The 110,401-nt window shown below is 39.8% G+C and overlaps 1 protein-coding gene and 1 long non-coding RNA gene across 7 annotated transcripts; one reads left to right on the top strand and one right to left on the bottom strand.

Annotated features, from left to right (window-relative positions):
• Window positions 1–12,219: 12,219 nt before the first annotated feature.
• Window positions 12,220–90,539, bottom strand: RAP1A (RAP1A, member of RAS oncogene family). 5 transcript variants are annotated; one of them, XM_042998184.1, is made up of 8 exons: window positions 90,390–90,539; window positions 32,684–32,714; window positions 28,302–28,370; window positions 25,378–25,434; window positions 22,917–23,057; window positions 21,163–21,306; window positions 16,288–16,403; window positions 12,220–12,917 (listed from the first exon to the last, which is right to left on the bottom strand). In XM_042998184.1, exons 4-7 carry the CDS (start codon window positions 25,405–25,407, stop codon window positions 16,317–16,319), a joined length of 402 nt encoding a protein of 133 aa, XP_042854118.1. In that variant the 5' UTR covers window positions 25,408–25,434; window positions 28,302–28,370; window positions 32,684–32,714; window positions 90,390–90,539; the 3' UTR covers window positions 12,220–12,917; window positions 16,288–16,316. The 5 variants fall into 5 exon arrangements, with proteins under 5 accessions (XP_042854118.1, XP_042854115.1, XP_042854116.1 ...); XM_042998181.1 differs by lacking the exon at window positions 90,390–90,539 and adding an exon at window positions 82,895–83,001; XM_042998182.1 differs by lacking the exon at window positions 90,390–90,539 and adding an exon at window positions 76,472–76,494.
• On the top strand, window positions 90,532–103,263 carry LOC102963521. Of its 2 annotated transcripts, none has more exons than XR_001509622.2 (4): window positions 90,532–90,673; window positions 100,507–100,584; window positions 100,728–100,883; window positions 103,116–103,263. It is a non-coding gene; the product is annotated as an uncharacterized LOC102963521 (long non-coding RNA). The 2 variants fall into 2 exon arrangements; XR_444147.3 differs by having other exon boundaries at window positions 100,502–100,584.
• Window positions 103,264–110,401: the final 7,138 nt, after the last annotated feature.

Below are 110,401 nucleotides of genomic sequence, written 5' to 3'. Positions count from 1 at the left end.
TCAGTTTAGCCCCCTTTTCCCGATGAGGAAGCAAGCTTAGATATGCCACCTGCGGGCAGGTGGCAGATCAGCGCAGGGCTGACCCAAGGGCTGCAGCAGGGCCCTGGAGGCACAGGAGCTCCTTCCCCAACACCCCGCCTCCAGCACTGAAAGCCCCCCTCACCACCTCCCTCCCCCGCCCAACCCCGGACGCAAGCACAGGGCGTTCACCAGCGAGGCTAAGGTGGGCCCATAAGAAATACGCCCCGTGTTTTAGATTCCCAGCTCCACCCCACGATCGGGCGGCTGGGGGAAGGGCGGCAACTCCGCTCCCTACTCGAGGCGCCTAAAGCTTTCCTGGAGCGGCGCACGTGGCTGTCCGCCCCCCCCCCCCCCCCCCCCGGGGAGCTGCCGGCCCGCCCACGCCCACGAGGACCGCCCGCTGCCTGGGAAAAGACAATGTGGGTCCCTGTTTGGGCCGGCCCGCCCTGGAGGCACTCCCCCTCTCCCTGCCTCGCTCCTCCAGACTGAGCTCCTCTCCGCTTGATGGAGGGGAGGGGTGGGTGACAGCTGCAATTAGAGGCAAGACGCCTTCCCGCCCTCGGCGCATTAACAAATTGAAGAAAAATAACAAGAAAGGCTCTTCCTGCATCCTGGACCCCCGGAGACCAAGCTGGAGGAGGAGGCTTAGCGCAGCAGCAGCACAGCGGGAATTGGGGGGCGGTGAGGATCTCGCTCAGATCCCCACGCAATCAAATCGTAGTTTTTGTTGGCGGAAGCTACTAGGGGAAGGTGCTAATTTTATTCATTTCCTTGAGCGCTCGCTATCTGCTAGGCAGTGTGCACAACTTGTCTTTCAGACTTCAGAATGACCCTAGAAATGATTGTCTTCCCAGTAAGTGGGTGGAAGCTCCTGGGGGTCACACAGGCTGCCCAGATTAGGCTTCTGGCTCATGGAAGAATCAGGATTGGCCGCAAAACGGCCTTTCCTACACTCCCTGAAGTTTGCCAGTTGAGGCAGCGCTTTCTGGAGGAGCAAGGCCCTACCCATCCTTTCTGTCTCCCCACAGAACTCTGATATTTCAGTCCTGGGGGAAGGCCTGTTGGCTGTGGCTGCCTTGGTGATGGTGGTGCTGTGCGCATATGTTCAGTGTGTGTGTGTGTGGGTGGGTGGGTGTGGGTGTGGGCGAAGGCTCCTCCCACTGGGTGGTGGTGAAGTCACCAGGTCCCAGTCCCAATGATTCCGCAGGAAACCAAGTCCCCTCTTGGCCATTCATCTGTGACTCATCTGTTTTGTGGACCAGTCATAACAATCCAGACCCAACTGAACAAAACTTCATGAACATCTCCTAAAGGCCGGGCATTGGGACAGGATCAAAACACAGCAAGGAAGAGGACCCGGTTACTGGCTCAAGGGGTTCAGTAAGAAGAAACAACTCTTTACCCATCAGTTAGCCAGAAGGGATCCAAGGGAATGAACTAATTTTAACTGGGCCATAACAAAACCATTAGGAGTGACATTTGCTGGCAACAGAATCCCCAGGCCTGGGGCAACGCTATCGCCTTTGCTTTCGTTCGTTCACGTTTCCTTCTCGCCTCACTCTGGAAGTGGCTGCTGTTGCTCTTATTCTGCATGGAGAGGCCCTGGGAAGTCAAGCAATTTGCCCAAGGTCACAGCCACAGAGCTGGGATTGAAACGGTCCCGACAGACCTCCGGCCTTGTGCTGTTCACACTACCCCACAAAGTGTCCATATCTGCTCCAAAGCCAAGTCAAGAGCAACAACAGAACCTGTCCTCCCCATATTATCCATGCATGGATAATAAATGGAATGCTTATTGTCCACTGGGGGAATTTTGCTCTGGTCTTGACAAGGGCTGGTAGAATGCCCTCATCACTAGGTCATGCTTTGCTAATGAAACACAATTCATTTACACCCCCTGCCCTGCACCACTAATTTTTCCTTTTCCCTCCTTTTCTGGGCTTTGGTCGTGACAGGATGGAGAATGTATTCCACTGAAGCTGAGGGGAGAGGTGAATGGGAATGTCTGGGGCCTACGGGATGTAGGAAAAGTGTAGGGGTGGGGAGCAGCAGGAGGAGGGGGAGGTAGGGAAGGTAAGCAGAGGGAAATTGACAGCTTAACTCTGCCCCTGGGGCTCATTTTATGGTTAATTAGGACATGCAAATAAGCTGGAAGCTCATCTAATACCCTCCCTGGCACGGGGCCCCACATCACACCTGGCCCACTTCCCTGGCAGGTACGGGGACCCCCTGATTGACCCAGGCATCTGCTCAGGCCCCCACCTGCTTCTCTGTGGCTCTGTGGTCACTGTGTCTCTAGATGTTCCCTGACCATAAACAGGAGCTAGAAGAGTCCCTACCGGGCCTGCGTGATCTCTTGGCTTCCTTTCTCTTTCCAACCCTTCAGATCCGGGACCCCTCTTTCCCGGAGCCCCCCACCCCGGCCCACCAAGAACTTCCCCTGCACCCAGGTTAAGATCGGAACCCCAACGTGCCCAGAGGAACAGAGACCTGCTTTGGCTCTGTCCCCACTACATCCCCCTTCCTCTCGGTGGGGCAGGGGGCATCCCTGTCTTTCCCAAGTCACACCATTTCCTACAGGGCCTCCCTAAAAGCAAAAGCACAGCTTGCATCTTGGGGAAGCAGGGGCATGTCTCCAGCTTTCAGTGTACCTCAGGTCACTCCCCGACCCAGAGTAGTTAAGGCACTTCTGCCAATACCATGGAATGAGCACTGCATTTGAGAGTCATACAGGATTTCTGTCCCTGTCAGCTTGAGCATGTTGCTTGACCTGAGCCTCATTTTTCTTGTCTATGACATGGGGGTAATGCAAGGCTGCTGGAGATTTAAAGGACATCATGCATGTCCTCCATGCAGGAACACGGCAGAAGCTCTGGGCTGGACCACCTGACCTTCAGTTCAGGCACGAACCACGTGTCCCAGAGCAAAACCACTAAAACAAAACAACAACAACAACAACAACAAAACTTTCATGGAGGCTTGGTTTCCTCTTCTGTTTAAAAAAACGTATATGGGCCCTATTACCTCACAGGATCGTGGCAAGGGTCAGAGAAGACAATAGGTTTCTCTATTGGAGAGAAGACAACGTACGACGCTTTTGTACGTTGTACAAATATTACCCCGGTGGGGTCTTGCCAAATGGCAAACAATTGACACTTTCCCATGGAGGATGGCGTGTGTGGGGAGGGGTGTGGAGAGGGCCGCAGGGGCTGCTTGAGGACCCCACTGCCCGAGGATGGGCTCTAGGGAACACCGCCACCCCCTCCTGTACCCAGCTGTCCCTCGCAGTCAACTGTGGGCCCTCACATTCCTGGCAAGGACTGGAGAGCTGAATGAGCCAAGTTCTGATGGCTTTCAGAAGAGTCTAGCCCTGATCTGCTCTCTGCTCCCTAAGGCCTCGGTCGCTAGAGTCTCTGCCAAGCCCCACACTTCACCCCTGCCCCTCCCCTCAGTCACCCTGGGGACTAGTGGCCTAAAGGTGCTATAGTGGCACTCCTGCTAGGATCCACCCCCCCCCCCTCCACCCCCCTGGATGGGGTGGGAGGCGCCCTGAAGCCGCCCCTCGCAAGAGGTGTCAGGGGCTCAGGATGACAGGCCTGGAGGAAAGGCCTAGCCAGCCCGGGGGGATAAGGGCAGGATCAGGACCCCAGACTGCAGTCACCCCCTTGGTACTATTTTCCTTTTACTTTTATTATTTTTTTTAAACTAAGTTTCACACCCTCGTTCTCCCTCCCCTTCTAGTGTCCCTGCCCCCCAGGTGTCTCTGGAGGCATCCTGGTGTCCTGGTCAGAGAGAGGCCTCTGAGGAACACTGAGGGAGGGGGCCCTTGGGCGGGGGGCACCTACCTCTCAACACAGTGCTTGGGGCGATACTAATCTGACAAGGGACTGTGACACTTCCCCTTTATGCTGCCTCTTGCCGGGTCCCTGGGTGCCTCAAACTCTGTATACTAAGGCCTCAGGCCACAGCTGCTGCCCTGGCTTCCACTCCACAGAATCCATTCTCTCTAGATATGCCCCTCTGGGCATGGCGCTCAAGAGGACCGCCCCATTCCAGGGCCTAGGAATCACGGCCAAAAACTGGAGGCCTGCTCCACACCTCCACCCTCTCCTGCCCGTGACCGGCTCTGGGCTGTCTTCCCCTGCCCCTCTTGTTCTCTCCAGTCCGGGGAAGCCCCCTAGCTGTCTCCAAATGGTCAGGGTGGGGTGGTTCAGCTCTCAGGGGGCACTGCCGTAGGGGGGACGTGTCCTCCCTCCAGGGGCAGAGGTGCGTTCTGCTTTCCCGTTTCTGGCTCTGCTCCCCCCCACCCCCACCCGGCCCCGGCTGCTTTCCCTTTCCTGCTGCCTTTCCCTCAGCCCCCTTCCCTTCCTCATCGCCTCTCAGGAGGCCGCAGCTGCAAGGAAATGCTCCCCGCCTTCCTTCGCCTTCGGGGGAGAATAGGGGAGGTGAGGGCAAGGTCTTCAAGGTACTGTGACTTCATCCTTAGCCGGCCTGATTTGCCTGGTGTCTGGAGGCCCAGCCCTCCCCCGGCAGACCCCAGCGGACTTGCTCCACCTCCTCTGGGGGCACTGCTTCCCTCCCCCCCATCCCTGCTCTATCTTCCAGGGCCCTGTGCTACTGAGTGGCTCTCTGCACTGGCTGGTCTCCGAGACCCAGGTTCCCCATGGCCTCAGACTGGCTTTTTACTCAGCTTCCACTGCAGTTCAAAGAGCACCTCCTCTGTGAAGCCCTCCCCGGGGCCCTTACCTGCGCCTGTATACCCAGCCACAGGAACCCCTTTTAAAATCGCCCTTTTGCATGTTCGTCTTCCCCTCTAGACTGTGAGCACCTCCAGGGTACCAAGTCCTCATTACTCATTTCTGTATCTCCCGCACCGAACACAGTCCTCAGGGCGAGCCCTCGGCTGAGCCCGGCTCTTGCCTCGGTGAGGCCTGCCGCGGTCAAGGCCCCCTCAGCCGCTCCCAAGGCCCGTTGCTAGCCCCGTCCCCAAGCTGTTGTGCATGCCCTCTGTGACCCCCTGTGGCTTTGGCTTCTCCACACCAGCTGCCCAGGCCAATCTGGTTCTCATGCAGGCTGTCCAGGGGCCTCAGTGTCACTGGGCTGCCCAGAGCTCGGGCCCTTCGGATGGCCACCACGGCCACTTCTCTCCCAAGCCTGCTCAGTCCCACATGGGACCCAGTTCCCATTTCAGAGGATACTGCTTTTACCCCGGCCTCCAAACGGTCTCCCTTTCTGCCCACTCCCTCTCCCCCATTGCCATTGTCCATTTGGCAACGACATCTGGCCCCAGGCGTACTCTACCCAAGAAGTTTTTCCTAACCTGCACTGCCAGGGATCCCCACCCCTCCCGGGGACATTGAGTCTGCTGGATTCTCCTTCCTCCATTGTACTTATGGAGGCTCAGTCAGGGCGGGGCAGTGGGGAAGGAAGTTGAGAGTTGGGTGTTCAGGCTTCCCTACCTCCAGCCCCCACTACTGGCCACAGTCCAGGCATTGTCTCCCAGGGACTGAGCTGCCCACAAGGCAACATTCGTAGTTATTTGCGTAGAAGTGGTGGGAAAGGGGAGGGTCTCAGGCATAAATTTGCTTTAAAAAGGCAAACACACACACACACCAACCCAAAAAACCAGATTCTTCCAAATGGGCTAAGTGTAGCTCCTGAAATCCCTACACGGACTCAGGCTTGGGACTGGAAGGCCTGCAGGCTCTCACTCCAAGCCTGCGATGTGCACGGGCCACAGCGACAGCTCCAGCTCTGCAGGACCAGCCTAGGGAGCCTGCTCCTTATCACAGGGAGCACTGGGCCAGACTGACTGAGGCAGGTGCTAGAATCCCTGGTCGGAGGTCCCAAGCATCTGTTAAGATAAGACCATTTATATCCCAGAAAACAAGGGGTTAGGCTCTCCAGCAGAGATTTCAAGGGCCCAAAGAATGCCAAATCCGCTGGCCTTGGCTTCAGGACCCCGCTGGGAGTGTGGGGATCAAATATCTTCTTTAAACTCCTCCATTACATGCATCCCCTCCCAGGAAAGCAGGCAGAGCCCAGTGCCTGGCCCATAATTCCACGTCCTATTTTCCCACCTGCGAAGGCTGCAGGCTTTTCCCTTCATCCCAGTGGCTCCTTCAAACTCCCCAACCCGTTCAACCGGGGACCCTGGGGATGGGAGGGGCAAGGTGGTCGCGGCGGGGGTGGTGGTGGTGGGTGGGTGGGTACAGTGTGGCCTGTGCCTTTCCTCTCACCCACAAGGGAGGGCCTGGACGATGGGATCTTGGTGGGAAAGCTGGCAGCTCCCCAACAGCAGCGAATTGAGGAAAAACACTCCCTTACTCGACTTGTCAATCACGCCGGCAGATGCCAAGGGGAGGGCTGGGAGGGCCAGAGGCTGCCGTCTCATGCGGGGGGGGGGGGGGGGGGGGGGGAGTAAGAGCAAGAGCAGGGGGAGGGTGTGAGGGTGGAACTGAGGGTGGCTGTATGCCCCTGAGGAGCCAAAAGGTCTGAGGGGGGCACAATCAGGTCAGAGGAACAGAGGAACAGAGTTAACAAAGGAGATTTTTCTCTTCAACCCTCTCCACTACCTTTGTGTGGCCAAGTATTAATGCTGGTTCTCTGAGCTTTCAGGGCACCTGGGAGGTTCAGTCGGTTAAGCGTCTGACTTCGGCATAGGTCACGATCTCAGTTTGTGGGTTTGAGTCCCGCATCAGACTCTCCTCTGTCTTCCTATCTCTCGGCCCCTTCCCTATGTGCACCCTCTCAAAAATAAATACACATTAAAAAAAAAAGTAGGGGTGCCTGGGTGGTTCAGTTAAGCGTCCAACTGTAGCTCAGGTCATGATTTCAGTCTGTGAGTTGGAGACCTGTGTCAGGCTCTGTGCTGACAGCTCAGAGCCTGGGGCCTGCTTCGGATTATGGGTCTCCCCCCGCCCCCTCCCCTGCTTGCGCTCTGTCTCTCAAAAATAAATAAAAACATTAAAAGAATTTAAAAAAAAAACCTGAGCTCTTGTTTGCGAATGATCACAACCACATGACTCAGATCATTAGAGAACGGGTTTTGGAAAACGAAGTGAGAAATGAAGATTGAAAAGACCATTAGTCCAGGGGGAGTTACTCTTGCATATCCAGATCTCTTCTGAAATTTCCCCGTGCCCACCTTCTCGGTGGCACCTGAATGAACAGCAGGCCCTACTTTTCTAGCTCTCCCTACTGGACGGTCACCTTCTCCTTTCAAGGCTCGCCACAACATGGTCCCGATCTACTTCTTAGCCCATTATTTCCACATTAATGTCAGCCGAAACTAGGTAATTTCTTGCTCCCGTATTCTGCAAACCTGCCTGTGACACTTCCCCACACTAACCTGTTGAAATTCTACCCTTAAAGGCCCACTTGAAACTCCCCTTCCTGAAGCATAGCAGCTGGCCCAGAACAGAAAGCATCAGTCCTTTCTGTCTCCTACTACTTTGTAGGACACTTCCTCATGGTACTTTTTATCAGTTCTTTGTGACCTACCAGCTTCTCTGACCCCGTACTGTCTTTCCTCCCACCGCCATGCCTGCCCACACTCCCATCTGGCTCAGCCCCTGTACTTGTATGCTAGATTCTGTCCATGTAGCCTGCTCAGTTTTCCTCCTCAGTGGACCACTCCCATTAGCTCACCAACATGCGCAGTCTCAACCACCTTAACAGGGCAGTCCACACCTGATGTCTCCAATGACCTTCTTCCTGTCTTCTCCTATGCTACTCCAGTCCTGCCCCCTACTGCTCCACTGACAGCCCATCAAGGTCACCAGTGACCTTCATGTTCTCCTTTGCTAACTCCTCTTCATCTCCGAACCTCAATGATGGAGTCCCTGGACTTCTCTACCTACAATGAACACCATGATCCTGTTCAGCTCCGTGTTCTTGAACGTTCACTGTGAATCTCCTGTCCAGATCTCTTTCCCTCAATTCCAGACTCCTATCCAACTGCCTACCGTGCAACTCTAGGATGTGACCTGCTCCTAACACTTAGTACGTCCAAAATGGAACTCCCGAGCCCGCTCCAGCCACAATCTTCACTATCTTGATTATTGGCAAAAAAATGTTGGCGTTATCCTGGACTCCTCGCTCACACTCCACTTTCTCCTAACTGGTGTCTCTGCTCCCACCCTTGTCCCTTCACAGGTTAGTCTCAGCTCAGCAGCCAGAGTGTCCTGATGATAGGTTGAGTCAGATCATGTTCCCTATGCCCTTTGCTGAAATCCCTTCCATGGGCCCCGCTCAGCCCATGCTGAAGGAAATTCCTCCCCCCCCCCCCCACAATCCCGACCCAATCCTACTACCACTCCCCCCTTGCACACTCCGCTCCAGCCATATTGCTGGTGCTCCAACATGCAGGCACACGTCCACCTCATGGCATTTGCAGACACTTCCCAATGCATGGAAGGCGGTTCTTTCCCCCAGGCAGTTGTGTGGGCGGCACATTTCAAATATTTACGCAAATAGCAACTTCAGTAAGGGAATAAACCTTTGACCCACCACCACATTCTCTCTGCCCAGCACTCCTATCCTTTTAACTCCTCTCCGGAGCACTCAGCATTTTACACACCACACACACACACACACACACACACACACACACACACACACACACACACACAGAGTCTTTTGTGTCCTGCCAAAGACTCCCGGAGGGAAGAGACTTTTGTATCATTCACGGCTGTATCCCCAACATGCAGGTCAGCACCTTGTATGGAGTCAAAGCACTATCAGTATTTGCTGACAGGTGCATAAGGATCATCTCTGCTTTATACGCCCTACAAGAATTTTTACATGGTTAGAAGCAAACACAAGAACTTGCACAGGGTTAAGCTTTAACAACAACAACAAAATATATTGAAAACAACAGCTCAAAATAAGAGTCACATCACTGGTAAAATGGGAAGGTTTATTAAGGTTTTTCCTCAAGAGGAACAGCCAAGCCCATGCTTCTTAAGAGAAGCAATTAGCAGGAAATGTATGTCACACCTTGGGCTCCGAGCCACAGGAGGCTTCTTCTTAAAAAGCCAAAGAGTTGTATCCCCCAATACCCTTTTAAAGCTCTTCTTAATGTCTGCAAAACAGAATCCATGTTGCCTTTCCAGAAAGCAGAACCAAGCATCCAGTTCAAAGTCTCCAGCTGTTCTCGACAAGAATATTTAAGCAAGACATGGCATTAAATAAATGGACTGCACATTCAGCAAACCCAAGATAAAACTGCAGTAAAAAAAATATTCATATTCAATGTAATGTCTGTACTACATTTTCAAGAATAACTTGCATTTTTTACATTTTTGGGGAATAGAAACACTAAAAGCTTGGTGGCTGGACTACCTCAAAGCTTGCATTCATTTCCTTCCCTGCACAAGATGGGCTTTTTCCAGATGCTGGCCGAGCACCCAAACCACTCTGCCCTTTTAAGTTTGGAGCTGAGTCAAGAGGGGCTATTTTAATACACATTTATGTAGCACCTTAAATAAGTACAAGACCCAAATAAAACAAAAGGTTATTTTACAAGCTATTTTCCTCCTCCAAATACCTGACAATGTCTTCACACTTTGGTTTCACAACACACATATAATTTATAAGAGCATATTTTCTGTCTTCTAACATTCTACTGCGATTGCTTATCAATGAAAATACGGAGGTAACCTTTCTTTCTGTCCCTCAGTCCTAAAAAGGAAAATGAGATACGTGAACTGACAAATATAGGTGTCCCTGATGAGGAAAATGAGGCAAAATACTGAAATGGGGCAGGTCCAGTGATGATGTTCATATATGGAGAAAAATAGCTCCCGACCAAGTAACCTGTCTTAAATGATGCTGGTAATATAATAAAGATCAGCACCCTCCCAAGGATTAACTTTTCCCAAGTACATTCTAATTTCAAAGAAACAGACCCTTTCACTGAGGAGTAAAAGGTGGCCAGTCATGATGGCACATCGAGAGGCCAAAGAGAAACTATTTCAAAGCTGTAGGGGAGAGAGGATAACATGCCAACACCCATATTTCTCCTAACATTCCTAAGAGAACTAACTCTGTGACCACGGCTTAATAAATGACAGTATTTTCACATCTTTGATGAATTTCTTACTTCTCTCCCCTGCCCGGTAGATTTCAAATTCTTGAGGAAAGGCCTTTACGCCTCTTTGTGAGGCAAGCAGTGTTTATTTATAAGAACAGATGGATTGAATTCATACTATTCATTCAAGGCTTGTAAAAGTATTAACTGATACTGAAGCTCCCCCTGGTGGAGGGTAAAAATATAGATGATGTATTTACTGTTTTGTTTCTAAAACTAGATCGGGGGGAGCACTAGAAAGCCATTAAAGTCGTTCGTGCTTTAGTGGGGAAAAACCATCAACTGGGACGTCAAGCCTCCTTTAAATGATATGTTACTCATATGACTAAAGCCATCATGCTTTAAAGAGTCACAAATACGAACATACCAGTTCTTGGATAGTTAGCGTATTGAGAGTCACAGAGAATATCCTTGAGGACTTTTGGATTTTTCAGCTATGTAAGATACACCAAGTACATCTTAGTTTCAGGCACCCTCCTCTCTGGAACCAAGACTGCAGAGTCCACAGAGGGACCACATAAAAGCGCACCCAGCTCCCTTCCTGACAGGATGCCTTTCCACCTGGCTCAGCAGAGGCAGGTTTTGCTGAGATAGTACTGCGCCTCTGATTTCAGCAGGCCCTGTTCTGCGTGCTGCTGTGTGCCACCGGGGCGTTTTTCTTCGCGCTTCTGACTTCATCCCAAGTGGACTGGAGAAGAGGGTCACCAAGGAGCAGACTGGAGCTTGGGAGTTATTCTTAATGATCCCTATTGATCTGGCAAATAACCACACAATCTATGTAACAGGTAATGTTTGGCAATTTTTACTTATGTGTGAGATGTTTGTCTATGATTTTAAGTCGAAAGGAGTGTTTGAGAGGTGAGTTTTTAAGCAGAGTGACTCTAGAGGACCTTAATATATGCCACCTTGACCTGGACACACTGGCCCTAACACTTCACTTACTTATTTTCGATTTATTGCATTCATTAGATTTTTGGCCCCTCAATCCCAGATGTATGTGTAACTGGATCAGGAGAAAGTATCAGTTAACTAAATGTATTAGAACTCAAACTCAAAAGAATACAGTTTCCAATTTTCTTTCTTTTCTTTTTTCTTCCTTTTTTTTTTTTTCCATAATATCTTAACATTTTCTCAGGTTGGTCAGAGCTTACATTTGAAATCTTATTCTTAAATCTCAACTTAGCAGCTTATGGACTGACCACATTCCTGGAAAGTCTCAGCGAGGCATGAACACTACTTCATACCTAGTTGCAATGAGACAGTATCTAGATCCCTGAGCAGTGATGCAGACTTTCTAGGACTCATCTCCTCCTCAGTATTCAGGGACAAGGCACAGGGTTTCCTAAGCTGGTTTCTCTCCTTTGCCAGCACCTGACCGGCCCGAACAGGCTATTGTGCTCCTCTGTGGAGAGCACATCAGTCATATATGGTCACCCTAGATTCATGTCCTCATTAAGCGCCATCTTTGTAAAAACAGAGAAAATTGGGAAGGAAAAGAAAAGCACCACTATACAGCCAGCTAAACTTTTAACTTAGCAATCGTTTCCACACTATGACTACTATACTATTTCACATGTAGTCAAAGCAAAAGCAAACTGACAACATTCTTTACATGCTTTTTCACTTTTTCCTACTTCTTTCAAATTCTTCAATCTATCATAAAGCAAATTTAAAAATTCTTTCATAACATTTCGTTGGTGGGCTTCTACCCAACAAATTAACAATGACAGAAGGATTCCCCTGATGAAATGACAAGCTGTGGAAGATCTGAAATAGTAAAGTTAACCCCTGATACAGTATTAAACTTATTTTTACATATAAAAATAATACAGTGGGATATTTTATTCAATAAGATACAATCTTTAAGATCAAGAGAGAATATACAAAACTATTCTATGTAGTCTGATGTGATTTGCTGTATAGTAGGAATAAATACATCTGGAACAGAAAGTGTGATGTCTGTTCTTAGAGAAACCAGCAATTACTGAGGGGTTTAAAGCCAAGTGTTGTGCAGGTACCAGGCATAAAAGCACATTGAAACAATGTGACCATTATAAAATAAAAGTCTTAAATCTATAAACAATAACAAAAACACACAAACCAAATGAAAATGTACTAAAATTTAATCATCCATAAAAGCTGTAATTTAATCTGACAGTAAAACACAAGAAGCAATATTAGAGTTGGTTTAGTATATTATATATTTTAGCTTTGAAAGCCATAGAAATCAGTTATCCCAGTTTTTTTTTCCTATAAAAGACCCATTTTTCCAAAGCATTATGCACAAACAATTTTAATTAGAATATAATGACAGAATGATATTTCATAATTTTTTAAATATAAAATGAAGTCAATGACTCAAAAAGTTATCTGCTGCAATGAGTTTGAGGGGAAATTTCATAATCTATATCATTACAGATATAAAGTATAATGGTTCAACTTTTTAGTGCTTGACAGGGAGGAATCATGATAAAAAGGTCAATATGAAATCATCTGATTATAGTAGCAATATCTAACATTTGAAATGCATCCATGCTCTTTTGTATAATCATATTAGAGTCAAGTATATTTATTTTCACATCTGTTATAACTGCTATTGCAAAGGAGAAATACTATTGTCTTATTTTCCAAGAGATATACACAGAGCAATTTTTTTTCTCCAGGGAGTTTGTGCAAACCAATACAAGATTTAAATTCTTCACATAATATATAAAACAGGAGAAGCCTCTTCATCAGATTTAATTTTTGAAGGTCTGGAATGCTGGCACTTCCCAATTAGGCAACAGTTCTTCATTCCTGTAATCTAGAACATCGAATAGATAGAGATATACATATATATACACACATATATATGTATACATATACAGATACATACATACACATATGTATATACATATGTATATATATGTATACATACATACATATACGAACATATATATACACGTATACATACATACATAATATACACGTATATATGTGTATATATGTATATATGTGTATATGAATCTCTTGAGGTCAGAAAATGGTAGTGAACGAGCAGATATTTAATAATATACAAAGAAACAGACTTTGGCTGATTGTTACTTGACAAATTATACTAAACAGCTACAGTAACAGGGCTATTTTAAACTCCCTTTAAAAATGTTTAAAAAATAGTTTGATTGCTTTCACAATCTGACAGTCCTGTCTGTAAAGCGGAAAACAGTGATTACTTTATTTCTATCCCATTATCATCTTATTTTTAAAAGTTCCTTTTCCAAAAACAAAATGACACCTGTGCATAAAATTTTTTTAACCATTTCAGTACTATAGAATATTAGGATTACCACTTCTTTTTTTTTTAAGTTTATTTATTCTGAGAGAGAGAGAGAGAGAGAGAGAGAGAGAGAGACAGACAGACAGACAATGAATAGGGGAGGGACAGAGAGGAAGAGACAGAATCCCAAGCAGTCCCCACACTGACAGCACAGAGCCCGACACGGGGCTTGAACTCATGAACCGTGAGATCATGACCTGAGCCGAGGTCAAGAGTCAGACGCTTAGCCGACTGAGCCACCCAGCCGCCCAGGACTACCACCTCTAATACTGGACAGAAGAGAGGACACAGAAAGAGCTGATCCCCGTGTGCAAAGGTGGAAGACTCAACGTTAGTGGTACTGCTCAGTAGAAAAAAATTAGGTTAAAGAAAGAATTTCCTGAAAATGAATTTCTTCTCTCCTAGTCTTTAAAAATGGGACATACTGAAAAGAGATTAACATGCTTCAATACAATCTTGCTTAAAGGGTAAAGCCAGATAAACTGCCCTCAACATTCATGTACTCTTACTAAACATATACAGAACTACTTAAACGTACCCCTGACCTTTGTACTTTTTAAATGAGACCAACATGGCACTTCCAGTCTATAACCACTCTGTGATTTCTTTGCTCTGCAAAGTATTCCGATCACTAAAGAAATGACTTGTTATTTGTTATTATCCAACATCCACAGAGATCTCAGGTGACTTATTGAATATATTGTTAAGCTGAATTATATATCAAAGCCTAAGAATTTATGCAACAGGATGAAAGTCTTGTTTCCAGATCTAGGCCAAGATCTCTCTCGTCTAAGGTAAAACACAACATATGAAGGAATCTTCACAACAGGCCAGGAGACGGCACCTCTTCCCTTAAACGTAAGCTAAAAGAGATTTTCTGAGAACTGGAAATTAAACTAGGGTCAGCTAAGGTAATGGCATCAACAAGACAGCCAACTACAAGAGAGTTAAAGAATATAGATCAGAACAGGAACTGGAGTCCTCTTTTTCCTACCTGTGTACCCTTACCCAAACACACACACCAGCAAATTTTAAAATAATCACCTTCAGGGAGCTAATGATTTATAGTTATTGAATCAAGATTTCACTAAGAGCCTAAAGCAAACATTCAACCAGAAGCTATCTTTCCCAAATCCAAGTACCGAAGGCAAACCCCTGCTGTTTCCTCCTTTCTGCCCATTTTCCTCTACCTTCATTTAAGAAGGGGATACAATTACTCAGTTGTTTCCCTGAAGAGAATGATTCAACCAAGTCTCTGAGGAAGCACGTGTTAGTTAATCTGGTGCTCTGAAAGAGGTAATCTACTCAATGGACCCAAGAGACTTACAAAACAGTGTAACCAACTCTCAAGTGGGAACAGCAGACTTTCCTCTAACCTGACAAAATTAGTAATAGGCACATAACCAGCATTAAATTACATCATAAATCCACTTCATGAAAATATTCTTTTATGGTATGGTTTAAAGAGTTCATGAAGACAAAGCAGAAACTGTTCAGGGGATTTAATATAAATAGAGAAAAAAACCCCAAATGGTCCCGCAGGGCCTGGTTTCTCAATTGGTAGGCAGCTTCAATGCTGCCACTAATTTCTCTCCAATGGTTTCACTTAATGGAAACTTAAGTGGTACTTACTACTTAGAAGCCTATAGACAAAACATTTCAAAGAAGTCAACCTATACCTATAAAGAAATGACTACCAAAACATACTACCACATATCTAGTGGAACGGCTTGAGTTAAAAGACTGACAATATCAAATCTGGGGAGGATATGGAACTCAAAAACTGCTACTAGACGTGTAAACTGGTACAACTACTTTGAAAACCTTTTTAGAGGTATCTGCTAAAACTATCAGTTATATGGTATTAGACTGGTCATTTCATTCATACACACACACACACACACACACACACACACCAAACAGAAATGATGCACATGTGAATAAAGACTCATGCAAAAATGCACAGAATTAGCCATATTGGTTCTTGAAAAGAACCCAAATGTCCATTAGTAGCAGAATATATAAATATATTGCTAGTACAGTTACATGATAAAAATGAACTACTGCCATATGCAACAAGGATAATTCTCGAAAACATATTTTTAGTAAAAGTAGACGTAATACTGGCTTTTCTAAATGTTAAGTTCAAAGAGAGGCAAAACTAACTATGATGTTAGGAATCAGGGTAGGGGTTACATTGGATAGGAATGACTTTTTTTTTTTTTAACATTTACTTATTTTTGAGAGACAGAGAGAGAGCACATGAGCAGAGGAGGGGCAGAGAGAGAGAAGGAGACACAGAATCTGAAGCAGGCTCCAGGCTCTGAGCAAGCTGTCAGCACAGAGACTGATGCGGGGCTCGAACCCACAAACCATGAGATCATGACTTGAGCTGAAGTCGGATGCTCAACCGACAGAGCCACCCAAGCACCCCATGGTAGGAATGACCATTATTGATACACACAGGGGTGTTCACTTTGAAATAATTAATCAAATGTGCACTTCAGCAATTTGTTTCAGAATGAACCACGTTCCACTTTAATGTGGCATGAATTTAGGAGTCACCCTGGATGGCATTCTATTCATTCAAACACTATTTTTTGAGTTCCCATTCTGTACCTGGCACTGGGGACACAGTGGTGAACAAAACATACATGGTCCTTGCCCTCCAACAGCTTCTTCTCACAGGGAGAGAGACAAATTATCAACAGATGAAGAGATCTACGAGCTATAGGTCCCATTTACAAGTTACAGAAACTGGAAATACCCTAACAGGTGGAACAGGAAGTGGTTTGGGTTGGGGAAAGCCCAAAATAAGAGCATGAGAAAGGCATCTGTTCTGCTTTTGGTACCTTACCTGGCTCAGAGCTGCTGCTTACTGTGGGTCTAAAGCAGCAGACATGATTTCTTTTTAGGCTTCTTCTTTTCCACTGGTGTTTTTCTATTTATCTGTCTGACCAGGTCATAAAATATCTAAATAGAAACAAGAAAAAAAGTCTTATTCAACAAACATTTGAGATCTTGCTCACAAAACAATCCTGGTTCTGGTAGATGTTATTTTGCTCTTGGATCTCTGTTTGCTGCTTTGTTTTTAATGGCAGGTTTCTTAGAGGCCCCAGGTGACCTCAGGGTAAAGCAGGACTCACCAATTTACCATAAGGGAAATACATGTACTCTAAGACATTCAATATCAACCTAAGGAAAAAAAAAATTAGTTGTGAAAAATATGGTAGTGAAGTTAAATTCTTCATGGAATCTTCTATGCTTCAAAACATAATTATTAAGGGAATAGTTAATGCTCAACTTGAATCTTCACATTTACTTTATGTTTAGAAAACTTCAAATTCACACTAAGTTGCAAGAATAATACCAAGGACTGGTGTATATTCTTTACTCGGATGCACCAATGACATTTTGTCATGTGTACTTTATCATTTCTCTCTAGACATATTCTCTCTTATTTTCTACACCATTTGAGAGCACTCTGCATACAATGGGTCCTTAAATGGGTGAGTATGTACCTCCTAAAAACAAGGATATTCTTAGATAGCCATGTTAGTTATCATGCTTACTACATTTAAGCACGGATATGTTACTCTGTATCATCTACACTGCAGATCCCAATCTTATCAGTTATCCCAATAATGTCTTTGAGAGTAATTCCTTCTCCTCACCACCGCAAATGGATCCATCATCGGATCACACACTGCATGTCATTTTAATCTTTTAAAATCAGTTCTTCAGCCTTCGTCTCTCATGACATTGTTATTTCTGAAAACTGATGGCTAGTAACTTTATAGAATTTCAGTTTGGGTTTGTCTGATGTTTCCTCATGATTAGATTCACGTTATAGATTTTGGGCTATAATAGGACAAAAGAGATAATGTGTTCCTCTCAGGATATCATACGTAAAAAAGCACATGGTTTTCGTTTCCCGCTTTTTGGTGATGTTAATTTTGGCTAAAGTGAAAAATAAAAAAAGTGTGTGACCACAATTTGAAGTGACAAATACATCTTCATTAAAACATTTCTATTAATACATCTTTTGGGTTCATTCTGGATGAAAAATGCAAGGCATCAAAGACAAAAATACAACAGTACTTATTTCACAGAAGCAGACTATTTTAATTCTGATGTATTTCTATGTTTCATAGTGCTAAGTATGCCAAAGTGTTGGAACAATTAAACAAATCAGCTGAATTTGGTTCTTTGCTATGAAATGCAAATACTCACTAATGACCTGGAATAGAAGCAAATACTGCAGAATCTCCTTACTATTACTGATTTGTGATAAATCGTGCTTTGTAGAAGTGTATCAAAAGGTCCTACCTTTTAGGGGCATTATAGGGACAAATGACACAATCTGAATATGCACTGAACATGGGCTGTATGAATAACAATTTTCTTGATTTTAATAACTGTGTTGTGGTTGTGTAAGAAAATGTCTTTGATCTAAGAGTACAGACACTAACGTATTTAGGAGTAAAGAAGTGTGATATATAAACACTGACAAAATGTTAACTGGTGAATCTGGAGGAAGAGTAAACAGAAATTCTTATTGTTCTTACATATTTTCAATAAATTTTAAAATATTTTTTAAATCATTGGTTTCCATTTCTTTAAGATGGTGCTCAGATAAAACAATTTCTATTTACTTTTTAAAATGGTCCTCAGATTAGAAGACTAAATCGTTAAAAAGAAAAAAAAAAAAAACACTACTCAGTGATTTATCCCAAAGCTGTAAGTGATTCGTTTATATTTTTTTCTTTCTGCTTTATCCTCCCCACTCCCATCTTCTTCAAACCATTTAACTTCTCTATTATCTTATTTCTAAGAAAGTTAAAAACACAGGATATATGGACAACATGGCAGTTTGTTTCACAACTCTGAAACCCTTTAAAAACCTAATGTGGAAAAGCCACAAACAGGTTCTCCTTTGTTCCCTAGCCTCAATGAAGAAGCTGTAAAATAAAAAATAAGTAAATGGATAAACTAAAATAGTCGAAGAATCAAAACCACACGTTTGTTCATGCCAGCAGTTCTGGGTGTCTGGGACTACACTGACTGATTTTGTAATAATATCCTCAACAACTTTGGCAAACACTGCCCACCTCACAGCCACAGCTGGTTATATGATGAAGGCAAGTGCGAACTATAGTTAAGTATTTGGTTAGATATGCTCAGGGTCCTCAGCCTAGGTTCTTCCCCATTTCTCTGAACTACAGAAAAATCTAAAGGGAACACAGAGGAGTTCCTCAAACCCTCTGCCATTCTCAGTTGGGATGTCTTGATGTATTTCAAGATTATTATTCCAGCCTCAGCAAAGAACAATTAGTTCTTAAGACTGATGTGATTCTGGTATTGCTATGTCCTAGTTCCAGAACATACCAAAAATGGTGTGGATAAGAGTTAAAACATATATACATTCTGATGTAGGTATCAGAGAATTAGAGGGCTACTTAGCCAAGCAGTATGTCCCCGTGTGATTTCAAATTTTTAAGTCCAACAGAAATCACTCATATATTTACAAAGCATTAGCTGTCGGAGGATAGCTGTTTCTATCAAAGGAACTCTGTAGCTGGATTATCAGGCTATAAAGAGAGAGACATTAAAAGAAACTCAAACATTATACTCTAGCATGAAATTTGTATGTCCCTCAAAAGAGTTAAGATCCTTAAACTAGCTAATCTATTCCATTTTGTTTTACTGCTTCCATTTTTGTCTAATAAAGCCTCACGTCGAGGGCTGACTGGAACAAGACTGTCCTGAAAAAGGACCTCTGCTGCACTGGAAACTGCACCCAGAGAGAGGTGCAGCAAGCGGCACGGGGGTTCCCACAAACATGGGATGCTTAAAAGGTAAGGAACACCTCCTGTCTGCTGTGCTCACTGGACCCTGGCCCAACCCAGCCCCAGCTGAGCCCTATGAACTTGGTGGGTAGGTACCAGTGAGAGCGAGAACAGGGACAGCAAGGAGCCAGATCCCTAAGACCAATCATCCTGCAGATGGTGACCCTGCTCTACTGTTTCCCTATCCAAGCTCATGCATCAATCCTAATGCTTTTTATCTCAAAGTGCTTTTTTTGAGAAAAGACTGCACTAAAACTTAAAATTTTATGAGCCACATTTTTCAAAATAACATCTGTGAAGCTGTAATTCCACAACAGAGAAAGCTGAAGCTAAAAGCATATCATACTTCCTTTTTGTTTACTTGGCAGTGAAAAAGAAATGACAGGTGAAGATCTCACTAGGACTTGTTCTCCACTAGGAGGTAAATTTTAGGGCAGGAACAGTGTCTGGATGACTACTACCCCAATGCCTAACACACTGCCAGACACAGAGGCACACAAAAAATGAAATTTATCAATTCTTATGTGCTTATAAAAATTGGTTTTACCTGTAAGAGCAAGCTTTGACATTCTTGGTTATTTGAAAACAGGATTTGCAGCAAGCTTAATTTTTTTGCCTGTCAGATGTTGAAAGTAACTCAGTCATTTTAAAACTCAGACAACAGTGGGGCTCCTGGGTGGCTCAATCAATTGAGTGTCTTACTTCAGCTCGGGTCATGATCTCCCGCTACGTGAGTTTGGGCCCCGCATAGAGCTCTCTGCTGTCAGCACAGAGCCCGTTTCAGATCCTCTGTCAATGTCCCCCCCGCCCCTCCCCCTGCTTGCACTCTCCCTCTCAAAATAAATAAATATTAAAAAAAAACTCAGACAGTAGTCCACAACTATAATAATATTAAGTCAACGAAAAGTGACCTACAGAAGCAAAGGCCAGAGAGGAATAGCAAACGCACAGGATACGGATAACCTAATGCACTCTCAACTCTCACCCATGTTGTAAATGAACTGAATTCTGCCTGATTGCCTGTGATGCCACAAATGACCAGCAAACTGGCAAGTGAAGACTTCTGCGCTACTGTGGAAGAAAGAAGCCTACTCTGGTTTTTGTTTTTGTTTTTTTAAAAAAGCTTATGTTAAAACTAACAGATGCAAAGACAATCTCTTAAATTTTGGTTGGTTGGTGGGGGCAGGTGGACCTGGGCTGATCTTTTAGGGATCCAGTAGGGTACTGGATTTACACCCAGGCAGGCGGGTGTACTTGTTAAGCATTCCTGTCACAGCTATGTTCTCAAGATAGTGGAAAGCTTGAGTCATGGACAAAAAAAGCCTTGTGCACCTGCTGTATCAGGCCTCAATGACTGGGTGAACTACAGTTCCATATCCATGCTCCCAAAACCTCCTTTTGAGTCAGAAACCAAAGGAAAGCAGGACTCAAAACACCCAACTCTGTGATATCCATGAGGTAATAACTGTATAACATAAGTTGATAAGCTCAATAACTACTTTGATTTTTGTGTTTTCCTACTTGACTTTACAACCTCTTCACACATATGTGCATAGGTAACTGTTACAATACAAGGGTAATATGACACTTCTCACCTACCGCATATCATTCAGAAGCTTAGTGGGACTTTAAACACATTGTTTAACTTAAACTTTCTCTATGCCGATAAGGTAAACATAAGTGTCCTCATTAGTCATCAAAGTGATGTTATGCAAGTGAAGGAATATGGTTTCTAGCAATTACCTAGAGTTCTGTATAGACTAACAGAATCAAGACTGCTTAGAACAAAATTTTTTCTTCAAAAAACTTGGTTTTGGCTGTTAACTTAAAAGAAAGGTAACTAAAAAGGCACTTGTTTGTGCTGCCTAGCAGATGTAGGTTACCTCATTAACGTTGATCTTTGACTTTGCAGAAGATTCTAAAAAGGCACAGTTACACCACTGTCTTGCTAAATTCTGACCCTGTTCTTTGCCAACTACTCGCTCATCTTCCAGGTCACATTTATTGCCAACCAAAATCATTGGAACCTGTGGGAAGGACAAAACATAATATGAGCACTAGCATACTTGTTACTCTTCTAAGTAAGCAACTACCTGTCACCAATTGAAATGGATTAATTAGGATCGTAAGCTTCACCAAGTACTTAAAGAAATAATATGTACTGTATGCGTACTGAGGGAAAGAAGGTAGATGGAGGGAGAAGAGACAGAAAAAATATGGAAGAGACCCTACTATGCTCACTTGCTAAATTATTTTAAGGTTATAATCGCAACAGTGTCATGTGGACTACTACTAATAGCTGAATTCCAAGTACAAAAATCTGAAGGGAAAGGCAGCTCCTGCAATACAGAGAAGAATGTCTCCACTGGTCCTAAGCGTGGTTTAAGTGCTTCACCTCACAGGTCCAACGAACACCAGAAGTAGTGGCAAGACCAACCCAAGTGACAGGTTCTACTTCTGTATCTGACGTCCAGACCTGAAGGCCAGTTTAGGTGAGATGCTAAAAAAGGACAAACAATAAAAATACAGCCGCGAAGCAGCTATGCCTTCCCTTTCTCCCCATGCCAGAAATGCTGTCCCAACTGCCAATTAAACAAGTCGCTAACAAAACTGTGTAACGTCCTTAGATAAAAGGTGTCCACAGAACAAAGTCATCTGTGAGGTGATGGACACTACACCCAAGAAAGGACTGAAGGCACATGTGGATCTTGTGTCCCAAACAATCATCACAAGTCAGGCGAAACATACTAGACCTACAGCTCCATCTTTTTCAGTTATTACACGGAATAGAGAGGTTCACATTACCAGAGTTCAGTGATTTGCATGTAATTGCCTACGAAAACAGAAGTCTCTTCGATAAATTAGTCATGGCAAAGAAGAGAACTATTCATTAGGTTACGGTTGGTAATGAGTCATATGGTAGAAATCCCTTCCGCCTACAGTATTACCCAAAGTTGAGGTCCTGAGCAGGTGCATATGTTCCCATTAATAATGAGAGAGAACACAGGAAAACAGAAAGAAAGGTACACATGAAATTTTATATCCCAATTTAGACAACTGAAAAGGAACTCTCTGTAGTTCAAAATTGAGGTAAACATGTAAAGTATGTATTTCATCTTTGCAAAAAGGTACAACAGCAATGATGCCATTCATCAAATAAGAATTCTATAACAAAAATAAAATGTACAAAATATAAAAATGCAGCTAATGAAAATCCTCAACATAATTCAAAGGAAAACACTGTAAGTAAACACTATCAACAGAATTTTAGAAATGGAACATACCACTATGGTTCTTACTAATGTTCTCTGAACACTGTTTCTGACATAACTACCACCTTTCAAAGCTCAACTCGAGTCCCCCACTTCTTCTACCAAGTATTCTGACTCCTCTTCCTTGCCTACTGCATTTATTAACACACAGCACAATGAGCACTTTACCATACATGCCCTCCTTTTCTAACTATCTTAGCATATAATTTGCAAGTAAATTTAGAAAGTTGTAAAAATTTTCTGATCACAGGGACTCTTTTAGGTATGTGGTAGATACCCTCCAAATCCTCTTAACAGAAAAACAGACACTTTTTATTTGGCCACAGAGAAAGAGCAGTATGTCTTATAGAGAGAAATATACTTACATCTTCTGTGTCCTTAACCCGTAAAATCTGTTCCCTCAGGTCCTGTAAGTCATTAAACGTGGACTGAGCTGTGATAGAATATACTAGTGCAAACCCTTGGCCATTCTTCATATACAAATCCCTCATTGCTGTAAATTGCTCCTATAATAAAAAAAAGTGCAATTATAAATATGATTTCTTGAGTGAATACTAGAACAATTTATATCAGAATAATCACAAAAGTGAGCTACTGAATTTTTTCCTACACGTTATCATGATAGGAAACCTAAGACCTATTTTACAGTTTCTAGAAACTGAGGTGAATGTTCTTGTTCCCTACTTACATGACTAGAAACCATGACAATGAACTGAAGAATCAGAAGGGAGATCTTAAACCACTTTAACACGGTTTTTCTGTCATTCAGAAAACTGTATGTAGGTCCCTTTTACATATAGATCCTAATTAAATTATTTTGATGCTACTAAAGATGACCTCCAAGAAGTATTGCTAGAAAAGAGAAGTCCCAAGTACTGAATCCTTAGGGCCTCCAATACTAAGGGGTTGGGAGATGAAGACGAATCAGGAAACGAGACTCAGGACTAACCAACGAGAGAGGGAGAAAGCCAACCAAGTGTTGCTCCCTGGAAGCCAAACGAATACAATTTGTACAGAGGATAGTGATCAACTGAGTCAGAGGTTGCTGAAAAGTCCAAGGGAGCTGAGGATACATGCAGAGGGCAGATCATGAATAATGACAGTCCACCACAGACTTGAATCGATGTGAAAAGGGGGTTAGGATATGAGGATGATCAAAGACGATGGGATAAACGTACTACAGGTTCCAGGGAAGTTGAAGGTATAAAAGGAAGTGAGAAGGAAAAACAAGAGGTGGTGAGTGGAGAGAGGGATGCTTGAAAATAAGATGAAGGCTGTGTCACAGTTATTGGTAATCACATAGTTTAGGGAAGACCATGGGTGTGAATGGCTGAAGCAGCACGGAGATCAAGACACTGATAGACCGGTGCACCTGGGTGGCTCCGTCGGTTGAAAAAAAGGAAAGAAAAGACACTGATAGGCCAAGGGAAATGGATCATCTATAATGCCATATAGATTCTATTTGGATACTAAAATCACCAAGAATTCTAACTGAAGCAGCAATGGAGAAAGTGAGCCAAAATCTTCAAGGAGTAAGGAGTGATCTGGGACACGATTAATGAACATCAACTACTTTCCAAGCTTCATGTAAGGCACTGGGGACACAGACAACTAAGATACTGGAGAAAGATATCTCCGGCAAAGAACTTCTTAATTTGGACAAGAGGAAGAAAAAAGAATCCTCGCACACTTGTGGAGGTGATGAATGGGGTAAGTATTCTTTAACTTTTGGGGTGTCTGGGAACACAGGGGAATGACTGCTGATTCAGAAGCTAAGGAAACTGGGGAGATGGAATTACAAAAGGGGGAGACAGTGAGTCAGCAGATCTAAGAAAGATGTAGTTCTAATGATCCCAAGCTTTCTCCTGGAATCAAGACCCATTTTCCCACAAAAGAATGGAAACATACAGTTTAATTAGTATTACAACTGCTCCAGCCTACTTACATGCTTTTCCTAATGACATGAAACTATATCATCTACGAAATTGTTTGGAAAATTTGTGCTAAATTTTAAACAACTTATAACATTTAAGAATAGCATCCATTTTAAAGCTTAGAACTGCCTAACAGGGAAAGTCTATATATATGTATATGGAGAAAAAAAAAAAAATCGCTTAATGTGTGCATTCTTTTGTGGCAGTATAACAGGAAATCATCAGTAATTAATAACAAAATTATACAGGAGATGACAAAGGAAGGCAATGAAAATAAAAGCAAATACTTGGAGCTCATACTACATAACAGGCATTGTGGCAAGTGATTTATAATCATTATCTCATTTGATCATTATAAGCATGCTATGATATACTAATGTCATTATACAATACTCATTTAAAGAGGAGAAAAATGAGGCTCAAAATAATCCTGAAGATTTTTGTCAGATTTTCTGTCACCAGCCCCCTGGAATGTTAAAATGCTAATAAAAAAGCAAAAACAATTCTGATAAAAAATAGTGACTATGGTGCCAAGAGACAGATTCCTACCTTAGGGTAGGAATGAACCCAGAGAAATACCTACCTTAATTACAATTCTGGATTTAAAATATCTTTTGTTAAAAGCAGTAATAGGATAATCTTTACCTCCATATAAGGAGAAGATACCCAACACACACATTTGGGAGGTAAACCTGACATACAATTTGAGACTGATACGTGGGTATTAAGTACATGTTGGAAGCAGCTGTAAGAAAATCTAAGAAGCCCTACCTTTAGGTAATTTCTTCTTAATCAGAGTAATTACTTTTACTTTACTCAGAGGAACTATTCATCAGATGACAAAATCTGTTCACTAACTAAAATTTATCAAAAAAAGAGAAAACATCCTTACTGTTCCTGCTGTGTCCAGGATCTCAAGCATACACTGTTGGCAATCTACTTCAACTTGCTGTTGGAGAAGGGAGGAAAAATGAAAAGTATTATCAAATCAAAATGTCAGTCTGTTTTCCTGCCACCTCTTCACTCCAAGTACCTATTAACAACTACAAAGCCTTTCTCCAGGAGTTTGCTATACTGGTTGAGACTTGACTTAGTGGAATAAAGAGCAGGAGGTCTCAAGCATGTTCTATTAATACTACAGAAGCAGGACCGCTAATGCTGAGTTTAGATAGTTTCTGACCACTGTAAACTGAGTAATGATTTTTGTTACTATTAGAAGGCAATGGTTATATTCTCTGTTTAAGAAAAATTACAATAGGTACAGTTCTGACAGAAATAAAAATGTATAAAAATATGTATATTTATATGATCTTTGAAGAAAAAGTATTAAATAGCTCAAAATACAGATAAGATTTTAGAGTAAAGAAAATTCAGCCAACTTACCACGTTCAAGTTGCTAAAGTTTTACTAAAATATACCCTAAATTTAATACATTGGAAAATTTTAAGAGATAAGGGGAGGGGCACCTAAGTGGTCAGTTAAGACTCTTGATTTTGGCTTAGGTTATGATCTCACAGTTCGTGACACAGAGCCCCACGTCGGGCCTGCTTGGGATTCTCTCTCCCTCTCTCTGCCCCTCCCCCACTCATGCTCTCTCAAACTAAATAAACTTAAAAAAAAAAAAGAGGTAAGGGGAACACAGAGGTGCTAAAAAGAGTAACACTGAACTCATATAGTCCTCAAAACTTTAAGAAAAAGGTACTTCTTTGGAAAAGCTGTGTGCATTAGGTGAAATTTTATATACTGAGTTGTAGTTCCCCAGTGTTTTATAACCTAAAAGAAGGTTGGACTAAAGACAGCAGGAACTATCAACTGTGCAGAAAATTTTTAATCAAGAAGGGATTTAAAAAAGTGTTAAATCTTCAGAACTCTAGGTACAGATCTGTTTGTAGTTACAACGTTAGGCGGCAACTTGTTTGGGGGAAATTTTAGTATTGCAACACTATCTTCTAAACATGAACGTATTAACCTAAGGCCTATTTTAAATGCTTCTGTGTCAGATCAGGGGTTGATGAGAAGCACCGCTTGGTGCTACAAACTGTCCTACCACTAAACGGGACTAATGTGGCATAATCGGCATCATCAGTAAATGGGCATGCTCAATGAATAATGAATGAGGTCTGCAGTTTCTCAAGGTATCTAGAACACAAGTTTATTTCCAACTTGCAGATAATGAAACTGCTCTGGCCAGTATGGCTGGATGAGCTTACTTAATTTAACAAAACTTATAACACTATTAAAGGTAAATTCTATAACATCTAACAACTCAATCCTTTCCACTTTGTTGAAAGGTACGTTTAATTCCCTGCCTCCCTCCTTAACATACTTGGGAAATAAAGTTATGAAAATTCCCCACAATTCTAGTCTTAGAATGAAATAAAATAGTATTTTTTGTCAAGACTATTTTTTCTTCCTTTTAAATAATCTTTATGTTTTAGAACTTGGGCTTTAGGTGCAAAACAAAACTCAGCAGAAAGTACAGTGTTTCCATATACCCTTCTTCTTGCTCCTCACTAGCCTCTCCTACCATCAGCCTCCCACACCAGAGTGGTACATTTGTTAAAATCAATGGACCTACATACAGACATCATTATCATGCAAAGTCCACAGTTTATGTTATGGTTTTACTCTTGGTGTTGTACATTCTACGGGTTGGGAAAATGTGCAATGACGTGTACCCACCATTACAGTATCATACAGAATCCTGTATCTAATTTTTGCTAAAGATGAAATATCTTTAAAAGTTACTATAAAACTAAACAAAAATAAAAACATTCAGTCACTGGATAATTTCAAGCACAAAAGTGATCTAAACTAAAATTAAGTTCACAAAAAAGAGTTGTCAAAAATATACCTATATTCCTATGCAATTTTGCTACGTTAAAAAAAACCCCGGGGCTCCTGGGTGGGTTCGTTGGTTGAACATCTGTCTCCTGATTTTGGCTCAGGTCATGATTTCACAGATCATGGGATTAAACCCAGCACTGGGCTCTGTGCTGACATCACAGAGCCTGCTTGGAATTCTCTCTCTCTGCCCCTCCCCTGCCTGCATGCATGCATTCTCTCTCTCTCAAAAAAACATTTAAACAAAATAATTAAAGGGGCGCCTGGGTGGCTCAGTTGGTTAAGCGTCCGACTTCAGCTCAGGTCACGATCTCGAGGTCCATGAGTTCGAGCCCCGCACTGGGCTCTGGGCTGATGGCTCAGAGCCTGGAGCCTGCTTCCAATTCTGTGTCTCCCTCTCTCTCTGCCCCTCCCCCATTCATGCTGTCTCTCTCTGTCTCAAAAATAAATAAACGGTAAAATAAATAAATAAATAATAATTAAAAAAAAAAAAAAAAACAGGAAAATGTGCACACTAAAGAACACCTTACTCACCAGTAACCAAACACGGAACTTTCTGTAGCTAAGTAGTATTCTATGAGAAATAGTCTGTCTTGGAGAAACTTTTATTTATTTTTAATTTTTTTTAACGTTTATTCATTTTTGAGGGAGGGAGAAAGAGACAGAGAGTGAGCAGGGAAGGGGCAGAGAGAGAGGGGACACAAAATCCAAAGGAGGCTCCAGGCTCTGAGCTGTCAGCACAGTGCCTTACGTGGGGCTCAAACCTACCAACTGCGAGATCATGACCTGAGCCAAAGTCAGACGCTCAACCAACTGAGTCACCCAGGCGCCCCTTGGTGAAATTTTTAAAACCAGATACAGAACATCTGTATCACTTCTCAAAAACTATTTTTAAAAACCAGTTCTGTGGATCAAGTTTTAAAGCCCTAAGGAACTATTTGTAAGCATGCGTATACAAGTTTCACATTTTACCTTTCTGTAGGAATCTTCTATCGTTGGGTCATATTTTTCAACAAAAATTCCCTGAACAAACTGAACTGTCTAGAAAAAAAAAGCAGAGAAAAGTTAAGAACTTAAAAGAAAAATCAACTACTCTTGAATGCTACTTATACCCTTACAAAGTGGCAAAGATTAAATGAAATTATGTGAAAATTCTGGGTAAACATGCAGATGTAAAGTCTCATTATTTTCTAACACAAGGATACATCCACAACCAAGAGGGCACATTATGAAGGGAGGTGTTCATATTAAAAGCCGTCAGCAAGGCTGCTGCCAACTCATGTTGTGAAACTATATTAAGTTTCGAAATACAATTAAGATACAAATAAGAAGGACCTACCTCCTAATTTATGAAAAAATGAAAATTAACCAGTATTTAAGCTAATATTCCTTTGCATTATCTATAGTAACTTTTATCTCATGCCCTTAAAGCAATGAGACAAAAGGGTCTAAATTTTTAAGAACCTTAAAACAGTTTCTCTAATTGTGGGGGAAAGAGAAAAAGAAATTTACAGGCACTGAATTTATTAAATTCACAGTCTCATTCGAATTTCACGTTCTCCCCAGAAGTAGTTATTTTTCCCGTTTGCCAGCTGAGATTCAAATATACAATCTTCCTGATTCCAAAGACTTCCTTTTTTCATTGGAAACACTTCCTGCTCATCTTTTTCAGATTTTCTACTTCTCTAAAATTCCTGTAAACACAGACTTACGAAACGAGGTATTTTATCATGTGGTAAATAAAAAGTACAGAAGATGGCTGTGAAATATTGCCTGGACAGATTTAAAACCGGGTCTGGTATATTGTTGCCTAAAAGCAAGGAAGGGTAAGAATATGGCCTGAGGTCACCTACACTTAATTATGCACTAGTGTAGCTTGAGCTAAACAGATGAACCAAAATACAGTCAACTTCAAACTTCTTTCTCCTAAGCTCTTGTTCTTCAAAAGAGACTCAAGACAGAATTACACCACATCTTTTACTATTTTTATCAAGGATTTAATCACCTCATCCTCTTAGTACTACATATAATTCAAATACGGAAAACTTCCTAAATCCTTTATTCTAGAACAGAGGTTCTCAAAATATGGTCTAGAGCAGATGATTAGAAAAAAAGTATCTCATAATACCATGACATACTCTCCTTGTCTCATAAATTTACAGTGGAGTTTTCCCACGGGTATGTAACATATGCTATAGCAAGACACTGGATGCAGAAGCAGGTATGAGAACCCAAGTGCTTTCTATAAGCCGTTGTCAGAGACTTGCAAAAATGAGAAACAGTCTCACAGGTTTCGTGTCCTTCTTGTTAAAGCAATCCTTCATCATTGCTCTGAATCTCATCCTCTCAGTTCTCAGGGACAGCTCATTCATCCATACCGACTTCTATTCTATTCCTGTAGTTTTTCTACTGAACCCTCCTCTTCCTTCCTTACCTACTGTCCTTTCTGGGTTAAAATAAAAAACGGAGACCAGCCTTGAAAATTCCCTAAGCAGGTAATAACCAGTTCGGTCATACAAACAAAGCTTAATTTAGTTTATTTAGCAAAGCTAAATTGACCTAGGGATCATTTCTTGCTTATGCCTCTGGAAATCAAAAGCAAAACTTACAACTGTTTCCCAAGGTGGGTATGAGGTAACCACTAACCAATTTTCAGTCATTGAAGAAAACTCTAACACTATAACCAGTCACTGTGAAGAATAAACAGCCACTGCTTTCTCACACAATAAGCTGCTTTATAACAATATACCCTCAGCCTCATTCAGTGTTCTGGTTTGAAGGTGTCTGGTATGGAAACTGTCTTTCTAGTGTGTGCACAATAAACTAATTACTACTTCTATGATTCATTAATTTTACTTCTGTTATTTCTGAACTTTTGACACCTGTGACAATGATTCCCTTCCTCTCCTGGGCTATTATTTTCCTTTCCACATAAGCTTATTGCCTCCGGCACACAATTTGCTCTACCATCTCCTACCCTGAAATAAATATTCCCCTGAACTCCATGACCCCTCTAGCTTCACTCCCCCCCACCCCCGACCCCTTTCCCTGTTCCCTCTCATCATCAAACTTTTTCAACTATCTACAATGGTGATTCTATTTCTTCAGCTCTCATGTACTCTTCAACCCACCTCAGGACGCTTACAGCACCATAACCTTACTGAAGTTGATTTCACGAAGCCCAGCTACCTCCATATTCCTCTATCATCTCCTTCCTCTACTAGACTTCTGAGCAGTCAGGTAGAGATCCACTCTTTACATTTAAGTATAACATACACTCTTCTCTGCTAGATCCTTCAATTCTACCTACTCTTTAAAGGTTGAGAGGTACCCAGAGTTCAGTACTGAGCTCTTTCTTTCTCTAGTCTCTCCCTAGACAATCTCATTTATTCCTATCGATTTTTATTTTTGATCATTTTATTTATTTTTGAAAAGGTAATTCATGAACATAGGACGAAATACAAAAGACACAAAAGAGTAGGCAGTGGTGACCAACCCTACCTACCTTCCTTTGTTCTCAATTATACAATTCTACTCCCAAGTAACCAGTATGTCATCTGTAAGCTTATTTTACCTCGCAGGGATAGTCTGTGCATTTTATACTATCTTCCCCCTCACCCGTTTTTGTTTCTTTTTTATAAACACAAACGGTAGTCTACACTGCTTGCTACCTTATTTACCCCTAAATAATACATCTTGCATATCACTACCTATCAGTATATACAGACCCGTTGCGTTCTTTTTAATAGCTCTGTATTATTCTACTCAAAACATCAGTATTAAAAGTTTATTTAACCAGCCCATACTGGTAGGCATTTAGGTGGTTTCCAAACTCTTACCATGATAAAGAATGTTACTGTGGACATCCTTGACCATGCTATTTTGTACATATGAACTTATATGTGAAATCTAAAGAGACTTGCTGAATTGAAAGTTCTACGCATTTAAATTAGATATCCTCATTCACCTCAGAGGTACTAATTTACATTGCTAAGAGTAACATAATTCTCATGAAATTAAATACTGTTGATATATTCATGGCACCCCAAATCCTATCACAAGTCTCTCTTTTAAGCTATTATCTTGAGGACCCAATTTCTTATGTGATGTATTTACTTTAGCATCTCACATATCAAATGTGACATGACTCCTGATTTTCACGCTCAGATCTGCTCATTCTCCAGTGTTTCCCTTCTACTTAAAGGATCCATCCATAAAATTAGTAGCTCAACTGGAACTATGGTAGTCATCCTCAACAGCTCCTTCTCTCCTAGTCCTCACATCAAACCAGCACTAAGTTATTTAATTCTCAAAACATCTACTTTTCTCTTCTTCACTGCCATGGCCCCAATGTAAGCTCCCACAAACATTAATCTGGGGTTTGGCATTAACTCCCAACTGGTCTCCTTGTGTCCACTCGGCCTCTCTTCTAAGTCACTCCACACATAGCAAAGTACTCTCTTTAAAACATATATCCAATTCTGTCAATAACCCCTTCCCTCTCGTCCAAAAAAATAAAACTAACTTTCAATGGTTTCTCACTGTCATTAGGAATAAGTTTCAAGCTCTTACATGGTCTTCAAGTCATGGTCTGGCCCCTGCTTCTCACCTCATTTCCCTCTACTTTCCTTCCAGTTCACTCCTGCCTCAGCAATTATGACCTTAGTTATTCAAATGCTAATTTAAGTTCATTTGTCATGGGGTCTCTCTTAACAGTCTGTACTTTTCTTTCAAAGTATCTCTCACAATTATAATAAGGTAGTTCTTTGTTTAATTGTGTATTTCTTATGTCTCCTCCACTATATGATAAGCTCTGAGGGATCGTGACTGTTTTTGTTCACTGTTGTAACCCTGGCATCTGACATCATATAAGCTCAATACTTACTAAATAAATACAGCATGTATACAAAAAATACCCTTTGTTTCACTTAAGTCTGGGCTGAGGGTTAGGTAGGTAGGACTTATTCCACTGGTATCTGAAATAATTAGTCTCCCCTACTGGAATGTAAGTTCCTTAAAAAATGAGAATGATCTTATTCCTCTTTGAATCCCACTCACTAGTGCTTGGCATATGGTAGGTAGTCAATAAATACTGGGTAAGTGAAAGAATGAGTGAGCCACTAGTTTACAACTACACATCTGTGGTTGCTGAATGAATCCCCGGCCCCTATGAGACAGATACTAGGCATATAAAAAATACTGTCACCTTTTCTCATTAGTGACTAAAAGTTTTAAGGCAAGCAAATATCAATGTTCTTCCTATACTATGCTAATTAAGTTAGAGTTAGGTGGCTAACTTACCAGAGCAGACTTCCCCACGCCTCCTGAACCAAGGACCACTAGCTTGTACTCACGCATGATGTGGTCTGTTTAAATACTGACAATCTGGAAAAAAGAAAAAAACCACAAAGATCAATAAACATGCTAAGAATAGCCTAAGAATGTACAAATGTTACATGAAATAATATGGTATTTTGGATTTTGTTTGCTATTTCCCTTAAGGTCATCAGGTGGAAGACAGGCTACATAGCAAAACCATGAAGATTCTAACCTAAGTTTGTAATGACTACTACCAGGCATTTTAATTCATTAAAGATCATCTTTGACTAGGCACAAGTCATTCGAGTCTGTTCATGTTACTTTCAAGAGTGATCAGAAAATAAGGTGATTAAAACTAGTAGTTGTCTTATAATTACAATCATGAACCCAATTCTTTACAAAGCTATTGTTTAAATGACGTAACATACTTTTTTGAAAAGTTCACTCATGAGCTTTAATGTATATGCCATTTAATTTGCTTAAAATATACAGTGATTCATATACTATTTTGTTCATTATTCTATTACAGCTGAACCATGTAAAATGTTACCTTGAAAATACTTAGGATATGAAAGAGTATTGTTGATGAAATTGTTAAAATTTTATAGGTAGGTATTAGCAATATACTCCATAAGACACAAATTGCTAGAAAAAAAAGAAAAGAAATACAAACTTTTTTTTATCTCCAGTTATGCTAAAAGGTAAAAGGGCAGGAAAGAATTTCCAATGGCCATGATGGAGTAAGTATCAATGGACTTTCCATCCCCTTGTCAACAGCTAAAACAACAGACAAAATACATGAAACAACTGTTTTTTGGATGTTTGACAATAAGCAGTATAGGACTGTGATTTCTAAGAGATGGGACAAGATAAAGTAAGACCTACATCTGTCTTGGCTTTCTGCTTGAAGGCACTTTTCAGACTGTGGTACAGGGAGGAAGAACCAAGCAGAGACCAGAAAGTATATCAAAAAGAGGGAGACAGGTACAGAAAATTCTAGGAATCTGCAAAGGGCTTCACTTGAGTCTCTGGCCAAACACTAATCACAGCATGCAGGATGAAATTCCATGAGGTAAAGGCAAAGAATAAACAGGGATTTAAAAGCTGAACCACAGTGCTAAGAAAGACTGAAGTTCTGATCAGAAAAGTTCTCCCATGGGGTGCCTGGGTGGCTTAGTCAGTTAAGCATCTGACTTCAGCTCAGGTCATGATCTCACTGTCCGTGAGTTCAAGCCCCACGTCGGGCTCTGTGCTGACAGCTCAGAGCCTGGACCCTGCTTCAGATTCTGTGTCTCCCTCTCTCTCTCTGCCCCTCCCCTGCTCGTGCTCTCTCAAAAATAAATAAAACTTGAAAAAAAATTTTGTTTTTAAAGTTCTCCTTGTTGAAAAACAGGCAATTCACTTGAAATCCCAGAAGATTTGTAGACTTCTTGAGAAACTATGCAAGACAAAAGAAAATGGAGTATCTTTAAAATGCTTAAAGAGGGGCGCCTGGGTGGCTCAGTCGGTTAGGCAGCCGACTTTGGCTCAGGTCATGATCTCGCGGTCTGTGAGTTCGAGCCCCACGTCGGGCTCTGTGCTGACAGCTCAGAGTCTGGAGCCTGTTTCAGATTCTGTGTCTCCCTCTCTCTGACCCTTCCCCATTCATGCTCTGTGTCTCTCTGTCTCAAAAATAAATAAACGTTAAAAAAAAAAATTAAAAAAAAAAATAAAATAAAAATAAAATGCTTAAAGAAAAAAATGGTCAACCCAGAATGCTAAATACAATGAATCTATTCTTCCAAAATGAAAGTGAAATAAAGCTTTTTTTTTTGAAATAGATAGACAGGAAGGAAGGAAGGAAAGAAGGATGGAAAGAAAGGAGGATGGGAGGGAGGGAGACAAAGTAAACAAAAGAAGTAAAGAAAGAGGAAAAGCGAGGGGAAAATGTTCACCAGTACACACTTATAAAAAGCAAAGGAAGTTCTTCAGGTGGAAGAAAATGATAACAGATGGAAGATTGGATCTACATAAAGGAATGAAGATTACTAAAGGAATAAAAAGTACCAGAAATGGTGAGAGTAAATCTACAAGACTTTTTCGACCACTTAAAGCAAAACTAGTAACAACAATGTACTACAAGGTTTTGCAACACATGTGGAAGTAAAAAGTATTAACAATAATAGCACAAAAAGGGAAGGGGACTGGAAGTATATTGTTCAAGGTTCTTACAGTATATGTGGAGTAGTATAATACTATTTGAAGATAAACTGTCATATGTTAAAAGATGCATACTCTAAAACCTAGAGCAGCCGGGGTGGGGGGGGGGGGTTCTGATTCATTCAAAAAACAGCAGAAAAGAATACAAACAAGCAAAAAGAACAAAGATGAGACAAATATAAAACCTACAGAACAATACAATTAAAAGGCAACCGCATAAATATAAATCATCTATTCCAATATTCCAACATTCCAATTCAAAGTCAAGAAAGCAAGACCTAACCATATGTTATCTTCAAGAAAGAAACTTTAGGGGCACCTGGGTGGCTCAGTGGGTTAAGCACCTGACTCTTGATTTCTGTTCAGGTCATGATCTCATGGTTTATAAGATAGGCCACTCGCGGGTATGTGGAGACTCTTGGGATTCTCTCTCTCTCTGCCTCCCTCTGCCCCTGGCCTATGTATGCACTTTCTAACAATCAATCAATCAATCAATCAATCAATATTTTAAAAAAGAAACTTTAAAGATACACAGAAAGTTAAAAGTAATATTTATTGGTGACAAAGTCACAGTTGCTGCTGATATTACTACTGTGGTTTGCTGCCTGCATTCAAAATAGAAACAAATATTAAATTTAATTTCAGAAGTTATGAAAAATAAAGATTTTTTTTCCTATGCAAATGTTGGAGGCCCTAGATTATAAATCCTTATCTACTCTAAACAGCATTTTTGGTTACTCTAATCAAACTTACACTTTTTTGTTTCACATCTTCTTTATACGCTTTTACTTTCTTAAGAGCTTTCATTTATATGGATTTTCAGGAATAGATGTTAGATTTTTTCAAATATTTCTTCTGCACCTATTGGTATTATACAGTTTTTCTTTTTCTTCTACTGATACATCTGCTCTTTCCACTTCTATTCAACACTGTTCTAAGCTACAAATAGCAGGGTCTAGACTATGGAAAAGGAATAAAGAAAATTGTCTTTATTCACAGATAACATGATCCTGTGCAGAATATACAAAAAAGCTACCAGACTAATAAGTGAATGTAGCAAGATTTCAGGATAAAAGGTTGAGACAAAAAATAATAACTATCATATGTCTACATACAGGCAAAGAATTGAAAAATGTAATTTTAAAAATACCATCTAAAATAGCATCCAATAAGACATAAAATACTCAAGAGATGAATTTAACAGAATACGTGTAAGGCTTATACACTGAAACTACAAAACATGGCTCAGAGAAATTAAGGACATAGTAATCAGAGAGACATGCCATATTATATTAAGATGTGTCCATATTACTATTAACATGTCAATTCTCTCCAAGTTGGATCTACAGATTCAGTGCAAGCACAATCAGCAGGTTTCTTTTTTGTAAAAATTGGTAAGATGACTATAACCTTTTTTTGGAAAATGTTAACAGAACAGTTAACAGAGATGGAGAAGAAAAAAAAAGTCTTACACTACCTGATTTTAAGACATAATCCAAAACTACAGTAATAAAGATACTGTTATATTGGCATAAGACAACCAGATCAATGGCACTAAATTAAACCCAGACATAAAACTGCATATACGTATTCTGTTCATTTTTGATAAAGGGACTGTAGTACTCATCCTTCAAGATACACCCACCCCCCCCACACACACACAATGATCCTGGCCTCTTGGTATTTATAACTAGAACTGTTCCCTCTCAGTATTCATATCCTTTTGTGTAGTTTCCTCCTAAGACTGGTTTTCCAACCAAGAGAATATGGCAGAAGTGACCATATATGATTTCTAAGATTAGCTCCTCATCCATCAACAAGATGGATGAATCTTAAAAACACCCTCAACAAGGGGACCTGGGTGGCTCAGTCGGTTAAGTGTCCAACTTCAGCTCAGGTCATGCTCTCATAGTTCGAGTCCCGCATGGTGCTCTCTGCTGTCAGCATGGAGCCCACTTCTGATCCTCTGTCCCCATCTCTCTCTGCCCTTCCCTGGCTTGTGCTCTCTCCCGAGCATGTGCTCAAAAACAAATAAACATTAAAAAAATAAAATACACAATCGGCAAAATACACAAAAGGCACTGCAGCTTGTACCATGGTCTCTGGGATCATTCTTTCCAAGGTAAGCCATTCACCAAGTCATGAGGACACTTAACTAGCCCTGCAGAGAGGCCCAACTGGAGAGAAACTGAGGACCCCTACCAACAGCTAGCACAATTTACCAAACATGTGAGTGAGCCACCTTCAGAAGTATATCTTACAGTTTTAGTCAAGTCTTACTTATTAATTCAGAGGATTGCAGTCTCATGATACTATGAATCAGAACCTTACAGTCAAGCCACTCTGAAACAACTTAGATCCACAGAAACTAAGATAATAAATGATTATTGTTGGTTTAATCCCAGTAAGATCTGTGTTAAACTGTTACACAGGAATAGATCACTTAATATAGGGGCAAAAGTAATTCAGTATGTAAGAGATAGTCTTTTGAGTAAGTCAAGTCAGAAAAATATGAATGTCAACTCTTACCTTTGCTCATAATTGCCCAAATCTAGAAACAACCGAAATATCCATCAAGAAGTGAATGGATAAATTATGGTATATCCAATCAATGGAATACTACTACTATTCAGTAATAAAAAGATTCAACAAGATGGATATGAATCTTTTTTTTTTTTTAATGTTTATTTATTTTTGAGAGACAGACAGAGAGACAGAGCACGAGGGGGTAGGAGTGCAGAGAGACAGGGAGACACACAGAATCCAAAGCAGACTCCAGGCTCTGAGGTATCAGCACAGAGCCTGACGTGGGGCTCGAACTCACACACCATGAGATCATGACCTGAGCCAAAGTCAGATGCCCAACCAACTGAGCCACCCAGGTGCCCCTGGATATGAATCTTTAAAACACACCCAGCAACATACACAAAAGAGTGACTACTGTATGATTCCACTTATATAAAATTCCAGAAAAGACAAAACTAAGTTATAGTGCCAAAAAATTACCTGGGGACAGCGGTGGTAGGGCAGGGGTGATGACTATGAAGGAGCATAAGGGAACTTTTCTGGGTGATAGAAATGATCTCTACCTTGATTACAGTGGTGGTTACCTAGGTGTTTCCATTTATCAAATCTTATTTAAAATAGGTACATTTTAGGAGCCCTCATGCACTATCAGGTGGGAATCCAAACTAGTGCAGCCACTGTGGAAAACGGAGAATTAGCACATGATTCAGTAATTCCATTACTGGCTATTTGCCCAAAGGACACGAAAACACTAATTCAAAAAGAATTATGCACCCTTATGTTTACTGCAGCATTATTTATACTAACCAAATTATGGAAGCAACTGCAGTGTTAATTGATAGATGAATGAATAAAAAAGGTGTGGTATATATGTGTACAATGGAATATTACTCAGCCATAAAAAATAAAATCTTGCCATTTGCAACAAAATGAACGGATCTAGAGGGTATAATCTAAGTGAAATAAGTCAAAGAGAAATACCATATGACTTCACTTATATATGGAATTTAAGAAATAAAATGAACAAAGAAAAAAAAAAACAAAAAACCCAGACTCTTAAATATAGACAACTGATGGTTTACCAGAGAGGAGATGGGTGGGGAGGGATAACACTTATGATAAGCACAGAGTAATATACAGAATTGTGGAATCACTATATTATACACCTGAAACTAACAGAACACTGAATGTTATACTGGAATTAAAATTAAAAGATACAATTTAAAAAATTTAAAAAGAAAAAAATTAAAAAAAAAAATTTTTTAATGCTTATTTATTTTTTGAGAGAGAGATTGACAGAGTGTGAGCAGGGGAGGGGCAGAGAGAGAGAGGAAGACACAGAATCTGAAGCAGGCTCGAGGCTCTAAGCCATCAGCACAGAGCCCGACATGGGGCTTGAACCCACAAAATGTGAGATCATGACCTGAGCCAAAGTCAGAGCTCAACCAACTGAGCCACCCAGGTGCCCCGAAAAAAACCATTTTATTACATGTAAATTATAGCTCAATAGAATTAATTTAAGAAAATCCAATGAGGAAAAAAGGAATATTTCTCAGAATGCCAGTTACATACATAGTTTTATAAACAATGTGTTTCCCAATGTGAGAGTATTAAGAAGTGGGGCTTTTGGGAGGTAATTAGGATTAGATGAGGTCATAAGGGCATAGCCCTCACAACTGGATTAGTGTCCTTATGAGTCCCACGAGTTTGCTTCTCTTTGTCTCCACCAAGTGAAGATACAGACAGCCATCTGAAAGTTAGGAAACAGGTCCTCAGACACCTGATCTCTCAGTGCCTTGCTTGGTCTTGGACTTCCAAGCCTCCAGAACTATGAGAAATAAATTTCTGGTTTAAGCCACCCAGTCCAAGGCAATTGGTTCCAGCAGCCCTTACTGACCAAGAAACACAGTAAGGATAAATTATAGTAGACTATGCGACAGACATTGTGGCAGTTAGGATTGTTGTTCTGAACCAACAAACATTTACAAAGTATTTCCCAGGTAGGTACCAGTTCTATACCAGGTGCCAGGGACACAAAATGTTTCCCATCCTCAAGGAACTCGTGGAGGAGAAAAAATAAATAACTGCAATATGATGTGAACAACGTTATTACACAGTGGAGATTAAAGGGTGGGGGAAGGATGGAGGAACAGAGGAGAGAGCAGGATAGTTTTTCAGTGGAGGTTACATAAGAACTTACTGAAAAACTGAATAGGAATGTTCCAGGTAAGTAGGGAAGGGCATTCTAAGCAGAGGAAACAGCTTGAGCAAACACTCTAAATCACTAAATACACAAGATCCAGGGAATACCACACAGCTGGGTGTGGCCAAAACACAGGGTTTTAAATCAAGCTACAGAAAACGGAGCAGGGTATAGAGCCTGAGTTATGCTTGCAAAGGCACTTACCATGTAAGTGTCTACAATTTATCTAGTAAGCAATGGGGAGAAAACAGCAACCTGTTTTGTTTTTTAAGTAATTCAGTCAGATATATAGTCTGGAAAGATAAGTGATAACAATATATAAAATGGACTGAAAGAACCAGAGGCAGGGAGAATAGTCAGGAAGCTACTGAAATAGCTCAGGTGGGAAATGATACACGTCTGCACAGCAGCACTAGGGCTGAAAAGCAGACTGTAGTTTTCCGAAGGTGAAACTGACAGGCCTCCATAGCTGGTTAGAGGTCATTATTTAGGGGAATGAAGAGGAATCATGGATAACTCCTAGAGATCTAGGTCTGGACAAATTGGGTGGCTAAAAGGAGTTTTAAAAAGTTAATATTCCTGCCCAAAATTAAGTTTGACATTTCTATGAGAAAAGCAGGTAGAGACATATGATAGTTAAAAATCCAAGTCCGAAAGCTCAGTAGTAACCAAAGGGTTAGAGGGTACAGATTTCTGAATTGTTTTAAGAAATGTTAGTAGTTGAAATCACAGCAGATGAAATCAACCAAGGAGAATTTATTCAGTGAAAACAGAAGAAAGTTAAAGAATTGAGACCTGAGAAAGGACCACATCTATGTAGATGGACAGGAACTTGAGGAAAATGTGATTTAGGAGTGGTTTGTGCTGAACACTAATCATCCTATACCTCTATCCTACCCTCTACTTTTAACCTTGACTATTAAACACAAGAGCATATATTCATGCAAACAAATCTACATTAACTGCAACTCCCTTCTCAGGCCCCTGGTGATTCTTAGCTGAGGACTGCTGTCAAAGATGTAAATGTATCATCTCTAATCCAAAAATGTGGATCTTTCAAGAGGGGATCCTAATATAGCAAGACTAATTTATAGTCCCCAAATTGCCTCCTAGGTCCACAGAATTTGAGGAAAGCGCTCAGACATGGCCAAATTATTTTGGGTATTCTGCAACAACAAAATATTTGGCCCCTATTCCTCTACCCAAGTGGTAAGATATTCAAGTCGCAAAGCCATTTTTCAAAAATACTCCATGTACAGAAAATTTTCTTTATACCTAACAAATACCATGGGTCATGAATGTATACAATATGCACACATGCAAATACAAAAATAATACAGCTCAGATAACACACACTCTCTCTCTCTCACACACACACACACACACACACAAATACCCAATAAGGAATAATGTGGATTAATATTTTCTTTTGAAAGGGGGTTAGTTCTAACTCATTACTGCCAAGTTAGAAAACCACTATGTTCTTCCAAGCAAATCCCATGCCTTTTTATGGAAATCTCTTGTGCCCTGCACTCCCAACACAGCACCAGAAAATTTCTCACTCTGGTTAAGATTCACTGACGAATAAGGAGCACAAGAATAAACACTACGCTATGTTTAAATTTTAAGTCAATCTTGAGTTCCTAACATTATAGTCCAAGCTATAATGTAACAATTTTTCCATTCTTCCTTCAGCAAAACTACCTCTAAGTTTCACAAAATAACATAATTTGACTGTCTTTGTGACACAAATCAATCCCAATTTCGTTGTTTCAGTTTTTAAATATATAAACTAATTAATTATAAGATGAAATAGTTTCTTCTATACACAACCGAACCTACAAAACAAAATTCACTTAAGGAAATTTGGTTGTGATGAGAAATTTTGAAGAAAAAAATTTTTACCTTAAGGAACAAGTAGATATATTATTGATTATATTTAAATACAGAAGCCATGAATATCTTAAAACTGACAACTGACCACACAAAGGGGTGGGGGGGGGGTAGTGAATAAATATGGAAATCATGGTAAGATTTAATCTTCTAAAATAAAAAACAATGTTCTTCATAATACATCATAATGGAAATTCAACTTTTTTTGTAACATAAAATCACATTATTATCTCAATGCAAGAATCTCTTCCTTGATACTTTCTCCTCTTGTTCTTCTCAAGATTAGCACTCTGGGGGTAGGATATAGGGATAAAGTGATAAGACGTCACATACTTGTAAATGAAGTTTATAAATTAGTCTTCACAGTCTAAAACCAGGTACATATCCCCAGTAGCACTCCTACCCCTTCCTACAATGAAAGGAGATAAGCTCTTATAAATAAGACTAAGAGGTCATAGGGATTCTCAAGATGAGCAGACAATTATAGATGAGGCAAACATTCTGACAGAGGCATCACCGTCACAAGAACATCACAAGAATTCCACAATCACAAGAACAAAAACCAAAGAAAACAGAGTTAAGAGGATCTATAAAACACTGTGAAATAAATGAAATATCCCTAAAGAAACTCCTGAGATTATCAAGTCTATGCAAAAGATACACTTGGAGATTTAGGAAATAAAATATATGATCATCAAAAAAAAAAAAATCAGTAGACAGGCTGAAGAGAAAAATGGATGTAGTTGAAAAGCAAGTCAGTGAACCAGCATACTGAACCTACCCAAAGAGCGCAGCACAAAATGACGGAGAGATGGAATGTATGAAAGAAAGAGGTAAGAAAGATAAATCTCAAAGTTCTACCAGCTACATCTGACAGGAAGTCCAGAAACAGAAGAACTGAAGAAATAACAGAAAGACATTTCCAGAAGTAAATTAAGAAAATCAGAAATCTTCAGATTTAAAGTGCTCAATGAATGCCAAAAATAGTAATTTTAACAATAAAAGATCCAAAACTGAACATATAGTAGTTGAAAATTCAAGTCACTGAAAGTGAAGACAAAATCCTAAAAAGCTTCTAAAGAGGAAAAATGTATTCCCCTCCCTTTGAATATGGGCAGCTTTACTAAACAAAATATAGCAAAAGTGTTATCTGACTTCTGATGCTAGAAAGGGTGGCCAGAACAGAGCCTCCTCCTGGATCTCTCTTTTGGGAGCCAGGCATGGGTCCAGAGCTGTCAGGCTGCCCTGAAGCCACCACTTTGGAGAGACCACAGAGACAGACTTGCCTGAACAGCCCTCCTATTTCAGTGCCCCTAGACCTGTAAATATAGAAGACTTTCAGACGATCCCGGACAGCCACCTTCTGACTGCAAGACCTTAAGAAACCTTAGGCCAGATCCACCCAGCTGAGCCACTCCCTAATTCCATAAATATTCAATAGGGAAAAAATGAAAATTAAAACATAAGGCAAAATATATAAAGTAAAAGTTGACACAACTAAAGGAAAACTAGAGAAATACACAATCATGATTAGATTTTAATATGACTCTCAGCAACTGATAGAAAAGTATAAAAACGGTAATGATATACATATAAGATTTGACCAAATGATGAATCAACTTAACCCAATAGTTATATATAGAACACCACACCCAACAACTGCAAATGACACATTTTTTTTTTTCAAGTGCACATAGATCATTTACTAGTAAGGCCATGCTGGTCTCAACTAATTTCAAAGAACTGAAATCACACAGAGTATATATACTAACCACAATGGAATTAAACTAGAAATCAATATAAAAATATAACTACGTGATATCAGAATGTTTGTAAGTTAAACAACCCAATTCTAAATAGACAGGTCAAAGAAGAAATCAAAATGGAAAGTAAGCAATTAGAACTAAGCGACAAAAAATATATATCAAAACTTATTTGTTGGAGGTATGCCAACAAAACAAGGAAAATGATTCAGGAAATCAAAAGGCGTAAGAACAAGAAATCATGGCAAGCAAATAAATCAGTAAAAATTGTGGTTAGAAGTCTAATGATCACTGTAAAATATGTTTAAAAACCTGGAAATAAAACTTCGTGATTATTTCCACACTTTGGTTTGAGAGGAATTAGTAGGGAAAAGTGAAGGCATGTTGAAGTTTTTCTCTTGCTTGGGAAAATAAAAGATTCTCTCTCTCTCTCCCGATTGAAAAAATATAAATCTAAATGTGAAAAATGTAATGTTAACAACTACATTATACATAATTTAAGAATCACTAGAGGAAAAATAGACAAAGACTTGACCAATTCAACCAGAGTTAGAAAATGAAAAATAAACAACTGGAACAAAACGTAAACAAAAGATAGTAAGAGTAAGACAAAACAGATCAGTAGTCCTAATAAAAAGAAGTCTTCCTAAATCCTAGTCTGTAAACCACAAATGATAAAAGCTTATTTTATGAAGTCTAAGATGACACATGTAAGGCTTGGAAAACAATAAACGTAACTTCCATGCAGCAAATCTTACATGTTGTATGAATAGCTGGTTTTATCCTTTGTTTTTAAGTTTATTTAATTATTTTGAGAGAGAGAAACACAAGAGCACAAGAACGGGAGAGACAAAAGGGGGAGAGGGGAAGAGGGAGAGAGGGAGAATCCCAAGCAAGTCCCACACTGTCAGCGCAGAGCCCGAAGTGGAGGCTTGATCTCACAACTGTGAGATCATGACCTGAGCTGAAATCAAGAATTGGACATTTAAGGGCTGAGGCCACCAGGCACCCCTTGCGCCTTTTTTTTCTTTTTAAATGTTTGTTTATTTTTGAGACAGAGTAAGTAGGGGAGAGCCAGAGAGAGGGAGACAGAGAATCCAAAATAGGCTCTGTGAGGTCAGCGCAGAGCCTAACATGGGGCCTGAACTCACAAACCACGAGATCGTGATCTGAGCTGAAATCAAGAGTTGGATGCTTAACTGACTGAGCTACCCAGCTACCCCACCTTTTCTTGTTTTACATACTGTGAAGTGAGTATGTAACAATAGAATGCCTGAAATATAGGGTTTCGTTTGTGGCAACTCACTCTACAAACATCTCTAGATAAGGTCATCTAAGCCCTTTGAACTCTACCTTCACAAAATAGTCCATTCCATTTCTGGGTAATCTAACTGTTAGAATGTTCTTTACACCACTGTTTCTTAGTAGTGGCCACTTACTGGGTCTCTGTCCTTTGATGCTAAACAGGATAAAGAGAATTCCTTTTCTGAAGTCTGTATTCCTCAAATATTTGAAAACAGCTGTTCCCCCCCACACATCCTCTTTTTTAAAAAAGCAGTCTTATTTCTTTTTTCAAATGCTAAAGTTTCAAATTCTGTAATCATTCTGGTTTCCTCTGCAAAATACCTAGTTCTTACTCTCTCTTAAGATAAAAGCATTATGTGCTAATTAGGAGTATTAGCAGGCATTACTGAAAAGCTTAAAAAAACAAAAAAGCAGTCTCTGTATCCCCTTCACTTAAAACAGTTACTTCAAACTTCTAGCTTCTTTGAGTATTTTCTTCCATATTTTCTAAATAAGGTATTTATACTACTATCTCTTGGTTTTTAGTTTTAGGTATTGCTATTATGGTAGATGAGAATTTTAGTGCTCGTTAACACACAGCAAAGTAGTATATTAAGATTACATGTCCTTTTTCGTAGAACTTGTGTTTATTCTGGAATTCTCTATCAACGTAATTTTCCAACCAACTTGTCAGATAACCTATCAACTTCATTCCCCTCCCCTCCCCACCCCTCACCCTTCATAGAGCTTGTTGAAATCTGTGTCAGTTGCTCTCTCGACTTGCAGATGTCTGTCAACCTAGGACTGTCTTATGTATTCGTTTAGAACACTGTGCTTCAAAATGCCTATCCACAAAGTGCTATCACTACCATTTGCTACTGCTCCTCCAGAAAATAAGGAACTTGCCCCAATAAATCTTCTTTAATAAGCACACTGTTTAATTCAGTTGAACAGTATGAATATGTACTATAGGGCTGGTAACAAGTTTTTTATTTACAGAGAAAGAAAAGAAACACTCAATTACAGATCATTCTCAGTATTGTGCCACCACTTTCTGGTACAAGCATCCAAAACTTATCAGTAACACTTTTTAAAAAAACAATTTTACAAACACAAGGTTTCTACAATTGCTTATGTTCTTGCAATTCCTTACTGATACTTCCCCACTTCTTTATATATTAAAAGCGAACATAAACTCTATTGTTTTAAAAGGAATTAATTCATCCGTCAATTATCCCCAAGTAAATCTACCAAAATCTTAAGATTATATGACTTAAGTAAAATATAACTGAGACAACCATCCCATTCATTGCACCTTTGAAATTCTCCAAAAATTCAAGTAAAGGATTAAAATATTTAATACAAGGCCGTCTGGGTGGCTCAGTAGGTTGAGCATCTGACTCTGGATTTTGGCTCAGGTCATGATCTCATAGTTTGTAGGTTCCAGCCCTGAATCAGGGTCTGCACTAACAGCACAGGCTATGCTTGGGATTCTCTGTCCCTCTCTTGCTCCCTCTCCTCTGCTTGCTATCTCTTTAAAAAAAAAAAAAAAAAAAAAAATTAAATCCAATCCTCTTAATTCAGGAGAGCAAATTTGACAAGTGGTCTTGAAAGGCTTACTATACTACCTATGCAATCATCCACCATTTCAAATTATTCTGCAAACAAAAATTTACTTAGGTATACTTTTGTGTAATGATGTCTATGTATCTGTGGTTGTAGCTCCTCTTTCATTCTTATTATGTCCCCCCCTTTTTTTAACAATCTTATCAGGTTTGTCTTCTAGCAATCAACTTTGGCTTACCGTAAGCTTGTTTTATGTTTCTTCAATATCTGCTTTTATGCCTATTACTTCATTCTTTTCTTTATTCTGTTCTTTTCCTAACTTAGATTGGATGCTTGGCTCTTTAAGTTTCATTTTTCTTTTCTAATTAACATCTCAGACCCTCCACCAGGGATCATTTTCCTTCTACCTGAAGTGTGTCTTTTTGAAGTTGTCTTAGAGATGTTCTACTGGTAGTAAAATCTCTTCAGTTTTCATTTATCTAAAAACTTTATATTACCTATATTCTTAGCTCTAAGAGTTATTTACTCTCAGCACACTGTAGTTATTATTCTCCTTTCTTTTGGTTTCAATTTTCTTTTTCATAAATTAGCCTAATTGTAGATCTTCTGAAAATAATCTGTATTCTCCCTCTGGCTCTTTTTTTTTTTTTTTTTTTTTTTTAAAGATAGAGAGCCAGCGGGAGAGAGGCAGAGAGAGAGGGAGAGAGAAAATCTTAAGCAGGCTCCACGTTCAGCACAGAGCCCAATGCGGGGACTTGATCTTATGACCCTGAGATTATGACCTGGGCCAAAATCAAGCGTCAGATGCTCAACCAATTGAGCCACGTGGGCACCCCACTCTCTGGCTATTTTTAAGATCTTTCATTGTGTGCAATTTTAACTATGAAGTTGGGTTTAGATTTTTATTTAACCTTTATGTGACTTCTTACATTTGTATCTTTTTGCAGTTTTATAAATTCTCAAGCATAATCTCAAATATTCTTTCTACATCACTTTTCTTCCTATGTGGACTCTGCTTAAATTTGTTGTATTTTCTCATGCTCCTCTTCTATTAGGACACAGACTAGGCTGCTATAATAAGAGACCCTAGGGTGGCTTAAACAAAATTCAAACTTCTTCTCCCTCATACGAAAGTCAGAAGGGATATAGTCCAGGGGGCAGTTTACTAGTCAGCTAAGTTCTCACATCTTGTTGCTCTACTGTCCTTAGAGTATTGCCCTCTCCCACAAGCTAAAAATAGTTTACTACCATGTACACATTCCAGTCCACGGGAAAAAAAGGTATATCCCTTTCCTTTTATAGGCATATCCTATAAGGTTAAAACCTACGAGGGCACCTGGGTGGCTCAGTCAGTTAAGCGTTCAACTTCAGCTCAGGTCATGATCTTGTGGTTTGTGAGTTCAAGCCCCACATCAGGCTGTGCACTGAGAGTGCAGAGCATGCTTCAAATCCTCTGCCTCTCTCTGTCCCTCCCCTGTTCATTCTCTCTCTCCAAAATAAACAATTAAAAACAAAAAAAAAAACCTATGCACGCATAACTCCCACCTACATCTAAATTAGCAAAACTCTGTCACATAGTCAAACCTCACTATCAGAAAGGTAGTGAAATGAAAGCTATAGCTGGACAGCAAAGGATCCAACTAATACATCCATAACTTAGTAAGGAATCAAGGAAAACTAGAGATTTCGAATTCTCTTTTCTTCGCTTGCATATTTCCTCTCCCTGTCGCTTTATTTTGGTTGCTTTACTCTTTAGATCATCTTCCAGTTCTCTAACTCTCTAGACTAATCTGTTATTAAAGCTATCTATTAAGCTTGAATTTTTTAATTTATATTATTTCTAGAAGTTCCCCCTTCCTTTGTCTTCTGGTAATTTTTCATAGTCTCATTCTCAGAAGCAATATACTGAAATGTTTTAAAGCCTGAACTTAGGATCCATACTGCTGGCCAGAATTCTGCTCTACCACTTAGTGACCTCTGACTACATTTTTCCTCCTGAACATTTCCTACTGGAAATGCCTCTCATTAACAAAAGAAGGGAGAGTATCATAGTACCCAAAAATATCCCATTCTCTGTGTCTTTGGGTACTGATATGCACTGTGGCATCCAGGAGTTATTTTAAAAGAGTAAATGCCTCTCTTTTAGCAACAGCATAAATCATCAAAAAGAGCATCAACGGGAACCTCTTTTTACATGTATCACCATCTACTTAGTAAAACAAATATTCTTCAGCAACTCTTATCATAGGCAAATAACACGTTTTGCAAACCACGAAAAAAAATGTTAGAGGCAGTGACCAGTATTTTCTAGGTTGACAAAAATTTTTTTTCCTGAAAAGAGAAGGTTTACAGATAAGGTTTACTAATTTATGCTAAGTATAGCTAATTACATCAATTCTGTAAACTAGATACATTTCCATAGAGGTATTTATTCTAACATTATTCTCTTAATGGCACTGACATAAATTATATAATCATAATTTAAAAATTTAAGACTAACCCACCAAAAGCAAGCCACAGCTAATGAAAAAGTATGAATTTCGAAAAATTGGTAAAGCAAAACAGCATAACTATTACTAAATTTCTGATATCTTTATCCTTTAAAGATGACTTCATTTCTTATCACCAGCTGAAATGTTATGACCTTTCACCAAAAGAGAAAGTAAAATGATGTGACCAACAACTAAACTTCACATAGTATTATTTACAAAGCTCCTTCCTTTTATTGTTCATCAAAATCAAATCCATTATCCCAATTTTATTTTTATTTAAAAAATTTTTTTTCTTTAATGTTCATTTATTTTTGACAGGGAGAGACAGAGCATGAGTGGGGAAGGGGCAGAGAGAGAGACACACACACAGAATCGGAAGCAGGCTCCAGGCTCTGGGCTGTCAGCACAGAGTCCGACGCGGGGCTTGAACTCACAGACTGCGAGATCATGACCTGAGCCGAAGTCGGACGTTCAACCGACTGAGTCACCCAGGTGCCCCTCCATTATCCCAATTTTAAAGATGAGGAAACCATACTAGGTTTAACTTGGATTAAATGACTTAGGCACAAAATAACTAGAAGGCTGTCCCAATTTTAAATGCCATTCTCTTTTCAATGTATCATGCTCTGTTATATAACACCACAACAATAATATAATAGCATACACCTACTGAGAGTTTACCACATGCCGTGCACTGTTTTAAGAAATCCTCACAAAAAGCTTGCGAGGTAGGAACTAGTAATTTGCCCAAGCCATACATCTAGAAGAGAAGCCATGATTCACACTTAGCAGCCCAGTTCCAGAGTTCACACTCATTAACCAACATGCTAACTTGCTTCTATACTCACGTATGTACATGGAAACTTGTAAATGCATAGACTATCTTTGGAAGGAAACTTTGGAGGAATGAAGGGATATGGAAAGAAGGGAGATTTTTCACTGTATGTCTTGCGTGCATTTCTTGAAAGTCTGGCCAGAGGACGGGTAGAGAGTACTGCAGACATGGAGTTCCATTTAAAAAGGCAGACTCAGGAAAATGAAGAGTCTAATGAAAAAAACTATTTAAAAAAGGCTAGGTGGCTGAATATTCTCAGTGAAAGGCAGTGAGGCAGTGGGAAAGGAATGAGTATAGTCATTGTTTGAACAATAAGCTAGTAAACTACCAAAATCCCTGTTTGATATCTTAAGAACTTGCTTTCCTAACAGTGGGGGAAAGCCACCTAAGGCTTTTGAGTAATTTGAGGAAAGGAAGAAAAAAAGCTCGATGAGAATTGTGTAGGTTGGAACAAAGGAACGAGAAACTGGAGCAGGGAGATCAGTTAGGAGAGCAAGGAATGGGCTGGGATTGGAGATAAAAGAAGGTTAATCTTAAAGGGCATAGTTCAGCAACGTTGCTGTGAACATCAAATAAGATAATGCATATATAGCCCTGGCAAATATACTTGCCATATAATGCCTGGCAAATATTATCCACTAAAAAATAACTACTACTATCGCTGCTTTACTACTGTAACTAGAGTGTTACTGGTATTTTGACAAGAATTGTGGAAAGGTAATATAAAACAAGAGTGGACAGGGGCGCTTAGGTGGCTCAGTAGGTTGAGTGTCTGATTTCAGCTCAGGTCATGATCTCACAGTTCGTGAGTTCGAGCCCTGCGTCAGGCTCTGTGCTGACAGCTCAGAGCCTGGAGCCTGCTTCAGATTCTGTGTCTCCTGCTCTCTGTTCCTCCCCTGCTCACACGCTGTCTCTCTCTCCAAAATAAATAAAGATTAAAAAAGTAAGTAAAATAAAACAAGAGTGGACAGCACTATGAGATTAGGAATCCCAAATGAGGAGGCAGAATAATAAAATTTATTGACTTTGAATTTTATTGAAGGGTCCACAGCTCTTTGAAAACCATAAACACAGAGGGGGAAGTAGAGACCAAGGAACCCAAATTAACACCCCTGATTGAAAGGGAAGATCTTTTTGCTGGCATATCTGGATCCAAAACCAAACTCTATAAATTGTGTGAGCCTGGACAAGTTATTTGCCCTGATTGATATGCAATTTGTGTATCAACAAAACAAATCTGGATTAAGATAACTTCACTTGTTTCTGATAATTAAACAATATGACATATTTTAGGTACATATAAAATAAAATACGTAGCATGGGACAGGTTAAATGTTTTTCCCTCCTAAAGTGAAACAAATAGAGGATCAACATTCTGGTTTGATGAAAATATTGCCACATTAGAAAACTACTGTTAGGATCCTAGTTTATTAGTTTGTTTGCTTTAAGAACTTTAATCTATCTTAGCATGGCTAGAATTTCATGAGTTTCTGATTCTCATAAACTGTGAAGCTCTACAGTTTCCTGCTGTCAGAGGTTGCTGGCTTTGTGACAAGAAATAACACAGGCAGCCATCTTTGTCTTTTAAAACTCCTGTTGAGGACAATCTTAGTCCTAATCAACTTAATTTCTGAGATAAGAGGAAGTCAGAAAAAATATAATCAAATTATTTAAATTTTTTAAAAATGTTTATTTTTGAGACAGAGACAGAGCATGAGTAGGGGGAGGGGCAGAGAGAGAGAGAGACACACACACACACAGAATCTGAAGCAGGCTCCAGTCTCTGAGCTGTCAGCACAGAGTCCGACGTGGGGCTTCAACTCACAAACCGTGAGATTATGACCTAAGCCGAGGTCGGACACTTAACTGGCTGAGCCACCCAGGCACCCTATAATAAAATTATTTAAAGTCTTGTTTTCATGAGAGATGAATCAGTTTGATCAGGCCTAGAAACTGGCCATTCAAATAAGAATAAATAACTTAATTAGGGATCTTTAATTTTGTGCCTAACGTGAAGAAATCTACAAAAAGATAGAAGACTATTGATCTTCTAGGATTTATTTTAAAGAGTTAAAACAATTTTATTTGCTCATAATGGAATCAGATGAGATTTTATAAATGAGAGATCCTAATCTGGCAATAAGAAGTTACAAATCGCTGGCCACGTATGTTTATAAATGGATTTTTTCATAAGAATCAAACATTTCCAAACATTTTTTCTGTATGGCCATCAACCCCAGGTTGATAAGCTACCATCAGCTTATACCAGGATTACTGTAATAGCCTCTCATCTGGTTTCCCCACATCCAATTTTTCCCTCTCCAATCTTTTTTCCACAATGAAGCCAGAACGATCAGTATAAAAAGATAAATTTAATCATGTTACTGACCCTCCTCCCAAATCCCTCTAATTAAGATACTTCAGTTTTTTTCCACTACCTTTAAGTACAAACCAAAAATGTTAACATGGCCTACAAGGGTCTGCACAGTTGAGTCTCTAACTCCTACCTAGCTTCACCTCACAATACACTTCCTCTCATTCTCAATGCTCCAGCCAAACTGGCTTTAATATTCTCCAGTGTGCCATGCTCTCTCCTGCCAAAGACACAGGCTGGCTGGTAAAGTGTTTTGGAAAAATATTACAGAGGAAAAGGAAGACAGAGAGTTCATAGGGCATGGAGATTTACAATTAGAAAAAAATGGTATTTGGGGTGCCTGGGTGGCACAGCTGGTATAAGCGTCCAACCCTTGATTTTGGCTCAGGTCATGATCTCATCGTCTGTGAGTTCGAGCCCCACATAGGGCTCTGCACTGATGGTATAGAGCCTGCTTGAGATTCTGTCTCTCCTTTTCTCTGCCCCTCCCCAGCTTGTGCTCTCTCTCACTCTCAAAATAAATAAACTTAAGAAATTTAAAAACAGGGGTGCCTGGGTGGCTCAGCTGGTTAAGCGTCCGGCTCAGGTCATGATCTCACAGTTCGTGGGTTCGACCCCGCATGGGGCTCTGTGCTGACAGCTCAGAGCCTGGAGCCTGCTTCTGATTCTGTGTCTCCCTCTCTCTCTGCCCCTCCCTGCTCATGCTGTCTCTCTCTGTCTCTCAAAATAAAGAAATATAAAAAATAAATAAATAAATAAATTTAAATTTAAAAATAAAAAAAAGAAGTGATATTTGAACAAACACCTAGAGGCAATGGGAAGTTAGACAATGGAGTTATGCAGATCTCTGAGAGGTCTGCTGACTTCCAAAGAGAAAGAAGGGCACCCTAACAGGAGGGCAATGTGATTAGTAGGAGATAAAGTAAGAGATAGCTAAATATAGACTTTCAGGCCATGGTTAAGACTTTGGCTTTTACGTGGTGTGAGATGGGAAATCACTGGCTGGTTGTGAGGAAAGGATGACAGATTCCCACTGAAATTTTGAACAGGTATCCTGCTGTTGAAATGAAGGAGGAAGTCAAGGACAGAGGTAAGGAGAACTATGTGAAAGCAAATGAAACAACCCAAAAGATGGTAACCTGGACCAAAGTAGTAGCGGTGGAGTGGTAAGAATTAGTTATCTTCCAGATACACTGTGAAGTCAGGGCCGAAAGGAGTGAGGAGTTGGAAGGAAAAAAAATGAATAATTAACAGAAAAATAATAAGCAAAAGATAATAAATAATAAGACACCAAACCACAGATCCAAAATATTCAGAGAACAGAGAACATCAAGCAGAATAAATACTGAAAAACTACACCCAAGCATATATTCAAGCTGCAGAAAATCAAAGACAAAAAGAAAATGTTGCAAGAAGCCAGAGGTGAAAAAACACTTTACTCAAGAGGAGTTAAGGATGAAAATTACATCAAATTTCTCTTCAGAAATTACACAAGTAGAGAGAGTGAACTATTTAAGGTGTTGAAAGAAAAAACTCATCAAGCTACAATTCTGTATTCAGCAAAATGATCCTTCAAATGAAAGATAAATACAGATGTTCTCAAATAAAAATTCCAGTAGACCTGCCCTGCAAGAAATGTTAGAAATTCTTTAGAAGGAAGGAAAATGAGTTAGGTCAGATTACATGGACATAAATATGAACATATAAAGGTAAAATAAAATCTTTTATTTTTCTTATCATTAATTGATCTAACAGATAACAGTCTGGAATAATAATAGCAACAATATATTAGGTGACTACAGCTTATGGATAAATGAAATGAATGACAGCAATATTATAAGAGATTGGTGGGAGGAACTAGGAATACTGTTATAAAGTACCTGTAATGCCTTGTGAAGTAGTATAGCGTTATATGAAAGTGGACTTGGATTAGCTGTAAATGTGTATTTTAAATTCAAAGGCAACCACTAAAAAAAAAAAATAGTATAACTGATATGGTGAGAGAGGAGAAAAATGAAAGTACATAAAATGTTCAATTAAGACCAGAAGGCAGCAGAAAATAAAGATTAAAAAAGAAAAAACAAGAGCAATGAACAGAAAACAGTTAACAACTACGGTAGTCATTATTTTTCTTAACGTTTATTTATCTTTGAGAGAGAGAGAGAGAGAGAGCGAGCATGAGCAGGGGAGAGGCAGAGAGAGAGGGAGACACAGACTCCGAAGTAGGCTCCAGGCTCTGAGCCGTCAGCACAGAGCCCGACGTGGGGCCCGAACCCATGAACTGTGAGATCATGACCTGAGCCGAATTTGGGCACTTAACCAACTGAGCCACCCAGGTGCCCCAACAGCTATGGTAGCTATTAATCCAGCATATCAAAAATCACTTTAAACATCAATGGTCTAAACACATCAGTTAAAAGAAAGACTGCCAAGTGGACCAAAAAACAAGATCCCACTATATGCTGCCTATAAGAAACCCACTTTGAATATAAAATACAGACAGATTATAAAAGTAAAGGAGCAACGGGGTGCCTGGGTGGCTCAGCTGGTTCAGCATCCAACTCTTGATCTGAGGTCTTGATTACAGGGTCATGGAGCCTACTTTAAAAAAAAAAAAAAAGAAGAAGAAACAAGTGAAGGAGCAAGTAAATGGAGCAAGAAATACCATGCTAATCCCAATCAAAAAAAGAAACAGTTGGAGTAGCTATACAATTTCAGACAAAGCAGACTTCAAAGAAAGGAAAATCATCAGAGATAAAGAGTGATATTATATAATGAAAAAGGAGTCAATTCTCCAAGACATAAAAATCCTTAAAGCATATGTGCCCGACAACAGAGCATCAAAATATAGGAGACAAAAACTGATAGAACAGCAAGGAGAAATAGATGAATTCACTATTACACCTGGAGACTTCGACACCACCTTATCAGTAATTCAGAGATTTAGCATGCAGAAATCAGTAAGGACATATTTGAATGAAACAATACCATCAATCAATTGCATCTGATATTTATAAAATACTTCATCTAACAACAAAACACATTATTTTCAAGTGCACATGGAACATTTACCAAGACAGACTATCATCTATAATCTAGACTACACGTCTCAATAAATTTAAAGGCATTTAAGCTTGTTATACAAAGTATGTTTTCTGACCACAATGGAATTAACCTAGAAATCAATAATAGACATCAAAATCCCCAAATACCTGGAAACAAAATAACATATCTCTAAATAATCCATGATTCAAATAAGAAATTAAAATGGAAATTAGTATTTTGAACAGACTGAAAATGAAAATACAACACACCAAAATTTGTAGAATAGGGAGCCCAGAAATCAACCTTTACATAAATGGTCAAATGACTTGACAAGGTTGCTAATACCATTCAATGAGGAAAAGGCAGTCTTTTCAACAAATGGTGTTGGGAAATGGGTATTCACAAGCAGAAGAATTAAGCTGGATTCTTATCTTACAGTTTATACAAAATTAATTCAAACGGATCAAAGACCTAAATGTAAGAGCAAAAGTATAAAACTTTTAGAAGAAAACATCAGGGAAAAAACTTCATGACATTAGATTTGGCAATGATTTCCTGGATATGACATTAAAAGCACAAGCAACAGAAGAAAAAAGATAAATTAGAGTACATCAAAATTTAAAACTTCTGTGAATCAAAGGACACAACCAACAGTGTAAAACAGCAACTGATGGAATGGAAGAAAACATCTGTGAGCCATATATCTGATAAGGTGTTAATATCCAGAATACATAAAGAACTCCTACAACTCAACAACAAAAAAACCAAATAACACAAATAAAAAATGCACGAAGGACTTAAATAGACATTTTTCCAAAGAAGGTAAGATACACAAATGGCCAGTAAGCACATGAGACATTCAACATCACTAATCATCAGGGAAATGCAAATCAAAACCATAATTATATATCACTTCAGACCCATTAGGATGGCTATTATCAAACCAAAATAAACGAAACAAACAAAAGAGGAAACCAGAAAATAATAAATACTGGTAAGAATGTGGAGGAATTAGAACCCTTGTGCACTGCTGGTGGGAATATGGAAAACAATATGGCAGTTCCTCAAAAGATTACATATAGAATCATTAACATATGATCCAGCAGTTCTACTTCTTATGTTCTTTATTTTATTTTTTGAGAGAGCCAGTGAGCACATGAGTGGGGGAGAGATGCAGAGACAGAGAGAATCTTAAGTAGGCTCCATACCCAGTGGAGCCTGAGACAGGGCTCAATCCCACAACCCTGGGATCAAGACCTGAGCTGAAATCAAGAATCAGCCACTCAGCTGACTGAGCCACCCAGGCACCCCCCCGCTCCTCTCCCCACCCCCCCAAAGCCAGCAGTTCTATTTCTGGGTATATATCCAAGAGAGCTGAAAGCGGAGACTCAAACAGATATTTGTAGTACATCCATGTTTACAGCGGCATTATTCACAGAGGTCAAAAGTGGAATCAACCCAGGTGTCCATCAACAGATGAATGGACAAACAAAATGTGGTATATACATGCGATGGTATATACATTCCTTCCTTAAAAGGAAGGAAATTGTGACACATGATACAACATGGATGAACCTTGAAAATATTATGTTAACTGAAAAAAGCCAGTCACGAAAGAGCCAATACCGTATGATTCCAAGGTACATGAAATACCTGGAGCAGTCAATAGTCCAATCTATAGACAGGAAGTAGAATGGTTGTCAGGGGCTGGGAGGAGAAGGGAATGTGGAGTTAAGTATTTAATGGGCACAGAGTTTCAGCTGGGGAAGATGAGAAACATTCTAGAGATATATGGTGAAAGGTTTCACAAAAATGTAAATGTACTTTACTGAACTGGACACTTAAAAATGGTTACAATGGTAAATTTTGTATTACGTGTATTTTATCACAATTTTAAAAAATATATAATTCATCACACTAACTTAAAAAAAAAACCCTTAAGTAGAGCAGTCGGCAAAGGAGGACAAGCAACAGCCAGTGAGGTAGGGGAAACCATGTGTGTGGCTTTAGAAGACAGAGAAGAAAACATGTGAAAGAAGTGATCAACTGCTAAATGCTGTTGCTGATTCCAGGAAGAGGAGGGCTGGGAACTGACCACTGGGGGTCACTGGAGACTTGAACTCATTTCAGTGGACTAACCTAGGGACAAAAGCCCGTCTGGATTCAGGAAAGAGTGAGAAATCAGAAACAACTGTAGAAAAAATTTTTAGGAGTTTGCTAAAAGAATAGAGAAATGAGTAGTCACTACTACAAGGGAAAGAGGATTTGGGTTTAAGAGGTCTTTTGTGTTATTTATTCTATTTTTTCAGTAGGTAGACAGTCAAATACATCAAACATTTGAGAGCTACTCAGTAAATGTTTGTCCAGAAGAAACTATTTATTCTCAAGACTTAAGTTTCCCCCTGACACTAGAGGTTAGTGGAATTTTGAATCATGCTTTTTTCCAAACCCTCCAAACATTATGTCATCATCTTTTCCCAAGGGCATTAAAATTTTTAATGAAACTCTTCAATAATAATATTGTAATAAGTGTATAATAATTTAACTATTCTTTTGGCTGGATATGTCCAGATGTTATTATAGATAATGATGCAATGAATATTTGTGCACAAATTTTTATCCAAAGTTATCATTTTTTTCTCTGGGTTACATTCTCCAATGGATCGTTACTAGATCTAAGATTAGGTTTTTCATGGAGACTACTAGGGTTTATCATTGACATTTCCCTCAGAAATATGTGGTTCCCATTTCACTATATCCCTAACAGCAGAGTTTCAACTTAAAGTTTTAAATTTAAGTGTTCTTGGGGCGCCTGGGTGGCTCAGTCGGTTAAGTGTCCGGCTTCAGCTCAGGTCATGATCTCACAGTTTGTGAGTTCGAGCCCCGCATCAGGCTGTGTGCTGACAGCTCAGAGCCTGGAGCCTGCTTCAGATTGTGTCTCCCTTTCTCTCTGCCCTTCCCCTGCTCATGCTCTGTCTCTGTCTCAAAAATAAATAAATTAAAAAAAAAAAATTTAAGTGTTCTTAGTTTAATTGTATTATCAAAAATGTATTACCCTAAACTTAAATTTCTTTGATTAACTTCTGAAGTTAACCTATTTTTCAGATATTTATCATTCACATCTTTTCTCTTTAGCTAACTGCCTAGTCTTTTCTCATTTGTCTTTGAAAAAAGTTATTTTTCCAATCAATCAGTCTTTTCTGCTTATTTATTAAGGACAGCCACCCTTTTGATTATTCCAGGTTTTCCCCCTAGGTGTGTTGCTTTTAATAGTTTATCATATCCAAGTTAATTTTTGTTACTATGTTAAATCTATGTTTTCCTTTGTCATCTTCCCTTCCTAGTTCATAATTTGGTTTATAAGTGCTAAGGACTGGGTGTTAGTGGATTAAAGTAAAAGACTGGATTTAGGAATGAAAGTTCTGTTGTAAAGGGCGTAGAAGAAAATCTCTTGTGCTATCGATACCTGGATTATTGTCTGGTTTACACTTAAATGAAAGTTTAGAAAATTTATAAATGTATGGCCAATAAATAAGTATATAATAAAATCTGGTGAAAGCAACTAGATAAACAAGACTTGGATTCAGAACACCAGTAATTAAGTGCTGGCTCTACCACTTATTAAGCTGGAAGACTCTGGACTTTTTTTTTTTTTTTTTTTTTTTTAACATTTATTTATTTTTGAGACAGAGAGAGAGAGCATGAACAGGGGAGGGTCAGAGAAAGAGGGAGACACAGAATCTGAAACAGGCTCCAGGCTCTGAGCTGTCAGCACAGAGCCCGACGTGGGGCTTGAACCCACGGACCGCGAGATCATGACCTGAGCCGAAGTCGGACGCTTAACCGACTGAGCCACCCAGGCGCCCCAAGACTTTGGACTTCTTAATCTCACTCAATTCTCATGATCTATAGTAACAGCACAACACTTACTGAGGGCTTACTATGCATCAAGCACGATTCTAAGAATTTTACTTCTGTAACATTCAAATATCACTCTACAAGATTACAAACACCATTTTGCATAAGAGAAAACATATAACCTAGACAGGTTAAAATAACTCAAAACTCATACACAATTAGTAAATGGCAAAACCAGAATTCGAACCTAGGCATTTTGTTTGATTCCAGTGCCCCCATCCTGCCTCCAAATCACTCTATTATTATTATATGGCCTCTTTCATCTTTAAAATGGGAATGATACTATCTATCTCACAGGTGTGGTGAGAGGATTAAATGAGGGGATATACAAGAAAGAACTTTATAAAGTATAAAGTGGCAAATATAAGGAACCACATTATTAAGGATTTTTGTGAATAACAAAAAAATCAGATACTATGTATGACTTAAAATTGGTTACAAACAAAACAAGCAAAAAAAGAAGAACCTTCTCACACTGCTGGTGGGAATGCAAACTGGTGTAGTCACTCTGGAAAACCGTATGCAGGTTCCTCAAAAAGTTAAAAATAGAACTACCTATTACCCAGGAACCACACTACTAGGTATTTACCCAACAGATACAAAAATACTGATTCGAAGGGATACAAGGACCCTGATGTTTATAGCAGCACTATCAACAACAGCCAAATTATGGAAAGAGCTCAGACATCCATCGACTGATGAATGTATAAAGAAGAAGTGTTATATATGCACAATGGAATATTACTCACCCATAAAAAAAGAATGAAATCTTTCCACTTGTAACAACATGGATGGAGACTGAGTATTATGCTAAGCAAAATAAGTCAGAGAAATACAAGTACCATACGATTTCACTCATATGTGGAATTTAAGAAACAAAACAGATGAATATAGGGGATAAAAGAAAAAGGAGGGGCAAACCAGAAAACAGACTCTTAACAATAGAGAACAAATAGGGTTACTAGACAGGAGATGGGCAGGGGAGGTGCGGAGGGGCTAAATGGGTGATGGGTATTAAGGAAGGCACTTGTGATGAGCACTGGGCATTGTGTGTAAGTGATGAATCACTAAATTCTACACCTGCAACTAATGTTACACTACATGTTAACTAACTGGAGTTTAAATAAAAGCTTGAAAAAGAAAAAAAAAGATGGTAACAAATTCCTCAAAGCATATACTGAGAACTAAAATCCTTACATACAGTAACCTGTTAAAGGTACCATGGAGCCCTTAGGCTCTTGCTTTCTGGCTGGAATAAAAAATTCCTGCCTTAGCCTAGAAGAATACACAATTAGTTCCATAAAAATGATAGTGCAAAGCATGATCCCTAACAGGACAAATCAGTTAAATATGCCAGTTTACACACCTCATGAAAACAAATTCAAGTGGTCTTTCTTCCTCTTAGTCTTGCCACTCCTTCATCTCTGGTCAAACACCAAGAACTCGGTTTATACCCCTCCCTAAGATCTGTAATGCCACACCTACCTACCTACCTACCTTCCTCTGTTTCTATCCAAACCCTCCACACCCTCTGAGGTGCATTTAAAGCCCCAACTTCAAAGTTGTATCAATCGATTCGTGCCTATAGTCTTCTCTTCTTTACCTGACCTCTCATTACTTCTTTTATAAAACTACTTAGTCTCCAGTTACATTTTCTTTTGTTGAGATATAATTCACATAACATAAAATTCACCATTTTAAAGTATATAATTCAGTGGTTTAAATTACACTCGCGAGGCTGTGCAACCATCACCACTAATTCCAGAACATTTTCATTGCTCTAAAAAGAAACCCTACATCCAGTGGTAGTCACTCCCAATTTCCCCACCCAGTCTCTGGCAACCACTACTCTATTTACTGTCTCTATGGATTTGACTACTGTAGACATTTCTACAAATGGAATAATAGCATTTGTGATAATTTGTGTCTGGCTTCTTTCACATACAATGCAAGGTTCGTCTATGTTATAGCATGTATTAGTGCTTCATTTATTTTTAAGGCTGGATAATAATATTCCATTGTATAGCTATACCACATTTTAGTTATTCATTTATCAGCTGATGGACCTTTAGGCTATTGTGACTAATAATGTTATGAACAAGTTTTTATGTGAACATGTTTCTAATTCTCTTGAGTTTATACCTACAGTGGAATTGCTGGGTCATATGGTAACTCTATGTTTAACATTTTTGAAGAACTGCCAGACTGTTTTCCAAAGTGGCTATACCATTTTACATTCCCACCAGCAGACCATGAGAGTTCCAATCCCTCCACATCCTTGTCAACACTTGTTACTGTCCAGTTTTTGATTAAAGCTATCCTAGTGGGTATGAAACGGTATCACGTTGTGGTTTTGGTCTGCCTTCCCGAATGTCTCTAGCTACACTTTATCTTATGCAATACATATTCCCCTAATTCACAGTCAGCAAACGTTTTCTGTAAAGAGCCAGATATTAAATATTTTTATTTTTGCTCTGCAGATCACACATGGTCTAAGTCACACATTCTCCTGGGTTTTTTGTTTGTTTTTTAAAAATTTTTTTTTTCAACGTTTTTTATTTATTTTTGGGACAGAGAGAGGCAGAGCATGAACGGGGGAGGGGCAGAGAGAGAGGGAGACACAGAATCGGAAACAGGCTCCAGGCTCCGAGCCGTCAGCCCAGAGCCCGACGCGGGGCTCGAACTCACGGACCGCGAGATCGTGACCTGGCTGAAGTCGGACGCTCAACCGACTGCGCCACCCAGGCGCCCCTGTTTGTTTTTTTTAAATAACAAAAGCAAATACCATCTTAGCTTGATTGCCATACAAAACCAGGTCTTATATTGTAGTTTGGCAACCTCTACTTTGTGTCATAATTAGTGTTACCTTCTCTTGTATCAATGTCAACTTTGTTGAAAGCAAGTTAAGAACTATTTCGTATTCCTTCATAGTGATTTGTATACAGCTCATGAATACAAGAGCAGAAGATCTAAAATTACTTAAACTGAACTTCTTACACAATGAATGTCCTCAATTAAAAAAAATATATGTATCTCCCCACAGGTATTTACACAATATAAAGTACACTAGTTTTTAAAATGATTCCAGAAAGTAAAAAGTCATTTTTTCTTTTGAAATTGGTCAGCTTAACTACAAGTACCATAAGAATCAGAGAAAAAAAGTCTTTCATAATGCCCTCTGAAATCAAAATTATATTTATAGTTAATTTACTTATTAAAATAACTTTCTAGCATCAAATGTATTTTAAGGGAATACTTCCAAATCAAGTATCTCTAAATCCTACACCTACAAATAAGATTAAAATTATAGTAATATACTTCGGCAGAAGTTGATATATAGTAAAAAAAAAAAAAAAAGTGAAACCGTAACAAAAGGTACATATTTCTAGCAAATGTGAAAATCCAGTAATTTCAACAATTTGAATTTGATGTTCTGGAAATTATGGGTTGACCATTATAGAAGGGATTGGTTCTACAAACAAACTCTTTGATATAGTAGAATGAAAACTAATATAAGAGACAGCAGACATAACTATTTATCTCTGGGCAAGTCGCTGAACTTCTTTGGAGCCCAGATTTCTCATCTTTACAAGTAGGAGTGATTCCATCTGTCCTACCTTTTTCACATAACTGTGAAGATCAAATGAGACAAAGTTTATAAAAGTTTATAAAAAGCACTCTACAAATAACATTACTCATATGTTGTTAGAAGAATTAAGCCAAACCAAGCTTTGATAATTAAAATAAGTACAAACAAGAGTTCCCTGGATCTTCATAGATAACAAGCAATTCTCCTAATGGTCCCAATGACATCAATGGACACTATGGTGACTCATTTTTTTAAAGACTAATAGAGGAATGGAAATCAGCACAAACTGGTCTCACATTCCGAATAGCATAAAGGTTAACCAAGTGCATAAAAGTATTCAGACCGGTTTCCCAGGTCTCAGGAATCTAACACAACATTTTGCATCTTTAGCTTATTCTAGCTAAAAGAAAAATGTACTAAATATTCCTTTAAACACTAAACAGCCTGCTAAAATTCAGTGGAAACCAAATAGTAACCTCAAAAATCAAGTCAGAATCCATAGTAAAGTTTTGATGAAGAGAAAAGAAGGGATAATAGAACAATGATAATATCTAATATTCCATGCTAAGTGGTTCATATGGACCATACCATGTGATTTTCATGGCCTAAGGTAGAGTTACCATTATATCATATTATAGCTAAAGAAAGTGAGGCTAAGGAAAGTATCTTAACCAAAGATCACACAGTAATTTGCATAGCTGGGATCAGAATTCAGGCAACATGATTCCAATGCCCACATTCTTAACCTCAACTCTATGCTGTCTTCCTAAATTGTTTACCAGATTTTATTTTCCATAGTAAAAACAAAACAAGAACAAAATTTTTAAAAAGGCAAAATTTCCAGATGTGTGCTTCATCTCATTTTCTTTCCATGTCCAACTACTACAAAACTGATAAAAAGTAGTCAATGGCGAGAAGACTATACAAAATAGGGTGATGAAGCGTAGAGATAACATATCTTGTATGTACTCATTCTAATATCAGCTTCTATTTAATTTTAATTCAAAATTAAGCCTTGTTTCAGCACGTTTCTTTGCTCACAGTGGCTAAATTCTTTTAAGAAAACCCATTCCAATGGGTCTGAAATGTGCTAGAATACCTGCCTCAGAGAAGGAGCACTTCAAATATTTGAAATACTGTTCGTTGACAGAAATGACCACCAGGAAATACTTATTATCACCCAGGTCCACCCACATTCCATCAGCATAACCAACTGATCCCACCTCCACTTTCCCTACTCCCGTTTTTACTTATGTATATATACATCAATGCAAGGTCTGGTACATACTGAGTCTGCATGTTTACAGAAATCAATATATTACAACAATCTCCTTGAAAATGCAATTCCGATCAAAGCTTTAAAATACTTCCAACTCTGAAAATTACTTTGAGTACAACATTTCTGCCCAGAAAATTCTGACTAGAAAGAAAACTAATCCTGCTAAATATTTGCTTAATAGTAGTATCTAACTCTATTTTAAAGTTAGGGCTGAATGAATTACAGCTTTTATCTTTCTTTTACCTAAAGAATATCGTACAAGGAGAAAATAACTCCCAAATCTTGCATTTGACATCAATATGTTGAAAGACAGCGACCAGAGGTCACAAACATGGAAACATTTAAGGACATTAAGAGTTGCCAAAGAAGCAACATTTAATAAAAAAATTAAAATTACAAAAATAAAATGCAGGGTTACGAGAACAATCTTTAAATTGTCATAAAAGAAATATTTCCATGATATATGATAAAATTTCCAAACAACCACATACACAAAATACCACAAATAAATGGAAACAATAGCACAGTTAAGCAGTGCCTTTGTCATGAAACACCAGAAAATATGATTATAGAGGAATTTCTATGCAGAATTCTTGACAACAAGTATACCAGATATTTTCACTGAAAAACAGAATTCTCAATATAGAGCAAACTAAAAGACCGATAGGTTACCTACAACATTCATACACATTCACAATGATTAGAAATTTCTCAATATCTAGACTGATCTTAATCCTTTGGTAGATATGAAACTATCAGAACAACAGCATACATAAATTGCAAAATCTGAAAAATGCTACATACAAGTAAATTACAAAATTACCAACTCTTAACAATTGTGTTTGAGTCTAATGCTTTCGGACTCACATAATTTTCAATGTTCTTCAAAAATGAATTATTATAATATTTTATTGGTAAAAATTTACCAATTTAAATAACTTCATATTAGTTAAAAGATACCAATCAATAAGAACTATTAAAATTCTCTGAGTATAAAAAAAAACTTAGAGGCCTAGATCTGGACTAAGCTTGTTAACTGGGAAAAAGTATTTAGAGTCAAATCAAAAACCACTTGAGTACAGGAAAAACATTAAGTATTACTAAAGTCTTGAGGGTCAGGGTTCAAAGGCAGATACTACAATTAAACATATATGACTAAATTTCCTAGAGGCTAAAATCTTAACATTTAGATCTAGAGCCCTGTTTCTAACAATGCCTTTTACTGGCTAGACGTAAATAACTGATTTATTTGCCTAAATCAATCTAAGGCATACTGAGCCCAGCAAACATCAAACTTAACTCAGTATCTGGATTAATACCGGGAAAAAAAAACAGTATTACAGTGGTCCCTAATCTTACAAATATCCATTATGTTGATCTACTACGAATACATGGCAGTGATAAAAGAAAATAAGACCAGTTGACTAAATTTAGTAAGACAAAAATATTATAATGCCTTTGTGCAAAGTGTTAGTTTGATTAATTTATCAATTGTATGGCCTCTAGGTAACAACAACCATTGGAAAAAGCCAAACATTTTTCCAAAAGTCAATTCTATGTTGAGAAGTGGCTCTACTCTGAGGCATGCATTCATTTTTTATTCCTTTAGTCTGCATTTGCTGAAATGTATTTACAAATTGGGCACCAAGTTCGGGGTGCGGGGGGAGGGTGGGTGAAGGAAAGAAAAGGAAATCTGAAAGACAGATACATGCTGTCTCTCCAAATCAGAACAAAACCTCTCTAGCTCTAACTGGCAGGGCTCCCCTACTAAACAGCAGCAGTGCAGTGGACGCAAACACACTGGAGTGAAAAAGCCTGCCAAATTAATGTTATGAGAGCAAAGAGAAAGAGTAGAAAAAATCTGGTCATTTATTAAAGGTTCTGTCAAAACTAGGGTAATGAAGCATACAAAAGGAAACGGAGAGGTTTACTTTTACAAGAATATCTTGTTATCAGCACACAAAAGTGAAGCAAAAAGAACTGGGCAGTCCAAATACAATTCATGAAAAAGGCTCCTGATCATTAAGAATTATTAGTAAATGTCTAAATTAATTTCCTTTTTTTCAATACCTGGCCTGGTATAAATCGTTGTGTCTGTAATCCGAGGAAAATCCCACAGCACAGGTTTCCCACCGTACTAAAATAAAATCTCAGACACGTCGATCCCTTCATCACCTCCCAACCTATCAGCTCCTCTCCTTCTCTCCTAAATCTAGATTCCAAGAGCGGTCATCAGTGTAGCTTAGTAGCTAAGCATAGACTTTGGAACCTAACTTCTGGGTCTGAAGTCCAGCTCTGTCACTTACTTGCTCTGTAATCGTAGGCAATGTCTTAACCTCTCTGTGCCTCAGTTTCATCATTAGGATAACAGTGCCTACTTCAGAGGGTTACTCTGAGTAAATAAGTTAGTATCCCTAGAGCATATGTATAAATGTGCCTAGCACAGAGTATGGGCTCTATATGTGTCTGCTCTTCATCATAATTATACCCTTTTGAGTTAGTCTTTGACCAGCTACCTCTATTCTGTGTATTCCTGTGTTTCCCCCCAAATCAGCCAATGTAACATCAACCATGAATGAATCTTAAAATCTTTCTTCATTGCAGGAGACAACACCATTATGTAACTGACATCACTACGACACATTCCTGGTCTGAAATCTCACCTGGACCTTCAGTATTGCACATCAATCCTCTTACCAATCATTGTTATACTTCCTCCCTCATTCCCTCCCCCCCTTACTGGTATCAAGTCCAGTCACTATCATCTTTTTTCCTCAAGTCCCACTCAGAAGATAAAGTCCCTCCTCACATTTAAAGGTCAATCCCTCTACCTGCTCTCTACTAATCCCTCTGCAATCTTCTGTCACGCAAGCTAGAAACATGCATGCCCATGTACAATCTGTTCCCCAAATATGATCGATAGCTAAGTCCTGTGGATTTTACCTCCTAAATATTTCTTAAAATTGTTTACCCTTTTCATGCCTATTACTTGTTAATCAAAGCACTCATCATCCCTTAACCAAGTATTTCCATGAGCAATCAGAGATTAAGGAGAATCAAAAAACTGCAACATCAGAAGCTGAGGGAAGAGCAGTAATACTGACATTCTTTTTTAGCCTCCACCCAGCCTTGCACCCCTTGAATCTATCCTCCAATGCAAGCCAGAACGATTTATTTAAAATGCAACCCTACTGTGGTTCCCCTGCCTAAAATCCTTTAACAGTATATACCACCCTCTCCCTATGAATTCTTAACCATTCAGGTTAAGAGACTAGCCCTTCTTCCCATCAACCATGGATGTACTTCAAAAGATAGGAGAAAAAAAAAACCTTTTTTTTTTTTTTAAGACTAAATATAATTTTCTGAAGAATAGAAGAGGATCCAAAATTTGGTCCAAAAATTTCAATTCTCATGGAGTCTACGACTCCAAAAAGGTCCACTCTTCTAGAGGACTTAGGACCAAGCTCATTAACAGGGCCTGTAAAGTTCTCCATGATCTGGCCCTGGTCCATGTCAGCTTCACCAGCTGTCCCTCTATGTGGGCAGATATCAAGAATTGGTGAAGTAGACATCTGTTATTTTTGCATGTCTAGTATCCCTTCCTCCTTCTTTTGGTAACAGCATCCTGACTCTCTGTTGGGAAATAACCCATCTCCCTCACTGCAGTTTTGGTGGAACTGTCAATCAAGATGCCCCACCCTCCAGTGGGCAAAGGAGATCTCTTACCCAAACTCAAGGTAGGCCATTCAGGCAGATTTTCCTAAGAAGCTGAAATTTGAGGAGAGTGATATAAAGGCGGGAAATGGTTAAAGTAGATTCATTCTGACTGTGCTACGCTAAAGACGCTGTTTATTCCTGCTACCTAGGTCTCAAGCCCTGCACACTGACTGCCCTGGTGCTTCTTGAGGCTTCCTGAGGCCTGCATGCTTATTTTTTTCTTACATTCTATTATTCAACATCCTTCAAATACATGTATTTTTCTGCTTAAATTAACCATTTTAGCCATTTGTTCATCCTTTTACTGGAAAAATATTTATTGAATTACGTGACGGTTAGCTGTAGGTGTCACTTGGCTAGGATACAGTAGTATCCAGTTACACAAACAAACACAGAATCTAGGTGTTGCTGTGAAGGTATTATGTAAATGTGGTTAACATCTACCATCAATTGACGTTAAGTGAAGGAGATTATCAATAATGTAGGGAAGGCTCCATCCAATCAGTTGAAAGCCTTTAAGGGCAAAACTGAGGTTCCATGAAAAAGAAATTCTATCATGTGGCTGCCAGAGAGTTTCCAGCTGCCCTACCCTATAAATTTTGGACTTGTTAGGCCCCACAACAACATAAGGCAATTTCTTGAAATATATCTCCCACTACACACACACACACACACACACACACACACACACACACACACACACAATTATTTATGCATATATATGCATATATATGTACAATATATGCATATATATGCATATATATGCATAAATAATTGTGTGTGTGTGTGTGTGTGTGTGTGTGTGTGTGTGTGTGTGTGTGTATCCTACTGGCCTGTTCTTTGGAGACCCCTAATACACACACCTACTGGTGCTAAGAACAAGACAAAGTCTGTTCCTGTTGCTTGCAACCAAAGAACCCTAAGTACTGTTATATATGTGACTAAGGACAGAGTTCACAAAGAGCTCCCTGTTTTATCCATGTGCTAATCGTTTAAGCTATGAGTACAATTTTTAAATTCTAAACCTAATGGCAACAAAAATAATTTTCTAGATTCCTCCAAAGTACAGGGAATTAAAGAATGAAGGCATACTTAAGAAAGAAAGAGTGTCTAAAATAGGCAGAATGGGTGGGTTCCTTTACTCTAGTTCAGGAATCAGTATACTCTGACCTGTAGGCCAAATAGGGCTCACTGCCTATTTTTGTGTGGCCTATAAACTAAGAATGGTTTTTACAGTCTTAAACGTCTTTCTTTTAAATCAAAAGAAAATTAGTATTTCATGACATGTGAAAACTGTATGAAATGTAAACTTCAATGTCCATAAATAAAGTGGACACAGTCATGCTCATTTGTTTACATATAGTCTATGGCTGCTTCTGCCCTACTGTATTGCAACAGAGACCATATGTCCCTAAAAACCTAAAATATTTCTTATCTGGCCCTTAACAGAAAAAAGTTTGCTGACCCCTGCTCCAGTAAAGAAATTCAAAGAAAGTATGAATTTTGGCAAATGGGCAAGAAAAGGGTAAAACTGTTAGAAAAGAAGATACAAGAAAAAGAATATATTAATTGTACTACTATTTATTGAGTATTTACCATATACAAAACACTGGGTTTGTTTTGTTATGTTTGAGAGAGACAGCACATGTGTGTGCAAGTTGGGGAGAGGAGCACAGGGAAAGGGGGGGGAGGGGGGGAGGGAGGGGGGGGGGAGAGAGAGAGAGAGAAATATCTTACGCAGGCTCCTTGCTCTGCACAGAGTCAGATGCAGGGCTTGATCCCATGAGCCTAGGATCATGATCTGAGCCAAGATCAAGAGTCGGATGCTCAACCAACTAGGCCACCCAGGTGCTCCTACAAAATACTGTTTTGAGCACTTTGCATATTAATATTTCTAATCTTTGCCACATTCCTATGAGGTAGAGACTATTATCCCCATTTTATAGATGAGTCAGAGGCTAAAACAAACTTGCCCAAGCTCAACAGATATAAATTACAGAACTGGGATTGCAACGCAGACAGTGTGGCTCTAGCACCTGTGAGGTTAACCAACACCATACTGCTTTACCACTGACCTTCTGGTCTATCTCATCTGCACTGCATTAATTTAATGAGTTGATTTTCCTTAGAATTGAAATATTACAAACTCTGTAGATGAATCAATACTAGAATAAATGAAGAAGTTTGTGGCAGTACATTCCTTTGAGAACATGAGGGATTTCCAAGACCTATGCCTATCACCCTTCTTAAAGATAGGAAAGTGAGGAAGACACCCGTTGGACTCAATCATCACTTTCCCCTATCCCATGCTTGAACTCAAAAGTTTAGGCAGGCTTCCATACTCAGGCTAAGATAAAGCACATTCTCTTCTCACATATCTTGCCTCATCACGACCAATTAATTAAGAATCTCTGGATGGTGGAGCTGCCTGGGTGGCTTAGTAGGTAAAGCGTCCAACTCTTGGTTTCAGCTCAGGTCATGAGCTCATGATTTGGGAGATCAAGCCCCACGGTGGGCTCTGCACTAACAGTGCAGCACCTGCCTGGGATTCTTGCTCTCTCCTCTTTCTCTCTGCCCCTTCCCCACTAGGGAGCACTTGTGCACACACACTCTTTCTCTCAAAATAAATAAATAAACTTAAAAAAATAATAAATAAAAGAATTTCTGGATGGTGGAGCCAGGATGTGGTTATTTCTCAAAGCTCCTCAGTTAATTCTAACATATGGCCAAGCCAGAATGGAGACCCACACATCAGTATACTTCTCTCCTTTCAAGAAGAGCAGTGATGAAAAAGAATCCAGGTAAGGGGAAGGGCAAGGCTAGAGATGGGAACTTGACAAAACCTGTCTTTGAAGAATGGAATTTTTATTTAGTGCTACAGTATGCTAGTAAAGAACATTTCTAGTCTTCTTGCCTCACCATCTGAAAACTTTATTAAAAAAAAAAAAGCAGGTATGAAAACAAAAATATTTGTATATATGCATATACATATGTTTACACAAAAAAATTTCAGTAAGGGTACACAGCAAACTGTTAACTATTATTTTTTGCCTTACCTGTACTTTTTTCTTGATCTGTACTTTATATGTTACCTGTTATTTCTTCTCATAATGCATGACTTGTTTAGTTCAAAATAATGAGCTTTTTAAAAACAGTGTGACTAAAAAGATCTTCAAAGATTAATTATACTTTGAATAGAAAAATAATTATATAAAAAACTAGTAAAAATTACTTGGTGCTTTTTACTGAAAAGCAGTTTACTTTTTGTCAGCGCACAAAACATAAAATCTCCCTACTTCTCTGTGCAGTGGAGATCTATATTCTAACAAACGTATTAATGAATCTTTCCCACCAAATGGCTATTACTAATTAAAGTTTTACTAATACTAATTGATAACAATACTGAGTGTGAGAAGAAAATATTTTAAATAAGAATAAAGTGGAAATATTTTGAAGTTTTACTAACACAAATGTCTATCACACAGGCTAATTTTTACAATATTTATAGTAGTCTCAATTTAGTTAAAATAGTCTCCTTATATGGATTACACATTTAAATGAATTTTAAGTTTTTCATATGGCTTCCAGCTTCAGAAAACAAAGAAGTAGGCAATGGGGGTGGTAAAGCAGTACCCGAGCAATCAAAGGGCTTGGCCAAAGGTCTAAAGCCATAATGAGTTAATGCTCAAACGTGTTGTCATTTGTTTGCTGTTGTGATACTTCGGTAAAGGACCCAGCTTCGTGTATATTCATAAAGCATAGAATAAAGTAGAATCACCAAAGAATAGAATCTCCAACCTGGTTAAATGGTAAGTCTCAAGAGACAAAATCACATCAGCAATGCTAATTTTTTAAAACATAGCAGGCAAAAAGAAAGACCATCACCATGAGGGAAAACAGATGGGTTTTTCAATCCGCTGGAGAAAAGAACTGTGACCCAAAGCAAGGTAAGCCTCTGCAACAGACTGGGGCTAGCTGTAGACAAGTCAACGTGGAGAGGCTACTCATAGAAAATAGCCCTGTCTGAACTGCCTAGGTAGAGTTAGCATTTATTACATTTATTATGATTAGCCTTCATCCTAGTGGCGAGTGTAGTACCCACAGGAGGGATTTTTCATTACAAAGGTAAACTAACTCTCTCAGAACACTAAGAGCATTTGGAAGTCTCACTCAAGAGTGTGTCTTAAAAAAGAAAATTAGCTCATATAATTATAGTAGGGTCAGGACCAACATTTAAAGATTTTAGTGATGGTGTCAGCAATTCAATTTAAATTTAAAGGTGAAAGTACCTGAGAAAAATTAGCCCTTTTTGTAAAAAAACAAAAAACATTTCTACTTTGAAGACCAAAGCATAATTTTTTTTGCAATGTTAAACGGCTTCTCATAAAGAAACTTACCTGAATCCAGCAAAAACACTAATTAGATTAAGATTCTATAAAAATCGGCTGTTGGTTCACAAGTGTTACCTAATATAATAACTATTCTGATATATTTTTAACTTTATGAGACTCCAACCCTCAGAAAAAATGTATGAATAACTCTAAAGATGATATATAATGGAACTCTATAAAAATAAGCAGGAATAGCATAGTGAGAGATATCTAAAATACGTACCAGAAATGTAAAAAGAGAAAGAGAATGTATCTCCTATATATAACTATATACCTAGTTACCAAGTTTAAAAGGAAGGAAAGTTGGATTGCAAACAAGAATATGCCCGAGATACTTCAATCAATAAACCAAAGATTAAAAGGCATATTTGACAGAAATGTTGTTCCAAATATTCCAGAAAGCTCACAGCTCAACAGCTTTTTTCCTTTACTTTGCAATTCAGAGGTGCTTTTAGAGTTCTAAATCACTGCTAGGCACTAAAAGTTCTCAAGCCTAAAACTGTAAGTCTTCAGAAATCTATAATTTTCTAGTCTAGTTAAAATACATATGCTTGGCTTTTAAAAAACAATAAAACAAAAAAGCTAGCCAAACTGTAACTTATAATCTGAAAAATATACAGACACATGTGCCTACTTAATGGAACATTTTACATTTCCAGGTATAAAAGCACAACACTACAAAGTTACAGTAACTAAAATCTAGTAGCAACATCAGAGTAGGCAAATAAAGCAAGCCTAAAAACTAAAAAAAGAAAAAAGAAAAAGAAACTCAAGCATGTATTTTATTTCCAATTCTTAAATGATCCAGCAATTCTAACACAAATGGGAATTTCTGATACAGAAAAACACAAGCAAACAAAGGTGTATGCAAACAACAAAACCAAAAAACCAGGAAACAAAAGGTTTTCAATAGAAGAATGGATAAATTACTAGACATCATTAATGGTGGTTGTCCTTGGGGAAAGGGATTTTCACCCTCTAAACTATACCTACCAAAAATATTTAAATGTACAGAATAAAATAATTCTACTTCTTGGAATTTATCCTAAGGAAACAATTAAGACTGCATGGAACAATTCAACTGCAATGATATTCAGACCAGTACTTACAATAAAAAAACTGAAAAGTATACGAAATCATTTAAATGACGGCAAATTCATATAACAGAATACTATGCACTGATATTATTTATTCTTAGATATTAAAATATACTCATTTTTCACAAAAATTCACAATATATTTTTATTTTTTTCACATTTACTTATTTTTGAAAGAGAGACAGAGCATGAGCAGGGGAGGGGAAGAGAGGGAGAGTCACAGAATCTGAAGCAGGCCCTAGGCTCTGAGCTGTTGGCACAGAGCCCAATGCAGGGCTCAAACTCACAAACCACAATATCATGACCTGAGCCAAAGTCGGACGCTTAACCGACTGAGCCAACCAGGCACCCCCACAATATACTTTTAAAAGGAAAATGAAACATTATGCTTCTGATCTCCTTTAAGTTTATTTATTTATTCATTCTGAGAGAGACACAGACAGAGAGGCCGCAGGGGGACAGAGAATCCCAAGCAGGCTCGGCACTGTTAGCCCAGAGCCCAATGTGGGCCTCAAACCCACAAACCCTGAGATCATGGCCTGAGCCAAAACCAAGAGTCGGACACTTAGCTGACTCAGACACCCGGGAACCCGTGATCTCATTTTTTAAAAGAAAAAAATACGTATGCATTAAAAACCACTGGGAAAGATATATACCAAATACTAATAGGCTGAGAAGTAAAATTAAGGGTTATTTTTTTTTTTTAAGCTTATTTCATGCACTCTCAAAAGGGGCATTATCGCCCCCAAGGGGATGAAAATTGGCTATTGAGGGCAAAAGAAAAAAAAGGAAAGAAAAGGAACATTTTCTGCTTATAAAACACAAATTAATATATAATACATAAACAGAGAGGTATTAAAATTTTATAAGGGGGTACAATTAGAAAAATAATATCTAAAAAGACTGGGGCAGGACGAGCGATAATGATAAAAAGGCTGAGAAACACTGCCTCATTGGTACTCTCAATTTTTCTACAATGAACTCGATTATTACTTGCGTTTGAATGGTAATATATGTACAGTTAACTAATTAAAAAGACATATACGATGGAAGTTAAGACAGCATTAATTTTCATTATTGAATATAAAATTTATTCCTATACTGTCTTTAAAATAGAATACAGAGTTTTTAAAATATAATACTAAAATGAAAATATAAAGAAATTGATAAAGTACTGCATCAGAACATCTGGATTCACCTGAAGAAGTAAACTACAGATTCCTTGGCCTTACTGCAGACCAATCAAGATTTCTATGAATGGGGCGAGTGGCTTTTATTAAATGAGGCATATTTATATCATCATCCCACTCCATGGAAATATGAAATGCAGATAGATTTTAATTTAAGTCTAAGAGATTTTTAAATTATGTACTAAAGTGATAAAATTAAACTAAGAGCCTAGAAATCTAGGAATCCCTGCTAAACTCCTCCCTTTCCTTTAAGGAACTTGATTCAAATTTCTTCATGAACTCTCAAACACACCCTATTATTCACTATCTCTACTGGGTACAAGGCACTGTGAAGAATATAAAACAAAAAAGGAATATTGATAAATTTTGCCCCTATTTTAGGGGCAAATAAACTCACTTAGGCCAACATAACCATTGGCTTTCTCAAGGCACCATTAGTCACAAAGAAACACAGGTTTTCTTTGCTCTTATGATGCAAATTAAACAAGGAACAAAAGTCACTGTTGGATAATAATAACTAAGATGCAGTCAGTCACACTCAGTTCTCTAGTTAGTATACTTAACTTGGCACATCGGCCTTCAAATACGCAGGATTCCAAATTCTGCCTACACCAAATTCAAAATCTCCCTTGTTAAATAAATCCTCCAGGTTTAAAATGTTAAACCACAATGCCAAGATTTATTGCATACATAAAAAATGAAACTACCTTGGTGCATAGCTAAAAGTCCTATTTAACTGACTGAGAATATACCTGGATTAGTCAAAGTAGTGGATACAAAGTGTAAGATATCGCTCCAGTCCCTAGCAATCTTCTCCAATTTCTTATAGCCACCAAAGCCAACTTTCGGTGGTCTTAATACTAACAGTGTCAGCAATAATAATTAAGTGCTTTTTGTATGCCACACACACTCATTTAATCTTCAGACATGTCTGAGAAATAGGTATTGTTCTTTTTCCATTTTACAGATGAAAAAAAAAAAAACAACAACGAGAAATAAGGAGGTGAAGTTGCAGCTGGTAGATGCGATCTGTGATCTGCAAACCTTCACTGAGTGTTTTTGCCTGCTGACCACAAATATGTTACTACCAAATGACCAAATATTCAAAGTGAGATTTGGTGTTATCATCTCTCTATATAAATAAATTTAAAACTTGTAATTAAATAATTATCCATAAAACATCATATAAATGTATGTGACTGAGGCAAACCTGAGTGAGAAGAATTGAACAAAAATTGTCCAAGTTATCAATAGTACAATACTCTTCCCATTTCTCTTGCTCCTTAAACCCCAAAAAAGGCAACTTAATTTTGCTTGGTTTTAAAGTACAAATTTTAGGGGTGCGTGGGTGGCTCAGCTGGCTGAGTGTCCGACTCCAGCTCGGGTCATGATCCCATGGTTTCAAAGTTTGAGCCCTGCATCAGGCTCTGTGCTGACAGCTCAGAGCCTGGAGCCTGCTTCAGATTGTGTCACCCTTTCTCTCTGCCCCTCCCCTGTTTGTGCTCTTTCTCTCTCTCAAAAATAAACATTTAAAAAAAATTTTTTAAATAATGAAATACAGATTTTATCATTACACCCTTTAATTCATTTTAGCCCATAAGAATCTTCATCTTTAAAAGTTTTACTAAATTTCATTTCATATTCTATAATGAATTCATTTTAGAACTTTCATTTTCCTTTCTCTTAATTTTTTTTAATGTTTACTTATTTTTGAGAAAGAGCGGGAGGGGCAGAGAGAGAAGGAGACAGAGGCTATGAAGCAGCTCTGCACCAGGAGTGGAGAGCCAGATGTAGGGCTTGAACTCATGAACCGTGAGATCATGACCTGAGCCGAAGTCAGATGCTTAACCAACTGAGCCACCCAGGTGCCCCTATTACTTTTATTTTCTTTTTATAAAATATATGATGTATAAAAATTCAGAAAATAAAAGGTATAAAGAAAAAATAAAACCACCTATAATCCCAACTTCAAGATAACTTTAGTCCTTTTGGTATTTCCTTTTATGCCTATATATGAATAGGTATTTTGTAAAATTTAGAACTGAAATTATACTATATAAACACTGGTAATCTGTTTATTTCTCTCCTAACCATAGAGAATTTTTTAAAAATCGTGCAAATACAATTCTGATTGATTTTCTACAAAACACTTTGGCTTATTGGACTTTTTACATAAAGTGTTCTCTCTCTTGCAAGTACTGGAATGTTTTTAAAAACTCGTTAAATTTTACTGATTAAATAAGCATTTTCTTTGGACTACTAAAAAACGGCACACATCCATCTTCAGCACATCAATATATCGAAGACATGGTTATGGAAGTGTTATGGCTGCAAAAGATCAAAACCGTGACAATTCACTCTAGACACAAGCTCAGCCCAGTACACTGGAACCCAAGAAAGCCAGCTGAGAACACCACAAAGCGAGGATTCTTTATATCCAGTGTTGAAGGCCTAGTGCTTACATACGCATGCAAGCAGATGGTACTGAGTGGTGACACAATCTCAAGCTCGTCCCATTGATGACAGTAGTCCAAGTCTAAAACAAAATGGGAATAACAGAATGACTACATCATCTAAACCACTCTACTCATGGTTTCAACTGCAGATTTTGGTTGGTTCTTGAATTATAATACTGTCCTATTACAATGTGAAAACTATGACACTGGAGTACTATGAGAAGTCACTGAATATTTATTTAAAGTTCAAAGGAATGTTTTACAATGAAGTTTGTCCTAAGTGTGAAACTATTCAAAAGACACAAAAACTTTTTAAAAAGAGTATACTATTCAACCAATTTGAGTTACTCAAATTCCAGACTTACCATTTGGATGTAAAAGAAACACCATCCAAGTAACCTACTACCTGAAAATCTAAACAAAGGTGAGTCTGAGACGTAAGATTCACCTTCTAAACTCACTTGCCCGTGATTTTTCTTAAATTAATCTGATATTCTTAAATAATTAAATTAATCAAAGTCACCTGCAATTTTTAGATATACATATCTACAGGGCAAACTGACACTTCTACTTTATATGCAAAACAATGTCCGGAAGCATGAAAATTTCATACCAGGGGTTATGTCATTACTAAACTGATTCTACGATTAGAATGGAAGAGTGGAATGTACAGGAAAGCAGTCTAAAAGTTATCATGCAGAAATATAGCAAAAAACCCAAAATAACAAGAAGAACACTTCAAGGATACCAAGAACCAAAATGTCATATAAAGTTTTATTTTTTACAGACCAGTCATCTTACAACCTTAGTATCGGACAACTGGAAACAAATTTTAAAATACGTTCCTGCTTCACAAAAACAACCCTGTTCATTCTGTCTACATTTATTGTACTGTACTTCCAACTCAAATCAACATGACAGATCCCACACTCCATGAGATAATGTTACTGCCACACGTGGTAAGGTTCATCATATCCTCTCTGAAGGTCCCTATAGGCCACCATCTCTAAACTAAGTGTTCTTTTTACTCATTCAACATTAATTTATCTCCTCACAGCTCACATTTCATCAATTTTGGTTCTGTTTCGGGGAAAATAAATTTCTTTTCTAATCATAGCAACTTCCATGTGTTATTTATTCTCCTATGGTTAATCCTGTATCATAATCCATTCTCTTTTGTAATCTTCATCTAAAATAGTTTCACTCTCTAGATGACCTGCATCTGTTTTCATCTCTTAGGCATCCATTCCTATTAGGTATTCATTTGAAAAAACTCTAAGCTTAAATTTATTAAGACATTAATTCATTTAAAGGATTAGAAGCTTTATAAATACACAGTTTAGAGATCTCATACTATCGTTCTGCCTAACATCAGTTGGAATAATGGAATATAGTTTTCAGAAAACTATAGTAAATTTTTAAAGTTAAAAAAAAAATAAGAGACATAGAACCAAAAGATGGTATCTTGAATATGAATACAAAAGATGATATCCTCAATGTTTTAAAAACTAAAAACATTATAGACTACTCAGCTAAAATCAAAGTGGAAATTATACTTTCCCAAGTTTTTAGTCTTTATTTCCCTCCTCAGGATTTTTACTGTGTGATTTATTTTAAGTAACTTAAACTTCGGGGGGGGGGGGAGATTTACAGAGGAAAAAAGGTTAAACCAATTATTTCTGAGGAATTTTCTAGACTCATTTGGAAGAAAAATGATGTGTTACACTAAAGAAAGGATTATAAGAATATAGGGATTCACCTACTTGTTCATTTATTCATGTTTGGATACAAGTAAACTATAAATATTTATTGATCACTTGTGTGCTTTGTAACTGTGGTAGTCTCTTCTGGAAGTTTGCTGTCAGTATGATCCTTTATAATTAGAGTTTGTTAATTGTCATAAGTTATATAATTACTTTGAGTTTTATCATCTGTAAAAAGTGAACAATATTTCGCAGATTTGCTGTGCAGATTACGTGAGATACAGTAATTTTACCTTCAAAAAAACATTACTTCCCTTCTCCCTGTAGATCCCTCTAGAGATTAGGACACTGATCAGTGGTTCTCAACCTTACTCTGAAAAATCTCTTCTTTTGTCCACAGATTCCACATCTTTAGATTTTTGGTAGATTTTTGTCTACCAACTGCACTGACATTTAATTAACCAGATAGGTAACAGCTAATCAGAAGTCTCAAACTGCCAAAGGCATAAATACTAATGAAACTCAATGTTAGGTTCTTGAGGTGCAAGCATGTTTTATTTCATTAACAGCTTACAAATCACAGTATATGATAATGATTTGTGATAATCAGTCACAAAGATTTGAGTCAATACAGTTATTGGTCAAAGCAAAGACATACAATATTTCACCTATTTAAATCTATTGAGAAAACATACATAATTTTCATAAGGCTTTTTACAATATGGGAATAATTTGTTCCTTTCTCTGCAGACCCCTAGGAAAAACGTAATTTATTTACCAGGTTAGTGATTTTCTATGTCTAAAGAAACTACTGGTTACCCTACGGATTTGTTTTAAGCCAGTATCATTAGTAACACCACCTTCAAATTCAAAAGTTACATATATTTATCCATAAAGGTAAGTAGGTAGTGATACCCTGTGTCTTCCCTGGTATTTATAAGAACAAAATCCAAACCCTTCACCAAAGCCTGATGTGGTTTGATTCTTGCCAACCCCATCCCATCCACCAGTCTCTTCTCAGCCTATCACTATGGACTTCTTAAACGTGACCTACTGGTTCCCACTTCAGGGCTTTTGTACCACGGGGGCCCTCTGCCTACTTCACTCTTCTTGCAAATCATCACATTTAGCTTTTATTCATTCAGGCCTCAGATTAAATGTTACCATCTCAGAGCTTTCCCTGCTATCACTCTAAACCCTCCTATCACTCTAGTATTTCACCATTACAGCTTCCTCATGGCATTTGTGACCTCTGAAATTACCCTGTTCCCTTATTTGCTTATTATTTCTCTCTACCACCACCAAACCCCACCAATATCAAGAGTTCCATGAGAACATGTTTTATTCACTGCTCTATCTCTAGCTCCTAGAATACTACAAGGCACCCAATAATCATGCAGTTACTATTTGCTGGATCACTGGCCAAGCTGTTTAAGACTATTCTGGAGAAAGACTGATTTCTTAGTAAAGAACTTACATTTAGCATTCAAAATTACTGATTCAAAAGAAATTTTAAAAAAATGTTTTTGACTACAGAGAATAAGAAAAATATATACAACATTCTATTCAACAAGTGAGCTTTCTTTTATGTCTATCCTTTCAGACAGAAAATATTTCACACACTTCGTATGTCACCTCATGTAAAAAGTAAATGAATTTTGGGTGCCTGGGTGGCTCAGTCGGTTAAGTGTGCGACTCTTGATTCAACTCAGGTCATGATCTCACGGTCTGTGACCTCAAGCCCTGCATCAGGCTCTGCACTGACAGCACAGAGCCTGCTTAGGATTCTCTGTCTCCCTCTCTCTGCCCGCCCCCCCAAATAAATAAACTTTAAAAAAAGTAAATGATTTTTTAATTTCAGTTTTATTCAAGTATAACTGACATAAAATTGTGAATTTTCTTATAAAAAAGTATGCCATTAGCTGCTAGCCACTCAACCTAATAACTTATTTTTCCTGCCAAGATGCCTGCAGGAAAGCTTCTAAGAATATAAAACATACAGACTGAGAAGGCCACAGTTGCCCTAACAGCGACAGTGCTGGAATGGCCCAAAACAGGGAAGATCCTGCTCTCAGCTATGGCTGGGAAGGAGAGAGGGGTAAGAGTGATCAGACCTAGGAGAATGAGTATAGTTCTGATTTCTGATGAAAGATCTTGAAACCAATTCAAAAGAGACTCAACTGGAATCTTGTAACTGTTTTGAATACCTGAGGTCTCTTTGGCAAATGAAATCTCATTTGATTGACAATACATGGGCTTTTGCAGTTACACATAAGAAAAACACAGTATTTGTAGTAAATAACACACACAATCTTTAATACTATGTGCTACATTTGCTTACTAATTTAAAAATATTTTTAAAAATACTTTTAAAAAGAAGAGCTTTAAATACAAATAACTAATGAAGAGTTTATTTCAGAGTTTAGAAAATATTTGAAAACTAAAAGAAACATTGAGAAAGGTGTAACAATTCAGTGGTTTAGAAAATGTAAATACCTTAAAAGTTATCACAAGCCTCTATTTATTTTTTAAAAACTGGGGGTTGCTTCTTTTCTCAACTGGTGGTATTAAAAGAAGACAGGGAGCAGATAATCCACAGCCCATGTGAGTTTACTTACCAGTCACAAAGAAACATTAATATCAGTCTGTAGGCTAACTTTCTTGCTTATTATTAGCCAAGTGGAAAGTACAATTTAGCACAGAACTAGAGCCAGGTACCACAATGACTAAGAATGACATTTGCAAATATTTTTTTTAATTGATAAATTAAGTAGGGAAGGAGAGAATATTAAAAGTATTATTCTCTCTGAAGATTCTATACTCAATTTCCTATTTTTCATTGCTCCGTATTTCACTGCCCACAGCATTCTAAGTGTTTAACGAGAAGTCTGCATTTCACTTTTCTTCACTTCTGCTCACACAACTGATGCTTCTAAAGTCCAGTTGCATTGACGCTGAAAGACCACATTCCGAATTTAACCTTACAATGAAGTATTTTAAGATAATACCTCCAGAAATATAATGTCTAAAAGTGAGGGGTCCTTTTTAACTAAGAACTCCAAATGCTAAATAAATAACATTTCTGCAGACTATCCATTGGTCGAAGAAAGCTTAAACATATGCTTTTCACACATGAAATAATAGGAATCTTTTACCCTTCAGTTAAAAAGAAAAGTAGTTGGGGCGCCTGGGTGGCTCAGACGGTTAAGCGTCCGACTTTGGCTCAGGTCATGATCTCATAGTCTGTGAGTTCGAGCCCCGCGTCAGGCTCTGTGCTGACAGCTCAGAGCCTGGAGCCTGCTTCGGATTCTGTGTCTCCCTCTCCCTCTTCCCCTCCCATGCTCATGCTCTGTCTCTGTCTCAAAAACAAATAAAAACATAAAAAAAAAAAAAAAGTAGCAACAACCAAAGCATACATAGTGAGTCCTATGTTCTCTAATTCTTCATAGTCTATCCATTAGGCTCTGACTGTTCCTTTTGAATTTCATCTCCAAACTGGGTGCACTTGAAGACCCAAAGACTTTCACAACAATGACTCCTAGCAACTCTCCTCAAATCCTTCCCTCTTGCTTTCGGTTAAACCCTCAGATATGCCTTACCTGTATTAAGCCATCCTCCTTGCCTTCAGTCCCTTTCTTCCTCAATTTATTCTGTACTCTGTAGCTAGATTCATCTTCCAAAAGACAAATGCGCTGATTGGGTCACTTTCCTCATATCAAAACATCTTGTGCTCCTGAATAAAGTCTATACTTCTCAACCTAGCATTCAATGACTTCCAAAGTCTAGCCCAATAAATCTCTCTAGAGCCTTATCGCCATATTTTCTAATTACACAAGCTTAGACTTCTGTCAAATCAACCCCCTGTCCTCCAACTTGTCCTGAACTTTCTATCTTGGCTCATGCCATTCCTACCATAAAGAATGTCTACCACTCCCCTCCAGCTGCCACTGCTCATGACCTTCTTGCGTCTCTGCATTTATTCATGTAAACAGGGACACACAGATGATATCTCCTGCCCTACCCACCCCCCCCCAACCGGGCAAAAAAAAATTAACAACAGCTAGCTTTTATTAAATGCTTACTTTGTGCCAAGCAGTTTTACATATTATTTCTAATGCTCTCAATAAACTTAAGAAGTAGGCATTATTATTCTGCTTGTAAAGATGAGAAAGCCAACGTTCAGAAACACCAAATCATATATTTAGGAAGTTATCTCAAATTAAATTTGAGTTAACTCAGTAAGTTGCCTCAAATCATATACTTAGTAAGTGGCAAAGCAAGGATTTGAACCCAGGCTGCCTAAGTCCAGAGCCATTGCTCTAAACACTAAGTTGCATTGCCTTTTTTTTTTTTTTGTCTGAACCATGTGACTATCTGAAATGATTTAATTTTACATGACATTTCCACTTACTGCTTCTTATACAATAAGCTTTCTCATGTTTGTCAGTTTAGCAAAGGGAGAACATGAAAATGCTACTTCTTTCCAATAAAAGAACAATGCTCAAATTGCAACTTCAAGGAATGTCTTTTCTTGTCACAAAGATTACTTTCACCTAAAATATTTTCAAAGAAATTCATTCCAGGCAACTTTTTCAAAGGTGATTGCAAATTACTATTCATACACTGTGATGGTTTTACAGATTATTAATAATAAGAGGATTTTGCGATTACCACCCAAGAATTGTAACAGATATCTATCAAATTGGCAAAGATTGTAAAAACTGACCTACTCAATGCCATTGAAGGTGCAGTGAGACACACACTCTTATACACAGGGTAACCACCCTCTGATCCAGTTATCCCACTTCTGGGAATCTATCCTAAAGGAAGAAAAAAAAAAACAGAGATGCAATCAAAGATAAATGTACAAAAATGTTTGCCCCAGTGTTATTTAAAATAGTAATATTATAAAGAATCAACCGAGAAGTCCCACACTAGGAGACCAATATCCTGTTCAGAGAAAAACGTAGGAACAAAACGATGTATATAAAAGTATAATTCCATGTTTTAAAAAATTAAAAAATGTGTACATGCAACGAAAGAACTAGAAAAATGTACATTAAAATGTTAGCAGTAATTATTTCTAGGTGATGGGTTATAAATGATTTTCCATTTCTTTACAATTATGTTCTTTTCAAAATTTGCCACGGTGGAACATGAATTACTGCAAACAGGAAAAAAAAAAAAAACGTTTAAGTGGCTATAATTACTGAAAATGATCCTGAACCTAACAAGGGCATATTACTTGGAAAAGAAATACTTCCTAGTGGGAAAAAAAAAAAAAAAAAAAGTCAAACTGGTTTTGTTTCCAGCTTCTGTTATACTCACACTTACTTTTAAACTGTGTAAAGAATGTCATCCAAAATTCAGTAGTATTCACACAATTGCACTAGGCTCACTATCTAAAAGTCAGCCAATGCTTCAACAGAAAACACCACAGTTAAATGAACTGTTTTATTGTATGTCTACTGAGAATAATAAATGTCCAATTAATCCTAACTCAAAACATGCAAAATGGAAAAACCGAAAAACTATTCTGGTTTTGCAAATTAACTATGTATACTGTTGTTCCCTTATAAGCACATCACAATTAAGTCTGGAGGGGGGAGGAACTTGAAAATAAAGCTGGCAAACTACCGGCATTCACTAAAAATGCACAGTGATGCATTTTATCTACATGAACATTTCTGTCCTAGGGCATAGTTAACTTTAGTGGCAAAAGATGATTTTCATCGGTGTAGAAAAAAGATTAAGCTGTTCTATAAAAAAACAAAACAACAATAAATAAATAAACATTCTTGCATTAAACACAGAATTAAAACTGCCAACTGAACTGGGGGCAGGGAGGGGGACTTCGCTACAGTTTGGCATATATGCAGAGAGCGATTTGCCGCCGCCCCCCCCCCCCCAAAAAAAAGGTCTTGGAGTAAAGTAAAATAGACAGTAAGGAAACAATTCTTATTTTACTTTACTGTATTTTAAACTGGGAAACTGGTTTTCTTGTAATAGTAAGCTGTCAGAAAATAACACCACGGGTGGGGGGGAAAAATACCACAGAAATAGGTGTTGAGCTACTAAGAAAATTTTGAAAATATCACACTGATTTTACTTAGAAAAAGAGTATCATTCTATTTCCACTCTACCGTGAAAATACAACATTTATTTATAAAACATGTGTCAGGTCCTGGCAAACAAATTATTAGACTATAAATTCCTTATAGTAGAAACTACAGCGTCACATCTCAGTTTCCATCAAAGAACTTAATATTGGGTCATGCAAACATCTGTTCAATGACTGAATCTGAAATCTATTAATAAAATCATGCAACATTTTTACATGCATTCAATGGAATGGAAAAGGTAGATCAAAAGACATCAATGATTTGGGCTAGACACTAAAACTACATAAAATCCAAAGATTAGTGTTAAATTTCAACTGCTAAAATAATTAAGTTATGGTTGCTTGCTTAATGTTCTATAATACAGCCAACCTGTCTAGAACAGAATGATCCTGTTTATAAATGCATTTTTAAATATCACTGAAAACACAGTGAATGAATTTACTCTTCAGATTACACATCTGAACAATTTGAAATGTTCAGTTTGCCATAGGAGATAATTTCCTACTACTAATTTAGAAACTTACAAGCTACATTTGGGATTTGCCCAAAGAAACAATTGCACCCAGTTCTTTGTGCCTCTCTTACTTTTACACTTTTGTGGTTAATAACTATAACAGTTCTATCCTGAGCAAAGTTATTTTATACAACCAGCATAAATGTACACTGCAAACAACCATGAATGTTACAGGTATATATACTTGTGAGTTCAAAGTAAGGTACTTCAAGTTTTAATTAATCCAACAGTACCTTTTACCAGTTACAAAGTGTAGCTTCGTATATTCCTATTCTTATGAAATATGGACTAACTTGAATAAATTCTGAAACCAAACACGGGATTACATATTTAATTCCAAATTCTGTTACCTTTACCATTCTACACTTTGAACCAATCTCTATCAATGGCAACTAAATAGGCTAGAAATAGAAAACTGAATATGTAAAGTAATTTTTTCCCAGACTTATCTGGAATTAGCCTAAAAAAATAAGTCATCAGTACCTTTAAAAAAAAGCCATTAACTTCTCTAATGATTGAAGTTAATTTCATAAAACATATTTAATCCACCATGTGCATAGCATATACTTCTGAAAATTGTATTAAAACGATTATTTTTAGACCACTTATAAAAGTACACTATTTCTTGTTTCAACTCCACCATAGTCATCACGCACAATTTCCTTTTCTTGTTGGTACACACATTTACTTTCTACCTCTAAAGGCCTATTTTCAAGCGGAAACAACAGCATGGCATAGTTCTCTGTTAAACTGCTTTGCTGATCAGTACATCATGATAAGCTAAGCTTATAGGTTCAATACTCTTCTGGATCATTTAACTTTGAAACAAAGTGCCCTCTTAACCACTCATCTCAAAACTGTGAGAAGGGGACTGTAAAGAGTGTGTGAAATCATTCAGTGTCCATAACCACTATTACAAAAATGCATAACCTGAATGGGCCAATATTAACTCTGTACATGAAAGACTGAAAAGCACATAAAAACTATCACTTGTAATCCCCAACATTCACGCGCAAAAAGGGGAGAGGGGGGATGGATGCTTCATCTCAATAACATATGAAAGCTTAAATACATTCATGTTTAACCCTGATCACTTTCATAAGATGTGAATTTGGCATTAAGTCATGCAGCAATATATGACATCAGAATGGACAGGATATACTTGGAAATACGCCATAACTCTTTTTAAAACTGATGAGTTTAATCTGAAAAAGAACATTAGGAGGAAGTAATTTTAAGTTCACAATTTTAAACTCACCACAACATTAATATATAAACCGTTTATACAATTTTTTTTCTTTTCTTTTTTTTTTTTTACTGAACTTCCAAAGTATGAGAATTTTAGAACCGGGAACTCAGAGGTTATTTGACGTTGCAGGAACATTTGTTGGGTCCCTAGCATGTGTCAAACACAGAGCTAGGTGCTTGCAGGTAACTCAATTATTTGACTCACTTCAGAGGTGGTGAAGTTCTCTGCTTATGCCAAATCAAACCATCTAGATTCCAGAACTAGAAACTCCGAGCAATGCCCTCACAGTGGTATAATTTCTATCCAAACAGACTGGTATCATTCTCCCTTTGAAACTCAAAAAAATGTCAACAATGCAATGCTAACCTTATTTAACAGAAACAATGGTCTCTGTGTTTTGAATAACTGTAAAGAATTATAACAATCTAAAAATTCAACTAAGTACTAGTTGCATAATTTACTGCAAAGAACAAAACATGGAGCTGTCAGTTTTAAGATTATAAAGACATGGAAAACAAATTACACAAATTGCAGATATCATTTAAAAATCCCTTTGTAGGGGCACCTGGATGGCTCGGTCAGTTAAGCATCTGACTCCTGATTGCAGCTCAGGTCATGATCTCACAGTTTGTTTGTGAGATCAAGCCCTGCATTGGGCTGTGCTGAAAGCATGGGGCCTGCTTGGGATTCTCTCTTTCTTCCTCTCCCTCCCTCCCTTCCTCTGTGCCTCTCCCCCATTCGTTCATGCTCTCTCTCTTTCAAAGTAAACATTAAAAATTAATTAAAACTCCCTTTGTAAGAAAAAAAAGTAATTATCAATATGAAGAATTAGATGCTTGATTGGAAAGTCTATTTTATATAAAAGATTATCAGCCATATAATAACAAAGTTCACAAATGATAGTAAACTTTTAGCAAGATAGCAAGATTTTAAGTTACTTAACGATTCGAATCTAAGTTACAACAGAATGTAAAACTCCCTGAGGACAAAGACCCTGTCTAATTCATCTCCATATCCCGAACAATCAGCACTCTCTTGTTAAATGTTGAAGAGAGAGGTGAACAAACATATGAACTCTAAATTCAAGCTATTGGGAAATTCAACCTAACAACCTAAAAGATATTTTTTTATAACTCAAATGACTTTTTAAGTAATAAATAATAATACTCAATGCCAGTGACAACTGTCTTGATACTTAAGACTGATGACTGTGGCTATCACTTTAATTAGTACAACGTATTCTTGGAAGGAATTCACAGATACATCAAGAAGACAAGTAAATTCATATACTTTGATTCAGCAGTCCTTCTTCCGGAAATTAATCCCAAAGAAATATTCCAAAAGAAAGAAAATGTTGCATATACAAAAGTGTTTATTTCATTATTTTAGTTAGGGGAAACAAACTGCCTATAATGCCCAACAAAGGGTAGATGAACTACTTTGCAACCTCCGAAAAAGGTTTAAAATAAAGATTAACCTCCTAATTGGTCTTCCTGCTCACACTCTTGCCCACCTCAACTCCCTGCCAAGCTGATTTCCACACAGAACGATTCTCAGAAACTCTTCTCCGTAAAATCCTCCAATAGATGGTTGCTCATCTCAAAGTAAAATCCAAAGTTCTTACAATGACCTATAATGCTCAGTTACTTCTCTAACCTAAACTCGCACTCCCTCCTGCTCACTGTCTCCCTAGCTGTTCTCAAAAAGGCCAAATATACTGAGGGGGTCTTTGCGCCTGTAGTCCTCTCGGCCTATAACCTTCTTCCCTAAGACAGCACACATAACTCGCTTCTTTCAGGTCTCTGCTCCAGTCGCATGTCTTCCCTGCCACCGTTTCTCTCTTTCCCCTCCCCTACTTCACTCTTCTCCATAGCTCTTATCGTCTAACATAGTCTGTGTTTATTTGGTTACGGCCCATCTCTCCTGATTAGACTATAGCTCTATGACAACAAGAACTCGATTTTATTCACACAATAGGCATTCAAAAAGCATTTGTTGAATTAATATTAAAGGTTGATACAATAATTTTTAACTACATGAAAAACCATGCATATAAATATGATTGGAGGAGAACAGGAAAAATGAATAGTTTGATTTGTGAAAATGTTCACGTGCTGATATTATTAAGCAGTTTATACAATAAAAATTACATCAGTTGTGATTATGATTTTAGGCTGCCAAAAGTCTCTATAACAATCTTATTTCTTTGGAAGCCACTAGTGTATTGATTTAAAACTGACTAGTACTAGTTATTAGTGACAACTTTTCCTCCTAAAATTGTAAGAACAATTACTCCAAAATCTTGTTCCTAAAGACCCAAAGTTTAGTCTAAAGTGTCAACAGTGTCAATCTTGAGGTTCACACAGAAAGTGAACAGTTTTAAACAGTTTTAATATGGAATTGAATAATACTCAGGATTCCAGTTTACTTTTGAGACAGGTATCTATGTTTGGCTTCAGAGTGTCCCTGAAACTGGTCTAGTACTTTTTTTTTTTTTTTTCCTGGGGAAAGAGTCTATATATTTCATCATAATCTCAAAGGTGTCAGTGGCCTAGAAAAGGTTAAGAACTACTATTTTATATCGGAAGTAAAATGCAATATTCTACTATAAGCCATCTCTCAAAAGGACAGAATATGGATAACACCTAGACACATCTTTGTAATCATTCAATTCATCCACAAACTACTGAGTGCCTCCCTTGTGCCAGGCACCGTGTGATCCTCAATACCTCGCACCTAATCACATTTTGCAGTGCAGAATTCAAAATACCAAGGAGACAGGATTCAGTGAAACGCCAGACTAAAAAACAGCTTCAACCGATGCAAATATAATGTCAAAACAGAAAGTGTTGTAAGAAATCCTAATAAAGACAGAAAGAAAGGGGCTCTGGGACTGATTTAGTGATTATTATGTCAAAATACTGCAGATATCAATTACACGAAAAGAAAAGAAAAAGTACACGTACACATGCCCGCCCCCACACACTGACAGGAAACCAGAAGAAAAGTTTCCAAATCCTGTTTCCAGCAGCATCCCTTCTGAGACTGCCCTACAGCATGCTTCTGAAGGTAGGAGCCCCACCTTAAAACCAAGAGCTGATACCTTACTCCTGACGGTGATGAAAACAGAAAGAATCCTCATCCCACATCCAGGAAGCAGAAAACTGTGGCCACCTGTAAGGCCCTGGCCCCTTAACCTCCTACCCTGGTATTCCCTTGTCTCTTATACTCTCCTCCCTTCAAAGCAGTGACAAAACCATCTTCCCTCCCAAAAAGGAATACATAACTCAGTCATAGTTCTTTTTTCCAACAAGAGGTCAAAAGGTCCCCCAAACTCTCGGTGCTTCGCCCTGCGAGGAGATCCCAGTTCTCGGGCGCAAGAATCTTCCCCCTCACCTTCTCCCTTTAGCAGTAAATTACACAATTCGGCTGAAGACACCGTCCTTAACTTCCTGAGGGGGACAAGTGACATTCCTACCGGCCCCAGTGTGAAGGAAGACAAGAATCACACGGTGACCCCTTCCCTCACAAAATTCAGGGATGAAGCAGAGACCCAAGAAGGGCAACGCCGAAAAGGCGAACACATGGCAAAGCTACGGAAGACGTGGGGGAAAGAGGGCGGGAAAGGGGCAGGGAGGTGGAGTGGGGCGTAGAGATGTCAGCCCTCGGCACGGGTGGTGGGGGGCAGGGGGGAAGGAAGGAAAGGGAGACCCCGACCCTGCCAGAAGTGAACGCAGGGAGGGCAACGCTCCCGCCTACTCTCCGCACCTCTCTAGCAGAGGAGGGAGGACAGAAAATTCACCTAACCCTCCAGCCCCCTCTTCGCGTGCCCCCCAAGGGGAGAGCTGGGTTGGAGGGAAGGTCTGACCCTAGTCTGGGGACATGCACGAAGAGGGAAAAGGTAGCGATGTCCAAGCTTCTGCATCTCTCGGGCAGTGAGTGGCGAGGGCACTGTGTCCGAGGAGATGGCGAGGGAAATGGGCTTGTGCCATGACACCTCGGGGAGTTGGAGGGTGGGGGACACAATGTCCTCTTTCTCTCCCACACCCGGCCCGGGCCCCTCCCGTCCGTCTCCCGCAGGCCCCGCCACAGTCGACCGGCTCGGTCCGCGGGCGTGGTTGGCTCTGGCCCCGGCGGCGGCGGCAGGGCCTCCCGGAGCCCCGGCCCCTCCCGCCGGCCAGGCCCCCGGGCCGCCGCCCCGGACACCGAGGGAACGCGGAGGAGGAAGGGGGAGCCAGGGGACTGACCGGCGACATGAGCCACCTCAGCCCAGGCTCGGCCGACCCGCGTCCCCCGCTCCCTCTGGGGCCGGCTGGGCTCCCCGCCCCTCACTCACCCCCCCGGTCCGGCGCCTCCTCCACCTCCTCCTCCACCTCCTCCCTCTTCTCGGCCGTGGCTCCTGCTCCGGCTCTGCGCGGCGACGGCGGCAGCGGCGGCAGCGGCCTCGAGAGCGGCGGCGGCGGCGGCGGCGGCGGCGCCTCCAGAACGCGCACGCACGCAGCACGCTGACCCCGCCCCCAGTTCCACCCCGCCCCTCCGAGTCGCCGTCAGCTAGACTTTGGCCCCGCCTTCCCCACGGCTTTCCGGAGTCCGCTTAAAGGAGCCGCGCAGAGGAGCGTGGTGAGAGCTGAGGATCATGGGGAGGAACGAGGTGTTGGGGTATTGTGAAGAGCTGAGTAGGAGGTTGCGAAAGGCGGGAAACAGAATGAAGGAGAGTCCGACGATTCAGGAGGAATAGAATTTGGAAGGGAATGCAACCGTTCAACAAGTACTAACTGAGCACCTAGTAAGTGCCAGGCACTGTCTAGGCGCAAGGGATAATGCCCTAGGCAAGCAAAGGCCCTTGTGAAGCTTGATTCTACTGGGTTGGGAGAGTGGAGACAGACAACAAACTAAACAAAAATTTCAATCCGTATTATGTAGTGTGAAGACAAATAAAACCAGGAATGGAATGACTTTATTGCTGGCCAGATACTGCCCCACAGAGGAGACCTTTGAGCACCTATCATATACATAGGATATGAAGGAATGAGCCTAGCAAATGAGTGTGGAGGTGTGAGGGAAACAGCCTTTTCATGCTGAAAGACAATCAGCCATAAACTCAGAGTTGGGAATACACCTGGTAGGTTACAGGAACAGCAAAAGGCCAGTGTGGCTAAATGGAACCAGCTGGCCAGAGAGTAGCAATAGTTAAGTTGAGAGAGGTTTAGAAAGACCAGATCCTATGGAGCCTTGTGAGTTGTTATAAGAGCAACTGAAAACCATGGGAGGATGAGCAGAGGAATGACCACATCTGATTCACGTTTTAAAAAGTATTCTTGGGGCGCCTGGGTGGCTCAGTCGGTTAAGCAGACAACTTTGGCTCAGGTCATGATCTCACAGTCCGTGAGTTCGAGCCCCGCGTTGGGCTCTGTGCTGACAGCTCAGAGCCTGGAGCCTGTTTCGGATTCTGTGTCTCCCTCTCTCTGACCCTCCCCCGTTCATGCTTTGTCTCTCTCTGTCTCAAAAATAAAAACGTTAAAAAAAAAAAGTATTCTTGGGGGGCGCCTGGGTGGCTCGGTCGGTTAAGCCTCCGACTTTGGCTCAGGTCATGATCTCACGGTCTGTGAGTTCAAGCCCGTGTCGGGCTCTGTGCCGACAGCTCAGAGCCTGGAGCCTGTTTCAGATTCTGTGTCTCCCTCTCCCTCTGCCCCTTCCCTGTTCATGCTCTGTCTCTCTCTGTCTCAAAAATAAATAAACGTTAAAAAAAATTTTTTTTAAAAGTATTCTTCGGGCGCCTGGATGGCTCAGTTGGTTAAGCATCCACTGTTGATCTTGGCTCAGCTCATGATCTCCCGGTTGTTAAGATCGAGCCCCAAGTTGGGCTCTTCACTGATGGCGTGGAGCCTACTTAGGATTCTCTCTTTCTCTGCCCTTCCCCCACTCACAAGTACTGGAGCTCTCTCTCAAATAAATAACCTTAAAAAAATGTTTTTAAAGTTATTCTTGCTAATATGTGTAAAATACACAATAGGGAAGCACAAATGTCTGCAGGAAGACCCCTAAGGATGTTGGTGATGGTAGGTAACTTGTATGGCAGCAGAGAAACAGTGAGAAGGCTTTTCAGATATATTTTGGAGTGGATTTGGCAGAGAGTGTGTGAAGGAACAAACATCATGGATGATTCCTAGGTTCAAGGCCTGAAGGATGGGTTAATGGTGGTGCCATTTAATAAGATGGGGAAGACTCAACAGGAGAAATTTGGGGATGGGGGAAATTAGGAGTTCTGTTTTGTACATGTTACATGAAGTGCTTGTTATGCACCCACATGGAATATTGAGTACAACAATTGGATATATATTTGGGATTCATCAGCATAGATGCTTTTTAAGCCTTAAGTCTACATAAAAGCACTTAGGGAGGGAGAGTACTGGAGGAGAGGACTAAGAGGAATCCAACACTTGGAGATTAAGTAGAAAAGGAGGAAGGGCTACCAGTCAGATCAGAGGAATACCAGGAAAGGGTGAGTGATGGAAGATAAGAGAATTGTTTCTGGAAGGTGAGAGTCATCACTCTTATCAAATACTGCTGAAATAAATAAGCTGAGGACAGAGTTTGAACACTGGATTTGGCCGGATGAGGGTTACTAATGTCCTTGATGAAAGCAGTTTCAATGGTTCACAGGGGAGAAAGTCTGATTAGGGTGTGTGAACAAGAGAATGAGAAGTGAGGAAGAGAGAGTGTGTATAGCAAGTCTAAACAGCTCTTGAAGAGCTTTGCTGTCAAGGGCAACTGAGAAAAGGGCAGTACCCCAGGGGTATTTGGGATCAAGGGAGAGTATCTTAAGATGGGAGGAACGATCCTTTAGAGAGATAAATATGATAGCACAGAAGATAGGAGACAAGTGGAGAAAGATTGTCCTCAAGAAGAGAAGCAATGATGTCCTAGTGAAGGGCATGGCCTCCGGTAGGAATAAGGACTGTATGTTCACACACTATTTTTGGAGAGAAGGCAAAGTCTGTGGGTGCAAATGCAGGTAGGTTAAGTAGTCCATTTGGTGATGGCATGCTTAGGCCACTGCAGAGCAGAAGGGGACAGGTGGAAGCTAACACGCAGCCCCTGTACTGCCAACCAAGCAGCTATGAGGCCATACCCATCTGGAGGAAGCAGGGGTGGGGAGGGGCACCTCTTCTAATTACTCCAGCTGGAGGGGGTGGTGCCTTTTAGCAATTTGACCCACCCTCCTACACACACACACACACACACATACACACACACACACACACAGTGTGTATATTTTCCCAGTTTACATTGAGTACTGTATGTGCTAGCTACCTCACTGGATCTGATGAGATAGATCTGGGCTATATGCTTTCCTTTACTCTATGCGATAAAAACTGTGAATGGGGAGGGGCTATTGGCTATTTAAGGAGCTAAAAGAAGGTGAGCAAGACTTCTCTTGAAGCATTGAAGAGTTACTAGAGAAGTGTGGTGTAGACAACACTGAGGAGGACCCTCTTGAGCTGGTGGTCCTATATTCAAAGTGAGACCATTAGGCAAAGTTGTATGCTTCTCTCCAGCCACATTCCATTGCTTGAGGGATTGAAGGAGAGTTGGATTTGACCAGGGCTGGGTTTGCTGATGAAAGTCAATGAGAAGGTGAGGAAGTCTACACCAGGGAGTGGTTGTAGTGATAACCCCTTGGAACCTACACTGGGAGGGAAGAGAGGCAAATAATACAACAGTGGGGTCAAGGGTTTGGTGGTCCCTATGAGAAAGAGGAAACAGTGAAATAAGTGAGGAAAGGGGACTTTCCAAGGATCAAGCATGGGGAAGGGTGAGTGAGGGGGTTGGGAAAGAGGAAGTGAAGGTATCTATGAGGAAAAAATAGGCTCAGGGAGGAGCCTTGGAACCGAAGAACCAGCAAGGCCCTCGGGTTCTTGCCCTGTGGCAGCACACTTGAGCCATTGGTTGGGAGCAGGTTGAGGGAGCTGCACAAGCTGGGGAGAAACTGAGCACAGCAGGGAATAAGCCACCTGGATTCTGCCAGGTCCCTTTACAAGCCTTTGGGGAGCCGACTGGGTGCTTTGCTTTACCTGCCTTTTTTTTTCACCAAGGACACCCACGCATTTGTGTAGACATTTTATTCTGCCTGGTGTTTGACAGAAACCAAGTGACATCTTTCCTCCTGATATCCCCTTTTCTGCTTATGACACTATCTTTTTCAGTTACTCAACTGCCAAGCCTCAGCTGCCTTTAATCTTCCCCATCCCTGTGTCCAGTTAGTCCCCAAAGTGTAGCAATCTGTGCCGTCCGATAGAACATTATGCCATGTTCTTTATCTACATAGTCTGGTACAGCAGCCAATGTGGCTATCGAACACTTGAGATGTGGCTAACATGACTGAGGAATTGGATTTTAAATCTTATTTAACTTTAACGGATTTAAATTAGGCTTAACGAGGCACATATACCTGGGGGATACTGTATTGGACAGATGGGTAGAGGTCCTTCCTACACAATGTCTCTTCTTTTTATTTTTTTAAATTGTTTTTTAATGTTTATTTATTTTTGAGAGAGAGAGACAGAGCATGAGCGGTGGGGGTGGGGGAGGCACAGAAAGAAAGGGCGACACAGAATCCGAAGCAGGCTCCAGGCTCTGAGCTGTCAGCACAGAGCCTGACGCAGGGCTCGAACTCACAAACTGTGGGATCATGACCTGAGCCCAAGTTGAGCGCTTAACTGACTGAGCCACCCAGGCGCCCCACAGTGTCTCTTCTGCTTCTCTCCACCTCTGCTGCCATGCCTGATTACCTCTAGTCCAGACTTTTCCCATAGTCTCCTCTTTGGTCTCCTGCTTAGTTACTTCCCCTGCCATCTGTCATGTGTTCTTGCCAGAGCCACCTCTCTAAACGGTGGCCACATTGTGACCCCACCCTATTTTTAAAATTATTGCTATTTCTCTGTCAATTTCAAACTGGCATTTGCCCCGTGATGTGCGTCCATCCCACTTTTCCAGCCTTCCCTTGCACGGCACCCTTATTTAGAAAGAGCTGTTCCTCAAGCAAAATGGAACTACTGGCTGTAATTCCTACCAACTTTTTACAGAGGAGCCAACCTGTTTGCTTAAATTGTCTCCGCCTGGAATAGTGCCCCCCATTCCCTCTTCCAGCCCCCACATCTGTTGAAATCCTTGGAGGCCTGTCTCAAATTGCAGCAGCTACCTGGAACCTTTTCTGATTTTTCCTCTCCTCTGAAATCCCAGTTTCTGTTTTCACCTCACCTGTGGCACCTGCAAGCTGCCTTGTCGTATGTATTGTGTTTTCATTTTATTCCCGTCACTACATTTCCCTCCTTGCCGATCACTGTGTTTTAATCACGTTAGTGTCCCCTTGTCAGTCTTGCACCTTATATGTATGAGGTAATCCTCAATTAGCCACTGCATTGAATTACACGCTTTCATGGAAAGTGAAGCGAATTTATGCCTCTCCCTGACTGCGAGTACTATCACTAACCCCCAGAGAGAATGTTGTTATACCCTCGGAGAAACAAAACGGAAAAGAAGCAGAAGAAACCAAAAAAACCCACAATCATTCCATGGCACTTCTGTTACAGTTGATAATTCATTAGGTCAGAGCGCCAGGTTTGGGGCAGAACTCTGGGAAATTAAGAAGAAATGAATGAAAGAAGAAGAACAAGCAGGAAAAAACCTGAGAAACAGGTATTTGAAATAGATCATAATCATGACACATCTGGTAGCCAGTTTCTAGAGCATTCTGGAAACAACGTGGAGGTAGATGAGTCTTTGTCCCAGGAGTTGGATGACTTGGGGCTGAGTGATGAGGACAGTCTTACCTACAACCCCCTACCTCGACCAGCAAATGGACTCTTCTGTCTGCTGAACTTGACTGCCACAACATCTGTGTCTACGCTGTGCTGACAGGGTATTGATTTGCCTTTCTGTTTTTCTAAGAAAAGATAATTTTCAGGAGAATATTCTTTTGATAGCTTTCATCATTGGACTCGATGAACTGACCTTAAAATTAAAACAAAAGCAAACACATAACCATGACATTTCCTAACATGAGATTCAAACTTTTGAAGAGAAGTGGACTGTGTTTGTTTTCATGCTACTGTTTGCTGAGAATTTCTTCCAAGTGCTTTCCAAACTTAGGGTGCTTTTACAACTCAGTTCTATTTTGTAATCCTAGGGAGCGTTGTCAGCACACTTAGAACTGGCAGGGCCAGCATAGTTAGCAACTCCTAGGGTCAATTTATGGAAGACGTCTTTAAGAAGCATTCAGATTGTGATACAAATCAGTAAGAAGAGGCTTCCATCCAATAAATGTTTAGAAAATGTATTTTTAGACCAGGATTCCTGGGAACCTGTAACCCAACAGAATTACATATGCTAAATCCTGCAATACCTAATACACTTTTCTTGTTGGTGCGGTGGTTTAAAGGATTTGAAAAGCAGGCATATTTTACACAAAAAAACATACCTCACACATATAGGAACTTACACACATTTATTCAACAAGTTTTAACTGAGTGCTTGCTACTTTATGCTTGTTGCTACAGATATAAGTGACCGGGCATTGGTATACCATTTTACAGTTTTCAAAATGACACCACAGTGCCTAACTTAATCCTACAAACAAATATCATTAAAGTAGGTTTAAGTCTCATTTTGCAGAGGGGAAAACTTGCTCAAAGGGATTAAATGAACTGCACAGAAGCCGAGCTATTCATTGGCAAGATCTCAAACTGGAACCCAGATCTTTCGGTGTCAAAACATTGGTTGAATTAGAATATAAGTTCCCCGAGGGCACAGACTTGATCCGTTTTGTTCATTACTATATTCCCAGAGCCCAAAATGTACCAGGCATATTGTGGGTTCTCAATAAGTGTGTGTGTGTGTGTGTGTGTGTGTGTGTGTGTGTGTTGTGGAGAGAGGGCTGGGGAGAGAATATAAGCCAACCATCTAATTCATTAGCATATTTTTATATTTTAATTAATTACATGCTAAGCTGATCTTTTCTATATTAGTGCTATTCAGAGTATGGTTCAAAGACTGGTACTGGTCCATGAATTTTTTTATTGCCAGGTGCCTTAGCCCATTTTGGGCTGTTGCAACAAAATACCACAGGCTGCATAGCTTATAAGCAACAAATTTATTTCTCACGTTCTGGAGGCTGCAAGTCCGAGATCAAAGTGTCAGCAAGGTCACGTTCTGGTTAGAGCCTGCTTTCTGGTTTATAGTGGTGCCTCCTTGCTGTGTCCTCACCTGGTGGATGGGACTAGGATCTCTCTGGAACCTTTTTTTACAAGGGCACTAGTACCATTCATGAAATTCCACTCTTATGACCTAAGCACCTTCCAAGTCCCCACCTCCTAACACCATCATCTTTGGGGGTTAGGATTTCAACATATAGATTGGGGGGTGGATACAAGCATTCAGATCTTAGCACCAGTTGGCCTTAATGACAGAAAATGAGAGTGAGCATTTAGAATCCTTTGTGGCAACTTGACATCGCTGTGACATACAAGAAGCAATCAGTAGGCTTGTCCAGTTGAGCAGGGCAGAAACCAGTTCAGGTGTTGCCCGACTGCCTTGTGTGGTGAGTCACGTGGTATGAGCTGGATACTAGTTATAAAGCATCCAACTTTTTTTTTTAAACTTTTGACCCTCTTCACCCATTTTTCCTCCCCTCCCACCCCCACCTCTGGCAATCACCGATTTGTTCTCTGTTTCTATGAGCTTACAGTTTATTTTGGTTTGGTTTTGGTTTTTAGATTCCAAATATCAGAGACATTTTATGATATTTGTGTTTCTCTGTCTGACTTATTTTACATGTATATGTGTGTGTATATATCTCTATTTCTTCATCCATTCATCCATCCACGGACATGTAAGTTGTTTCCATATTTGGCTATGATAAATAGTGCTGCAATGAACGTGGGGGTGCAGGTATCCTTTTGAGTTAGGTTTTCATTGTCTTTGGATAAATACCCAGAATTGGAATTACTGGATCATATGTAGTTCTGTTTTTCATTTTTTGAGGAACCTTCATACAGTTTCCCATAGTGGTTGCACCAATTTACATTCTCACCAACAGTGCACAAGATTCCCTTTTCTCCATATCCTCCCCAACACCTGTTGTTTGTTGTTGTTGTTATGCTAGCCATTCTGACAGGTGTGAGGTGGTATCTCATGGTGGTTCTGATCTGCATTTCCCTGATGATGAGTGATGTGGAGCATTTTTTCACGTACCTGTTGGCCAGCTGCATGCCTTCTTTGGATCTTCTGTCCATTTTGGGGGGTTGTTTGGTTTGTTTATTTGCTTCTTTTTTTTTCTTTTTTTTTTTTTTGGCTATTGAATTATTTGAGTTCTTTATACACTTTTGATAATAACCTCTTTCAGATATAGGACTTGCAAATCTTTTCTCCCAGTAAGTAGGTTGCCTTCTTATTTTGTTGATGGTTTCCTTTTCTGTGCAGAGTTGTTTTAGTTTGATGTAGTCCCACTTGTTTATTTTTGCTTTTGTTGCTCTTATTTTTGGTGTCAGATTTTAGAAAATTATTGCCACTCTTATGTTTTTCCCTAATGGGGGGGGATTGTAAATGGGATTGTTTTCTTAATTTCTCTTTCTTAGAGTTTATTGTTAGTGTGGAAATTTTGGTGCATGTGCATCAATTTTGTATCCTGCGGTATTATCTAGTTCATTTACTCTAATACTTTTTCAATAGAGTCTTTAGGGTTTTTTTTTTTTATATAATATCATGTCATCTGCAAATAGTGACTGTTTTACTTCTTCCTTTTTAGTTTGGATGCCTTTTCTTTCTTTCTTTCTTTCTTATGCCTAATCTTCGAGGAAAAGCTTTCAGATTTTTACTATTGAGTATGATATTAGCTTTGGGGTTGTCCTATGTAGGCTTTATGTTAAGGTCTGTTCCCTCTGTTCTCTCTATACCCTCTTTGTTTTTCTCATAAATGGATGTCGAATACTGTCAAAGGCTTTTTCTGCATCTGTTGAGATGATCATATGATTTTTATTCTTCATTTTGCTCATGTGGTGTATGACATTAACTGATTTGCAGATGTTGAACCATCCTTGCATCCCTGGAATAAATCCCACTTGATTATGGTGTATGATCCTTTTAATATATTGTTGAATTCAGTTTGCTAATATTTTGTTAAGGATTTTTACTGTATCCATCAGGGATATTGGACTGTAATTTTTTTTCCTGTGGCATCCTTGTCTGGTCTTGGTATCAGGGTAATGCCAGCCTTGGAAAATGAGTTTGGAAGTATTCCCCTCTTCTATTTTTTTTTTTTTGGAAGAGTTTAAGAAGGATTGGTATTCTTCTTTGAATGTTTGGTAGAATTCACCAGTGAAGCCATCCGGTACTGGACTTTTGTCCATTGGGAGGTTTTTGATTACCGATTCAACCTGCTTACTGGTAATTGGTCTGTTCAGATTTCCTATTTCTTCATAAGTTAGTCTTAGTAGATTGCATGTTTCTAGGGATTTAATCATCTATTTAATCCTAACCAGTTTGGCTATTTGTCACCCACCTTCTTCTCCTCCTGGATATTCTTTACTTTTTTGGAAAGAGAACACTTCACGCCTTTGGAATAAAAGAGTTAACAACAGATGTGAAATAACAAAACAAAACACACAAAACTGCTTTTCACCACAGAAGCTATATCTCCTGATCTTATGCTGTGGAGGCATCATTGTTCAGGAATTAAATATATGGTTTCTGGAGTGAGACTTCTTGTGTTTAAACACAGGTTCTGCCACTTACCGACTGTGCAAACTTGGGCAAGTTGCTAAACCTCTGGCAGCCTCAGTGTTCTTATCTGTGATATAATAAAAGTACAGAATTTCACAGGGTTTTGGTAAAAATTATGTGGTCAGACATGTACAGTGGTTTTCACAGAGCCTGTCACATAATGACAAAATGCTGCTTTATGTTATAAGAAATATTATCTATCATTTCATCTTGGGCGCATAAAAATTCATGCTGCTTGAAAGATTTAAAAAATATTGACTATGAAGGTGATTCTGTAACTATCCAGGCTTGTAAATAGATGGTCGCTTTTCAATTATTCACATTATTAAAAGATAATGAACATCAGCTAATTCCAAGTTCCCTTATATTTGCTTTTTAGTACATTGGGGGACATTTGTCTTTTTAAAAAATTTTTTTAAGTTTATTTATTTTGAGAGAGACAGAGACAGCAAGCGTGGAGGAGGGGCAGAGAGAGAAAGGGAGACAGAGAATCCCAAGCAGGCTTTGCACTGTCATTGCAGAGCCTGACGTGGGGCTCAAACTCACGAAACCACGAGATCATGACCTGAGCTGAAACCAAGAGTCAGATGCTTAACCAACTGAGCCACCCAGGTGCCATGGGACACTTGTCTTTTATGTGGCCATTAGATGCAGTTTCTATTTCTGCAGCACAGGTTGCTCGGGCGGTAAAAGAAGGCAGGTGCGTGTCCTGAAATGCATGAAGTACATCCTAGTGGAGAGTGCACACACAGGTAAGCAAGAGCTGTTTGCTCGGTGATGTGTGTATTGCCTACTTATATGTTTTATGCCACAGACTTTATCTGCAGGGTCCCTTCCTGCTAAGTTGTAGCCAGCTCATTCTTTTCCATTTCCTTCTGGGAACACCGTCATCTAGAAGGAAGCAGCTACTCAGCCATGCGGCACTGTAACTCCTAGGAAGAATCAAGGATTTCTGCAGCAAGGAAATTGGATACGGATGAACACCAGGGAGGACACTGCTGGCCACTGAAGGGAAAGCCCAATGTAGGCAGGAGGCCAGAATGCGCCAACGGTAAGCCAAGTTTTTTCTTATCAGAAGAGAAAAGCTTGCACTTAACTGCACTATCAAGGAAAAGACGGTCCCCAGCCTTCAGTAAGTGGAGGGAAAAGGAATCCAGGAGGGCTTGCCCTAGCTTTGTGGATATGAGTTAACATTATTTATTCTGTAATAAAACTCAAGCACATGTAAACCACTGAATTAGGCAACCTGAATATATACAGAATTTATAGAAGGCAAGATAGTGTGGTTAGGTTTGCTAGATTTAGCGAGTGAAAAGACAAGATGTCCGGTTAAATTTGAATTTCATATAAACAAACATGTTTTTAGTATAACTATGTTCCATGCAATATTTGGGGTTTGTTTATCTGAAATTCAGGACATTCTGTATTTTATCTTGCAACTCAAAGTGTGATTAAACATGTAGACTGTGGAACCATACTGTGTAAGTTCAAAATCTGGTCCTGCCGCTCATCCGCTACGTGACCTTGGTCATGTTACTTAACCTCTCTGAGCCTCGGTTTCTCTGTGTATAAAACGAAAACAGCATTTACTTCATTGAATTGTTGTGAAGATTAAATAATACATAAAAATTCATAATGGTAACTGACACATAGTGAATGCTGATAAAAATACCAGCTACTTTTGTAGGAAGCATAAGTGGTTATTTACTACCTCCAAATGTTTTCTTCAGTTGACATTATGATTCCAAGTACCTTTTACAAAAAAACCTAGGTGGAGATGGTTTTGTCTCCTATTTTCACGTTATTTTCAATTTTGTTTACATCCAATGAAATTAGTATAACTTTTAGGACCGCTATCTATCGCATAAAGGAGCACACAACCAACATCTTATCATCAGGTTTCCTGTTTTTCCCTGGTGGCCTAACACATCAGCCCAATCTTAAAGATGTCCTAAAGGCCAAATTTCCTCTGAGAAATGTGTTGAAACTTTCGCAAAGTACTACTTGAGTATTTACTAGGTGAAACTCAGGAGCCAATACCAGCTCTAGCATGGGGTTTTGTCAGAAGGGTATTTGCTGTAATGGGATTTCTGTGCTCTGTAGGTTGCTTAAGAGCAGCCACTTCGTATGGAGTTACAGTTCTTGCATATAACAGGATTCTGTTAGCACAAAGTTGAGAATCAGACAAGCAGAAATATTACTACAATAGTAGACTTAGTATCCAAAAATCTGGTTCTACCACTCAACACGAGTCGCCTGGTACTTTTGAACATTTGCTTCCTCATTTATAAAATGAAAACATCAATACACCTTAAAAGGCAAGAATCAAGTTAAATGAGATAACGTAATGGACAATACGGTACTAGGAATAATAGAAGTACTCCGTAAGTATTCTTAACATGAATCTGCTTATTCATTACAAGGAAGACTGAACACCAGAACACAGAACGTTCGGCACACTGAACACAGAAAGACTGAAGCCTGGGGTTTGCGCTACTTTATATGGCTGAGCTAAAACAGTAACTCCTTACTTTGTCCATGTCTGCTTCTGGATGAGAACCAATAATTTCTAAACAATGATACAACCTAAGGGGAATTCAAGCAAGGACTGCATCTTTCCCATTGACAGTAACTCTGTGTGTGTGTGTGTGTGTGTGTGCGCGTGTGTGTGTGTTGGAGGCAGGCAGTGGTGAGACAGGGAAAGGTCAGGGAAGGAGTTGGAAATTTCTTTTTCATTTAATAAGTAGGTTGAGCCAGATACTGATGTTTGTGTGTGAAAAAATATTAGTTTGAGGCCAGAAAGCAGAAAACACACTTCCAGTAAATTTACAATATTAATTTTGAGTTTCAGAAGCAAATCCCAAATGCAAACCAGATTCAGAAATTATGACCTCAGCTTTTCCAGAGTGTGTACTGATTAGGCTTTTGCAGATTAACCAGAGGTAGAACGTCTTAGGGGAAAAACCTAGGAGAGAAAAATAGAATTCATGAGAACATCCAAACTCAGAGAGTGAAATTTCCTGTCTTCGCGTTTGCTGCTGACTGAAGGAGTATGGGCTTTTCTAAGGAGGAGAGAGGGGTGAACTTAGGGTTTTGTCAAGGGGATTACCAAGGGAAGTAGTTGTTTATGGACTGGAAGGTGGTAAGGAGTCCGTGGCTTTGCAGGGCAATACATGATGGCAAAGTAGGGCAACGATGCTGGAAGTTGTAGAATGAGCTAGATGACTACTTTGAAAGTCAGTTCATAAACATTTATATATTAAGTATCAACTATGTTATTAAGCTTTCAGGGGATACAATGACACATAAAGCACAGACAGTGAGACCTGAGAGGAAGAAGATAAAAGGAAGGCTGTGGAACCAGAGTGTTAAGAAATCTCATAGCTGACAATTTGCTAGCAAAGAACAGGATGCCTACAAAATTCGTTAAGTGTCAGGTATGCTGGGGACGTGGCTGACGGCCTTGCCTGAGCTTTGAACTTGGCAAAGGGTAGAGGGGAAGCATTTCTCGAGGCCTTCCCTTGCCTCCTATAGAACAGAGGTGCTCGGTGTAAAGGAAGAAAAGCCAGAGTATGTGCATCTCTGTACAGGGGTCTGAAATGAATCATAATCTTCCTGGGGGAAAGGGGGAGTGGGGGAGGGGAGTTGTAGGGTCTCACCTCCCCTCTCTTCATCCCCTGAGCTGTCATTGCCAAAATGAACAGATTATCACAATTTCAGCCCATGCAGCTATCTCGCTAATGTTCATTTGCTGATTTTAATGAGTTCCAGAACCAATTTGTGATCTTATAATCAGCTCAGGTTCACCGCTGAAAGAAAGTGCTGTAAGTCTTGTTAGAGAAGTCAGCGCTGCAGAATGCAGATACATTGATATGAAAATGAATTCAAATGAATTCTTCGGGGCATTGTAAGGCTTCCAAGTTCCCCCGATACCATTCAGCACAAAAATGTTAGGTGTTGGATGTCCTGATGAGCCGGCTGGGGTACAATACCTGTCTTTGCAAACTACATTCATCTCCTTTTGTTCTCTCTTCAGATTTCACAGCTTCCTCTGCTCTGCCTAAAAAGGAAAATTCACATCTTCAAGCTGTTACAATAAAACTATTGGCAGTATGTAAAGTGAGAACAGAGCCTTGCCTTAATTTATTGCACCATGTAGATTTATTACACATCAGGGTAATAATAACAACACCATGACTCGCCGCCTGATAATCTCCTGTGCTCCAGTAGGAGTGCGGGGGAGGGAGCCCGCGGGCCCTGTAGACTCCCTGTATGGTGCTGAGCGATCTGGGCACGCTCCTGGCCCAGTGCCACCAGATGATGTGGTACTACTGGACCGCGTGGCGTCAAGATGTGTTGCAGAGCTGGTGAGGAGATGTAGCCTTTAGACGGAAAACACTGGAGGCCATTGGCCAGGCCTGTAAGTAGAGTGTGTCCCCAGTTGCTCACTGCCAGGGGAGTAGGCATCCCAGCTACCTTCTTATCAGAGGCTCCTCTACCTGAAACCTGATGAGATCACAGGTTCAGAACCTCCACGGGGCATTTTACCTGCCTTTAGAGGGCACCACACTTAGAATCTGGGACCTTCCAAGTTAAATATGTTCAGTGTCTGAGGAACAAGTTGACCAAATTCAGGGTTAAAGACAATCACGCCTCAGGCCACGGGTCTCTCCTTCCGAGTGCTGGCCTCGCTTCTGGGCTGCTTCTCTGTCTTTTCATGACATCTGAGTCCTGGGGGTGCCCAATCCGTCTTGGCTGCTTCCAGGGAAACTGCTCCCAGGCACTCAGGCACTCAGCCTGCCCACGGTGACAGTGACATCCTCACAGAGGACAGCGTTCATCAGAGGTGCCCCCCTGCTGCTCTGCTTGCTCTGGAAGCCTCTCATTAGGGTTTCTAATTTTTAAGATAATGGGAACTTAATGGGGATTATTTTGATTTTCTCTCACCAGCCAATGTTTTAGCCCTGCTGCCCCCAGCTGCACTGCCTGAACAAATTGCATTCTGAGCAAGCGAAAGCTGTGGCCCAGGAGACTGCTGACATGACCTCAGAAACACACAGTCCAATCCTACTGCCTGATTTTCTTTGCTCTTGTACTGAGACCTTTGCCTGTAACAGTATTTGGGTTTCTGGCCATCTTGGTGACCACTTTGAACCTGCCTTCCCCCTCCCCTCCCCCCCACTGAATTTTAGAGGGAAACATCTTTAAAACACATCAATGAACGAATCAATTAATTAATTCGCAGCATTGGTGAGGCTCGGGCTCCTATTCCTCTTCTCCTCCTCCTTCCAGGTTTTGTAAAAATTGAGAATTTGATCGACCCATAATCTGTTACCTGGCTATACTCTGAGACAGAGAGTTGCCCTCTGAGACAGACAGTTCCAAGACTGAAAGGATGGAGAATCATGTATGATTAACCCTCAGAATAATCAATGACCTCAATAATTATATTTTGAAGCCATTAGGTCCTGGGGATCCAAAGACATTGTCCCTATCCTCTCTCAAAGCTTTGGTTTTCTTCTCAATAAACAAACTTAAGTTTGTTTGTTTTTGCATTGGTAAGTGGTGGCCATTTGGGGTAAACGGACCCTTGGGGATGTTTATCCTGCCCAAATGATGGCAAAAATACAAAGATGTGCAAACCACCATCCTCAGTAGGCCAACTGTGCCCAACACTTCACTGGATAGGCTTATTTTGGGTGTCCCCTTCCTCTGTTAGCTGTTAGCTATGAGGACCACTCAGCAGATCTTGAGTCTTGGAAATCACTCCACTCCCATGTTTGCTGATTTCCGGCAGGTAAGAAACCACGTCAGCCGTCCGTCTGAGGTTTAATGGAGTATTATCGCTACTAACTCGAACCTCTGTCAGTAGCTCTTTGTCTCACAACTAACCCCAAGGTAGCCTAACAGCATGAAAACCAGAGTCAGAGAGGTTAATGAGTCAGAAAATGACCCTAGGTCTGTTCAGAGAGGTGACAGGCCTGGATGTTTCAAAGCACATTGCTGACCACTTTTGATAAAGAGCCCAAGATTGTTTTAACTACACTTGATTTAGGGATAAGTTTATATGAGACAGGGACTTCACTGCTCAACCATTTTGTGGAATGGTTGTCAATGGCTTGGCCCAAAAGGAGGAAGAAGGAAAAGGGCCAGAGGCAGCAAGTGTCAGTGCAAGATGGGAAGTAGGTAGGAACTGTAGCATTGTAAACACATCCAGAAATCAAAATTATGTCAGGAGTGGGGACTCATTTGTATTTGTTTTGATGATTTTGCTTTCATTTGATTTTCATTTACACTCTGGCCACTGGGAATTGATTTCGAGAAGCACCAGCATGGAGCAGGGACCTCCAAGAAGAATTTGGAGTCAAGCCCGGTGCCGAGGGAGAACGTGGACAAGAGCATGAGGCAGAGACTTTAGGCCCACGGGAAGCAGCCTCCCGGCTTCAAAGGATGTCTGTGTCACTGACAGCAGCGAGGAGTGCAGACGGTGTGCAGGAATTGGGCTCGACAGCCCCTGATACCGACTGATAGGCAGTTTCACTGTGGGGCACCAGGCACAGGTTCCTCTGCTGTCTTCATCAGTCTGTAGGTGCTGACTTTGCTGATGGCCTGCACCACAGCCACCAGGCCTCTTCCCACTTCCTCCTTTTCACACGGCTCTTGTGAGCAGAGCAGCCGAGGCCTACTCTAGCCTGCTTTGCCCTCTCTTACTTACATCAGAGGTTTGGGACGGCCGATTACAAACGATCGTTGCAATCTTTTCCTTTGTGTTCTTGAAGTTTGAGTAGAGAGGCAAGGAAGAAGTGGCCCAGGAGCAAATAAACATCTGCATTTCCAAAACGAGCGTGAAATGAAGCTCGTCTGAAAAAAACAAAGACAGCTTTTGGGGCAGAAGCTGAACAGGAGCAAAAGCTGAATAGAGTCTCAACCATGAAATGTTTACTCGTTTTGTTAGAAAGAGAAGGAAAGAAAAGAAAGAGACGCTAAGGGGTGCCTGGGGGGCTTGGATAAACATCTGAGTGTTTATTTCAGCTCAGGTCTTGATCTCAGGGTCGCGAGTTGAAGCCCTGTGTTGGGCATGAAGCCTACTTAGAAAAGGAGGGGCACCTGGGTGACTCAGTTGCTTAAGAGTCCGACTTCAGTTCAGGTCATGGTCTTGTGGTTCACAAGTTCAAGTCCCACATTGGGCTCTGTGCTGACAGCCTGGAGCCTAATTCGGATTCTGTGTCTCCCTCTCTCTCTGCCCCTCCCCCACTTGTGCTCTGTCTCTCTCTGTCTCTCAAAAATAAATAAACATTAAAAAATTTTTTTTGAAAGGAAAAGAAAAGAGGGAGGGAGGAAGGAAGGAAGGAAGAGAGGCAGGGAGGAAGGAGCTAGGTACTATCTCTTTAGCAGGCATGGTATGAAGAAGAATTGAAAAGATGTTCACTATTTTTTAAATTTCAGTCCTGAACCAGTCGCCTGGGAGGAGCGGGTTTGGTGTTCCAACACAACCGTTCAACCTCGGACTTGGAAGGAGTGAGGTTGAAGTATCTCACAAAGGAAAAAATAAACAAATAAAACAATTGTTATCTAAAATGTTCTACCTTAACAAAAATTAGAGTTCCATTTACAAGCTAAAGGAACAGTCTGTCAAATCTTCACTACAGCCTAGCTAATACCCTACTGCTTGCCTCCGCCCTGCAAGGTAATTTTGGTACCTTTTATCTCTAAATACATGGTAAATACTCATTAATCTCCACAGCAGTCTGAAGTTGGTCAAGTTCTTCAAACTTCGAGTGATGACAGGTGGGGTAGTAGGTAGCAATTTGCCTTGGCTGTCATTACCCTTCCCACACATGCTGGGAAACAGGCACGGAAGGCTTCGAGGTTCTGGACCAAATCAGAGGTATTCCAGGAACCCAGCACTGGGTCCCTCTGTCATCTCTGGGAAGTGGCTTCTGGACTCAGCAGCTGTACTTCTCCATGTCAGCTCGTGTATGTGTCAGCAGCAAAGAAGACTCCCATCCCAGAGGCCCCAGGTCCCTGGCCTCTGCTCCACCTCAGAGAAGTTCTCTGGCAGTTGAAGAAAATGGAGCAGGTGCGACCGTAGGGGTGAAGCATAGGTGAGTTTGGCAGTTGGGTGCTTGAGTGGATCTGAGCTCTGTGATTGTGAATTAATGTAGCTCGAGGGGACTGGCAGCAGACTCATCTTTGCCCTTCAAACTCTAGTAATAAGCTAGCAGGACTTGTATGACCTCCTCCCTTGCTGATGTAGCATCACAGCGCCGTGGCCGGGCCTGACCCTTGGCCTCCCTTGTCCCGCCCCCTTGGATGTTGCACACATCCTGCAAACTTTCGGAGGGGCCATATGGGGGTCAATTTTCTTTTTCTTTTTCTTTTTTAATTTTTAATGTTTATTTATTATTTTTGAGAGACAGAGTGTGAGCGGGGTAGGGGCAGAGAGAGAGGGAGAGACAGAATCCGAAGCAGGCTCCGGGCTCTGAGCACAGAGCCTGATGTGGGACTCGAACCCCCGAACTGCGAGATCATGACCTGAGTTGAAGTCAGATGCTTAACCGACTGAGCCACCCAGGTGCCCCTGGGGTCAATTTTCTTGAGACCTGATTTGTTTCCACCTTCGATAGAGATCAACAGGACACTTTTTCCTAGGTTGCTCAAGAGGTCTTAGAGTAGGTAGATAAATTCAGGATCGGCTGAACTTCGATCATTTTTGTTAAGGGCTGGAAGAGACAGATGGACAGTTTTCACCAGGTAGAAAAGATTAGAACAATGGGTGCATGTTTTCCTCCCATCTTCACGATCTCTCGCCTCTGATAAGTGGGAGAAAAATAAACTGCCACATTATTTGATGACTGCTCCCTCCCCAGGAGGAAACAGGGCGAGAGGAAGTGGGAACTGACGCTTACTGAGTGCCAACTCTAGGCTGGTCACGTTATATAAAGAATCTAATTCTCCCCCACGATACCCTACTTTGTAGGTATTATTATCCCCCTTTCCGAAAGACAACTCTCTTGGGCTCTTGTAGTTAGGAAGCCATGAGGCCAGAATTGAAAACCCAGGGCTTCCTGACTCCACATTCCCTCGGTGGGTATTGTGTCGCTGATGTGCCCGTTTTGGACGAAGACTGACCTGATCCTGAACTCAGCCTTCAACAGGAAAAGGACAGTAGCCTGGTACTGTCTTCTTGCACAACATGGTTATCAGAATGTCCAATGACAGGAAGGGTCAGGATGTCAAACTCATTTTGAAACCCTCTTTGACCGAAGGCCACACGAGGGTGTGGAGTACAGGTCCCTCTGAAGGTCACTGGCCTATGGAGGGAGACACTCGATGACTTGTTTGGTGAAAAATCTTATTGGAGTTTACCCCTGGTCACTTTTCAGCACCTTTAGGGATACCTTAAACTGGAAGGACCTGCAAAAGGATACTTTTTATACCCTTGTCATAAAAGTAATCAAGCCAAATTGAATGAGGGCTTACTATGTGACAAGAACTGTTCCTTAGGCTTTATATGTGTTATTTATTCCTCTAACAATCCTATAAGGAAGGTACTATTAGTTTCTCCATTTTACAGATGAAAGTACAGATGGAAGTTACAGAGAGGTTAAGTAACTTGCCCAAGGTTACACAGGAAGGAAGTGACAAAACCGGGATTTGAACTCTCCAACCTGGGCACCTATCAACTACACTTTCTGCAGCCTGTTTTCAGGAAAGCTTGTACAGAGATAGGAATTGTCACTCCTGCACATGGAGAAGAAGAGGCTTCTTTTCTCATTTTCCATTTATAGAGTAACGGCAGGCTTCTGCCACACAGAGCACTGGGTCCCTTTACCCACAGATGCGTTAACCCTTTAGAGGCCTGCTGAGGCTGATCCCTCTCACTGCAGCCTTGTTCCTCTCCTTCCTTCTCCTCAGGGGACCTCTAGCACCTTCCTCTTGTGATGGGAATGATGGATGCCTGGAGACCCAGATCTTCATTCTCAGCTGTGGGTTACCACTCTCTGGTGGTCAGTGTCCTGGACAGCCACAGGCAATAGAAAGTGGCTACAATTCTACTTTTTGGACCCAGAGGATGCCACCGTCATCACCGACTCACCAGAGACAGGCAGGCAGGCAGGCAGTTTACCCACACTGAACACGGTGGTTGAGGTTAGTGAGCGTGTTTTTTTTTTTTTTTTTTTTTTTTTTTTTTTTTTTTTTGTAATCTATACCCAGCATGGGGCTCCAATCCACGGCCCCAAGATCAAGAGTAGAATACTGTACCGACTGGGGCAGCCAGGCTCCCCATTGAACATGTTCTCACATTGTCTAAATATAAGTATGTAGACCTCACTGGGGAGAGACCAGGTCTTCAAAGAAAGGTCCTGGGGATTGCACCCTACTCCACTGTGGAGGAGGGAGGGAGTGAAGCCATGGGAGCCTCCGCTTTTGACTTTGACTGCTGAAACTCACATCTGCTTACCCTTTCATGTGTAAACCAGGATTCACAATTACTCACTCCACTCAGATGTGTAAAGAACACATAGTTTCTTTTCTCTCTGAATCACTCTGATATCCCTTATGATC

Source organism: Panthera tigris, chromosome C1 (assembly GCF_018350195.1).
Source record: "Panthera tigris isolate Pti1 chromosome C1, P.tigris_Pti1_mat1.1, whole genome shotgun sequence".
NCBI classification, from domain to species: domain Eukaryota; kingdom Metazoa; phylum Chordata; class Mammalia; order Carnivora; family Felidae; genus Panthera; species Panthera tigris.
The sequence above is the reverse complement of the archived record's forward strand: the minus strand, read 5'-3'. Positions and strand labels throughout refer to the sequence as shown.

Excerpts from the sequence above, each read along its gene's own strand:
- RAP1A (XM_007076377.3), bottom strand. The coding sequence starts at position 32,687 with ATGCGTGAGTACAAGCTAGTGGTCCTTGGTTCAGGAGGCGTGGGGAAG. Across the intron at positions 25,435-28,301 it reads TAGAAGATTCCTACAGAAAG|CAAGTTGAAGTAGATTGCCA; the intron begins GTAAAATGTGAA and ends CTTCTCCAACAG. Across the intron at positions 16,404-21,162 it reads CAAAGATCAACGTTAATGAG|ATATTTTATGACCTGGTCAG; the intron begins GTAACCTACATC and ends GTTTCTATTTAG.